Here is a 144,179-nt window from a genome sequence, read left to right on the forward strand (position 1 = left end):
AAAAATCCATTTCTGACTTGCCACCAAAATTTTTCCTTTCCTCAGCTGAAAAAGGCTTCAGAAAAATTTCAGGCAAAGATATTCCCTGAGATATAACAATGGGAACAAATAACAAGTGGATGGAAAGTGAACCATTGTGGACAATGGTTCAGTTCTGTTATAGGTCACCATCTGGGAATAATGCCACAGAACTATTAAGCCAAAAAACTCTCAAGTTTTCCTGGGTCCTGATGGTCCTCAAATGAAGTATAATTTTCAGGATTTTTTTTTGTTTTAATCTAGTTACCTAGATTAGTACAGATGCTGTACTATACTTTTCAGAGTCCTGTATAACTAAGCCAAGAAATATTTGTACAAGAAAGAGTTCTGAAAGTCTGATTTACCAGCCCACTTACATAGATTAAGCTGCCATCATGAAGCCAAAGCTGGACATTTGTCTCATCTATGAATTCAGCTGATCAGACAAAACTGCCAGAAGCCAAAACTATATCTGATCATTAGTTATTACTGATTTGCAGTCCAAGAAACTAGAAGGTCCCTACATCATTAAAGCCTCTGGTTGGGATCAAATTAAATGCTCCAGTGTTTTAAACACATCACTTTTGGAAAACTTGCAGACTTTCCTTGTACACCATAATACAGAGGTCTGCTAGCATTTTTCAGAGCACACAGATAACATTAAGAGAAAAGAACTGATTGAAATGTAGATACAAAGAAAAACCCCAAACAACAGAAAAAGTAGTGCTTTTTTGAATGCCCCACCTGCATTCTAAAGCCCATGGGTGGCTGCCTTGGTTCTAAAGATGTTTTTACTACTTGAAATCCTTCAAAGAATCAGTTCTAAACTTCTTAGCAACAGCCTTCATTTCCCAAAGATAGAAATTAAAATTCATTTGGACTGACATGGAAAGAAAGAGGGTGGGAGAAAAACAGGCTGCATTTTTCATACAGCCTTAACAAAAATGATGCGTTAATTTGACTGAGGAAAAGAGGTGCAAGAAGAAAAAAAAAAAAAAAAGAAAAAAGGAGGAAAAAGAGAAAATTAATATGGTTTGAATTAATAAAGTTTACGTTTAAAAAAGGAGAAAAGATTGGAGTGAATGGTCTTGTAACTAATTAATGATCCTTTAGAAGGATTTATCATGTGCTGCCGCTAAAATATATTTTAAAATATTACTCAAGGAATACGTGGGAAAACCTACAGAGATTTAGACACTGAATGGAAGGATTTAAAGCTTTACAGAAATTTCACCTGTAACCCTTTCTGCTGAGTTTTAATACCTTACAATGGCAAGAAGACTGGTGTTGAGACAGAGCTTTAGTTGATGTTGCAGTTGTAATTCATCACAGATGGGATTCATTTGATTATATTTATCATGCCTTCTTTGAGATTAAGCAACAGAGGCTGGATAGGATCTTCAGCTAATGAAATCACTGATGTTGTGGGTATGATCTCTCACTTTGTTGGTGGGCAAGTGGGCAGGCATTCTGAATGCTGGATGCTGCAGGATGAGAGGGGTCAGACTCATCCAGTGTCACTGCACTGATTCAGTGCAGTGTGATAAATGCACTTGTTAGAGCTCTCACAGCTCTTCTCCCTGAAATCTCTGAAGGGCTGCTCTGAATCACACCAGTGAATCATGGTCTTTAGCAGAGCAGGGTCTGTGTTGTCTAACTTCAGCAATGCTCATTTAAAGTCTGTCAGGAGTCAATGGAGAGAGGCAGGAACCCCTACAAAACTTTGCATGGAATCTACTGGACCAAGTAGACCAGAGGAGGAATGACTAGATTAGACTGTATGCCTAAAATTTAGGTGGCCAAGCTGGGTGAGATGATGTGCAGTCACTGTGACTGTACCAACTGGAGGATTAATGGATCACTACTCATTTTGGTACCCCACCACCAGAGTACCTTGAATACGGGAGCAGTGGTAGTGGTGGGAGGATCTGGATGTGGAATCACTATACTCCTTGGAAATTCTCCTTTAGTGGGGGATTTCCCAGGACAAAGCTTGCTGGTTCAAGTTTCTTTAATGCCACTTTAGGAGGACAAACTAAAAGTCCTGATTTTGTATGTATAGGATTCCCATGTCATCAGGAAGCTGACAGAGATTTAATCCATGCCATAGTATGCACTAAGCTTTCAGTGGAAAGCACAGAGTAAGCCCCAAAATATAATCAAAACCAGCAGTTGTGTCAGAAAGCTGCAGAGCCACATCTTTCTATTCACTGTTTTTCTTTTACCTCTGTGATGCAAACGGACCTGTCAGTTGCTGCAGTGTGAATCTGACCTCATTTGAGGTTCATTTTTGCAAAGAATAGGAGGTCTGTTCACCAGGCTCTGAAGATGTTCAGACTCTGCTCGTGCTTTGATCTACAAAGTAGGCTGGGCTCACAGCCTAAGTGAGTATTGCCAAAAATTCTGTGACCCCACAGCTCCTCCTATTAATAAGATACCATCTGCTTTATAAGGGTGAGAGTGAATTCAAAGTGAGACATACCTCACAATGTGGGTAAATAAATGCATAGTGACATAGTGCTGTCAGTACTGTTTACATGTGTGCAGTCCAGTCACATGGGCCACACGTAGGTGGCCATATGGGGCCAGTTGCTTTGCATTTTATCTGGGCAATCATTATATTAGTAAGAATCAACCAGAAATCAAGTGGAAAGCAGAGCTTTAAATGTAGAGGTTTTTTTGGTTTATTTTTTTTGTTTGCTTGTTTTTTGTTTTTTTTGTTTTTTTTAATCTTTTGTGATGTTTCAAATAATCCTCATTCCTCAGCAACTTCTGTCAGCCAGAGTTGTGTGCATTTTTCAGCTATCAATTTGTGAAGGAAAAAATGTTGGGAGCTAGTAGCGTGGTTTTAATTGGGGAAACCACCCAAGAGCTCACATGTGCAGCTGACCTAGGTTATCTCACACCCGTGAATCAAATATAGCCCGGCACAACCACACTGGAAATGAGAGACCAGTTCCTCTCTCACACCCTTCAGTGTGAATCAGAAATCATTATTTTGAAGGAAGAGCAATGAGGCTGTGTTAAATCAGCTCAAATTCCTGGAAAAAACCCAGCAGAGTTACTGGTAAGAATCAACCCTCTATAAAACTGAGTCCTGGGAGTTCCAAGCATTCTCACACACCCAGTCCGATCATGTTGGAAGTAAAACAAAATCATCTTCCTCAGCTTTGATCTGTGTTCCTGCTCCTGTACTAAAGAGAGGGATTAAAAAAAGAAGAAATGAAAGAAAACAAACTGAAGTATTTTGGAATATCAGAGAGTTTTGTGTCAGTAAAAAGTGAGGGGCTTTTTAATATATAGAATTTTAGAATCATAGAATGTTAAGGGGTTAAAATGAACCTTAAAGATCATGTAGTGCCAATCCCCCTGCCTTGGGCAGGGATATCTTCTACCAGACCAGGTTGCTCAAGGCTTTATCCAATTTAGCTTTAAACACTGCCAGGGTTGGGGCATCCAAAGCCTCCCTGGACAATCTTTCCAGTGTCTCACCTGGGATACATAGAACTCTTATATTTTCTGAACCTGTCTCTTTTCCTACCAAATCACTGAAGGATCTTCTTCATTCAGGCCTCAGATCTCAGTCCTACAGAACCTTACAAACAGGCTTCCTTGCTCCCTCTCTGTCTCAGGCAATGTCAGGAATGCAAATTCACACTTCACCCATTCCAACCAATGCAGAGCAAGGATTTTCAAATAACAACTTGTACACAAGATTCTTGCAAACCAAATGATATTTTTGCTGAGCTACAGCGTGTCTTGTGTTGCGCCAAAATGTCAACTCCCAGAATACAATGTGTTGAAATGAAATAATAAAATTTTGCTTCTTAGTTTGTCTAGTCATACACACCATTTTAACATTAGATATTAAGGAAATATACCCTAAGGATAGGAGAACTGCCAACAAACAGCATCTTTTTCATGGTTGGGCTAAATCTCAGCTTTCTGATAGTGATGGCAGGGGAGCATTAGTCAAGTGTGAGCTTTGATTAAGAAAAACATCACTCTGGATGAAAAGCAAAAAAAAAGGTGCCATTTATTTTACAGGCAGTGTAGGTAGAGAATGCAATTAGAGAGGGACAGGTACTCATTTACAAATAATACTTGCATTATTCGTATCTTTTATGGAACAAAGGATTGTGATTACATTCAAGGCTCTGAAATAATGTTCTCTGTGTGTGAAAACAGTTGATTTTTCGTTCAGAAGTTAATGCTCCTTTTCCCAGCTTCCTCTTTGCATCTATATTGTTATAGTCTCTCAAGACAATCACAGACACAAGAAAATTTCTAATCCTGTTAAGAGGAACCAAATGCAAGGAGGTGACTATGTTGCTTCCACATGCTGTTTTCCATCATTTTCATTACTGTGGATGAAGGAAGAAAGTGTATTGCAGATGCCCTCCCAGGCTGCAGAGTCTGTAGTTCGAGTTGCTCTGGTCCCTGCAGCAGAGCATGATCCAAAATCCAGCAAAGTGAGTGGGACACTCTCCAGTCACCTTCCCAAAAGTCCACAGCCTTTTTATCATGTAACTCAAGATCTCTCTGGTGGATAGAGAAATGGCCAGAGCAGGCTCTAGGGTTGGGAGCAGCCACTTTAGATTCCATGTCTGTACACAGTACTAGTGGAAAGTGCAGGAAAACAACAGCAACTCTAGTTTTGCTTCCTCCTAACAGCATTTCATTTTCCCGTATCCAACTTCAGATGCTTCTGTCATGGCTTTGTTGCCTATTTGTATCCAAAGAAATATGCAGAAGAGTAAGAGGCACACAGAGCTGGGACTAGGTTTTCCCATGGATCTCTCCAATGTACATGGTGGGAAGACCACAGGAAAATCTTTATTGCAAAAGTTTCTCTGAGGGATTCATTTGCTGTAGCAATTCCAGAAAAGCTCAGAAAATTAACTTTATTACATGTACCTCCTCAGGAGATTTTCTTGTCTGAGGACATTTTATTTACAAATTAGACATTCTGTTCTGCAATGGATTCTTAATGCAACTAATTATCTGTGCTGAAGGCTCCATCCAGGACATACCTGAAAGATTTCAGTTATGTTTAAAATCTGAGGAAAATATCACCTGAAGCCCATGGGGAACACAATGGGTTCCCTCATACCCACTGCAATTATTCTTCACATGCTGTGAGATGGATCTGTAGAGTCTGTAAACAAGAATCTGTCATCTGGTTTTATTTTTTTGTTCTTGAGAATGCCAAGTTGATTCAGCAAGTTCATGCATGGTCTAAATATATGCCAATAATTTTTTTGTTTGTTGTTGTGAAAATCATCTTTATATTTATGACTGTGAACAATAATCTAGCTTAAGCTCAGTCTTCTAGTTCTGCATGCTATTTTGAAAATAAAAACAGTGACAAACTTTGAGCTTTTAGACCAACCTTGAAGTTGGCCTGAAAATGTACATGCTGAACTATCAGTTTCCTAATGTTTGTGCAGTGGATATGTTCCCTTTTCTTAACCCTGCAATGTCCTCACATTCAAGTTGCAGTTCTTGTACATCCATCTGAAGGGTACTGTGGTGCTTGTGACATATTTTCACGCTCATAAAGGAAGTGGTCATGAGTGCACCCTTCCTTTCTGCTGCATTTCACTGAAGCTCCAAGGAGCAACACTACATGAATGTAGTTCCTAGGGTCTGTATTGCAACTGGACATTTTTCAAAGCTCCTTGAAAGCTGTGAGCAAACATGTAAAAGTTATGGTATGGAAGTTAATGGTTTTGATCTGAGTTTCAGTAATATCAATATTACTGGAATAACTTTGGTGACCACACAAATGTATGCATATTTGTCTTTAGAACTTTGTTATAGTCCCATGTACCAGAGTCCCATAAACCCAAGAGAAAGCTTTTACTGTGAGGTGTGGCAGCTGCTTAATTCTGCACAGGAAAGCACAATTTAGGAGACTTCTGCACCCAGCTCTGCTCTCAAACCATTTTTGCTACACTGCAAAGGCATTGATTTATGTGTAATTAAAGCATATAAAATTAAAGGGTGGTTGGAGAAACAGAAAAATTACAGCCAGCTGAATTCAAAGGATTTCAATAGAAACAAATGCATAATTATTGGAAACAGCATTTTTCATGCTCAGCAGGTTTAAGAACAACATTTCTGAGAATGTGTCAGGGACTGCTTCATGATCTCAGTCTTTGGTATGTAGATTTATGTTGTTTCTGAAGGGTGACACTTCTTCATAACAGAGGGTTCTCTAATTCATCATCAGCTCAAGGACCAGATAGGCAGATTAATAGGATCATTCCACATTTAGTTTGAATCATTTTTCTAAAGTGAGCACATAATGACAGCTGGTAAAATGCTAAGATTACAGTGCACTTGCAATGAAAAATAAATTAGTTTATTGTCTCATTTTAAAATGTGTCAAGTTGTAAAAAAAAAAAAAAATCTGTATGTTATTGCTCTAAAATTATAAAAACACAAGGGCTCCTATAATAGTAATCCCTGGAATTTTTTTTGCCCCATAATGATGCAGTGAGCAGGTGTTTTATGTTCTGACCAGAATCAAATAACACAGATTTAGAAAACCAAACTGAAGTTAGAAGGCACCTCTGGGGTTATTTCTCCCCAGGTGCAGGACTTTTCCTTTGCTTTTGTCAATGTTCACAGTATGTGGCACTTGAAACCATGACCTAGTTGAGGTGTTAGGGCTGGGTTGGACTCGATGATCTTGAAGGTCTCTTCCAGCCTACACATTCTGTGATTCTGTGATGTTGAACTTGGACCTGATATCAACCCCTGGGTGCACAACCTGTGACCAACCTGCAGTGGAATTCCTTGCTGGGCCCAACAGTTCCTAGGTTTCCAGCCCACCTTGCTGTCCATTTATCTTGCCTGTATCTTATCTGTTTGCCTGTGATGGACATGGATAAACAGCCTTGCCAAAGTGACTACAGAGCACAAACTGCTCTCCCCTCGCCCACCGACACTGTGGGTGACTCATAGTGATTCCCCACACACATCAGTGTTGGTGCATCAAAATCATCCTGCCCTTTGCATGTTTGGAAATGGTTTCCAGGATTCTCTCCATCACCTTCTTGGGGACAGTAGTGAGGTTGATTCTGATTGGTTCAAACCGGTTCCGACCAGTGACTACTGGTTGCAACTGGATTAAACAAGTAAAAACCAGTTCCAACCAGTTCGGAATTGGTTTGAACTGGTTGGAACTGCCCAGAATTGGTCAGAACAGGTTTGAACAGGTTTAAACTGGTCAGAACCAGCTGGAATTGGTTGGAGCCAGTTTGAACCGGTTTTGACTGGACAGAAGTAATTTGAACCAGTCAGAAATGGTTTCAACCATTTTGAACTTGTTGGAATTGGTTTGAACCATTGGTGATGTCAGCCTTGTAATTCATGGAAAGAGCTCCACATCCCTTGAATTGTCACTGCTTAACGATAAAATGGCCAAGAACTGAATGTGCCAGAAGCTCCAGATATTTCCTCAGCCCTCAAGAAGATCCTTTCATCCAGGGGCAGGAGCTCACTGGCAGCAAAGGGCACTGCTTACCCTTCTCTTGATCTACGGGGAAGTAAAGTGCTTGTTTCCAGACTCCCCTTTTAAAACATTTCCTGAGAACTAAAAATGTTTAAAAAAATGTAAAAGAAAACAGTTACAGAAAAACGATATTAAAAGAAAATTCCAAACTGCAGTGAATACCTCCAGCCAAATTTCTAAACTGGGCAGCAGAGTGAGAGGAAATGGCAACATATTTTTGCAGCATTTACACTTTTTATGCTACTGCTGGCACACACAGTTTTGTGCCTGTAGAGAGAGCAAAATATTGGAGTCAAAACCTTCCCTGTAGATCTGGGAGCAGAATAATAATGAAATTCAGGTCCTCCATGTAGGTCTGGAGATACAGCCCTGCCCTTGAGTTGAACTGCCTATGTGAGGTTGTGAGGGGTTTCTGGGAAAGCTGGCAGTGGAACTGGGATGAGTGAGCAAGGCTGGTGGCTCGCTGAGGGGACAGGCAGGTCCCTGTGGGGAACCCACAGCCAGCTGACCAGCCCAGCCTGTGGCCAGGAGCCCTGCCGAGCCTCTTGCGGACAGGGGACAGAGTGGGAATGTTCCGCTGGGAGGATGCTGAAGGTCCTACTGGGAAAATGCTGGTGTTGTTCAGGTCTTAGGGAAGAAGAGGCAGATCAGGTTGCATGGAGAGCCCCAGGAAACCCAGTATTGTTGCCAGTACACAGAGGAAACGCTTTTGTTTGCCTAAATTTTCACGTACGCACCCTGAGTCCCTTTGAAATGTGTTTAAAAGTGAATGAAACACAGCATTAAGTGTCTGATACATAAATCAAACCATTACTGTAACCGTGGAATGATCAGTAGAGACAAACAGTCTCTCTTTAGTTTGTTACTAGCCTGGAAAAAGCATTAATTAGCACTAATGAATCACCAAGAGTGATGACTGAGCCAGGTTTCCAGCATTGCCAAAACACAAGCACGATTCAATTAATGCTGAAGGCTTTAGTACATGTGTTTTTATGGAACAGTCTTTTGACACTAGTGTCTTTTTAATAATGCTTTGCAAATCTCTTCCAATATTATTGCGTGCAGACTGAGCTTCCCAATTTACTGCAAACAATAAAGAGTCAGAATGCATATGTGACCTTCTTTTGGAAGAAATATTCATCTGGGTAATGTAATTATTATGTAAATTACTCAAAGTTAATGGTATTTTCTATTTATGCTGGATTTACTGCTGTCAGAGTTGATGACTGACTAGCACTAAAGCTTAGATATTGGCGCAAAAGTTAATGTGTTATTTAATTTAATTTAAAGATTCCGAGAAACTGCTCCTAGTGTGTAAACAAAATCTTATCTACAGAACTCCACAACAACTTGTGTTTTCATTGCTAATCTCTGCAATTCAGAGACAGAGGCCAAACTGTGCAATCCAGCTCAACAGGGGATAATGTGGAATCATCCTGAAGAGTTATGGGAGACCAGCTATGATTCTTGCCCAATGTCCTCAGGGCAGGGGGAAAGACAGTCCAGCCTCTGCCTTTGCTGTGCAAAGAGGTCCATCCTCTTCAGGCAGAGTTTGAGCTCAAACCAAGAGGTGCCAGAAAGTACAGTACCTGGTCCATGGAGTGCCACAGACTGCAGCTGCTGCTTCATTGCCATCCTGGTCTGGCTTATTCCTATACATTATCTTTTTTAGGGACAAGATGACTTTCCAAACCCCAAAATGCTCAAGTTTTCATATTCAATACGAAGTGGATTGCTCTCTGTCATCCATGAAAGTGAAGATAGATGAAAGCCTTCCTGGCTAAAGCTGTCTGAGAAAGAAAGTAAAAAGTCAGTAACCAAGGTGGTGTTTCCTGCTGGGTTGTCAGGAGCAGACCCAATGCCTCCCTGTGCAGCAGGATACTCACTGAATTTTTTTCAACAGTCTCTGCCTTTCAAAAGAGACTCAGGATTCCTTGTTTTGACAGAACAGGCCAGTTCATGTTCCTGAACCACCCACAGTGCTTGGAGTGGAGACATCTCACAGAGTCTCTAAGTATGCAGAAATGTAAGCTGAATACCAGTACTCACCCAACATGAACTACCAATGCATGTAACCTCTTTTCTTGCCCTCCATCCATGTCACCTTCCAGGCCCTCCATCCTTTGACTGAAACTGAAGCTGCTTCCTTCAAGGGCAGTCTAGAAGGTCACCCAAAGTACTGGATGGACAATGGGAATTCACTGATGGGGGGGACGTAACAGCTCTGGCAACATGGGAGCTTTATATTTTCCCTTGATCAGTAATCTGAATGTACCGTTGAGGAAAGAGCATTTTGCATTTTCTCTGGAAACACTTGACATGGTTCTTAAGACCATGAACTGATATTGCCGCTGCTAAGAGGACATGGAAGCAGAATTCCCTCATACAGAGATAGTCTATACCAGAAACATTTATTTGAATCTCTTTTTCCTTCATCTGCTGAATTCTGAAGAGTTGAATAAAGCAGTATAAGTGTAAGCAAAATCAAATTTGTGACATTACACAAGCACAGCACAATTTCACATCCCAGATGGCCATCAACTTTGCCCATTTCCAGTTATGTCTTAGGCTTGCAGTCATAAACTCATCATCTCTTCTGCCAAGGCTGCCTGCTGAAAGTCTCTCTTCTTAAGAAAGGCCAAGCAATCACTCAGTGGGACTACATGAGGCTGTCAGCTCCTCCTATACCACTAACACTGGGCTTGTTGTAATCTTTTCCACTATAAGCCAAAATTTCTCAGCACTAACAACCCAGATGTACGCATTAATTTTGGTCTGAAACTGAAAACAGAAGGAATTAGGCCACCCAGCTCTGAACTAAGGACAAACTTCCCAAACTATGTGTTGTCCCTATGAGAAAAGTATGGGTCTCAGTTGCAGCTGGGAACATTTATGAAATTTGGTATGTCTGCACATTCTCACTGCAAGGGACAGATTGTCAAATTCTGCTTCTAGTTACATGCATGCAGCCCAAGTGAAATCAGTAAATGATCCCATCACTGGCTGCTCCAGTGAAATCTAGGCCTTTTACCAGCTTTGATAACAGATTTTTTTCTGCTTACTGTCACATAAATAAAATAGGAAATCACATTTTAAAGGATTGCAAAGTAACTTTATAAACACAATGCAAACCAAGAAAATATCAGAGTCTTAAAACAGGTAACCAAATGCCTTCTAGTAAAACCTATTGGCATTGGTGTGGTGTATTTCTGACATAGCTTTAATTGCATGTTAATGTTGAATTTGAGATACTTCATGTGAGGCTGAAACCTGAGAGGAAATCTAACTTGGTAAACAGAATAGGCTATGTTAAAGAAATGATTTACAGAACAACGTCAAGTCCAGCTGAAGTTCCCTGTACAGTAATTTCACAAAGCCTACTGTTTTCTCCAATCATCCTCTGTAAGGTATAAGCTCCTTCCTATGCCCTATGCAGATGGTTACAAATCTAGATGTTACCATTTTCCATTTGAATCATGTCACTGTCTCTTAAAACAGGTTTATTTAACTCAAAAATTCTTCTGTTTGGCTGAGGGGGCAACATGTAGAGCTATTAGAAATAATGTTTTCTCTAAAATCCAAATTCTTGTTATGCCCTCAGATGTAGCTAACAACCCTCCAGAACAAGTAATAATAGGAATAATAGGAAACTGCACATTCCAGCCATCAGGTGCATTTCCAGTACAAGTCCTCTTATCTGCAGTTTTGTGGGCTACATTAGTGTCTCCTATCCTTTCCTCCAAATGCTCAATCTATTAATTCATTCATCATTCCCCAAGACAATACTTGTGTGCTTGCAGTATGCTAGTAATCAACAGTTTGCCCAATTCTATTGATTCTGGGGCAGCTATCCCTAACCAGTTGGAGAGTGACAACTGCATGATGTTTTTTAGGAGATGAAAACCTTTTTTTAAGACCCTCATGCACAAGATAGAGAAACACTGACTTTAAAATGCACAGGACTGGATTAAAACAGTAAAAGGCCATAGTAAAAACAATGATTATTTGATGTTTTTTCATCGTTTAAGGGCTTTCTGATAGATTAGCACTACTTGTTATAAGACCAGATAAGGTTTGATATACCTGAAAATTTATGTAGTTTCATTTTGATTAAGACAGCAGCAAATAATTTCTTTATCAGTCTAGGCAGCCTTGGCTTTTTCTAGCTATGATAGCAGAACAAATCTGTCTAATCTGTTTTTCAAGACCAGCTCTCCTGATAGCACTCTTCAGGAGAGTTTGTCAAGCTTGAAACCACCTATGAAAGCTTCTGCTCTGTGATTGTCTCTCTTGGAAGAATATAACTTAGTGGGTGTAGGTCACTCCTAACCAGAAGATTGGGAAGCTGTGCTGTTAGATGAATGTATGGAAAAGCTGCGGGGGTTGGTCTCTTATCCCAGGTAACAAGTTACAGGATGAGAGGAAACAGCCTCCAGTTGTGCCAGGAGAGGTTTAGATTAGATACTAGGAAAATTTCTTCACTGAAAGGGTCGTCAGAGATGGAAACAGGCAACCCAGGATACTGGTGTAATTACCATCCCTGGAATTGTTCTAAAAAGGTATGGATGTGGCACCTGGGGTCATGGCTTAGTGGTGGCCGTGGTGGTGTTGGGCTAACAGTTGGACTCAATGGTCCTAGGGGCCTGTTCCAACCTTACTAATTCTATAATCCTAACTACAGGAAAATAAAAAACTAGTAGTAAGATGATTTCATTTTTCTTAAAAAAGGTCAAGGATATGAATATAGGAAGATCATTACTTGTTGGTGAGTGATTTTGGAAAAAGTGAGAAAATATGCCAGTAAAAACGTTGTTGGTAAAAGGCTGGGATATGTGTGTGGATCTGAGCTGTTATGTGATGCACTAACAGTCAGTATTTCACTTCCAGCAAGAGCAAGGAACACGGCAGGGGAAATGCTCCACTCTAATTAGGCCTATGTGTGTGCGTGTTTATGAAAAAGTGTGACAAAGATCACATGGAAAACATCATCAATGCTGAATCTTTTGGGTAATGTTACCTTGCCTTTTCAAAACCAAATGCAACAGCCCCTACTAGTTAAAGATTTCCCCCTTAGGTGCCGTGGTTTTATTTTTCATGTGTTTCCATGGGGATTTTCCCAGCTTCAGCAGGGCTTTCCAAGCACATGTGAGTGAAACATCCCCATGGTCATGAAAGGGAAAGGTAACAAGATGGTGACGATTTCTATGATGAGATACCTTTATCCTCATTTTGCATTCTTACTTCAATAAAGATAAGATGGGGGATGAAATTCCAGATTCAAGCTCAAAGCAGCAGAATCAAGAACGCCATCTCGTCTGCAACCTCAGAGTTTGCAGAGCCAACATACAGAAGTTCAAAAGGCAGTTTTAGATCTGGGAGCTGCTGAAATCAAGGAATGGGTTGTAATCTTTCTGCAACATGACTATAAAACCACATTGTGATCTTAGTTACAATGTCTACGGATGTAATAACTACACTGAGGTCCAGAGTTGCTCTAGCTTTACAAGCGATGTATCAACCATCGAAACATGGGACACAGAGCACATTGCCCTTTTAAATCTAAAAATCTCTGCTTAAAATGCATTAAAACTGCATAAAATCTGCAGTGCCATGTTGTTACAGAAAACACTGCCTTGTTTATCAGGGAACTGGTACTGTCTGTGTCTGCCTGCATGGAGGTCTCTAGACTTTCTTGCTTCCATATTTGAAGATTAATGATTTTGTAGTTCTTCATGATAACTTAAAAATTCTTCAAACATGTAGGCCTAGTAAATGTTGACATTCAAGTTCTTGAAATCTTTGCTGATCACAGCAGTTATCTGAGTGAAAATTAGGGGTTTAGAGCGACTGTTTAAAAAACTTTTCTTCTGGAAAGGAAAGGTCACTCCAGGAAAGCACTATGTTAAGAAACCTTTGTACCCCGGCTTTTTGTTTCATATTATGACCAAAAAATTCCAAAAAAGACATTCAGTGTTGTGCATCCTGGTACCATGAGACTCTTGAGAGTAGCACCTGCGAGACAGCGCTTTTCACATGTGTATGTATACTGTGCAAAAGCAGTGAATCTTTTCATTTTCATAACTCAGTTAAATTCTAGGAAAGTAAAAAGTTGTGTTTATGTTTTGATAAGCACAAGTTGTGAAAAAATGGCTAAAACCAGGGTTCATCATTTTTTCATCTGTCTTGTTGATGCTTGTCAATTCCCTGTAATGGTGTGTCACAGTCAGATCCACTGAATGGCCAATTTTGTGAGTTTCAAAACAAGGGAAAATACACCATAAATTTTTTACGTATTCTAACTGACTGTAAATGCGATTGAATATGTGGGACTTCCTCCAGCTTTGTTCTTTGGTGGATTGCTATTAGCTTACATTTGAAGTCTCTGTTGGCCACACATTTCACATTGTTCTTCCAAATGTAATAATTTCTTTCTTTTATCTGATCTCTGACAGTCTCTCTGTTTTCATCAATATTTGACAGCAATTCCCAAAGTTACAATATAGTCCATTCTAATATCCTTGTGCATACTCTATTCTCCCTTTGAAATCCAATACCTAAGCAGTGAAATAATTTATTGTGCCTTATTTAGAATTTTATTTTTTGCATGTGTTTTGATACTGTCCCTTTGAAATGAAAGTTATTTGGAAATTTAAACCAACTGTTCTCAAAACATAGTAATGAAATATTATTCAGTCTGCCCCCCATTTCAAGGATGAAGTGTTTATCACATTTTCTTTCCATGCATTGCTTAAGTATTTCTTTCACATTTTACACCCCAAACCATAATTTTATCTGAATGTACAGAACCCAATTTACACTAGCCCCCTGAAAACAAAGTTGAAAAACAGTCAGTCCTGCACAGATCTGTGCCACCCTGAAAACACTGGACCTTTTAGACTGAGGGATCAAAATTGGAACTGAGCTCATTTCATCTGGCATTTTTTGGCCACAAGAAAGCATACCATATTTAAAAAGAAGAGAAATTAGTTTTCTGAATGAGCATGGCTATCGCTGTTATCCCTGAATGCACAGATTTAACGGAGAAGATGATACTTTTTCAAGCAACCTATAGAAAAGTGCAGGATTTTTTGTGCCTGCCTGAAAGACAGGCAGTAATTAAATGCAGATTAAAGAGGTTCTGTTGAAGGATAAAACAGTAAGAATACTTGATGAAAAAGTAGACTAAGCAATTTAGAAATGTATTGATATTTCTTAACCTTAGAATTAAAATTCAGGATTCTGGATCATATTCTGTTGTAATGCATATGGAGATGCACTTACATTTACAATAAGACAAATTGTAAATATATTCCTTTAACTCCTAATAACAGACTTACATATTCTCACTGTAATGAGAAAATGAGAAAAATTATTACCTAGATGCTATAATTGATAGTGATTTTAAAAATGCACTTTTCAAATGTGAGGGAAGACCAAGAATAAAATATTGTTCTGTCTAAATTAAAATCATATTAATATACTAACCAATATGTGGAATAACCCAAAGTACTGTATTGAAGTCCAACAATATAGGAAATAATGGCAGCAGGGCTGAATACATTAACTTTTTGACCTAGCCAGAACAGGTACAGCTCTTGGAAATGAACATTGATAAGAGTTTTTACCAGAACAATTTTCAAATAGAAATTTAATTTTCATATAAAACTAAATATGTTACTACAATAATTTTAACAAATATCTGTTTTGAAAAAAGAAACAAAATAAAGTCCTTCAATAATGTCCAAGACATATCTTGTTTTTTTAAAAGCTGACCCTTTTTTGTGTTAAAAACCAAAAAGTTAAAAGTGATCAGCTCTTAACCAAAATATGTAGTCCTTTCATCCAGATAAGATGTTGCTACTGACTTCAAACATTTTTTAAATCTGTATTTCATGGGAGTTTGGAAGTCTTGTTCCTTCCAAAGTAGCAGAATTTCCTTTCCAACGACAAGCCAGTTCCTGCCTACTCAATAATGCTCTTATGTTTTTCCTGGGCTTAATCTTAGTCCTTCTGTTTAGAAGAAAGCTTTCCTCTTAGGCATCAAACATAAATTGCCTTTATTTTCATGAAAATATTGAGGTAAGGGTGAAAAATGTCTTGCTGCATTGCAGAAGTGGCAAATTGGGCTCTTTTTTTGGCCAGATTTTTGGCAGCTCTCTGATTCTGAATGATTCCTTCTGTCTTCAGCACCTGAATGCATGACTGGTCTGCAGTTGTGAGTGTTCTGGCTGCCTGAGGCAGGATGATTTTGATTTTCTACTGAGAAATTTATATTTCTCAGGTAGCATATTCAAGCTCCATCCTGACTGCAAGTATAGTTCTTCCCTGTGTGCCCCTCACCAGACCTGACTAACTGTAAGTGCGGTGTTTTGAAGCAGGTTAACCTGTTTCATCTTCCCACATGTGGTATCTTTTCTGCCCTGTCTTTTTGGGGCCCACAGAGCAACCGAGCTGGAATCAGATGAAAAGGGTTCTTTCTGGAAGGGGAAGAAACTACTGCCTGTGCAGTTTTGCTCTTTTAAAGAGGGAGGAGATTGTATTTGTAGAGTTACCTGTCTCCCATTCAATCTGCAAGAGATACCAGCAGCCTAAGCCATGGCATTCTCCATGCACTTTCTTTCCATGAATGCTGAGTATTCCCATAGCATTCCCTAAGTTCAGTGACCACTGACTCAGTGTTTGTCTGGGTTTGCTACCAAGAAGTAGCTTCTTGCAACCTGGTTCTCACCTGGCAAAAAGGATTAAATATTTCTGGACCAGTGTTTCCTCTTCAGGTTATGGAGCAGGTCCCTCAAAGAAGAGGAGAGGTTTTGATTTTAGGTATTTAAAGGGTTTCACAAAGTTCCAATTCTTCAACAGTTCCTGTTATGGAGTTCACTGGTTCAAACAAGAGCTGTGAGAATAATTACATAAGAATTGAATTTTCAATTCATGTGTAAATTATGTTGAATTTTACTAAAATTCCTAGTATTAGGGCAAAAGGAAGAAAGAGTTTATGTGCAAAATGTACGGTGAGATACAGTATGGGAAATATCTGCTATCCTTCCACTCACACCACAGTTTCTGGGGAGAAGGAAAGGGGGGAGAGGGCTTGGTTTATTTATAATTTACATTCTTTCCACTCTTCTTTGGTTTCCATTTCCTTATGTTGTTCTTTTACCTAGTGAGCACTGTATCAGTCCTCTTAAACCTCTCAGAGTTTGTGGCAGCCTGCTCATTTGAATCAACATTCATGAGCTCTTTGGGGTTTGGGTTTAGGGTTGTGCAGAAATGCTCAAAATTCTGCAAGGAAACAAGAGAATATGTGTGATTTCTAAACCCATGAGTCTTAAGATTATGTGAATTAGCAAAATCTGGGAACTGAATATATGGCATCAGGGATAGTGGAAATGAAAGTGCTAGATGGGAGAAGAAATGAATGCTGGACTGAGACTGGCACTGCTGGCAGAATCAATGGTATTTGCCATGAAAAGAGCCAAGTAGAAACAAGTAGAAACAGCCTGAGAAAACAATGTTTATTCTCTTGTACTTGCTTCGTTATCCAAAATGAAGAAATATAAAAACTGATTGAAAAGGAAAGAACAAACATTCTAAAACTGAAAGCACATTTTGAGCACCTTAGAGTAAATTCTTGTTCAAGTGTTGAGTTTGTTCATCCTGCCTGTGTCTGAATGGGTTTGCCCACCTTTAATTTGCATCATATGTTTCTGCTTGTGTACAGTGGAAATTCTGATCTGAATAACATATTGCACAACATGATTGCCATAAAGAAAGTTTGGAAAAAAAAAGAAGAATATCTTAAAAAAAAAAAAGTTTTATTTGAATCAGAATTTTAATGTTAACTGGTCAATATTATAGGAATGGTCATTAGCACAGCACAGTTTGCTTTGGTGTTTGTTATGCACATCCACTTAGTGATGCTTTTCTTCCTGGAATGGAAAACCTCTATAGCACTAAATAAATTTGGGACCTTGAGCTTATATTTTGGCATCTTTTCAATGAATCCACCACCCAGAAATTTACCAGGGTCACAATAAGACATAAAACTTCAAAAACATGTTTCTTTGTTATTTTTTAAGCTTGTACTCTGACAGTAAGTTATTTACGACATCTTTTTGGAAGTGAAATGTTGCATGTCTCTATAAAAATTTTGACTTTTTTTTTATTTGTTCCAAAAGATAGAAGAAAAACGTATGTGAGGAGGCACAAAAACACAAAGAAAAGTTATCCCAAAGACACTAAAACAATTTATTTGAGCATGGTAATGGTGTCAAGCAGTAAAGCACTGGGTGTGCACTTTCTGTTTTGTTTACATGAAAGTGAATTAAAAAAACACAAGTATTCCGTAAGCTCAGCAATCTCAGTGTTTAATGTGCTTGTCTGTGCATATGAATTTATAGCATTATATTCCTTCACATGCCTGGTTTATGGTACTTAACATGGAACTGGTTCAGTTTCATGATACACTGTGAAAAAAATTGTCACGTGGTGTTTTGCTGTGCTATAAGTGAAACTCTTTCCTTTTATTGTAGATCTTCAAAGAACACCTAAACAAACCTGTCTTGTAGAGTCCTTCTAGATCTTTCATTTTTGGTCTGCATTGGAATATAAAGTCATGCTAAATCTCTGTTCCTAAGAACTATAAAGAATCTTTAGTGTGTAAGAAAAATTTTCACCCACTAAATAAAAGTGACATTTTGGTTCTTTTTCCCCTCCCCTCTTATTCTAGGGTAAATAGAATTATAACTATTTCAAACTCTATTTAGACCTGACAAATGCTTAGATTACATAACATAAGAAGGGTGGAGGAGGTTTTTAATCAGTTCAGAATTAAAAAAAAAAAAAAGAAACTTCTAGGACTGCTCAATTTATATCATGGCAAGTAAAGAGATAAGAAAGGGAATATCAACATCATCAGAAAACTTCTGTAGGAAAAGAAGGTGTCTTATGGAGAATTTCACTCAGCATTAGTTACTTACAAAGAACTGATTCTTTGCCAAAGCAGTTTACATATGTTTCCCAGACCTTGTTAAAGGCACACTCTTACCCTGTGTCCATTTCCTCAGGAAATAAAGCATTGTAGGTCTGCTTCTAGAGATTATCAGTGCTCTCTTAGTGAGGTGTTGGAGATGAAGATGTTCAAGCCAATTGCAAACACCTCAAAAGACTTTACATGGCCCAGCACAAACCCAGAGCCCAGACAGCTGCTGTAAACTGGCACAGCTCCTAAGGGACATCGGTGGGGTACTGCAGGTGGATATTTGTCCTCTCTTGTTGGACATAATCTTTGATACAAGCTAACTGTGGGCATCATGGTCAAAATATTTAGGGAAGGGTAGTCAGGTGGTCTGTCAGTCTTTTCTCCAGCCTCAGCAAAATATATATGAGAGAGCAAATCAAACCAAAATTAAATCCACAGGCAGGTTTGCTCCAGCAGTTTTTCCTTATGGTATCTCATTAATAGAAGAACAAAAGCATACAGTCACTATTCCTTGGAGCTTAATGTGTTTCTCTCAAATGGCTTAAGAAATTAGACTTTCAATGTATCTGTCTAACACATAAGCTGGTGCTTCCTGACTTGTCCAATGCAAAGTACCTGTCTTACACACATCATCCATCTTCGTGTGAATGAACTGTCTCTGCTTTCTGAGAAGTTTGGAACACTGGCTTAAACATTTCATGGAGTGAAATCTTGGGTTTTTCTCCACAAAAGGAATAGGCCTTTCTATAAAGCACTGTAGGGACAAAATTCTAGTCATAGACCCATATGGGTCACCAGCCCTTGAACTGCTGTGTGAGAACACTGCTGGGCCCACCTGAGGCCCTGAGTCAGGATTTTTACCTGACAACACAAGTGCACAACACCTCAATCCAAGGTAGCTTGCCCATTCTGCATAGTTTTGCCCTCTGGGGTGTGGACAACCCTTTTGAGTGCATTGGAGTTATCTCCATGGCTGCTAGACTAAGGAGAGTGTCAGAGATACACCTCAGCTCCATTTCCCAATGAAGAGATTAAAAACCACAGGAAAGGGACTGACAGCTGGTTGCTCAGCTCTCCAAAATCCTGACAGCTCAGGAGCAGCTCAGCCTGATCCTATGGCAAGCTGTGGTTATGCAGAAGCACATGAGTATTGAGGAAGGTTGGGTCCTAGGAAGGAAAGCAGAAAGAAAAGTGGGAAAATATATCTCTTCACTGCAAGACTTCTTAATGTCTTTCTCAGTTTTTGCCCTGAGTGATCAGGGCTATGAGAATGCCTTGGGAAACCAAGAAGTGGTCTGACTTTTTTTAAAGGAAATAGCACAGGACATTTTAGATATAAATAACCTTTCCTAGCTGCTTCACAGAGGAAATGATTCCTAAGTATCCCTTATCTTAAAATTAAATAGGTGACGATGGGAGAGAAACAGAACAGCTGTTATAGGGGCTGTACTGAAAGAAAACAGAAAGGGTTGTGTTCTTCTATGCTCTCCTGCTGCTTAAAAAAACCTTTTATAGGCAATTAAAAAGTGAAGTAGTGATAATAGTCTGACAAAATTCTTCCTTATCTTTGCTCCCTGACTTTACCTATCACTGTAGGAAGACCAGTTCACAGCTTGACTGTATCTTACGTTGCAACATATGAATCACTATTCTCCGAAGAGGTATTATTTACTTAAGAGTGATTAACAGGGATAAGAAGGGTCAGGGTGTTCCACTTCATGCTGTTAGATGAACTAACTTGATGATAGGCATAATGCAATGGGTCTGGGAGAGCTGTACTATATGCCAAAATGATCCCATGCATTATCAGATCTTACCTACCCTTGTTTAAACTAAACAAATTTGGCAGCTACTCAGCTACATTTTCCATATGGTGTAGTATCTTCTGAGCAGCAACTTGAATCAGCCTTTTTGAAGCCGTATTTTGAGTTATTTTCCTGCTATCCATATTTCTGTCAACAGTGAATGTTGAGTGCAATAATAATAATTTAAAAAAAAAAACAAAAAACCCCCCCCAAAACCCCAAAAAACCTCTAAGGAGACTGTGCTGCAATTAGTCTGTTCTTGTAGCTATTGTTATTATTAATGGAAGACCCATGTGATACCCAGTGGGAAAAAGCCAAACAAACAAGCCTTTGAAAGACCATTTCATTTTAAGAAGGCAAACAAATTACATCATTTGACTTGAAAAGATGAAAATGGATGGATCTGATTCTCCACTCACCCATGTCATTTTTCGACCAGAGTTAACAGAGCTGGTGTTAGTAGAACTTTCCCTAATTCACACCAGGATGAAGACCAGAGCAGGGCAACAGACACAGGGTGTGTATTTACGCAAGCCTTTCAACATCAGTTCTGGGATGGGAGGGTGATCAGAGTTTGGAAGCCAACTCTGGAAGCTTTTCTGAGGACACTCAGTGTGAGTGCATTTGCTCAGCCCGTGTAGGGTGGCTATTTTCTGGAAGAAAGACAGGGTAGAAAGAAATAGAAGAAGGGTGAAAAATAGTTTAGGTCTGAAAAGGCTGGGATGTGAAACACATGTCACAGGATGACACAGTGGGATGACAGACTGGATGAACAGTGAAGGAAGGAACATAGGAAATAATGAGTTGGGGGCCCATGTTTTTGGTTGGCGTGAGCTCACACTTTATTCTCTTCCTTCCAGCCTCCTTCCCAAACTCTGCAGGACAATATCCTGATTTCGGTACAACTCCTCAAAAACCTGGAAGCATGACTGGAAAACCAGATCATTTTATCCACTCACATGGGAACTGGCTGAAATAAAATGTACAGCAAGCCATTCTCCAATGACTTGTGATGTGAGAACAGGGAGTATGGGAATGGGCAATAGTGATGGATTCATTCCTTGGCAGATCTTCTTGGCCATTTCCTTCCACACTCTACAACCCCAGAGAATTTGACAGCTCAGCTCCTCCAAGCCTCTGGAAGTTTTGTTGGAGCAGGAAAAGTTACTCCAATTTCTGCTCTTTGCTACACCAACCAATGCTTTCATCTAGAGCACATTTTGATCCAGAAAGTATTTTTTTAAATTATCTCCTCAAAATGCTTTGATTTTTCTCGGGGATTTGAAAGATGCTGCATGCTGACCTCATGATGACTTCCATTCATGAACTTTTAATTTATTTTTCCTCTCTATCCATATTTTAATCTCAAAACTCATTCAGCATTTCTTCAGGTTCCTTCCTGTCTCTGCCAGGTCACTGAGGAAATCCTGCTCATTAGATTTGATCACCCATAGTGTGAGAACTTCACCTCAGAATAATCTCTACAGCACAATTCCCTGTCCCGTGCAGGCACGGGGACTTCATTTCCTGACCACGCTCAGTTAATAATTTTATCAATTAGGCCAGAAATGTCAATGCTCTTTGAAAAGATCATTTCCTTTAGCTGGAAAGATTTTCTCTGGTTTAATTAGCAGTACAGGAAGCAGTTTTGCATTGATATGATTATTTATTATTTCCTATTAATAAGCAACATATCCTGTGATAACTTTCATAATTAGTGGGTCAAGTGTAAACTTCATCAGAATGAACGTCATAGCTCTCACTTTTGGCTTAAAATACTAAATACAAAAATAGTTTGAAGTCAGATGTCCTTCCTCCAAAGCACTTTTGGCATTGTGCTCTTATGTGACTTAGCAATCTTCATGAAGCATAAAAATAGCAAAAATGCATTTATTTTGTGCTTCTGTTAGAGTTCTCCTAAGCTGGAATATAAAGTATTGAAAATATTCTTGTGCCACTATGCTTTGCCAAAGGGATAGCCACAAGGAAAGAGGCCAGGGTGTAGAATGCATCCTTCAAAGACAACACTAATTAACACCCATCTTATGCTGAAACTGGAATATACCAGATCGCACCAATCTGACCTTTAGGTCAGGGGAGGACAGGATTCATGACAAAGAAGAATTGAAAATTTTGGACCCCTTGCAGTGGATCACTCTGTGCCCCCATTCCACTGGCTACAAAAGGAACAGGAAAAAAAGTGCAGGGACATGACACTGTGGTAGGGCAAACAGAAAGAAACTGAGGTATGGTTATGTTTAAAAGTGATAAAAGAGAAAAGAATAGGGTTTTTTCCAGGAATTTTCAGTCACTTCTTTTTATTTTGGAAAGCTGTAATTAAGGTTGCACTCATCAGATGTTTGTGGTCAATGAATTCAGCACTCTATCTTCAGAGCAAATCTCTGGATTCCTCTTCTCTGCATGGAGACTGGAACACTGTTTCTTGAAAACACTCTTACAGAAAAGCTCTATTTTCTCAATATTTTCTACTGAAAAGTCATCACTTTTTAACCTAGGTCTGATCCTCCTCAGCTTCACAGAGGGGGACACCCCATTTTGGGATGAATTTCTCTTTGGGACTGGTGGTCCTGGTTCATGCGATCTAAAGGCGGCCTGGGCTAAGTTGGACACTCAGGGGTGTGCTCTGGGACTGATATGTGGATTGACTGTGTCCTTCTCTGACACACATGCAGAGTCAGGAACAGTTTTTATAGACTAATTCTTCCAACCTTTCTTCATTTCTGTTAATTTTCTCTGAAGTTTTTGAAGCCAACAGAGTCAAGCGCTGTCTGAAGCATTCTAGGTATTATACCACTGTTGATACTCTGCCATTTAAAGTAAGAAAGTTTCCTTTTTTTTGGCTAGTGTCATGAATTGTCTGTAAATGCATCCCATACTTGCATGAGGCTTTTTGCCATTTTACCAGATGGAAATTTCTTTTCTAATTTAATGTCCATTAGGTCTCTTTCAGTGCCACTGCTTTCCAAGTATCTCCCTCCTATGAAGTTCATATTAACTGCCTGCTTGATCTCCCCTCCCACTATACAATTATCCACCCCCTTCCTCTGCCTAAAGACCTTAAAACAAAATCTGGAATTACATATATGCACATTTAGTGCTGTGCACTCCTGATGCTTGTGTTGGATCCACCGACACCTGGTGAGAGCAGGCTGTGCTGGGATCAGCAATGGATAAACAAGAGGCCTGCTGCAATCAGTGTTTTCCTACTGGCAAAAAGAGGAGGAAGGATCATGCCAGGAGTGAGAAACAGCGGGGTCACAGTTCTGTTTCCCTCAGGAGCTGACGGCGATGAAAAAACATGTATGGCTGATGCAGGCGTTCCTGCTCTGGCCAAGGTGGAAGCGGATTTTTTCCACTTCCTTGCACAGCACAACCACTCCATTAAATTATTAATCCGACCCTCAATGCCACAGATGACAGAAGAGGCCTTTGAAACCTGACTGAACAAATGCTTCCAGCACGCAGTGAACTCTCGGCACACATGGACTCCTCTCTCCATCAGGGAAATCATTCATTAGCCTGCACTTGGATATCCCGCTGATCCGGGGGCCAGTGTGCAGCCTGTCAGCAGGAGCCTGCTGGGGACTGGTTTGTTTTGTGCCCATGCATTTTAAATTCCCTTCTGCTTGCCCCTTCATTAAGCTGTTGTTTCTGGGAGAGGTGTTGAGACCTTCCCAGGAGTGCAAGGGCCAACTTATCTCGCAGCAGTAGGTGGGAAACATGCTCACCGCCAGCTTGGGTTCTAAACACAGAGTAGGAAAGGAAATTTGTCTTCTACAAATTATAATGAACAAGGAAGGGAGCAAAATTCACATTAGTCAGGCAGAGGAGGGGTGAGTATTCCTGTTGAATAATCATCTACATAGGCTCCACTTAAACAAGACAGATATTTACAGCGGTAGAAGGACTGCATGGGGGTTGAATAATAAAAAGAGGGTTTATTTTTGCAGATTTAGAAATCCATAATAAGCATTGTGAGATTGTTGAAATTACCGCTTACAAGAAAATCATATGTTCTGATACCAGGTATTACCAAAACCTGTCTTAACTTTAGAATCCAGTCCTGAAAGATCTGAACCAGCAACCCAAGCTAACATCCCACCTTAGAGGAGCCTAATCATAAACCTGGGTGAAAGATCCTACAGGCTCCAGAGGGTCTGTTTCTGGGGACAGAGCCACAGGACAGGTACTGCATGGGATGGCTGTGAGTCTGCACACTGGAAACATCAGGACATGATTCTGGTGCAGGAGCTCTGCAGCTTGCACAAGCACCAGGAATAACTAGGTAATTTCAGAGGATCTCTCCAATCTGGTTTTCACAATATGTGTGATAACCAGGATTCTTCTAAAGATGCCTCAATGCATTGCTGGGCTCAACCTGTGCAGGACAGAACTTCAGCCTTGTTGTTTAAACATGTTAGTGTTATATTAAACAATTGTCATTAAACGTATGCCCCTAATTTATTATTGGGGAAGGTCTTGCTTTGCCATTACTAGGGAATACATGCTGCAAGAACTCACAGTTTGACAGGACAGGGAATCTGAATCTGATGAATGATGAGGTTTACTTGCACATTTTTAATCCAGCCCGGATGTAAATTTCTCCAGCATCCAGGGACTGTTTGGATCCAGTTTTTCTCCAGGCCCATCTCTTCTTTTTTCAAGTGACTGTTATTTTTTGAAACATAACACTGTGCAAATAAAAGTGAAGCCATACTTGAATGTCAAGAAATGTATGGAGAACATCAGTAGTGTAGGGAATATATGCTCAGGGAATAAGCCTTCAGCAGGAATGCTAATTTAGTTATAGTTTTTAAAGCTGACTGCAAACAGCTGGGTAGCATTAACTGTATTAGGAAAACAAGAAAGGTGGAGCAAAATCTAGGGGACTAAGGTATGGCAGTGCCAAATATATGGAAAAGATTTGGGATATGTGAAATGTACTGCTGCTGGACCCACACTATGTAATAACGGGGATGTGGAGTGAAGATATCCCTGGGATTTCCCAGCACCCTAAAAGACTTGTAGAGCAGTGTCTGTGGCTTGTGACAGGCCACTCTCTTGATAACATGGCAGGGACACAGAGAGACAGTAAAAATAGCATATGCTATGTTCTTCTGTAGAGTCTTCAGTGCCATTGAGAGGAGATCCTGACAGTCCTTTATTCTCCTTTCACACACATGTTGCAGCCACTTAAAAAGTCTGCAGATTCAAAGCTGGGAGATTAGGTTTAAACTACATGTGTTCCAGCTGCATAGCACTTACTTTGCACTTTACATTTTCCAAGAGCTGTACAAATGTTTGTTAATTAGGCTGAATCCCAGCAACACCAATATCACAGTGGTAGGAGCTTTTCTCTGTTTTTTATGGATAGATGGAAGCAAAAAACCCCTCAGGAGCAGACTGCAATACTTAGCCTCATGTAAGTAGATCCATGTTCATGCTGTTTCCATAGCTCAAGTGCAAGTTTCGTGGACTGTGATGTTAAGCAAAAATGCTTTGTAAGGAACTAGTTACTAGTGTGAGTAAGATGTTCAAAGTATGGCCCTTTGTGGCTTGCCCAAGACCACACAGTGAGTTAGGAGTAGAGCTGGGATTTTACTTCCTTTAACTGATTTTCTCACAATTGTGGTTTCATTGCAAACTTCTTGGGTTACTTTCATATTTTTTGTATTGCTCAATGTCTCTATACCTTATTTTAGATGATTTTTAGGCTTATTAGAAATGGGCCTGAGATGGCACAGCAGATGTGTTGCCTCTTGACTCTGGGGACACTAAGGTGTGTGGACATTGCACCAATTTCCCATTTATCTTCTTCTTGTGGAAGCAGAGACCAGTTGATGTAACAACCCATGAGAGGTTATTGGAGCAGCCTTTCTTTAGAGCTAGACACCTAATCAATAGCAATTTATCCACTAGCATTCATGCTTTTATGTTATCATATTTACTCTTATCTTCATGTCCTTCATGTATTTCTTTGCAAGATGACCCTTTGAAATGCCTTTGAAAAACAACCCATTTAGGAAAAATTCTTTTTTGCACAGATTTGCACAGAATTTTTTTAGATGGTTTTAGCTCTAGTCCCCAAAGAAATGGCTTAAAAAACTCACTAAGAAGTTCATGTTTCAAAGCATGACATCAAAGTGTCACCAAGGAAGTATTGCTGACCCGTGCTATGTATTACTATTTTCAGGCTATTCCTGACTGCTTATCCCTTCACCTTTGCCAGAAGTTAGTGTTCTGTCAGATCTTCTAGGTCAAATAATTAATTAGGAATTTCTTTAGTCTCTGGCTTCCTCCTATGCATTGCAGTTAAAGAAAAATTAAAAATCCAAAGAGTAATAAGTTTTGTGTTATTTTTTACACCCTAACCACATCATAGAGCTGAACTAGGAGGCAAAGGCAGGCAGAGCTGAACAGGCAGGACTGGGAGTTCAGAAGTGTTTCCTTTAGCAGACACAGAGACAGGAGCAGGGATGGGGAGGAGGCTGGGGAAGGCACTTGCTGTAGCTGGGTCAACAGTAGCAGATTTAGGTGGGCCAAGTGTGCACAAATTGTATCACTAAGTGTAAAATTTGTATTAAAGTTTGGTTTGGAATTTGCTTTTGGAGACCAGTTGAAAACCCATTCTCTAAAATTAGCTTTTAGCAAGTATTCCTGTTTATAAAGTTCATTCACTAGCATGTTTATGGAAAGTGAGCCCAGAAGGGAAGGAATGCAGTGAAAGTACATTCATTTGAAAATTCGAATAAAAATATTTGCTTTGAATCAGAGGCTTTTTTCAATCCTACTGTGCTTTTTGTCCAGTTTCTTAGTACTTTTGTTGTCCAGCGAAGCAGTCACTGTCCTGAACTATTCTATGCACGGTACATGTGAGAGAAGACTTGTGCCTGTTGTGTTGGTCTTGTTTGTAAGAAAGGGAAATTATTATTAAAAAAACCAAACAAACAACAAAAAACAAAACCAAAAGAAACAACATCTCCCAGCCCCAAGCTCAGCCTCCATTTTGGGTAGCCGGGTGTCAGCAACAGCTGAGAGCTGTTACTGTTCCACTGACAGTATTGATAACAACAAATGCAAAAAAAATTAATGAAGCCTTCATCAGACTGACTTTAAATAATGAGGTTTCTAAACTGACACTTCTAATTTGTCTTATAGATTCTGAGAATGGCTCACTAAGTAGTAATCAGTGAATAGGATTATATTTTAATTTTCCTTTAAAGTTTATGTCCTCCACTGCTGGCTGCTTGCTCCATCCTGCCCCTTAGGCATTGTTCAGCCATGTAGCCATTCCCTGTTTGGTCAAGGAAGGAAGGAGAAAAAGGACATGAAAAGAAGGGGAAGGAAACTACTGGAAAGAACAAGAAAGTGGCCCAGGACACAGATCAGCAGGGTAATGGAAGTGAAAATTGATGTTGTTACTTCCTCAGTTCCTTACACATCTGGTAATGCTAATCAGATATCAAATCCTCTGAGCACTCACTTCAGATGTTTATACACATAGGATTGATGATAATGCACTTGGATAACTGGGATGGTTGAGTCACAACATCACTGTTATGTGGGATCCTCTCACTCTTATATCCTTGTCAAGCAGAGCCAGGTTAGGCAGAAGGTCATGGTGGGATAAAGGAGCCCCAAACTGCCCATAGGTCACCATCCTCAGGGAAAACACAATTCTGCTGCCCTAATAGTCACTTTCTGGATTGAAAAGTACTTTGATCACATCATAAGTTAAGAGCTGCATAGCTGCAACTGCAAAGTAATTCCTCTGACTTAATTGTATCCACTCAGCATGGAGCCAGATTCCATGCAGTAAGAATTAACCTTGTTATCTCTATTAATTGCTTCTATTTGGTTACTTATATTTAAATACACAAAGTCTTTCTAACTTCTTATCTCTATTAGTTATGAAGGGAGACTGATGAAATCCCTTCACAAATTATATTAGAAACAAGTGTTTTCCACCAGCTTTGACCATTTTTTATTGGCGAGCTCTTTGTTTTCATCCTTTTAAGTAAGGAAGACCACTGTGTAAAGAGGTGGACCAGAGCTGTTGATCTAAACACTCCAATTTTGGGGGAATTTTGGATCCAGAAACTGATATCTAAGAAAAATAAATACACTGTGAGGCAAGGACACCCTTTTATCTGAGCCTGTTTCAAGCTCTGCAGAGACTGAGATGTGAAGGGGAACATGGGTCACCTGGTTTCTCTTAAAATGTTTTTATGAAATGAATGTAATGGATTTTGTTTACTTCTGCTGGCTAGGCAGAAGTAAACAAACTACCCAGGAGATAATGTGTAAAAATTGGGCTGGCAGGGTTGTTGCCGTCTCCAGAGATGTCTAAATCCAGTACCTTTTGCAAACACTAGAGTAGTGTCATTAGGAGTTTTAAAAAGTCAATCAAACCTCTTCCCACATTCATGTGTCTTTAGCTGTGTGTGGTAGGAAAAGGATCCAAATAGTTTTCTCTCATGTGTTAGCTTTCATGGCAATGAACTGTACTGTTCCCCAGAGCTTTCACTTTAGGGGTTTCATGGTACAGAAAATTTAGTGGGCTTTATTCTGGCCTTGCCTTCTCTGTTGCTGTAAAAAGTGCAATAGTTACTGTTCAAAGATGTATTTAAAGTTCTACTTGTTTTATGTAGGAGCTGGTGAAAAAACATAATTTCTGCTGGAAATAGTTTTACAGTCCAAATCTTGTTCAGTCACCTGCTTGTTCATCTACTAATTTATCTTCAGAAATAAAGCTACTTCCGAAGATGATATTTGGTTTGTGGATTGTTCATTTACTTTAAAAAAAAAAAAAAAAAAAGAAAAAGAAAAAAAGAACCAGTGTTCTCACATGATTATTACGAAGGACAAAAAGCCCCATTTTCTTTTGAGTTCTTCTTCCTTCTCTTATTCATAAGAGAACATCAAAGTGAGAATTTACCTCAGCAGCTGTGAATTTCATATTTTAGGGTTTTACTGTCTTAGATGCTATCTTTTATTCTGTGCTTTTTGGTGAGGATCTTAAAATGCCTTACAATATCTTCTTTACAGCATGAAAGCTATTTTGTAGACGGAGAAAGTGAAACCAAACTTATCTCATTTCTAGCAGAGTCAAGACCTCTGGACTAAAGTTCAGAAGCCTCCGACTGCACAAAGCCATCTTCTTTTGTATGTACCTTCTGTAATTTGGTACAATTATATTGTTACAGATTTATGGACACTGATGCCTCCTACTTTTTGGACAGTCTGAGTGCTCAGCACTTCAGAACATTTTTAGTTCTTCTGTTTCTCTATCCCAAATGACAGCTTGTAAATTTCTCTGATGATAGCAGTACAGAATTTGGACTTTCAAACTCTTGACTGCCTTGGTTATATCCAGAAGATAACAGGATGACTTATGTCCTTCAGTGATAGAGAAGGAGTCTCTTCATGGTTATTTGTCAGCTACTTATGCTTCCCTACTGTGCCTTCCTTCAGATTACTCTCCAAAAACATGTGTGCAATTATGTCATGTGATTTAGAGTCTAATGGCTTACATGCCCTGATCGTTTCACTTGAAAACCAACACCCAAACAAAACAAACAAAACAAACCAACCAACCAACCAACCAACCAACCAACCAACCAACCAACCAAAACCAAACAAACAAACAAACAAACAAGCAATCTGTGATTTTTCATTGGTCATATCAAAAAGATTTTCTTCAGCTGGATGACTTTTGTGTTCCACTCTTTGTGTTCAGCTTCAAGTTTCGAGTCCAAATGAACCCCAAATAACAAAAATCTCTGAGTCCCACATGGTTTCAATACAAAAACATGTTTTGTGCTCACTTCAAAATAGGCCCAGGTTGGTTCAAAAGATTCATGGACCTTGGCAAACTTTTCAAGGAGCATGATTTAAGTTTCTCTGTTTGTACTGTGTGGTTTTATTGTTTCTCATGGTCTTAGTTAGGAGCATAGCATGGATTCCCTATACATCAGTTATGCTGATATCTGACCTGCATTTGATGGTTGATGCTCATGTTTTGATTCATATCTACCACTATTTCAATATGCACAGCTGAGCACTTGTTTAATCTAAAAGATTGACTTTCCTTAGTTCAATTAAGAATTTGGTTTCACTTGTAAAATAAACACATTCAGAATTACAGATGGAGAAAAAGACATCTGAGGTCAAAGGATGTAGGAACTTGGCAGATCATCAGAGGAGCTATCAAAGAAACATGTATGAACTCTTTAAATATGGAAGAAAGGCTAATAATTTCAGTTAGAGACAAATCTGGTTGAATTATGAGCTTTTCAGAGCCTTTGAATCAAGGAGGAAGGAAGCAGAACCAATCCGATCCTCTTTCCTGGTCTTAATTTCTTGAGATGCAATGGCATGATGTGGGATATACAGAGGGAAATAATATTTTCAATATTTAATATTGGCAAACTAGTATTTACCCGGGTTCCTAATTCATGATCTTGAGTATCAGTCAGGTGTTTGGGATATTTTTATTCATCCTGAAGAATACATTTCTGCTGAATATTACTGCATCACTGGAAGGATCCATGTTCTGAAATTTGGACTCTGATCTAAATTTTCTCCCTATTTGGGTGGGCTTTATATTTTGCTTCAAAATTAGGGTTATTAGGGGAGATGTACTGCTAACGATTTGCACTGCTATATTCCAAGTTGTTTCCTAAATTGAATCAGCACTCAGCATAAAGAAGCACCGGCCTTGCTTTTCAATTTCTACATTTCTGTTTTCTGATATTGAGTTTCCTTCCAGTCAGAGCTCTGCCATTTAGGTGCTACTTCAGCAAGAAAATATGAGAAATAAAATCAGAGTGAAATAAATCTATCTTCATCTCGTTTGTCTCTGCCATTCACAGATGTTGAGTGAATACAATAGCTCTTTGAGATGACAGACCCATGTGGGGCAGCAGCTCCAGTGACCCGAGCACCATGGTGTACAATTCTGCAGAGATTCCATAGTAACTGCGGAAAAAAATTGGTAAAAGCTTGGCACAAAGGTATACTTTCAAAAGCACCCCTTTATTTATATAAGCGTATGTACACATTCCTCGAGATAGCTCAGAAGCAGGAGATTTTGAGGTCTCCCTGAACAGTGTGTCAGTCATTACTTAGCATGGAGATGCATTTGCAGCACTGGCTGTCGCTCACATAAGCAGGAGGACTGTGTGTTATGGGTCTTGTCGCAATGGTGTAGCTAAAATCACCAAATGACCTCCTCCTGGCTCAGCTGGAAGCAGTGCTCCTCTCTGTCTGGCTCAGATTGCTGCTTGTGTTTTCAGTTAGAGCTGGCTGAAAATGTTCTGGGTTTAATTTTTTGTTGTTTTTGTTGTTGTGTTTTTTTGTTTGGGTTTTTTTTTTTTTTCATCAGTAAATAGGGTTTTGTCAGCAATTACATTTGTCAGAATGAAATGTAGAGGTGGAGCTCCTCCAAAGAGGAACCTTTATCTTAAGCAGTTTCCAAACAGAAATTTTGAGCTCTGTTTTGGAAACTTCATAAGAGTTTCTGGATCAGTTTCTGGGTCTTACACTTGTGTGTGTTTATGCAAAGAGACGTTTCAACCCCGAGTGTGTAGAGGGCATGACCATAGACCTCCAATCAAAAAAAAACAAAAGGGCAATGCCTCAGAATCGAAACCTGCGTGATCTAGAGCACTTCTGGCAGCTGATGAACCTTGAGAGAAATTGAACCATATCAACAGTTTATCTCCTTAAAGATGAGCTCAGGGCCACCTTGCAGTTTAGAAACGGGAAAGTTTGGATGCACATTTTTCTGAATAGTCTCTGAAAATCCCAAAGGCATAATCCTGAAAATCTTTTTCCAGTGGAAGCCGTGGTTGCTCCAGAGCTTGTCACACCCTCTGGCAGCAGAGCACAGAGGCCCAGAACTGAGCAGACCACCCTATTTCCTGAGAGCCATTTACTGCTGCAAGCCACAGGAGACCTCAAACTCCTTCTAGAGTGCCTGGAAAAGTGTAGACCTAACCCTATTTTTTGTCATCCTTAAGCAGGACTTGGTGAGAATTTGCTTGGCTTAACTGGCAAAACTGCAAGATATTTTTTCTTCCAAGAAAAAAAAATCATGGGAAAAAAGGGATTGTAAGTTTACATAAAAGTGGATTAGAAATGCAAATCTATATTTTCACCAGGATAAACTCAAGCAAAATGTAGCCTGATACTTTATTAATTTTTATTTCAAGTTGCTCAAGATTTTCTGTTCAAAAGTAGTTTCAAGCCAGTGAAGACTCATTAAAACATTTTAGTGGCAGTTTAAGAGCACTTTATGAACTATATTATTATTTATTATTAATCACATGTTGGTGAACTGAGAATTCAAGAGGTCAAATACAGTTGGCATTTAATAGCTGTTTCTCACTAAAAAGATCATCTTTTAAGCAGACTCAGTTTGTAATGAAAATTTATTTTTGTGTTGAGCTGTTGTCAGTTTGGGAACATTTGACTCCCACAAGATGAGGAGGGAATGTGGAGGGAATACTGACAACCAGCCACAACAAAATACTGACAAAAAAGCCACATTAGCTTTCTATGTGATGTACATTTTCTCTCCCCTGGATAACCAGTGTCATGCTTGTCAGCAGTACATAAAACAAAGCAACCCTTTTTTTACCCATCCTTTATGTGACTGGAGCCCCACCGGTTTCTAATATCTCAGAATCCAAGAGAATGCTTGTTGCCTTTACCATGAATGCGTTTTGCGCTTCTGTGGTCCATGTCCTCAGAGAATCTCAAAGCATTTTATGTATGCTCATGGTTCTGTGGACTCCACAGTATTCCCAGGAAGTAAAGTTAATTAAAAAACATAAATCCGCTGATTTGGAGAAGCTTGTGCCAGAGGACCCTGTTAGCTGTGCTCATTAAAACAGCCAGCACAAATTCCAAAATCCAGAGTGAGTGATGTGCAGCTCCTGCTCTCCAGCCTCCCTCCTGTGTGAGCTGTTAGTCTTCACAAATGCTGATGTGGCTTCCTTGCCTGTCCTCTGCACTAAATTACCTTTATTGGCTGTAGGATACCAGAGTGGATTTCCTCATGTAATTGTGGGTTTATGTCTTTCAGCACAGGTTACTTTTCTTCATGTCTTGGCTCTCTATGTTTATCTCCCTCAGAGCAGTTTCTGAGCTAATGCTTTAATAAATTCACATTTTGGTAGACCAGGGTCCTTCTAAAGGAAAAGATGCAAGTAGAGATAAAATGCTGAAGGTGAACATCTCAAAGACAACAGAAAAACACAAAGGAATAGATGACATGTCTTGTAGTGACATTTCTTAAAAGGCTTCAAAAGTTTCTGGAACCTTTACTTCTCAGCAAATTCATTCTATCTACGTGCTTGCAAATATCTATTTTTAGAGTAATGCCTAAAGTCACAGGTGCTTCAGGTTGTTAGAGAGGGTATTTCTACAAGTGCAGATGGAAGCCTGGATCTAGGTCTGTGTTTCAGGGCTCTCACATCTCCAGGCACAGAGCAGAAATAAGGACAGCTCTGTGCTGCACAGAGCAGTGCAGTGGGGACATCCATGACTTTGGCTTCAGGTCAGTGCAGGGAAGGAGTTTTACTGACACAAACACAGTGAGTTGTTGGGCTCTTTGGCCTTTCCAGAGAGCAGAGCTAGGCGTGCAGGTGGCAGTGTGAAGGTGAAGCCAGGGCCTGGCTGTGGCCATGGAGCTGTGCAGTGCTGCTCCTCCATGCCAGAGCACGCCAGGCTCACGCTCTGAGCCGCAGGTGTTCTGCACCGTACAAAGCCTCCACAGATCAATCACAAATGTTTCTGTTACTATAAAGAGGCTTAAAAGGATTTTTAAACCTAGTGGGTCGGCCCGACTGCTGGTGAGATTGCCAGCATTTAGCAAAGAGGGGAAGGCCAGGGTAGCTGGATGGAGCGGGGGCTCCAGGGAAGCCACACGGTACCTTTCAGGAGGGTTTTATGATCCTAATGTGGATCTGTAGCGCTTTCAACTGGAACTCATTAAGAATTCATGGAGCAGAAAATGTGACACGCTCTGGAAATGAGGGCTTTGAAAGGCCAAATGTGAGCTGTAAATAAAATAAAGTGGGTATTCAGTTTTGGCTATCAACTATCTCAGAATATATTCTCAGATCAGCAGATCAGGCTTTCAATTAAAAACCTACTTCTAAAAACAAAAGGAAAAATAAAGGAATTCTACGACTTCTAAGGCAGAGAGCAGATAAGGAGCATAATCAGATATTGTATGTCTCAAAAACATGAGAGCTTTTTGATTAGAAGGACTGAACAGTGCTATTCATTCTGGTTCTGACTGAGCAATGTACCAAAGCATGTGTTTATCTTTAGGCATGTTTTGAAATCCCATTGACTTCAATCACCATTGACCCCTGTTACTGAAATGGGACCCTTGGGAAGACACAGCTTTCCTAAATATTATGTGTATAAACAAGAGAATCAGGAACACCCACACTTGAGAAAGCCAGCAGCTTGAGCAGAGTGTACCAGGATCACTTAGAAGTTACCTTATAACTTTATCTGCTACAAATAGGTGGTGCTGGAGCTGTCAGTCATTCATCACTGTATTTTATGGAGGCCACGACCTTTGTAAGAGAACATTTTATCTATTGCTATATTCATTTGGGGCCCTCTTTAGAGAAAGGCCTCATTCCCTTCATTCCTCAATGCTGCCTTAGGACATGGACACCAAGTCATTTCCAGAGTTTGGGGATAAGTTTATCAGTGTAAGTGACATATTGGGCTAGCTTTATAGTGAGGCCCCTTCAGGAACAAAAGTGCAGCTGTGTTGTCAGCAGCTGAATGCCAGATGAAGTAATATCACCTGGTCTTCAGCCTCGTTCTCTCCATTTGCAGGTGCAATTTTTGTGCTGGTGTTTAAATGCAGACACAATATTTACCCTAGCAGTAGTAATTTTCCATTGGAAACTTGGAATTTTCTGCCAGAAGTGAGCATAGTGGTCTTTTCTCCTTTGTCTTCTGTGTTGAATTTGGTGAATATTGATGTTACTGGAATTTATACTCAGAACTCTTCAAGGATAGCAGTCCAATCCATTATTTCAACAGTACAATAATAAAAAATAAATGTTTGTTAGCAACCTATCAATCAAAAGTCGGTAAGGAAATAGTGAGGAATATTTGCAGCAGATCTAGAGAAAGCAAAGCCTTTCTGTGCACCAGGTTAGTCAGTGCACAACACAATTTAGCCTGAAGAAATCAAGAGTATTAAATCTGGGAATAATAAATCTAAAAAAGGGAATAAAGTTTCTTCTGCTTATGGGAGCACCTGTTAAAAGTAAACTGAAGTTAAACAAGCAACTCTCAGAGGAACTGATTACTGCCCATAATTTTCGATGGTGGTTTTTCCACTTAAAAGGAACACTTAGTAGCTTTCGAGAACATGTTAAAAATTTCACTTGCAATTTTAATGCAAATACTGGTCTCTTGGGTCAGTCTCCTCAGTTCCTGCAAGGGGTGGGGGTTATTAAACACATGAAAAAACTTGACAAACTCTGAGGACTGGACAGATAAAATGGGAACTACCCTGTGTTTTACTGAGATTTCACCAGCATTTGGGCAGGTCAACAACTCAACACTGTCTTAACAGAAAAATAGCTCCTGGAAAGAAGATCGTGGGCAGCTGATGCCTCAGTGAGCTGATGGCTCCTTGAAACACTATGAAATTTGATTCTTATGTGCAAAATATTCTGAAGTTCTTAAAAGTATATGCAAAAGTAAGAATTCAAATGTTAAAAGTGGTGGTTTGAATATAAACAAATTTACAGTGCACATCAAATATGAAAATTGCTTTCCACTTCAGGTGATTTAGCATATATCTATTGACACATTTGGGGAGTGCCTAATATTGGCTTGTCTGGAAGAAATTCGGTCTTAAATTTAAGAGGTTTCATGTTTGGGAATCTGCAATACTAAAATTTCATGACTACTGCAATGGTTAGAAAAAGTTGGTTTACATCAATTTTACAGTAGTTAACTTGTCATAGCTGGATGTTAATGTTTTAGTTTGTTGGGAGATTATGACTGCATTGGGTGAGAAAGATTTCCAGCTCAAGATTTTAAGCCCAAAAGTCATTGAAAAATATGTGTCAGGATAGATTTTTTTAAAATAGCTGGAAATCCCTTTCCAATTCACGGAAGTTCAGTAAGGTGCCTGGAGATGTTACAGTTATACCCTGAAAAAGACCATATTGAAATTATTATTATCTGGTTTCTGGCCGACTCTTTGCCTCATGTAACTACACTCATCCCTGATAAATACCCGTAATGGGCCTTCTGTAAATCTGTCCTAAATATGACCCCTTTTACTCTCTCATTTTAACATTTAGTTCTTTCTCTAACACAGAATCTGGTTATATCTTGGAAAATGTGAACTGATAAATTTCTGAATTACAAGTACTGCACTTTAAATATTTCAACTTTGTGTTTTATCTTGCTCTTTTAATAGAATTGCCCTTCTCACATGAGCTCCTTTCATTGGCTTAACATTACATCACAACATTCAGATGTTCTGACTTTGTCTGCAGGACGCTGTGTTCGTCATCTCACACCTGCCTATATCTTTTGTTTCCCACTTGCGTATTCTGCTCTGAATTCTCCCAGATAGATTAATCTCATGCTTTATACCCTTTTCTGCATCTTGGATTTGCTCCTTCTTTGTGCTGCCCCTTGTTCTTGGGTCGCTCATTAGTAATGCCATCAAGTTTGTGGTAGCTCAGCTAAAATCTTGTGTCTCTTTAGCAAACACTTTTGGCTGTGAGACAAGTCTTATCAAATGGCTCACAAAGCACAAACTAAATTTCTTTTATGTCTCAATTCTTGGCAGAATAAAAAAAAATGCGGTTACAAGAATTGTAATTAAAACATGAATGTTTCTATATTTTTGCTATGGATGGTTATTTAACATAGGGTCATATCTTGCGCCCACTTGCTGAACCTGGACATTTTAAGAAACACTTAGAGGCTTGAGAAAATAAAATTTTCTGCCTTCATGGGTCATAAATATTCACTTTTTGGTGCCCTGAATACTTCAGTTCTTAGTGAAAAAGTTTTAGCCTCACTAAAATTATAAGAGTTGCTCCTCACTTTGGATCAACCCGGATGGAAACAACTGTGCTAATTTCACATGGCCTTCCCACAGCTGGCAGAGCTCACAGAGTGCCCAAAAACCTCTCCTCTGAGACTGGGGATCTGGCTGAGCAAACAGGGCAGAGTTATGTCCTTTCTGACGAGTGACTCAGAGGCATAACCATGGTGACAGCAGCGAGGTGTCTGTATGTTCTTCCTTCTGCTGGGTTTTGAAAGAAAATTAGGATGATGTGAAAGCGCAAATACTGCCTTGTGTTTTCCAAATAGACCAGAAACAGCTGGTGCAATGTTGTTGGAAAGGCTGCTGAGGTTCTTAAAAGGTTTTGTACAACCAGGGTGCTGTGCATTGTGCACTTCTTTATCATTCAGTAGCATTTCTTACTTTCTTGGTGAATGAGGAGGTCTCTCACAAACTGCTCCACTGGAAGATTGCTGTGAAAGAAACGTAACAAAAGCAAAAGGGAGTTGCAGGTTCTTCAAACTAATGCCCATATGCAGGATTCTAGAGCATTGCCAGAGAAGAGAGAGTTCTGGCTCTGCACCTTAGCTCATCTCTGAAGACCAAATGCTGTAAGGGAGAATGGGATGTATTTTGGAGTCAGATCTGACATAATTGGTGCCCTGTAGGGATTCTTTACTTTCCTGAGCAGAGCTTGTTGCTACTCCATTTACACACTGAAACCAATCAAAGTGTTGAAATCAAACTCAATGTTTTGTTGGGTTTTTTTAGAGAAGATCTAGCAAGGTTGGAGTCCTTGCAGCACCTAAGTTTTAGGTAGAACTCTCAGATTTTCTTGCTGATCCTGACACCTTGCCTGAGAGTGCACATATTCGAGGATACACATGACAACATGGGAGCTTTGCTCTGATAGCCCCAAAAATCTGGGGTCCCATTTCTCAGCTACACATTGAACAGGGTGAGTGGAAGCCATCAGAGTTCATAATCCCCATGAAGCTGTGACAGTGCACAAGAGGGAGCATCCATGGCTTTTCTAGTCTCCCATCACAAATCCTGCCTTTAGCCTCTTGATTTGAGGTGCTGTCCCAAGGAATGGAACCACCCTTTCCCTATTTCTTCAGACTGATGCAGGAGCAGTTGTGGCACACTGAGCTGTGGGATGCCAGGCTGGGACACTCAGTGCTGCCAAGGCCCTTTCCCTGTCACCAGGAAAACATGTTTTCGAGTTCTTTCTTGAACGCGATCAGCGCCCTTAGCAACTGGGGGCCTTGAAATGTATTTATTACAGCTCCAGAGAAAACAGTAGTTTGCTTTTATATATGGACACCATAGTGACATAACAGTAAACTTACAGCAATTCTCTGTGTAGCTGCCATTTACAGTGGTTGCCTCAGGAACTGCAAATAAAGTTACATGTTTTATTTAAGTGTTTGAAAAGGGTCACTGTGAAGTAACTTAGACCAAAAATGCAAGCTTTGGTAGGAAAGGATTAAAAGTCTACAAAAGTCTTCATTAACAGGAGTGGTTTTGAGATTTTTAAAAGGCAAAGGTAAGTTAGAATATTTTTTTAAATAATTTTGCTATGTTCCCCTGCAGCATTTGCAGTCCATCACCAAGGGTGCTGTATTAGTCAGACCACCAGCAAGGGAAGGAGAAGCAAAGCTGATTATTTCTTTTCAGCTTTTTGATTGTTCTAAAACTTCAACAGTACTGCTATTTAAAACTAAGAATGATTTTTTCAATGCTATAATTTTCAACCTTTGAGTGTAATCAACTCAAAGAAAAAAAAAAAAAAAAAAAAAAAAGAGAAAAAAGACCAAGGACTTAACCAAAGCATCCCTCCCCCCCCCAAAATTTCACAAATATGGTGAATTTGCAGCACTTTTTTTTCATATTTGAATACTTCAGTGGTTTGATTAAATGAGAGAAACCTAAGAACCAAAGTGAAGAACATTTAATATTTCCATAATAGAGCCATTGTCCATCTGACTTCAGGATGCACTCCAGACCACATTCCATTTGGTTTGCTGGTTCCAAATCCACAGAGAATGTCCTAAATGTCAAGAGTATGGGTGTTATTATGATCTGAAAGCAGACCTGGTTCACCAGATTTTAGGGAAGTGTTTGGTTGCATCATATTCCTTGTTGGTGGACTAGCAGTTCCACCAGTTCCTGCCAAACAGTTGCATTAGGTCCAAAGATTTAAATGGAGATGTCTGAGGGAATAAGGTCCCAGCAACTTCCACAAAACAGGATTCTAAAGTAGGAGTTTTGACATTTTGAAGAAATTCATCTGTGTTTTAGACTGGATCCATTTTACAGAAGAAGATTTGCATTTGAATAATCCAGGCTGAAGAATGAATGAATTTGCAATCTTTATGTGCAGAGATGTATAAAGTACTAATGAACACTGCACTTTGCTACATGGCTGCATTAAAAATAGGAATTACCAAGCAACAGATTTCACATTCCAAGGAAAAAGCATCTTCTGCTGTTCTTTTGCAGGCAGAGTGTTTTAGTGTATAATTTAATGTAGTTCTAAATGAAGGAAAATCTATCCATTGCAGAGGTAGAAGCTGCCTTTGCATCCTTTAGTATGAGTTTAAAGATCCTAATGCTTTACAGTATCCATAGCATATCATTGCACTGACTGTGTAAAGATGCATAAGAGATTAATTGGCCACCCACTTCTTCAAATTTCGCATTGCTGATAATTAAGCATGTGAACCTAAGAACAGCAAGGTTTAATGACCTTATTGGTGTAAACTGTTCCGTGATTATCTGATCTAGCCACACATTAGTCTCTTCTGCAAGGACCAGATACTTGAGTTTCCTTTCTGCTCCAAGAAGGAAAGATGGGAGTTTCAGACCACCCATTGAGCTGTCTCCCTATGATGTTTAGGGCTGTTTCCGCATTTGATGATAAAACCATAAGGTATTTGTGTTCCACTATGAGGACATGTGGCACTATTTTAGCAAACGGTTGCATAACTTTGACCACTGAAATATACAGAGTTAAAAATAGGCCAGCATTCCAGAAATGCTTTATTCCTCCACATCCACAATGGTTTTATCATGCAAAATTCAGAGAAATTCTGGCAAGGAAATTAATCTCTCGATTTCTGATAACTACAGAAGGAACAGGGATTGCTTGGGAGGCAGGAGACATTTGGGGATGCAGAATTAGGTCAACAGATTGCACCTCCTTACACAGATACAATATTTTAAATATTCATCTCACATGGTAGACATAAAATCCAAGGGGAGTCACCTAAAAATGTGATCAAGAGAAAGACAAAAATATCCTTGGATGAAATATAAAACCAGAAGGTGATCAAATAATTACAGATACTCCAATTCGTGAGTTTTTTAGGAGTTACTGAAAGTTTTAGGAGGTCTTCTGGCGCTTTGTTTGCTTCAGGGTTTTTTATTATCTCCATGGGAAAAAGACAGAGTTGAAAAAGTCTGTTACAGAAAAGAGTCAAAAGGCTTCAGCTGTCCTTTCAACACTTGTATTATTTTTAATAATGGAATAAGAGAGGAAGGGGGGGGGGGTAGAAAAAAAAAAGAAGTAAGTAAATGATTGTTTGTTTGTTTCTTTTAAAATAGAACTGGTTTTGAAGTTGTTTCCTCTTCCTCTCTGTATTCATTATGTAAATTTTCCCTCTCTTCATTGTGCATTTGCATGTGCTGTGTTTTGTTGTGAAGGATGCAGAGCCTTTTTCTTGTCTTGATTCCGAAGGTTCCAGAGTTAATACTCAGCTTCCTAGCAGTGAATGCCTCTGGAAGTATCCTAACTGCCAGAAATGTCACGCTGTGCCAGTTATGCATCCCTTTTGTTTCTTCCTACTCTCGTGTACCTTTTGTGATGATGAGGAGAGAGCATAATCTCCCCTGCACAAAGCACAGGGCCAAGATTCAAGCTCAACTACACAAAAAAGTTTGACTCTGGGGAACTCTATTTCCTTTCCACACCTGTATTCATAGAATCATAACATCATAGAATGGCTTGAATTGGAAAGGACCTTAAAAATCACCTCATTCCAAGCCTTGTTCCTAAGCAGAGAGATCTTTCTGAATGCCATACAAGTCCCAGTGAAGCAGCTGTTGTAATAAGTGCTGCATAAAGAATTAAAAACCCAAGTGATGCTGCCTAAAACACTCATATGAAATATATCTTTTAGGATGTGACTCAGAAAAGCTTTAGGTTTTGAAATTAAGGTAGGAACTGAGCAGAGGAGAAAGATCAAAGGAAAAAAAGTGGACCAAAATCCCAGGTACATTGAAAAATGAGCAGAAATGATGTCTGGAAACATGGCACCCTTTCTTCAGGTGGTGTCATTCAGCTTGGAGTGGACTAAGGAGAGGAGGTCAAATCAAGCATTACAGGCATGAAGGAAGATGGAAACAAAATTTGTGTGTGTAGAAGATTGAATAGGATGGAGATAAACACTGTGGGATTTTACAAACAAAGATAAGAAGTTTATTTTTGATGCAGTAATGGGGAAATAAATACTACAAGAATGCAAAGAGAAGAGTGCAATCAGACTGCCAAGTCATGAATTGGATTCTACCAGAAGTGTTTTAAGTGGATGGAGAGAGGATGCAGAACTATGACAATGTTTATACGCCACAAAAGATGAAATTTGTATTCCAAATGAAAACACAAGAAATTACAACTTTCTGCTTTCTGGGCAAACAGAAAAAAAATGAATGTTTGGTACAGAAACAGAAGTGGCAAGACAGGGAGGTAGTGTGCTGTGGAGGCAGCTGGTTTTGTGGCTCTAGCACCTCATTGAAAATGCTGACTGCAGTCTCTTAACAACCAAGGAGCCCATTGCTCTCGATTGGGATATTTCATTGTATTCCCCTACAAAAAAAACCCTAAACATGGTTTTGTAGAATGAAGACAGTAATACAGACCTTTATACTAAGCCAGTCTGACACAGTATGCTTAATTCTTTTTTTTCCCTATTACTAATTTTCTTACAGGATACACACTTTTAATGAATACATCCAGAAAAATCAGGATCAGTAATAATTCTGGTTATTCTGCTTTATTCTGCTCCTCAGTTCATCAGAAAAAAAGTCGATCAAAAAATTTTTCATTATGTAAAAAATTCTACTTGAGCACTTTTTTCTTTTTATCTCAAATGTAGAGCAGTAGCAAATAGTAAAAGGAAGTTATGGGCTCCAGTAATATAGATGTATGAGGATATATCAAAAGAATTCTCCCACAATTTGCTTTAGAAAAGAGGTGAATGTGATCTTTCCAACTGTTCACTGGAACCACATTGGTGCTATAGTGTTAGCACATATAAATATCTGTATTGCATGATCACACATATATGGAACAAATACAGTGTGTAAGTGTACTAAAAACCTTGGGGATTTTTTTCCCAAGGTTTTAAATTTATTGAGAGTATTGGTTAATGGAAATAAAAAATGTTTCTTGAAAAGCCATCTCTTTTACTATTCTTTTAGTTTTCTCAAAAATGTGAACCTGAAAACTCTAGAAAATTTCAATGAACTGATTGTTAAAAAAAGAAAGAAAAGGTAAAAAGGTATTATACCAAGAGAAAGATTGCAGGAGATATTAGAGTTGTGCACTCAGATTGTCTGAGCGTGCCTTCACTGTCCTTCTCAATGACACAAAGCAAAATCTCCTAAATTCACAAAGAAAAGAGTACTCAATAAATGCTTTGGAATTTCCTTTAAACTGAGAAACTCTCAGCTGCCCAGGTGTGAAAAAGAAAGAGAAACCAAAGTATGGGACCCCATTCTAGGAGGGAGTCTGAGAGATTCTCTGAAAGAAAATTAACATAGGAGCAACTAAACATGAGGTTCACATTGGATATATTTTGTATCTGCATTTTATTAATTGTGTGTGTTTATGTTATAAAAACAATTGCTTCATGAGCATAAAATTCCTTTTGCTTTGAGTGTGTCTCATGCTTAATCAGGAAACAGCAAACATAGACATTTTTAGGAAATATAGGAAAAGATAAATTCATATGAGTAAATATAACAGGCAAATTGTAAGGAGCACCTGTAATGACTAAACCAGCCCAGGCATAGGTGTCTTTTATTCAAGCTCTGTAGGGATTGCTGCCATGGTAGGAATGAAGATTTTCCCAGGTGGACATAGTTCAATACTTCACTGAGAAAGAGTTGAGAAGGAACAATGAATGCTGGAAATATTATATAGGAAATTTACAATGCTTCCTGATTTCCGCATGAAGAAAGAAAGAAAAGTTAAAAAAACTCAAGTGAAAGTCATAACGTAGGACAAGACCATAATGCAAGAGGAGATCACAATCCTGCATCATTATTGAAGTCCCTAAAGGGGGCCCAGATGGAAGGGACTGTTCATAAGGACACGTCATGATAGGATCAGGCATAGTGACTTTGAATTGAAAGTGGCTTAGTTCAGGTTGGGAAGAAAATTTTTTGCTCAGCTCTTTTTCTGGAAGCAAAGGCAGTGAGGAACTGTAGTATCTCAAATGAAGCATCCAACATTAATTGATTTGGATTATGGAATTAACTAGTTCAGTTCTTCATTATTATAGCTGATGAACATTCTCAGGCCACAGGTTTGCAGCTCTTACAAGATACGCATGTGAGCAAGTAGAGGTGACTCAGGGATTTGAACACTAAACCTGGAGGTCCTACTTAGGCTTGTTGGGTGATCCCAAACACTGTTGTCATATCTGTATGTTTAGGGTGTTTCCAGCAAAGGGATTCTTCACTTCCTTGCCTCAGACCCCACTTTCAGTTTTTGCTTCTTCTCTACATGATCTAAGGAGAGTTAAAAGAATAAGTGGGAAGGCGAAATTAAAAGGAATGGACAAAACCACAAGACTGGAAAATCTGTGTAAAAACTGTTCTTGTGTTAATTTTAGATGCACTAATTATATATTCCCAATGAGAAATCCTGGTGAGGGGGTAGGGTAAAGGTCTTGAAGGCAATGATTTCCAGAAAATGGGCAAAGAAATCCAGGGCCTAAAAGTAAAGTGAGGGCATTGAATTATAAGCTGTTGAAGAAAGGAACCACCATGGTAAACCCAGATTTCAGCAGATGGTCTTGGAACACAGCACAGGCAATTAGCACTCTCTGCTGCTCTTGTACCACACCAGACAAGAAGAGACAAAATATTCAGCTGGAAAGCAGAACTACAGTGAGACATCTCAGTAGAGATAAATTGAAGACTACTAGTTTTGTTAACTAAGAGGAAACACTTCATTAAAGAAAAAGGAAATATTAAATAGTTGCTATATTTAACCTTCTATGGATGAAAAAAATTATTCGAGTCACTTTTAGTTAGATCTCCAGCAGTGGTCAAACACACAAATGAGAAAGTTAACCTAGGGAGTAATATTCATGAGATAGAGGAATCAGCAAAGGGTCTCTATGAGCACTCCTAAAATAACATGCTTTTTTACCCTCTATCACCTCCAGGAATCTGGAAATGTTTGGGTAACAAACATTCTACCTGAATGCCAGCCACCAAACAGAAATGAACCCTTAGAAAGTCGAAATGGGGAAGAAATTAAGGTAACTGATTGCAGAAAACCTAGAAGCCTTTAATTTTCTTTGTTTTGGGGGGGGTTTCCTTTACTTTCAAGACTTTGGTTTGCATTCAGAATAATTGTACCAGAGACAGCATTTTTCAATATGATTTTTTTTTGTTTCAGGGTAAACTCTTCCAGCTGTCTGTGGTGACTGTCCAGGGGGGTTTAAAATTATTTTCCACATGATAATGACTGGCCAACTTTCCACTGTTCTCAGAGCAAGGAAATGTCATTTAATTGTTGCACACAAAATGGCTTCTGCTATGGCCCTCCCAGACATGGCACTGCTGATACCTCACATTTTTCCTAAAGCCCTTCAGACTAACATCTGAACAGAGAAAAGTAGAAAATAAGATTCTATTATATCCTATATGGCCCAAAACATAATCGTTGTGAAGGAATAATTGCATTCTTTTACAAATCTGTGCCTGACCATGAGGGGGATAATTTGTAGGGAAGAACAGGAGGCACCAGCTAAGGGACCATGCTGCAAGAGGAAATCATTGCATTTGCTTTAGCCGTATGTGTGCAGTCCAATGCCAAGGCTATGAAAAAATCAGATGGGACTGTGGAAAATAAAAGATACTCTCCCTCAGAAAATAAGTACATCCTTTTGTGAGGAATTATCTGCCATCAGAAACCTGAAAGCCACTATCACAAGGCTGGTGATTTCAGAGTGTGACAGCTGTCATGAAAATTGTCACAGCCTTTGCCTGAGAGGGCAGGGAAAGGCACACCACAGCGAGCTGCAGCCCAGAAAAACTCCCACAGAGATGCTGAATAACTCACCTAGATGCTGAAATACTCACCTAACTCACTGAGTTTGGCCAACTCAGTGGCCAAAACAATTATCCCAGTGTTAGAGGGGTGGCACAGAGGGAATTTATTCTACCTCTCCCCTAAAATGAATTTCTTGCCTGGATGGGTTCATCTTGCAGACTATAGCATCTCTGGAATTGTATTATCTTTGAATGAAAGGTTTTTACAGAAGTTCCTTCATACTTGTCATAAACTTTCATATATTTTCATCTTTGTATTACCTGGGCTATGTCCAATATCTCTGTCACCTTCAGACAGCTCTTTCTTTTAATTCACATTTCCATAGGCATTTCTGGTGGGCCTACAGTGAAATATTCCGTAGCTTTTATGAATGTGAGGAATGTGGTGGTGAACCACAGGATTCCCCCACCTACAGCTCCCCCTTTCAGCTGCCAGCTGCTTGTCAGATTCAAATTAAGGGGAAAGTTGCTAGGAGTTATTCATGTTGATTCCCTCTGTTCCTCTCTGGAGAATTCCTAAGCAGCATTCAGAGCATTGAGCCTGCACTTTCTCCTTTTTAATGCTCTTCTTCCCAGCAGCCAGTGAAAAATGTAAAAACCGATGAGTTTCAGCACCCAGAGCTCAGTTAATAGAGAATGATGTCCACCAGTTATGGATACGGCATGTAGGGCCTCCCTTCCTTCTACTTCCCCCTCTTGTTTCCTACTCAAAATGAATGGAGAGGACTTCTAAAAAAATATTTCTGCTCAACTGTAGATATATTATTAAACATTTTAATTTTTGCAGTGTCAGGTATGTAATTGGGGTGAAAACACTAAAGGACAGCCTGCACTGGGAAAGCCAATATGGGCATGAACAAGTGAAGTTATCACTGGAGTGGAGGGAGGGCTTCTGAAAGCATTGTCTTTAGCAAAGACGCAGCAACTCATGATGAGAGTTTATTTCTCCTTCCTCTGGGCAATCCCTAAAATGCATACTGTTTTTTATTCACTGGGATTCAGAATTGTTTGGCCAACAAATGTCTAAATGCCCCCAAATATCCATGATCATATCAGAAAGTCTGAAGGACAACACAGCAGTACAAGAAAGTGAAAACTTGTTGCAAAATATCAGCACTCAGTGAATATCCTCAGCTGTAGCCTAGCCCTGGCATCTAACTGAGAACAGTTCTTATGGTACTGCTCAATGGGAAGGTTGTACTTCTCACTGTTGGCTACCAGCCTTTGAAAATTATTAAGAGTCAGAAATGTGCAGCAGTCATTCTAAGTGATCCATCAGGGACTCAGAGAGCATTTCTGAACTCAGTCTCAAAAGGCAAACAGTAAACAGTTGGTTACAAGAGATAGCAATTTAATAGACGTATCTTTTGATAAGCTGCAGATGAAATCTGATGTACTGTGGAACCCCAAGGAACTGTCCTATACTCTGAGTGTAAGTTTCCTTTATAAACCCTGTTTTGATGCCCTCAACCAACGCTTCATTCTACATTTCTGCAAAGAGCTCCTTCTTGTGTAATGTTTCTGCTATGTGGAATCCAGCCAGAAAAAATCTGGAGAGAAGGGAGGGAAAAGAAAGAAGCTGGAGCTTATTCTCACAGGTATCATTAAAAGAAAGGGCTTTGTAAAGTGTGATATCTGTTCTGACACATTATCAATCTTTTCTAAGGCAGTTTTTACTGTGTCTCTGATTTGCACTTCACTTTACTTTTAGTTTTTCCTGGTCATTTATTTTTTGAGAATTGGAGTGGGGAACACAACATTGGTTCAAATTTTGCAAATGTCTTTGTGGCCCCTGCTGCCTGGGTGCCTCCACATAGCTGATGGTCGAAACATTTCTAGTCCTGTGAGACAGTAATGGCCTGGTTTAGGCATCCTCTCCCTTCCACATAAAAAGTGTGTCCCTGTGGGTGGAACTGGTCCTATATTAAAAGAAAATGAAGCTTCTTAGTGATCCTTCAGTTCCCCTGTTTTATACTAAATGGAAGGAATTAATTCCCTTCCCTCATTACTAATATCCAGGGTATTTCCTCTACAAGCACTCTGAGTGGACATTGAATAAACATGGACAGGCATTGCAAAGCTTGGCAGACCAATCCTGAAAAGCCTTTAAGGGTTGATATCATGAATCCTAAATAGTCTGTGAGAACCAACCATGTTTTTATAAAGTCTACAGATGTTATGCTACCCTGTGACCATCACCTCCTCCAGCCTTAACCCATTTATGAACTGTTTTCCCTGCTTTTTGCGTGTGTTTGAACTGATACTACAGGAAGTCTTTAGGTGAGAGTATCTCCAATCCAGCCCTCTAATACCTATTCACTAGTCATCGATAGTTTAATGTGAAGGGTAGGTGATGGCCTTTTCTCATGGCCAGGAAGTGTGGAGTTCATCTTCACAAGCATTATTTGCAGTAATAGCCACATTCCTACATTCCTCTGATCCTCTATGAAGTTCTTGTGGAGAGACTATTGACAGCAAACTAGCAGAACAATTGTAGGCCTAAAGCAGTAGAAAAGTAAATGACAAAAATGTCATGGGAATAACAGGGCCAGTTCCTGGATAAGATATTCACATCTGTAGGGATGAGAAATGGCCTCCAGCTCTATAGACTCAGAGCTGCAGCCACACAAAGTTGCACAGTTCCCTACATGGGCACGTAGTGGCACAGGTTTCCAGAAGCACATGGGGAATTTAGGCACACAACTCCCAAAGCTGGCCGAAGGATTCCCTCAAATGGCCCTCACTGGAAATCTGACTGGAGTTCTGGATGGCAGAATCTCTCCTTGTTAGGTCTGAAACTTTCAGTCTGTGCAACTGCATGCCTACATTTGTTCAAAGGACAGAAGCTGAACAAACTCCAGTCTATGCCTGACAAAATTCATACACAGAGGAGGATTTCAAATATTCCAAAAAAAGTGCTATTGGCCTGGATTTACTTTGAGGCTACAAGCTTCCATTCATCAGCAGTCTCTTTTCACTCTTTGTTTCTTCTTTGGAATGTTCCTGTAAAGCAGCTTATAAACTTTTGGCTTTAAATAAAAAGATGCTAGGGTTTTTTGTTGTTATTTGGATGGGTATTTTTTTAAAATGTTGCAACAGCAACTGCAAGGTCTCTACTTCCACCAGAACTCCCTCTGAAAATTAAAACCACAGTCAAACAAAAGAGAACAGAGAACAGAGAGGACAGAGAAATCCCCTAAAAACCTCTGAGATAACGGACTCATCTCTTTATCAGCCTTTGGCTTCTATGTATCCCAAAGATGATTCAGAATGTTCTGAGGTTGTCCCATGCAGGAGGTGGTGGCTATAGTGTTACAAAGGCTCTTCTGTCAACTTCACAGCTGCCTGAAAATTGGCTTTTATTTCATCAGATACTCCAGCTCTGAAAGGGGGTAGGGGGTTTCTCTTTTATCACAACGTTGCATGTGTCCAGCCCTCTGATTCATACTATTCTGGAATTCCTTCTGCTCATTAATTAAGGTCTTTATCTAAAAAAGAACCTCAAAAACAACAACAACAAAAAAGAAATCCACAAAAAAAACCCCAAAAAACAAACAAACAAACAAATCCCACCAAAACCAAAACAAACCAAAAAACCCACCCAACAATAAACCACCCAAAAAGAAAAAAAGTTAGCACTATGCCTTCAAAATTCCTCATGTGCTCCTCAGTTTAGGGTACATTTTAATGCTTTAAGTCAAACGGCAGCCATGCAGTGTAAGTAGGAGCATACGACTTACCTTATCAGATCAGACCATTGGTCCATGAACTGTTGCGTAGTGGATCCAACGCCTGATTTGTGAAAGGAAGGTAAAAACGACTGAAGTATTATCCTTCTTAGCTAAGTCTACAACATTACCCCCCAGGAAAAAATTCCTCCCTTGCACCTGTGGTGATCAGATCGCTATACCCTAATTAAAAAGGGCTTCTCAGCTCAAACCATGCGAGGAAAGAATGTCTGAAAATTGATAGAAAAGGGATGAATACCAGGAAGATTCCAAGAAGCTGGGAGGGAATTTCCATTTACCAAACTTGTTCACAGATGGTTGCAGAGTTAAAGGCAACAGGAAGAAGTTTGAGCACTGCAGGTACAATACAAGAAAATGTTCTGAGTAACTGCTAGCACAGCATCAGCACAGTAACTCAAAATAAAATGTATGCATTGGGTCATGTGTCTCTGACCTTTACTTGTCACACAGTTTCACTGCAGACATTAGCACGGTCTCTAAAGGCCTGACTATCACAGATGTGGTCTTTCTGATCCCATCTTAAGGACAGTAAATTAATACTTGCTGGTAGATAGCAAATTAATCTGGAATGTAGTGGCCTCGTCGTGATGTCATCCTAAGTGCCCACTGCATAGCTGTAAGGTCATTGTAAGGCCATGTCTTTTGGGGGCCTGAAAGTGTCTACAAAATACAGTTTTCATGGGGAGCGTGGTCATTTGGGATGTTTAAAAACAAGTTCATCTTAGTTCCCCTTCAATCATCATGCAATCTGGAATTAGTATTCCAAAAATGTAAGCTTTTAGGACTGTATCATGAACTGAGTCCTCCAATATATGCACTAATTACTTGAATAAGAGAATGTCATTCTGTAAAATAATAAATGAAGTCATCTTTTACTTATGAGAACTACCAGCAGGATTTGCTCTGCAATGCCCTTATTTGTTAAACTTCTGGAACACAGGGCTCTGTACAGAATTGTGTGGTCTCCCTTATCATTGTTGTTTTGCATCCCTTAAGTTCAGAGACATTAGCAGGGTGTGGCTTTTTTTTTCCATTTAAGGCTGTTTTGGGTAACAGTAATCCAAGATCTATTTTGTTATGCTAACAGCTAAAGGCCTTGTAACAATAATTTCTGTTTGGCAGCATCACAGACAATTTCATTGATGTTACAGTTGTTTTAATTCTCTTTTTCAGGAGAGAGAAAAGATCCAGTAATTCTTCTGAGATGATTTCTCCATACTTTTCATCTTTTACCACAAAAGGGATTGCCAGGGAACTATCCAAGAAAGAAATGCAGATAAGCAATACCACCACCAGAAGGAAAGGGAAGGGAGAGGAAGGGCAGGAAAAGAAAGGCAGAAAATACTTGGAGATTTTTGTGAAGCTGAAACAAAAACAACTGTAAACTGGCAGAGACAAGCAGCCATATAAACCTACAAAATTTCTAGCACTTGTATGGATACAGAGGTATTGATTCAACACTTATATGATATGCAGATGACTGGTTATAGATTTTAATATTTGTGGTAATATTAACTAAAACCAAGGTGTGTGGCAGTAGTGGACTAAACCATAACCACGCACACATAATGCAGAAATTATTGATTATAACAATGATAATATGACCTTATCCTTATATTCTTCAACTCTTTGTTTCACCCTTAGCATTCAGCCTCTGAAACAGCAGAGCTGAAGGTGAGTTTTTCAAGGTATTTTTAAGTACAAGCCAGAATTTGTAATAGATTTGCTGGAGCAACTCAGGAAAAAAGACCCAGAAAACCTCTTGAAGCCTTTCTTGCTTTGAAGGAAAGGCTTGGGGAACTGTCCCCAGCGTTGCCTTGCACCTCTGAATATCCTCCTGTCCATCCAGGTACCTGATGGACAGCTTCTAGCCTGCCCAGCAGGGCTGCAGGCACATGAGAGAGTGTGTTCCTGCTGCATCTGAGACTCCTCTTGAGGTAAAGAATGTGGGAGAGGCTGGAATTAAGAAAGCTTCCAGGGATGCTTTTAGGAAAAATATAACTTAAGCATTCTGGGTTCACAAGTCCTTTACTGGTGGGATTTGTGCTCCTAAATTTTCAAGGTGCTTCTGGAGATATTTCTTTTGAAATATGAATGTATTCGTTTTGGAAAACTCACCAAAATGTTAATAAATCCTTAGTCAGTAGACATACACCAAAGTCGACCTTCTCTATTGCTGTTAGGAAGGAGAGTTGTTGGCATCAGTTGAATTGAAGGGGATTTCCTTTTGTTTTGCAATGTATGTGCAGACAAGCAGGCACCAAGCTACAAGTGAGTAACTTTCCCACTAATCCTCCAAGGCATGTGACAATATGACCCTGAGTTTTACAACTAAGAATATTATGGTATGTAAATATTATGAACATATATGGTAAGTGCTGTACTTGCTGAAAAACACAGAAAATAATTCCTGGGAATGCCTAGCTGACCCTAAAGCTACACAGATTATTCTTTTTTTGTCTGCAGCGTTCAACTGTGTTCAAAACCATGATGATATATTAGATGCAAGTTCACTGAAGCAGGAATTTTGTCTTGTTGCTTTTACTTCTCAATTAGTATCTGTTTTATTTTGGGTATAAATAACAAAAACGAAAAATAAAAAAAAATATTGTATTGTATTTGCCACTGCATTCTTTCCAAAAAGGGAAATAAATAATCACTTGTTGAACTGAGAACATTTTAACTGCTAGCTGGAAACCAGAATGTCACTAATTGCACAGCACACACTACATGATGACAAAAAGCGTGACTTGTTCTCTGCAGTCATGCACCAAAGCAACTGAAGAAAATTCGTTATTATTTCTTTGAAAATGTTATGGCATTCATTGAAGTCACTAGGATATGGGAAAAAAAAAAGAATATTGTTTTAAGTCTCTTGATAGAAATTTCATAGCACAATAGAATGTCACCTTTATTTGATTAATATATATCCGGCATAGAACGCATCAATGGCACTGAAACAATGTGCAAAACCTAGGTTTATTTACATAGAAGGGCTAGGAAAGAGTAGATGAGGAAAAAAGTACAGTGGAAATGTACTGATTTTGCAATGGAAGAGTCATGAATATACTTTCAATAACAGTCTCAACAGTTGGAAGGGCCATGTACCATCTTCCCATTTAATAAGAATATATTCTATTATGGAGGCACATGACAGCCTTTGAAAATATTCATCCTTTAATAGGGGTATCTATCTCATGAAATTCTTGCAGTTCTCACTGAGTATTTTCTGGATTTACAATTCAGCTTTCAATATGGATAGAGACTTGGAATCTGCATCCCACAGAGGAGATCCAAGGGTGCAGATTTATCCATGGAGTTATACCAAGAATAAATTAGACCATGGACCTCAGAGGCACCACTCACAAGGGTATGAACTACTGGCTAAACTCCATAGCATCTGTACTTTGGTTATTTCTATTTAGTTTAGTTTTGCTTGATTAGATTCCAGCACTTGGTAAACTTTATCCTTTCTTTTTTCTTAAAGAATATGTTTGCATATCAAGTACATTTTTCACATCCTTGCTCAACCTCTGCAAAAGGCTCTTAATAAAAAGGGGACTTGCAGCCTTGCATGTAATATAGCAAGAACCAAAATTCCACTACATCTTGGGAAAAAGCACCAGTTGAGGAAAGAATATGATGCAGTCATCCAGATGAGCTTTTAATTAAATGTCAGATGAACACTTGTTCTCCTGGTGACCCTAGCATTTGTTTGGGGCCTTAAAACTGTTCCACTTTCTTCATGATGCCATTACTGCTTAATTATCACTTTGTACTTATAAAAATATCTGTGCTGTTTTGGTTTTTTTTTTTTGTTTTTGTTTGTTTGTTTGTTTGTTTGTTTTTAATAGAGGAAAGAAAAAACAGCAGCTGTGGAATGAAATGGGACCAAAATGGCTTTGAAACAAGGAGTGGCTCCTGCCACCATTTACTGAAGAATGAAGAGTTCAGTTTTAAAACTGGAAATAAGCTTATGTTTCAGGCAGTATTTTCACACAGGAATTTTCAGCATGGCTGAGCTGTAGTGGAAAGCAATTAATAAACAGAAGTGCTGTATCTCTTGGTCCCAGATTGCTGGCAGTGTTTTGGAGCATTTGAAGGTTTGTTTGTTTGCCCTTCTGAGCAACTGTGTCCTTAGGGGGAAGTCCTATAGAAATCAGAATGGTTTTCCTTTTAAGGTCTTATTCAAACCCCATTGATGGCAAGGGGAAAAAAAAATCCTATTGACTCTGTAGGCTGAGTTCAGACCCATGAAGCAGTCAGTTCAGTGGCAACTAATTTTTCACCTCTGACAGAATATTAGAATTGCTCGATTGATTAAAATAATGTGCAAGTACTTCTGCAAAATTATTTCAGGGTGTATTTCACTGTTTGTTATCCTTAAGCTCATGTCATCTGTTGTTCACGGATATTCAGGCTAACTTGCAGTTTAGTCATGAAAATGTTTGAAAATTCCAAAGTTCAAAAGTTTTTGGACAAATGATCAATCATCCGGAAATTCATCACAGAAGTCCATTATACAGTAGCTGTCATCATTGCAGTCTTTTGTTTAAAGAGTATCAGGCACTCAACTGGAAGCATGAACTTCATCCAAGATTTGTGTTAAAGCTAAGGTTATAAATCACCTTCCACGGAAAAGAAATATTTCTGGACACCAAATAATCAATTACATAGATTTTAAAAGCCCCGGAGGCTAAAATATGAGTGTCAGTTCTATATTTTTTTTCACTAAAGCATTAACATATAGACATATATATACAGCTATACAAACCATACAGAAAGTTAAGTATTATGTTAACAAGACAGTAAGAGCTAAAATAAACGCCTACCCTCAGCACACCAAATTTCATCCAAAAGCAGCTGACACAGACAAGATTTGCACCTAGAAGTATATCAATTTTTTATACAGCTGCCTCAGAAGTCAGGCTGGTTGTGGGTCTGCAAAATTACGACCATACTCATCTACATTCAGTTGCAGGATACTGAGCCTCCAGCAGGAACAGCAGGATGGAACTGCTGCCAGTTGACAAATTGATATAAACAGCAGAAAAAGTACATTTTTTTAGTAGAATGACTGTGACTAATGACTGGCAGACACCACTTGTTCTGCTCTCCCAGAATTTGGTTTCCGTAATTCCCAGCTCATGGGTGCACAGGACAGCTGTGAGCATCTTCAGTGGTCACATCCAAATCCAGCACAGCTTACCATAAATCAGAAACCTAAGTCTGCATACCAGTTTTGTGAGATGTAATTAGTTTTAAAATGCAGAATTCATGCCAGATAAACCCATACTGAATGACCATGGAAGAAGCAGGAGCAGTAGGGTGTCAAAAGGATCTTGGGTAAAAATGGGATTTGGGCTGAGTGGTTTTATAACCATACTTGGTGATACAGAAATGAAGTTAAACTGCATTCTTCACTCTGAGATCAGGAGAGAGTTCCACCTTTAGCTTCCTCCCTTTTTCAGAAGGGAATGGGTTCATTGTTGTGGTTTTCCACACTATCTAGATGCTACACACGTTGAAGTTGGCTGGCAGGAGAATACTCAGCTTGGCACGGAGCTGTCCTGACCCAAGAGAACAAATCCTGTGTTCCAGCTTCCCACACACTATGGTCCTGCACATGCTTTCCTGTTGGCCAACAATCACATTAATACCTATTAACTTCTCCCCATCCTTTCTAATTAGGTCAAATTCTGTATTCAGTGCTCAGTAATCCAAAACCTCTGACTTCCACCCTAAATGAGGGCCAAAGGAATCTTCTGGTAGAGCACATTTTTCTGTCTTCTCCAGCCTTGTAGGTTATGGAGGGAATCGGAGAAGTAAGAAAAAACAACAGAATGGATGCTCTCAAGTAATGGAGAATTCCTCACTTTTCTTCAGCTCTAATAGGTCTACATAAAGAGCAAAGAAGTTTTCTGGTGAAAATTAATATCCCTTTGTGGGAGTCAGAATTGAATCTGGATTGACATTGATTTTAAATGCAGATGCTGACAGGGTAAAATTATTTTTCAAACAGTGAAGCTTTCCCTGGTAAAGTATTTAAGGTTGCATTTTCAAACTAGAAGGAAAAAGTGATGAAAAGTTCTTAAAACTGAAGAAACAAAATCCTTGATTTTGATCCAAAGCCCTTCAAAACAAGATCCCATATTGAAATGACTGATTTTAGGAGAATGGAGGGGGATAAAATGGGTACCTTTCCTTCCTCTCTTCCTTTTCCTCCTTTAATTTTTTAAGATGCATGTAATATGCCACAGGGGGTTTCTGCCAAAAACATCCTTCACAAGCATTTATCCCATCCTTTATTCTTTGTGGCCCTGTAAGGAAATAGGCACTGTAAGGAAAATGGTAGCAGAAGGCATGACACAGCACCAAGCAGGGCAGGGCAGAGGTTAATTCAGGCCCTGAAAGTGGCATAGCCCTGTTTCCAGCCCAGTTTTTACTGTTGTGATGGCTCTCTGTACTTCATATTGTTTGTCTCCCTGTTTAGCTTTCCAAACTCTTGAACAATGCATTGTCAGCAAAACATTAACTCTTCTGTACACTTTTAAACTTCCTTTTCACGTAATCCTGGGAGCAATGCCTGTCCTTGGTCAGACCATGTTTTGTACTGTGCATAAAGCACCAGTGATCCTAACTTGTTCTTCTGTGCCAGGTGAAAATCAAGCAGCTGAGGGGTAATGATGTAGATACTATTGGATACTATTATTATTTATTGATCTCACTGTTAAAGGATCGACAGGCTTTAAATGAGAAAAAGTCCATGGTGTGCTGAGTAGGCTCTGAAAACTAAAAAAAGGCTTTTCAAGAAGCCTCTTGTCTGAAAAAACCTCCAGAAAGATGTATTGTGTTCCCAATCCACTGCCATAGGTGGTTTTTCCCTTGTTTTGCATGAAGAAACAGTCTGGGAATGAGTTCAGTCCATTCTCCTTCATACGCAAAAGTAACCTTACACTTGTAGAGAGCCACTGACTACTCATCTGTAGAACGGTTTTCACAGTGAGGCTGGACAGACCTCTTAACTTTCATCCTGAAAATTCAGGCCTTATAAAAAGAAGGAACCATAAAACACCCGGTTGGCACACAACATGTAATGGCAACATTTCAAAGATCTCTTGCAAATTCGAGTGATGTGCAAAGATCGTAGACAGTGGTTGGGTGTCAGTTATGTTATGTTAGCTAGCAGCCTGCCTTTTCTGAAGTTGCAGCTGGCACAAGGTGACATAATTTAGCCATGAAGTATTAAGATCATAATTCAATTAGTAACATAAGTTGATATAATCAATTTTATTGCTGCAGATTTCACTAAGAACTCTACAGAACCAGACCAATGGATGAGAAATAATTAAGTGAAGTATCTTGTTATGAAATCTCAAACAATAAAGGAAGTGCTCAAGACCAGGTTGGGTGGAGCCCTAAATAACCTGGTCTGGTGGGTGGATAACCTGGCCCATGGTGGGAGATTGGAACAAGATGATCTTTAAGGTCCCTATAATGCAAGCGTTTCTATGATTTCTATGAAATCACATCCACCACCTGCTAGAGGGGGAAATTTTTTCACACAGAGAGTTTGGGGAGAAATTTATTCTCCATTTATATTTTATCAATTTGGAAGTTACTGGTGCTATTCAATTACCACTTCCACCCTACTATGATTTCCATCCCAGACCAGGAGGAGGAAAAGACACTGTGTAGTGACATGAAAAAACAGGTGCCAGGTTAGTCTGGATGCTAAAGAGCCAGAGATTCTTACACGGTTTTGCTTGTGTTCATTTTAGTGTTGCAAAGGCTCCCATAAAATTCATTGTAAGTAGAACTGGCAAAATCAAATTAGGAAGGAGAACCATTGAAATATGGTTGTGTGGCAGAGAACAAGCATTCAGGAGGAATAGAAAATATATAGGCTTTCATTCGGAGCTCAGAAATAATTTTTTTAAAACCTTAAACCTTGAAATACTTTGAATTCAGAAAGTTTTTTCTTGCTGTCCTGACTAAGTCCAGTGCTTATGTTCTGAAAGGACTTTAACAGACCAGAGGTGTCTGCCAGAGACGGAGTTCAGACAAACCTCCATGTCTGTCCCATGACCTGGCTCATATCATGAACCTAAACTCCATAGGCTTGCTGAGCCACGAGAAGTAGAGAAAGAGAACCTGAACCTGTCAAGATTCTTTCGAGAAATGAGAGTGGCAGGTTTTTCCAAAATATTTCAGCTTGATTGTTTTATGAAATAAACCCAGGGTTCTCTGGACAAATTTTGAGGGGAAAAAAAAAGTTTTATTTACCTAACAACTTAATTTTCTGCTCTAAAATGCCTCTCCTGGGTTGTGCTCTGCTGCCTGTTTTCTTCTGTGGAGAACAAAGCACTGTTGCTTCTTGAAAAGCTCTGCAGCTCCCTAGTGAATAATATGAATCCCTTCATCCCACTCCCATGCCATGTGTAAGTATGTTGGCTCAGACATGGAAGAAGATATTTTTCTGAAGTAATAATTTACATGAGTGAGACCTTAAGCCACAATCAGCTGACAAAGGGAAGGAGTAGAGTGTTTCTATGCTATGAGAGCATTTCCATGTTTTTGGAGTATATTTTTGTACTAGTACAGTGAACATTCTCCCATATAGCTCCTACAGTAGTAAGTTTTCTATAGTAGAATGGGTTTTTTTTGGTTTGTTCTGTGTATTATACAGTGAACCACAGAAATGAAGTGTTATTTTACCGAAAACTAATGAAATGTAAATTAACACTTAATAATTTTTATTTAATTTTGATTAGCGTGTTAAACATACTTTAATTACATCAGAATAAAAACTGGAACCTGAGCAATTATTTAAATGTACCCCTAGAGTTTAATACCATTTAGGGCCGGACTCCCCTCTGATGTTGTGTGGGGGCTTTTTATAGTGAAACATTTAAAATAACAACTAATTTGTAACATATACACACACATATGAAACACATTATTTTTAGAGCATTATTTTTACTGTGTATCTTGAAATAGACTCTGTGTGTATATTCATTTAACACAACTTGAGGTCTTGGAAAACTCAGCTCAAATTCCAATTATTATACATTACTTCTAAAGCAAAGTATAAAAAAAGGAGGGTGGTTGTTGCCGTAAGCATTTTAATGGGCATCACTGTTGCAAATGGCAAGAGCCATGGAAGTCTTAGAAACATTTCTCCATGCCAAGGATAAAAGTTTGCAATACTTTGGCCTGCCCTAGTCTCAGCCACCTGGAATTTCTGTTGACCTACCCTATAGTCCAGCTTTGGATGTGGTATTAAACACACTGGAGGAGGTGCCAGGCTGGGATTTTTTACTGCTTCTTGCCTCCTGCAGCCACAGCACCATGGACCTCCTGTCACGCTTTGTCCCTTGAAGCGTCACCCCGTGCTTGTTTTCCCTCTTGAAAAAAAACTCTTAGAGAGTACTTGTTTTTTTCAGAGTGCCAAACTACTCCTGCAGACTTCTGCAAAGCATTGTCCAGTATTTTTGCCCAGAAAGGGGAAAAATATGGGCTCTGAGTTGTGCTGATTCAGATGTAATGGTTCTGTCTGCTGAGATGATGACAAATTTCATCTCTGTCAATTAATTCAGCAGTGGGATTCCAATGGTTCTGGAAGCTCACTTTTTGGATTAAAAAAAAAAAATTAAAGGGAAAAAAAAATCAGCCAATCAAAATATCTAACTAACATCCTGAAAAATAACCGAGCCTAATTTTTTCACTATTTAGAAATGCTGAACAAATGAATGCTACAAGATAAATCAGGATGCTTTCTGAAGCCACAGCTTGAAAGGCAAGTCAGGTTTAGATTAGTCAAAATAAAGAGAGAAAGGTTTTTTCCTTTCCTTAAAAAAAAAAAATGCTGACTGAAAAATATTTCTTTTTCTCCATCAGACAACATAACAGCAGCATGGATTTCAGTGCCATGATATGATTACAACTGTAGGAAGGGAACACCAGGTCACAGACCATGACATTCAAAAAGAAGAGTACCTCCCTCTGCTCATGTCAGTAATTTTCACAAATAGACAAACATTAATAATGTTCAGCTTCTCAGATGATCTAGGTTTAGGAAGAGTTATTTTTCTTATTTTTTCCCTTTTTTTTTTTTTTTTTTTTTTTTTTTTTTTTTTTTTTTTTTTGTAATTGAAAAAAAATAGGAGTTTGGGAGAATTGCATTGGCTATTATAAGTACAGACTGTACTCTCTCTTGATGCTTGACCCCACATTCTTTCTTTTATACGAGATGAAGTTCATTTTCTTTGGGCTAGCATAAAATGAGAACACCATGGAAGTTTGCATCGTTGGCAGGGGTGAAGGGTGGGCTGTGGGGATGATCTAATTGGGCTTCTCCATCTCGATGTTCTCGCACATTGTGAAGTGCTGTGATGAGCTGTTGATTTAATTTTACAGGACCTCAGTGGCCACCTTGTGAAATCTGGCTAGCAAGAGCATAATGGAACTTATGGCTGGGTTGGATAAGTTATTTGTTTGTTTAGGAAAGAGTTTTTTCAGTACATAAATCATAAAAATAAAGTTAGCCTTCATTAACACTTTAAAGTTAATCCATATCTTAGTAGCTTCAGTGGATCTTTTCCAGTCATTTATCCCTTCTGACACACTGATGTCAGAGTCTGAAGGTGCGGGGTCTGAAAGTCTTTGAAAACCTAGAAAGAGACTGAATGTGGTGTTTGGTAGTATTTTTGAAATATACAACTATTATTATTTTCTGTCAGTACTACAAAATGGATTTCACAAATGATTTGCATTGGTGAAGCCTGGCTGTGTTGCTTGCATATCACCACGAAGCTATTTTGAAGAATAAACTGGGGAAAAAGCTCTTCATCTGTGGTTCCAATTTTATTTGGTCCTTATCAAATACTTAAAATGATTCATTGTTCCTCTGTGCCCTGTGGGAGCTTGTCTGAAAGAGCCAAAGCAGGTAGGGGAAAGTCACGTTCCGTTTGTCTTCATTTGTTATATATTAGTGAACTTTGAGTTATGACCTTTACTATAATGACATTACTGCATTCCTACCACCACTGAAAAGGAAACATTATAGAAAAGTGAGGAAATTTCTGGAGAAATGTATACAAACAATTTAAAATTCGCTCCTCTTGATGCCTCAAACTGCACCCGTCACCTGATGGCCTTATTTTTATGCTGGTACAGAGAGTGTGATAAATTGCTCAGAAGATCAAACTAATTAAGTAGCAGTTATTGTTAAGCATGCCTTTTACGAATGAAAAATTAAGCTGTATTTAGCACTCAACACCTACACACCAAAGCACATAGCCCAGATGAGCTAAGCTTTAAAACTGGCGTAGAAATGAGCTAATGTTTTTAGGGAATTGTATGCACAATATGGCAAGAGATCAATAATAATTGGGGAAAAAAACCCAACAACCAACACCTAAAACTACTCAGCTGCTAGCAATGAAAATGTACCAAGTTACAAAATGCATTAACTGTTTATTTGGCTTGTTTGTATCATCTGTTTTGTGCAGTTTCGTATGACAAGCTCACATCTTGACACCAGCACAGAAATAGTGTTTGGTGTGACAATGTCTACCTTTACAACTTGTGGCAGATATGCAAGAGAAAAGACAAAGGTGTTATCTCTGAAGAATGATGAAAAACCATTGACAATACTGAATAGACTGGAAGCAGAAGTATGTGCTTGCAGTATATGTGCATACACATATTTATACTCACATATCCAAGCACACACAGGCACATATATCAATCTCTGTAACAAAGTTTTGGTTTTAAAAGCATGAAGTTGGCCTCAGGAGCTAAGAAACTGAATTTGTGAGCTGTTAAATGTCAGACCTGACCTCTGGGAGTTTGAGGAGGGATGATGTGGTGAAGGGCAGGCTTCAGGTCATGTTTTATACAAGAAGTTTAATTGTTCTGGCTGGGAAGCAAAAGTGACTCATTTACTTGAAGTGGGTCCCTATCTCCCAATGCAGATTTCTAATGGAGGAGGATACTGCTAGCAATAATATCTTTTAAAAAATTGGACTGGTTTGCTTCAATATTTTAACTACTTCCATTCAGATTCATTTGTTTTGGACACATAATTTGACAGTGTTCCAATGACAGCAAAAAACAGTGTTTTGGTCACCCTTCTTGAACCCATGCAAGTCTTTTTTTTGTGTTTAAAGCAGATTTTTTTTTTTTTTGCCAAAGAAAATTGTAAGCTAGTGGGCTCTTTCTGAGCCTTTTATTGAAAAAATGTAATAAACTATTTAACTGTATATATTGTAAAGTCATTGTGACACTGGGTTTGTGGTGTTGCTCTTTTCGTTTTCACTTCTGTCTCAGAAAGTTCTCTCTACAGATGAAGTGTGTGAATTTTGAGTCATGAAAAAAGATTAATAACACACATACACAAATACAAACATAATTAATTTGTTTAGTAGCATCAAATTTATTAATAAAGGGCTGTCACTCATTTCAGTTCAATTTGTCTGTGTCCTTTAACTACTTTGATTTACCAAGCTCATATTTCTGAGTTACCAGCTTATTTCCAGTATTTAGTTACCTCCAGTTTCAATTTTGGAAACCCCCCTCTTTTGGTGACTTAGTTTCTGTAAAATATGACTCTGAATAAAGAACTTTGCCCTAGAAAAATGTAAATATATTTCCTGCTTTCTGATCTCCTTATAATTAAAATAATGTAAATAACTTATGGATAGAAATGCTTGTTTCAAGATGCTTTTAACAATCCCAAAGGGTAAACACAATTATGACTGAAATGTGACAACCCACTGCCTCTGAAACCATGGCAATCTACCACTGAAATAAAAGTGAGTTTCGTAATAAAGAAAGGGAAATGCCTGGAGAGGATGATAACCTCTTTGCATTGAGCAAACATTTCAAACCTGCAGCTCTCATTTCAAGCCACCAGGAAATTTTTTTCTACTTCACAGAAAATGTGACTTCTCAGAGATATTCTTGAAGCCACAGTAAAAAATACATCATTGGTATTTAATATAAAAATACTACAAACTGGGTATTTTTAGTCATAGTAAATCATAGAAATGGTGTGAGGAAGGGACTTCCAAAAAGTCTTACCATCTGCCCGAAGCAGGATTACCAGCTCTCCACAGAGAAGAAGCATTTCTCTTCTTTCCAGAAGGTGAAATAATGCTCGTGTGTCTTCACTCTTCTCTTAGTGATATGAACCTTAGAATTAGTTGCTGTTATGACTTTAATGAGAATGATTTGCAGGCTGCCTTCAAGCACAAGTCCTATGATTTCTGCTGGCACTAGGTGAAATTCCTACTTCAGTAATGATACTGTCCCTGGCAAACAGACTGTTGACTTAGTTAAAAATTGAGAGAATTCTCTGAAAATGAGATTTACTGATGAGTAGGATGAATAAGAAAGTAGAAATAGATGATACATGAATGTATACTAAAAATTGGGCCAAGCCGCAAAAGCTGGACCCACAGCGAAGTCACCCTGAAGTTTGGAACACAGACATTCAGTGCTTTTTTCAGCTCATTAAAGATGTAATTGGAGGCCAATCACAAAATTTTTATCTGCTGAAGTTCAGGTATTTAAAAACATCTGAAAACTGTTTTCTCTGTGAGTCCAGGTATTGTATCAGTCCTCTTTCATACACCAGGAAGATCAACAGAAGAAAAACAAATACAGTATCAGTTAGAAGAACATCTGCAAAAAAAGCTGTAGGGTGGGTGAAGATACACTTTAGACTAGTTCTTCTTCTCTTATGACCCCATCTGGTGAGTTCTGTTTGTGCCTGAGAAACCATAGCATTGGACTTTGCTGCAGTTCTTTCTCACAAATATTTTCTTTGGTTGCAGTGAAGACCACACTTGCCAAAAATCTGGGCTGAAAATTCGTCTCAGGGTTAACTAAACCCACGTACTGTATCTGAAGGCAGGAACGTGAAACCTTGTGAGAACTGTGGGTCAGTGAACTCAATCCTTTACTATAACTAGCAACTGTGGTAGACAATCTGCCTAGGAAGCTAATCTGGGGCTTTCTGTTCCTACTGGTCCTGCTGGAAGGCTGGGTCACCCCCTCACTCTGCAGAGAGCTGATAACCTTTTCTCCCTTTCAGCTTATGTTTATTCATTCCCACTTTAAGGCCATATGTCACTTCTTTGTCAGTAGTGCCATAGAGAATCAACTGCTCTACTCTCTCCAATGTTTACAGAGTGTGCTAGTATCTCCTTCCTGCTTTTATTCTCTTAACCCTAATTATCAATTTATTCTCATCTTTCCTCATCTCTATAATGAGTCCAAAAGCCTTTCTTTCTAAAGCTATTCCAGTTTAAATAAAGGAGTTCTACAACAGGGTTGCTAGGGTATAATGTAGAAAATTCAAACTAAACAGAATACAGCATCAGTTTTTAGGTCCCAGTTACAGGACAGGTTCAGTTTTGGCTATCACCAGGCTCAATTCACTGTAATTTGCTGCCAACAAATTATGCCATAAACCAGATCCAAGTCTTGAAGCAAAATTTTGCAAAGATCGCACACTTAGCTAGCTTACTTCATATCAAACAGCGAGAAATGATAAATCTACCCCTTTTCATTCAACAGATTCATGAACCTAAGATTTTATTTTATAATGAAAAATGAGAACTGGTGAATTTCCCATTTTTGTCTTTTTACTGTAGAAGTTTTGCATACACTGATCAGATGAGGCACCTTCTCTTCACCTCCAGATTGAATCCTTCTGGTATGCAGAGTGTTTCAAGACATAAGCCAAATTGAAACTTTGCAAATTGCACTTATCTTCATCATGCACTGGGAATAAACAGATGACTCACTACCAAGCCCAGTAGAGACTTTTTATTCCTTTCTTTTCTACAGTAAACCAACCTTTTTGGGGGTTTCTGCTAAAGCATTTTTCACCAATTGTTTTTTAACCTTTTCTGTATCATTATTTCTAATGAATAACTGAATTCCACATAGTTCTCTTATGAACATTTCCTTATTTATGAAAAGCACAAGCACTAATAAATACGATTAGAAAAACAAATATAAATATACCCTTAAAATGAGGGGAGAAAGTTGTATTATTTTTATTGCAGATGCACCAAAGGTGCAGCAGATCTTCCTGACCTCCTGACACCAATTGGAATTAACAATGTGAAAAGGAGCACCAGCAAAGTACTTAGAGTAGTATCATCATCAAGAGGAAACATTCTGTTCATAGACAATGAAGGCAATGTCTTTGTGTAGCATAAAATTAAATTTTGGACCTCATTACCACCTAACACCATGGAGACCAAAATTTAAATGGATTCTTTGAGTGATAGGGAACCCAGTGTTAGATATTCTGGTAAAGATATGCCTTGCAGAAATTGCTCCACACGAGAAACCAGTAGGTAATGAAGACAGAAGGACTTGCACTACATGGTAATAAAGTCACAGAAGTTTCACAGTGCTTCTTAGAAGGAGAGGGAATTCAAAGCCGGTAGAGGTTTTTGGCCAGATGAACATTTTGAAATTTCATTGTATATTTAGACCTCTTGCCTCTACAAAATGGAGGTAGAAACCTTCAGTGAACAACCTACCTAGTGAGACTTGCCAGGCCATCTCTTCCTGGTTATGCCAAAAGTAGATGATTAACGTGATTTTTATGTGTTGTTTGAGCACTGTCATTTGCTAGCCTGAACAAAAGTGCAAAATGTCTGAAAAAAAAAAATATGCCAACAGTTTTGATTAATTTCTGGTTTAGGAATTCTACTGTCAGTAACAAAGCTGTAGGTCCTTGACTGAAGAGCAATCTAAGAGGTAAATGTTGTGCTGCAAAGCGCAACAGCTTCAACATTTACTGGAAAATCTCTTGGCAGCCAGTGTGGCCAAAGCAGTGTGTGGAGTGGTGGCCAGAGAGTATCCAGGAGTGCCTGGATGAGACAGTGTTTCAGCAAGTCTTTCCTTTACTCTTCATTAAAGGAATTTCTATGTAGCTGCAAATAGAAGCTAGAGCTGCCTTGGAGTCAATCCTCAAGGACAGACAGCACTAGGAGCATAAAGGGGCATTACAGTGTATTGCTCTTGGACCACAATGGAAATGTGGTTTGAATTTTGGGAGGGCTCAGGTTAGTTTTTATTTGGCAGAAATAGTTTAATGAAGCTTTAGATTTCAAGTAGGTCAGACCGGCGTGCTGGTAGCCCTCGCATAAGGCTGCCCAGTTCAATTTGACTTTATGGTCTATCAGAAGATATGCAGCAACTGGGTGCCAAATTCTCTTGTGCAGATTCACAGCAGCTTTTACAAGTTTCCCAATAGCATTTAATATCCCAGCCCAGAAAACACGGGTCCACTGGAATCCAAGTTTCTGGGTATAGAACAACTTATTCTCGTCAGTTGATTATTCCTTTTGTGTTGCTGGGTAGTGGGTGCAGAGCATCTGTTTTATATGACTGCTCCCCGTGGTTGCTTCACAATGTTGCTTTTCATAAGAATGTGGTGAGTTATCTAAAGCCTGCTTTATATGAAGTGTTTGGAAATGCGTTTGCAATAATGAATGTGTAGTGGAAATTCATCAAGTCATACAGAGGCAGATACTGTGAGGCAATGAATTAACAGTAATAATAGCATCTGATGCCTCGGGTTATTTTCATTTTAAAATAAACTATCTCATGTACAATACATGACACTTGCATTTTTTAATTCTTTTCCCCTTTTGGGTGCAGACAAATGAAAAATGATCATGCTCTGGAAAGGTAGTATTTTTAGGAAGACATTTTACAAATGCAATTACAGCAAGACATTGTAGCTTAGATTGCACATGGGTAAACACGTGCTTTCACACCAAGGGAAAAGTTTAGCTTGGCAGCTGAGGCTGAGAAGCATGACTCCGATCTCATTTAAAGCCAAAACTGCAGAAACTCAAGCCATTTCCAAAAATAACATTAAAATTAGAGCCTTGAACCTCCTCAGACTGGTCATGCTGAGAATGATGATCCTGGGGACCAACAAAGCTACTGAGTCCCCCACGGAAACATTTTTGTATGCTGATTTTGTGCTTCAGCCATTGAGAAGAAAATATATTTCGGCAACTGAATACTAGTATAGATCAAATTAATTCAGTTTCTAGTATGATTTTGCTGATTAAAAATTCCTATTAATTTCCAGGGCTTTTTAGAATCATATTAATTAGAACACAACACCAATTCCTGACATTCATTAAAAGGGGAAGTAGATTAGAGGGGGTTCACCTATGACTTTCTTGAAAGTTCAGAATAGGCTCTTGAGATACTTATGAAGCCTCAATTAATGTAACCTCAATGTCTCGCTCAATTTCAGTGATTTTTCTTTGCGAAATCCCTCCAGTATTAGAAGGGTAGAGAATCATTGTCATCTCTGTTTGCAAGATGGAAAGCCTGCAGCCTGCTTAAAGATCTCTATTAACCAAAAGTAAGAAATCTAAATTTCTGAAGGATCCTAAGCTCCACTCCTGTCTTGTTGCTTCAAATACACATACAATGTTGGGATCTGTATCTGGACTTTGCATTCCTTTCAGTCAAGTTTAGCATAAAACATGACGGGAGTCATTCTCCTGGGTGATGAGTGAATCCTACCAGCTCAGTGACAAAAGACCTACCTGGTGAATGCCAAAAATGCTCGGGAGAGAGAGAGTGAGCTCCTGAGATATCCACTTTAGCCAAGAAAGCTCTGCAGAGACAAAACATCAGGTGCTTAAGGAGCATAACTCATGACTGTATCTTGGTGAATATGCTCTTGAGCTGCCTGCCCTAATTTTCAGCTCCTTAGAATAGGATGTGCCATCTTATGTAGGAAATTTGTGGGGAGGGAGAGAACTGCACACTTGCCTGAATCCAAAAGGAAGCATTAATCTCTGCTTACACTTTCTGAGATGGAGCCAGCAATGACGTGGAGATATCCAGGATTACTGTCAGGTTCCCAATGGTAGGAAACCAGGTCTGCATTAAGTGCATTAAGCACCTAACTAGAGAAGTCCAGCTAAGACACAAGGTAGTGGGGCCAAGGCAAAGAGTACAGGAGGAGTGGAGGTCCCAGATTCCTCTGCAGTATGGGTAGCCTGATATGAAAAAGAAGGTGTATCTCCATAGACCTTTTTCCTTCATAGGACTGCAGCCTAAGGACTTGCAAAAGAGGGTGTATTTTTACTCTTTTTGGAGCTATGAATGAGAGAAGAAAGAATCTCCTCCTAATGCAGACCTGTGCTAGGGACCCACTATCTCGGTGACGCTGCCATGCACAGGAGCAAAAAGCCCTTTCTCCCTGGGACAGAAGTGGCAGTGAGGGGCTCTGAGGGATGTGGAGGTGTTTCAGTCATAGCTTGCAGTGTGTTTCACAGTAGGAAACAAGGATGCAGCACCACTTTAAAGAGGGATTTCAAATGACCCCCCACCCAGGCTTAACTGGCGAGTTTCAGGGGTCGTGCTCCATTCAGCAGTTCTTAGTGTGGGCTGTGTGCGAATAGCAACTAGCTAGCACAACATTATTTAACCTTCTCTGTGTTTATTTGGCGGTAGAATAAGTTTTGATTTTCCCATTTATAGAGATTCTGCTGGGAGAAACAACATATTTCACACTAACCATTGCAGTTCCTGAGCAGAGTAATAAAGGAGAGTGATGGATCACGCACCCCTTCACTCCCTGTGCTTTATTATGCATTTCTACATAAAACTATTTTCAGTATTTTGAGAAGGAAGTTCTGACAATCAGCGCTGGTGTTTATGAAACTCCAGACCCTATCCAAGAGTCCCCTGACACAAATGTTCTTCCTCACAGAAGAAACTGTTTCCTCAGCTCTTTCACCACTTTAGAACCATTCCCTACAACTCTTTTGTAGGCATTTTCCATCTGAATACACTTTATTTAGGTTTTTTTTTTCTTTTAGGCAGCTATTTAGTTACTCCATTAGAAAATCAAAAAAGTCCCCGCAGAAACTCAGATGGATGCCTGAAGACCTTACACAGGGGGGTTTTGTTCAGGCAAGAGCAAGGAAAGTTCTAGGGATATTTTCAGAGTTTGCCCGGTGTTGCATACTTATCAATATTCATTTTTGTGCTGGGAACAGCTCCATTGCCCTGTGCATTCTGTTGTTGTTTATCAGAGCTCCAGCACACAGCGTGAGGAATAACAGTTGTTTATTCATCATTAAAAAAATCTGTTTACAGTGCTCCATGCCTGTGAGGCGCTGCTAAATGCACTACTAGATTTAACAAGGCCACTCATGTACTTAGAGTTACTCCCATGCTTACATACTTTCCTTAATCAAGGCTTAAGTGAACTGCCTAAAATCACTCTAGATGTATAAAAAGCCAGAACTCCTGACTCCTAGTTCTGTGCATTAACCGCAAGATTATCTTTTCCCTCCTGGGAGTTTCAAACTCAGTTCATTTCAAAATGACCACTACTGAAAGACAGATGAATGAAACGGTACACATAAAAATAACCATGATCAGAAGTTTTCCCTCAAACTAAACATTAGCACAGACCCATCTGAAGTTTCCATTTGAACATTTCCATTTCTTTAAAATTTATTTTCCATGTTCGTGTACATCTCGATTCTGGCCGAAACCAGAAGGTGAAGTGCCAAAATACTGTACGAAAGGATATTTTGTGGTCCAAGTGCAAGCATTCAATGCTGAAAGTCTTGCAACAAAGCTTGTTCTCAAGGTCTGCAGCCAAGTCTTGAAGATTTCAAGTGCTTAGATAGTATAAGGCCAGATTCTTGACTGCAGTGGAAATATATCTCTTCGTGCCAGCTGAAATTCTGGCCTGAGCACATATTAAGTGTCTTTCTAATCCGCTATTACTCTCCTACCTAAGTGTAGAAAACACCTGCTGAAATATTCCAAAGCCTGTGTGCCTCCTTGGACCTCTGTCTCGGGAAAGATATGAAGAAGGAAACCTTTAAGCATCCAGTAGTGTCCTGCAAAGTCAAATATAAAACTGAGCAATTTCTTCACCTTGGAAAACCTCTTTGGTTTTTTGTCCTGAGCGGCTTAATAGTCATAGCAGAGACTGTGGGCTACATTATGCAGTGCTGATGGCAAACATTTTCGAAGAGCAAACATCCAATCTCTAAATCAATGGACACTGCATTACACAAGCAATCTTCTCTACCTATTTTCCCTCCAATATACAAAAAAAAAAGCCCCCCAAATACCAGTCTGGCTTGTAAACTGGTGTGCAGTATCAATGAGCTATGCATGGTTAGCACAGCAATGAATTTGCCTGCTCTGGTGGTGTGGAGGTGAAGAGGTGGATGAACACAAGAAGGCAGAAGGCATAATGTCTGTGCTTGTGGTGTCTGCAGTAGCTTCTGCCTGGATTCATGTCCCAGTGTTAATACAGAATTAATGACCTCCTATGTCATTTGCATATCAAGCATCTCTCTTTAATGACCCCAGGACCATTTCTCTTTCCCCTGTTTCAGCTGAAGTGAAAGTATGTGAGAATACATAGAATCTTCTGCTGCAAATATGAATTATATTACCTAATGTTGCTAGACATAAGGTGAATGACAGACTGGGTTTCTAAAGCCACCCAAAGTGGATTCTGGCTACACCCTTAGGTTTACAGAAGCAGCTTGGCACCCATCAAGCAGAAATCACAGGCATGCAGAAGGGAGCTGGTCCTAATGCTGCAAATGTGTTTATACTGGAACTCAAAATAAATAAGGAATAATGTGTCTTGTGTGTGCTGAGCAAGCCTATGACACCAACAAATTGAGCTGTTTTGGAAAATGCTGCCTGGGGAAACTTTAGCACTAAGCTTTAAAAGGAGTGAAGCCAGAAGTGGAAAAAAAACCCGAAGCCCAACAACAACAAATAACCCAGAACATATTTCAAATCTGTGCATAAGCTATAGGAAAACCTTAAATTAAACAGCTTGGCTTTGGGCAACACGCAAATCTTCACCACTTCGTAGCTCATTAAAATGGTCAGAGTTCCCAAGAAATGTAAAAAATCATCAAGCACTTAACAAACACATCTTATTCAACAAGAGTTGAGAAGTTTTCTGCATTTTATAGTGGTTGAACATGAGCTATTTAAGGAGGGAAAATAATCTGCACCTATAATGGTGGACAGAAAGATTGTCTGAAACAAACAGCCACAACTGATTGCCTCATGAATTCCTACTCCTCTGTAAATCGATGAATTTTGATGCTAAGGAAAGCAAGGTATTGACTGGAAAGAGTAAATGAGCAAAATGAAGGCAGATTCTGCACAAGGGTCCTTTGTCCTTTTCTAGCAATGCCTCTATATTGCAATTCTATAGTCCCAGCAAGCCACAAACAGCAATAAACCCAAAACATGTTCTTTACTTTTTTTCCTTACAAATATACAATAGAAGTACTGAAGGAACTTCCAAAACCATTTTTACTAAGGATGTGAGAAAGACGTGTTTGTTTGATGCTCTGAAATAGGAGCATGTGTGTATAATAAACATCAAAGAGCTAGAAAAAGTTTGATAAACCCAAGGAATGTTTGGATGCTTTGCTGAAGCCTCCACACCTCCTAAACCTGTAAAATTGATAAGGTTTGTCATCCTTCTCATTGTATTTCTACTAATTCTCGAGTGCATAAATTAAAATACTGTACTGTACTGCCCTAAGCAGTGCTCTTGTCCTGGGACAGGCTTCTTGAGACCCCCATTTGAACTTCTGCTGCTCTCCTGGTGCATCTTTTACAGCCACTCATAATTATAGCCCTCGAATCTGAGAGGAAGGAGCAGCTGGTAAATCCCAGTGGTCAATAACGTTAGAAAGGTCATTGGGAACCACACTTTTCCCACATAGTGTTTTCATGGAGCCATAAAAACCTGCTATGCACCGTGAGCCCTCTGCATTGTATCACGGAGCAGGGTTAGAGGCAGAGCACTTCTGCACTCCCACCAATCCCGGCTGGGATTGTGCAGCTGGGTAGTGACCCCTCAGCAGGTTCAGCCTCAATTACCGAGTTGGCTGTAATTTTACAGTCCATGCCTGGGATCAGGTAGCTAGCAACTGAGACTGCTAACACACAGTGGCATTTTCCTAGCCTGCAGGAAACATGTTTCTACTAGAAGCCCAAATCAAGGCCTGTCACGCCTTGAAATGTGAGAGTTTGATTTGCAGTTGCTGTCACCGCTGGCACATAAATAAATTAGCATCTAGTAAGAAACAAAATCAAGGGGCTTGCAAATGGTTCTGTGTGCCAGCCTCCTATTATGTTAAAAATATCATTGTGTGTATTAAATGTTACGCTCCCTAAGTACTAATATATAGATTTACTATATGTCAACATAAATTATATTTGCTATATATATTGTGGGTTTATATCCTGATGTTTATTACAATACTGTTATATTGAAAAAAAAATTGGCAGTATATTCATTATTATTTTCCTCTCTAATGAATTTTTATGGATACAGAATTCACTGAAATTCTCATTCTTGTAACAGAGGAAAATTCACGCCAATGAAGTTTTAAGATATATATGCAGATCTTCACACTTGTGCTGAAAAAGACAAGATAGCACCTCATGAATAGGTTTTATATTGTTTGTGACAATTCACTGAAATCTGTGTCACAGCTCAGTTTTATTATACCTACAGCTGTATTCTCTGTTCTTTGTTTTTAACTGTTTTCTAGATGCATGACACATTATCAGTTACTTTTTAGCACAAACATTTTTGGAATCCAAGCTATTTTTTTATGCTACCCACTGCATACATATTCATGCCATGTTGCCTTCCTCTTCATATTTTTTGTTTCTTTCCAACGTTTAGATCAGGGGTTATGTTTCTAGCTCTGACATTCAAGGTTTTTCAGATGCCCATTTTTACTTCCTGTATGTGCTTTACCATTTTCTCTTACTGCTTTATATTTTTTCTCTACAGTTGAAATTCAGTTTAGTCATGATCTTAATCTTAATATGGCTTAGGAACCCAATCATTCTGACATTTGGTGTTGCTTCCTATCTGTTATTTTCCTCACTCTGTAATTGTTATATGCTTTACGAGTTTCATAGAAATAATTATATGTATTCTAATACATGTTGGCTTCTTTGTCAGATATTGACTGCAGAATTTCTGAAAATACCATAACTGTCTAAGAAATCTTATTCTTTTTCCCCAAACTAACAGATATTTCAATCCCCTGAACCAAGTGTAAGAAGGCAGAACTAAAAGAAAAATTGACCAGAGTCACTAAACAAAACTAAACCCAATTATATTGCCTTTAGTGTTCCCCCACTGGTCTATCATATTTTCTGGTTTTCAACAGGCTCTCCCCTGCCCTCCTGGAACTGTCTGCATTTGAGTTGATGTTGGTGGTGTCGGTAGAAGACATTGTTCACTGGTAGCCTGTGTAGGGCCCCTGGCACCATGCTTGTTTCTCATTAAGTCAGATATTTCACAATCCCCAACAAAATATAATTTTCTGGAAGAACTTAGTTTAACAAGGAACTACTGCATCAAAACCACAAGGCCTGTCATTTACTCTTAGGCTATATTTTGCTTTTTGCCAGTTTCCTCTCTTTCGCTAAACATCATTAGGATACAATCTCCTTCCTAGAAAATACAACTATTTCCCCTCTGAGCAGAGCACACTCTCACACGACAAAGCAGTTGGCCACTTCAAGTAGCTTTCATGTTCTAAGAGCAACAGAGCTCTTCACATTCTTCCTAAGCAACAAGAATAACTTTTGTAAATCACCTTCCATTTCCTGTTTTTCAGATTAAAGACACACTGCAAGTTAAAAAAGAAATAAGGTGGAGAACATGAAGTCCTCAGTTGTAGACAGAAGAGCAGTCTTCCCCTTCTTGCCTAGGTCAGGCCTCTTCCCAGATACCATGTATTTCCTTCTCCCATCTCACTGATTTAAATTCTTGTCTTCCACAAGTTTCTTACCTCTCTACTCCAGTGTGTTTCACCTGCTTTGAGCACTGAGCATAGACAAGTCAAAAACTCATCTATTCACTGCCTGTACTTGGTCAAGGAGGAGAAAATGCTATACTGCTGTAGAAAATAGTATTCATCCCTTCAGTTTTAGAAATACAGCAAATGCTGTGGGTTGAAAACTGAACTTTTGTTGAACTGTTGTATCATGTACCATGAAAAGCCTTTAGATAAATAACTGAAAAGAAAAATAACCATTTTGTTCTAATTTGTCCATTCATTTCCAGCGGGTTTGAATATTGTCAGGCTGATAGCTATCATTTGGGATATAATTCCTCTTTATTTTCCAAAGCACAATCATTACAGAGACAGGCTTCCCCTGCTTGTCTCACCAAGGCCCTGCCTCTTTTTAGGAAGATAATCTATGTTGATAAAACAGCAGTCCCTGCTGAGTCTACAGAATTGAATTAGGAGTGGATATATGAGTCTTAAAGAAAAACAAAAAAACCCACAAATCTCAAAGGATACCCGTGGAAAATATGACTCCATAATTTCCATTCAAATCTAAGGAACTTTTGGAAGACAAAGGGAACGATATAAAATGCATAAGCCAGAATTCATACACTTCATTGCACTATTTGGGCATTGCCTTGACACTGTACACCCAAAAGTCTTGTGGTAGTGCATCAAGCATGAGGATTCTGTGATCCAGGATGCAAAATCCATTCTCTACTCCTCAACTACAGAGAAAGGGCATGTGTCTTCAGTGCTTTACAAAGTTATCCCCCCCTTGGGAAAGCTGAAACACTGATGTGACATGAGGTTACCAGCAACTGGGCAAGTTGAGCAGGCCCTCACCCAGAGCAAACAAGGAGTGGAAGAGTTTTAAGGAAGGTCATAGAAACCACACGTTTCTCTGGAGGCAGCTGTCAGAGGCCAGAGGAGCAGCTGGCACATGGCACCTCATACCGCTGTTCTCTTCCTGAGCAGCAGCAGTTTGTGGAGGTGGTTCCATAATTCATGGCAGCCATGTTGGGTGTCACAGGCAAGACTGGTGTCTCTGCTGACATCCTGCAGTGGGCTCTGCAGGTGAACCTTCAGACCTTAGTCTTTGAGCTTCTGCAGCTTTGCATGGCAGGGAGAAACTCAGCTAGACCTTCACATCTCAAGCTGGGTGTGCAAAGCTGATTGGGGTTGATGCAAACAAGCTACAGGTTTTGTCTAATCAACTCCAGATGATATCAAAGACCTGGATGGACAATAAACAAGCCATTTCCCTCCTCTCCCTCTCATTGTTATTAAAGCTACTTTGCACAGCATAATAGTCTTCAAGTAAGGGCTATAGGGTCAGGCATTAAATCTGATCATAAAAACCACCTGGTGCCTGAAATGGTTAATACCTCAATGAACCATGAGAAACAGATGCTTCTTTGAAAAAGGATGTGGGGACTGTGGAGATTTGTAATGTTTAAGTCAATAGGTGAAGTAAAAATCTCCAGGATCTTGAGTGCAGTCTGCTAAAACTATAAACTTTCCATTTAGAGCATCTGCATTCTTTGTTTAATACCTAGTTCTCAAGCTGACCTTAATTCCAGGTTGAGCTTGGTAAGGGGGTGGTGTTCCAGTCTAGGTAGTCAGCACACACTGTCCTTCACACTGCCTGCCCAGGGATTAACTAAGTGCTTGGCTTTATGCAAGTGTTGTCTCACATTTTATTAACAGCAACAAGCAGTTTGTGATTTCCCTCAAATAAAGATGTAAGATTTGAAGCTTAATTCTTAATATTCAGCATCACAAATTTAAAAATATGTGACCTGAATTGCACAGGACCCACAGAGTCAGAGGAATTTCTCAGTGTTTGACAGCTGTGAAAATTTAAAAAAAAAAAAAAAAAAAGAAAAAGTTTAATTGTTATATTTGAGTAAGAGGGCCTCAGGGAGAACTCAATTGCAAGAAAGATTTGGAAGCAATTTTTGGTCCACTAAAAGACATTCTCCCATATGCAAATATGGTTACAATATGTGCTCTCACACCTGGCATACTAAAAGAGATGTTTAAGAGTAGGAATCCCAAAAATTAGTTGTACCAAAACAGCAGACAGCTTGAAGACACTCAAAATCAAGGGAGAGTGTTGAAAATTCTTCTTATGAAGAACATTCTACTTTTGTCACTGCTTTGTAGCAGAAGAAGGCAAATGTAGTTAGCTGTATTCAGTGAGTGTGAAAGCAGTACAGCACAGAAAAGGGGCAGATTCCCTGTGTGCTGAATGCTTTTCATTAATGTCAGATTATTTTATCTTCACTATGGAGCCATAAAATAATCAATAACCAGTAAATGAATCAGCCTAATGTAATGAATAAGTTGTCAAGAAAATATTAGATAAAATTAATGTTTGAATTCATGATTCAGAAAGAAAAAGAGTGTGAGAACAAGACAGAGAAATGAGGCAGGAAGGCAGGAAGACAGGAAGGCAGGCAGGAAGGAAAGACTAGCAGATTGAGTAGACAGGCCCTCTTGATTACTTTTTTTGTGACACAGAGTATATAATTCAATCCTTCATTCTTTGAAAGCTCACCTCTGGCTTGGTGCTTAAGTATTTAGTTTATACCCAAATGCTCTCAGGACTGAGACAGTCTCCCCTTCACTATGGGATACCAGACACTTTTCCTCATAGTTAGTGAAAAATTACAGGAATAGTTCACCAGCTCCAGAGGAAGGATTGTATAAAAGACAAGCCTTCCCACAAACTGGAGACACTCTGAAAGACCTGGGGGACATAAAAATTATAAAATATAAATTATACATGAAGAACAACCTATTGTTTGTCTGTGGATTAAATTTGCAGCAGCACTGAATGTCACGTAACCACATGAATGGGATACAGGCACTTAGGAAGGAATCAGGAATCTTTGGTGTCTTAATTTCTTGTTTAAGGTGCTAAAATTAACAGAAAAATGGTAAAACTTGTGCTTTTAAATCTACAAGCACTAAGAAAACTTATACTAGCCATTAAATTAAGATATTTGGGAACAGAAGGAAAACTTAGAAACATGTTGAGGCCCAAAGGAATAGTTCAGTCTCTGGAGTTCATAACTAGATGAAACACAGGAAATTACAGAGATGTAAACAAGTCTTTCAGCCAGGTTTACCACTACTTTTACTTTTCCCTTTCTATATTTCAGTCAACAGCTTAATCCCATAAAAAATAAGTTGTTTCTTGGGCTTTCTTTGGTAATTGTTTCACTTAAAATAGTGCATTCAATTACCACTGCTTTATCATTTAAATTAATGGGCAGAAATGGGAACTGAAAGGCTGTGATGTTCTGGATTTGGTGGAACAATCATTGATGTCACAAACTGTTGTACCTTGGCAGTTGCTTTATCATCATCTTAATGGATTTGTTTTCCTCTGTCTAGGGTACAAATTGAATTTCATCATGTGTTGGCCAATGATATAGTAATGGAAAAGGGAATTTTTTAGCCTCCAGGCTTTGTTATCTGCTTCTTTGTGCGTTCTAAAGAGCCAGAGTTGTTAAAAACAGCACTGCAAATGTTCAGCTAGAAAATGCCCTTTTGTAGCCTTTTCAGATTACAGCCCTTCATACAATGTATTCAGTCCACTTTCTTCCTGTTTCCCAATCAGTTAAATTTAGAACTATTGTCTTGATCTATTAATGAGATAGAATATCTAGGAAAGTCAATGAGCTCTTACAAAACTGGCATCTACCTTGTCTCTGAACTTCTCTGAAAACAGAAAAGTTTCATAATTTTGGAGACTACTGCCTCATACATGATCTTTCCTTTTCCTTCTTATTCTGCAGTGTGTGATGCAAGTAATGAAACGATTATGTAAAAAGCATGTAGAACGTGCCCAGAGTAAAGGGTGAAAAGAATACTTTTTCTCAGTTGCCTGCAATGGTACTTTGATAAATCTCTGCTCTTTCTGCTCTTTTCCACCATGAGCTGCTTCTTAGGTTGTCTATTATATTGCCAGTGAGATCTGAATGGTTTTGGACTAAAAGGAAAAAAAAAAAAAGAAGAAAAAGACATAAAAGTTATCTCCATACTCTTCAAGGCCTTTGAAGGTCTTGAACTTCATTAGACCTTCTATTACTTTGTTATATTATATATTAGTTCTTAGGGCCCTCAGCATGCTTGCTAGTGGATAAACACAGGCTTCACAAGAAGTGATCATGGACCTTGCAAAGTTTGCTATCTAAATACATAAGGCAAATGTTAGAGGAAAGGAATGTTCCACGGAATAAAATGAGACTGGCATATAGGGGGTCAGACAGACCACATAAACATCATCTGCTTTCATCTCCCAGCCCCACAAAAAACTTGCCATCGGATCAACAATCAGATATCAGGCTCTTTGCCATACCCCAGACTTGAGCTCCTTGAAATTAAAATTTATTTTCTTAAGTTTTTTTACATACTGATTTTCAGTCTTGGGCAGCTCTTTTGCTTTTTCTAGTCAGCACTACTAATGCAGTATTTTGCCTAAGGCTTCAGCAGGTTGTGACCTCTTCCATCTGCAGGTAACAAATACAGATTTAGACATTGTGCTTGGTTGAGAGGAATCAATAAAAATAATAAATTTTTAGCAAGTACTGAACAAGTTATTTCTAATACTTTCCCTTTTTATAGCATCTAAAAGGCTTATTTCAGTTCTGTCTGAATCAGTGGAAACATCTGAACCATCTGAAATATATGTATTCTCATTTCCATTTTTTTCAGAGTGATGTCACAGTGAGAATTTAGGACAGGAGGTTTAGAGGGTCCCAATCTTGTTCTTCTTACAGGTATTCAATCTATTGCATGTCTTCAATCAGATTTATCTCTCCAATTGCCCTCCCCATGAGTAACCCATCCACCAACCTCAGGTTTTTTTCACCAAGGAGCAATGATCTCGAAAGGGTATACTCCTCGTTGTTATTTCTTAGACCAATGGGTCACTTTTTACATGACAAATCAGAGAACACAGAGCCAAGAGAAAAACACTCACTTGGCTTCTTATCACTGGGGTTTTAATCCCAAATGGCGAAAAAAGAAAAAAAAAAAAAGTGAAACACCACAAGTATCCATTTGATGGTATTAGTGACAGCATTATTGCAACTTCTCTTTTTATCTCTGGAAAGACAAACTACAAGCAGCTGAGAAACCCCATGTTATTTTGTTTACCTGTCTTAAGCACTTCTGACTAAGCCTTCCTCACTATTTAAAGCCTGGTCTCTCCATTATAGGAGCAAGGAGCTGTGCTCACTAACACAACATGTAGTTTTATTGGGCTTATCCTCAGTAAAGTTTAGTGGAAGCACCAAACTCATCTCACAAGGCTCGTGAACAGTGAGCCACCACACCTAAACAAATATCTCTTGTTGAAAACCTGGGATTCATTGAAACAAACTGCACATAAAGGAAGACCTACTTTAAGCGTAAAGAACTTGCAGTGAAAAAAAATTGAAAAAATATCTAAAAAACTACTGTAGGTCATGGTATGTGCTTGGGTGTGTAATATGCCCTCTTTTGAAGATGTTCAAAACAAAAATAAAGAAAGTCTTCTTGTTGGGAAAAGTTTTATTTTTCTAGTAGGGTAGACATAGTTTGCAATAAAAATGCTAATTTTGTTTGCTTCCCCAATGTTTTTGCACTTTCTATTTTGCTTTCTGGAGCAACAGAATTTTACTGAAAAAAATCTCTGAAGGAAAATGCCCAAGTCACAAACATGAATATTTGTCAAAACCCAAAATTTTACTGTGCACATACAGACTCCAGCAAATAATGGTTGATTTCTTGTCCATGAATGGAGCAAAAGAATTCTCAGGAGATTTAATCTGTCTGGCAAAAGCTACTCAATTCAGCTCATAGTTCTAATATTTGTCATTTTGCCAGAAGTTAAAAATATTGAAAATATTTAAAATAGTTTGGAGTATTGAAAAAGTAAAAGAACTCCAACCCTTTCTGTGAGAAAATAAGATTGCATGACTAAAATATTACTACTATGAAATAATAATTTAAAAAAAAAAAGCTGGAACATTAACTGCCATTTTCTAGTCCAAGCAAAAAATGATTAGTGATCACTGCATAGAGATTAAAAAAGCAGTAAAGGGGACAGCATGGCTCAGGGAATTGGTAATGTGGTACTGTGCCTTTTTGGTTTCAATTTCAGCTTTCCAGTTGCTGTTACCAGCGAATCCCTCATGCTTTAAAAAACGGCTTTCATGTTTTGAATCTAAGTTCTCCTGCCAAGTGGCAGACTGCCTGAAAAGTCAATAAAAGTTGGGGTCTGGTTCACCACTGCGCTGATCCGGTATCACGCAAGTGGAGCTCAGCTGACTTCAGGCAGTGTCCTGGAGCAGCAGGGCCCAGGAGTGCAGTGCTCAGCAGCAAATAACACTTGCTGGGGATATGAGTTCTCTCAGCCATAAACTGGGCAGACTTGCCAAATCCCGAGATGTTATGATGAATCTCACAACATTTGATGCTTGCCTTATTGTTTCATGTTTCCCAGACCTAGGATTAAAAGGCAATCTCAGTTTTCATTCGAAAAGTTGGGTTTCTAGAAAAGCCTCCCATCATACTGAGTAATTTGGGACTCCTGTACACCTTTGAGGCTCAAAAAGAGGGAAGAAGATGATAGATTCTTTTTTTCTTTTTTTTTTTTTTTCCAGGATGACTTTTTAAACCTAGTCTCCTCCTTCTAGGGGTCTTGTCACCTTCTCTTTGTGATTGCCAGTGTTCAGGACTGTCCTGGCGTCCTTCTCAGCCCAGTACATGGCTCTGTTGACCAAGAGTCTCATCTCATATTTTTGTAGGAAAGATGAGATGAAATTTCTTCCATAAAACAGTGTATGAAGAAAATGGCCCTGATCAAAACCACCAGTCCAAGCAGGATGCCTCTAGGGTTTTCCCCTTGAACTCTGCCTAGCAAAATAGGGTGTGGAAGGAGAAGTCTACATTTCCCTTGAAAATCATACACATTTCCTGTTAACATCAATGAGTGTTTACACGCATTCATAAGACTGAGAGTAGGCATTGTACTACATATTCATAACGTTTAAAAAGCGAAATAAAAATAAACCAAAGCGTTATTCATGAGGTAGTATTGTTACGAGCTGGAATACATTACACCAGCTTCTGTTTCCTGACCAATAATGCCTTTCATAAGATTTGTGTTGAATTCCCTGGCCAAGTACCATCCTTGCCTTAATCGGAAAAGACGTTCGAAAAAACTGATATGGAAAATCTGCATTTGACCTTGTGCCCTTGCTTCGTGTCAACAATTTCAACCACATCTGCTCTTGCACTGTGAAAATGTTGGCATATTTCTCTGAGCTCTGCTCCGACAGCTGCAGGCACTCTCTCTTTGTACAGGATAATTCCACTCCCAAATACTCAGAGACCAGTGAGTGTAGATCTTTCATTGCTCCCTCATTAAATGCAGAGGCTCTGCAAGAAGAATTCAGAGAAGTTTCCACTGAAAAATCCTTTTGGTTCTGGGTCCATGGAAAAGAATCTTTTTGTTGCCACAAGTGATGGTGAAACAATGCCTACGTGATCAGTGGAAGGTGGGAAAGTGTTCGCAAAAGGAATACAGCAGTATCCATCATTGCATTTATTATGCCATGCCAAAAAGAAAGGCAACCAAATTATCAAGTACAGAGTTTCCATTACTTTTAACACCTGTTAGATCAGAATCTGATCACATAAGCTTGACTGAGTCTCCTCGCCCGAACTATTGATTAAAGCACATAAAAATCTGCTGGATGACAAACTGTCAGACCAAAGATTGCAATTTATTTCTGCAGAAACAAATCTCTGAAGTAGATCTCTAAAGTCCTTCTGAGATAGCAATGCAATGCAACGCAATGTACAGGAGATAGTGGATGAAGGAGGAATCTTATTTTAAATTTGGTTAAGGTAATTTACAGTGTGTTTCCTCACTACTGTTTCCTGATGTGGGGCTAACTGAAAGCAACTCACTTGTGGAATGCAGTTTCATGGCTGTACATATAAGAATATCTGTCCCTTGTGTGTTAAGGGTAGAAGAAACATCCCTTTTGTTCTTCTCCTTGACTTTACACAGGCAGCATTGCATTTATTAATTCATTTATTTGGGGTAAGGAAAGCTGAATATCATCTACTCTAAGTTTCCAGCTTTTGCTGGATTGATACCTTGGAAGCAAAGGAAACATTATTTTCCACTTTTCTCTCATTTCAAGCATAGAATTCCACACTAAGGTGAGGTAGTGGGAATTGGACAGGGAAGAGAAAGACAAGAACCCATTTATTTCATTACATGGAAGTAAGGATTGTCAGAATGTATTTTACATTTCCAGTCAGGCATGAAGTTGGACCCATGACAGTCAATACTGTACAGAATATGTGAGTGTTGGAATCATGTACTTCAGATTATTGTCTCTGCAAGGTTATTAAAATTTAACATAAACTAAATTAAGTAAGGACTTCCATATTTATGACCCATTCTCTTATTGGCTTGGTTTTCTGTGCTGTTTTAAAGCCTTTGTATTTCTTTCTTGCAAAATTTCTTATTGATTAGACATCCTCTGTATTTGTGTACACAAAGTAATATCAATGTGGCTAGCAAGTTTGATACTCATGATTTAATCTGGTCTGCTATTACTTGTACAATTCTTTGATTGAATATTTTTTTTAAATGTTGGAGCACAGTTTTGATCCAGGATGAGATGAGGGGTTGCATTCAGTTTTGATCTGTGATTCTTATACTCCATAAAGACAATCATGCAGAAAAACATTTCACTGAAATTTTAAAGCAGAAAAGTAGAACAGACAAAGCTCCAAAAGAGATGTTAAATAGGGGTTGTAACATACCAAACACAGGCTTGAAAAGTGTGACAGCATTGATTTTCTGTGTCTTGTACCAGCCCAGTGGGTCTCCAGCCTACTCCTGAATTTGGAACAGGTTGTGTCTATGTATTTTAGAATGTTTGCATTCCAAATCTCTGGGTTTTTTTGGTCTTTTAATAAGTAGATTGATGTACCTGTATAATGGAAGTAGGAAACATCAATGTCTGTGAAATACTGGGAACTTTTAATATTCATATGCATGTTTAGTAGATGTTGATGCTTTCTGGTTCATGATGTTCAGGCACATTAGCTGATCTAAGAAGTCCTGAGTGTTTTGCATGTGTGAGTAATACAGTAATACTAGTTGATGCCCACTGGTCACATCGGAAAATAACATCTCACAAAATATTTGTGGCAAGATATACCTAAATTCCCATCATGTTAAATGGTTCTCTCATTTAGATATTAATATTATTATATAATATAATAAATATACTAAATTAAAATTGTTATCAGCAGAAACAATCCATAAAATTCTGGAGCAGTCATAATAATGAGGTAGTGAGAACTGAAAAAGATTTATTTTTATGAAGGTAAAATACACACTGGGTTTTTTAGTATGTACCAGATCATGAGTGTACTTCATTTTAGAAGGATGGTTTTGTGAAAACAATAATGAAATAGTGGAAAAAATAGTGGAAAAAATTTAGATTTTGAGTTAAGTACTTCAACTGTTATAAGAACTTGGGAAATCCATAACAAATTGAATTAGTTAGTAAAGTCTAGTATTTATTTTTCAAGTTAGCAAGCTGCACATCAGTAAATGATGAATTTGATTATTTGAAAATAATCATTTGTTCCTACACCACATAATCAGAAAATCACAAAATGGGTAAGGTTGGAAAGAACCAGAGTGGGTCATCTGGTCTAACCAGCAGCTTGCTCACAGGCAGTGACCTGTGAACCCCAAAAGTCTGGATTTCAAATCCAAATTCTACCTTTCCAGAGCGAACTGTTCATTCATTAGCTACTTCCTTCAAGAAGGATGCAATAGTTTCCTTGGCCTTAGTTTCTTTCTCACTTGAGTATTTAGGAGAACAGCTAATTCATCTGCGGACTCCAAGGGAAATTTACAGGCTTTGGCGATATTCACATTGTAAAATAAATAATAGTTGTAATGTATTTTGCTTATTTAGTGGTTACTCTTATGGACATCGACAGGCTTTAGAAATATTAATTGCCTTCATAACTCCTCTGCTAAGTGGGTGATTATTATCATCCTTCTTCAACAAAAGAAGAAACTAAGGGAGTGTGAGATTAAGTGAATTCATCTCATGTCCACAGGAAATCTGTGATAAAGCCCAGACCAGAACCCAGGTCTCCAGACTCCCAGCCACATGGTCTCACTCTGCCAAATTGTCCCCTACTGCTGTTTTGATGGTTTTGCTGGAGTGTTTGGGAGCAAGGCCAGAAACTTCTGCATCAAAAAGGAAGCAGAGACAGTGGCCAAATGTTCACACATTTAGCTGGACTGACATGATTACTGTGTAAACGGATATAATATTAATTAAGGGGTTCATTTGGCCTTATGCTCTAACATAATAAAATTTACTTTGGGTGTGATAGTGACCACATGAATTTGTCGACAGTCATTAAGGTAGACAAGTCCAAAATCCTGTTATGGTGTGCCTTACTGTTTGAAACAACTGATGGGTGCTAAGGCTTAGCCTTGTCCTCAGGCATCAGCTCCTGAAGGATGTCCAGTTTACAGGCAGCTTCTCTCTGACCACTCAGATGTCATATCCATATGTTCTCTGTCCTTCTTTCGGTGTTTTTAGACATGCCTCCTATGAAATAGGAGAAAAATCCTATTTCACACTCCACATTTTGGCAGCTTCTCTAAGACTCATGGATACAGCATAACAGAGTATTAAATAGTGACTTTATACAGCACTGTTAATTTTCACAAAGAGTTTGGCTCTGTGTTCTTTCTTCTCCTTTCAAGGAGCTGGTGACTTTGCCTCCTCTGCAAAAAGCCTAAAATGAAGCCACAAGAAACATCAGTGTTGCTCACATGCCAGGAAATCTTGTATGAGAACACAGCTGCAGCAAGGCTGGTTCCCATTCTGCACTGGTTCACAAGGGAATTTGGTTCCAAATCATCTCCTTTGCCACATTTGGGTGCTTTGAGGCACTAAAACGAGATGTATGGCATTTCTGATCACAAACAAACGACGTGGGAGTTCTTCTGAGAGATACAGCAACAGGATAAGTTCGTGTCACACCAGGACTCTCTTCCTCACCTCAGATGTTGGTGCGGGGTACAAGTCAAACAGAAGACCAATGTATCTCAGAGAGAAAGAAGTAGCCAAAATATATCTTTATATGGGTTACAGATCATTCCTGGTACTGCTAATCTGATTATGCTGTCACAAGCCTGTCCATACTCAGGGTTGTTCACAACAACATTCCAATTTAGCAGACTAAGAGCAGGAATTTAAATTATCAAGGAAGAGGTCAGTAATCCTCCAGGAAAAACAAAACCAAAACCAAAACAAACCCAAAACCCAACTCATTTTCAGACCTCTATTGATGTGAATTTACCTCGATGGTGATGATGATCATGATGATGTTTCCTGATGGCACCTGCTGTCTCCTTCTCCCTCACACAAGGCTGGGATTTACTGTATGCCAATTCTGGTCATGCATTTCTTTATTGCCTGGCATATACTGTGGATTCTTGTCACTGCATCAGCCTCAATTCCAGTCCTGTTTATGAGTTTGTGTAAGTGAAAGTGCATCTGGACTTCTTTTTCCGTCCATTACCTTTCTTGTCCTTGGTAGTTGATGGCTTATATATTTTTCCTCTTCCTAAAAAGCTTGTAATGCACTGGTTTTGTTATTGTCATCTGCTCAACACTACTGATATAATAATTAGACCTGTTGACATCATCTTAAAAGAGAGATCACAGAATCAAAAGGAAGAGGGAACAGCAGAAGCTGTGAATCAAAACCCGAGACTATTGAGCACCAAACTGAAGGTAAAAGTTGTGGCTAAATCACTGTTTATTTCCATGTTTGTAATCCATTGCTTACAGAGTGGTCGTATCATCACTCACAGGCAGAAATTTTATTTGATGGGAGCAGAACAGTAAGAGAATTTAGAATTACTTTAAATTTATAAATATTTGTATCCAAAACGTGGACTACATCAGACACAGGATCTCTTTGAATAGTCCAGCTGGTTAGTTCATGAGTTTAAGGCATTAACAAGCTCTAATGCAGTTAGATGCAGGGATTTGAAATATTTTTGCTTTTCATATCTGGTTGCAGGCAGAGGACTGCAAAAACAACACAGAAAACTCCGAAGTCAGAATGAAAACTGAAAAAATTCATACATACGTTTTTTAAATTTAATTTTGTTTTGTTTTGTTTCAAGACACTCTTCTGGTATTTTGTGTTCAAGAAATTTTGTGTCTGCCAGGTCTTCAGGCATAAATAATCTGTGTAAGGTTTTGGCTTCTTCAACCTGGATTAGCTAAATATCAGAAAAAAAGATGACTGATTTAAAAGTCTTGGACTGATGTAAAAGTCTTGGAAAACACAATAAAGAGTGGCTACTTAATCTGGGGTTGTGAAAAAGTTATTGAGTTTATATTTCTGAATATAAATCATGCCCCAATCATGGGGCAATCACAAGTTGCAGAAAAATCATTCCTATATCCTATTCAAAAGAAATCAAAAAACCTGTCATTTTTCTCAGTATTCTCCCAGAAAGATGCAAGCAGTCTCAGTGCCCTCTTCAAGGCTTGGGTCAGAGATGTACAATTTCTTGTACAAGTCTTCCTCTTACATAAGTTCTTTTGAAGAGTCTGTTAGCAAGGCAGCATTGTTCCTTGTCTTTCCCTGCTTGCCATTGCAATGGCAAGGCCTTTCTGTAAAGCCTGTGTTCAGAGCTGAAAGGTGAATTAATTTCCAGAACTGGCATCCATTGATGTACACACATTTTTGGACTCCTGACAACTGTGCTTGTATGAAATATTATCCAGAAAACCCCATTTTCATACAGAAACAAGGTGCACACTAGGCCTCTACTTTTACACACTCAGGGGCTTATAAATGATGGGTAGGTTGTGAAAATTAGCTCTGGGAGTGATTTGCAAAAGAAAACAAGATTTAAAACATAATGGCTACATATCTTTTGACTTTACTGTAATACAATCTGCTTTGATCCATTTATTCCTAGGACCATATAAAAGCAGGGAGTCTGAGCTATGCCTGCTTACCAACAAATAACGGCTTCAGAAAAGTCGTGCTGGACACCATCAAAACTTTCTTTATGCTTCTCACCTCCTTCTTTTACTGACTGAACTGTAAGAATACCAAGAGAGAAAAATAAAACCCAGAAGTTATTCCTGACCTCACAGCTGCTGGCACAGCTTGTTTGAGTTGTTTCCAGCCAAAATCATTCCCTACTCCAAGGACAATTGTGAAAATTGCATTAATTCAGCATCTACAGCCATTGTTATCTAATACAGCCCTATTAAAATGTAATGAGGTCTTTACTTTTAATTAATACTGTTTTCATTAATGACTGCATGTTGGCCACTGTTGAGATCAAAGCCACATGTGTTTTCAGCAGTATAAACATATAATGCAGTTACACTTTGGAACTAAAGAGCTTACGACTTTACCAGACAGAAAACATTTTACTTTTGTAGACAAGGAACAGGAGCTGGGAAAGACTAAGAGACTGTCTTGAAGCCATGCAGAATGACTAAGAAGGAACCATGAACCAAATCTGGTTCTCTTGAGACTCTGCCCTGTATAATAACATTAAGACAAATCTTCCACCACTGTCCTCAGTTACCACTCATTACAACAGCAAGTAGGCTATGTAAAATACTGTGGCAAATTAGAACAACTTTCTAAGTGATTGCAGTCCACAGCTGGTAGCCAGTGCATAATTCTCTGCTGTCACCTTTATCCTTATAAAGTCTTTGTTGCCTGCACCTCAGGACTATTGGACGATTCTATGAAAAGTAAAACCCAGCAGTGTTTGGGATTGACTGTGATGCAGTGCAGGGCTCACTGATTTTGGTGAGGCTGCCATCTCTCCCCATCTATTCCCAGCAGGAATTCTTCCTCTGATCATACCATCAATGCTTCAGAGGAGACTCAGATTGAGTGAGCAAACAGCAGTAGCAGTTCAGACCACCATTATGGGTTCTCCTCTCCTGTCAGGATTAAATTATCACTGTGCTCCCTTGAGCAAACTGATTGCCTTGGGATGCTCAAGATGTACTTCTGTAGCAGTTGCATCTCATAAAAATACTCACAAGAGAGACTACCCCTGAGTTCTGTCATGAGGACTTCATTCTCTTCTTTCAGCCCCAACCCTGTTCAGACACTGAACACAGAGATATTTATTAATACCAGACACTGTAGGTTTCCTATCATTTTATAAAGATGACATTCATGCTGACTGTTAGTTTAAGGTTTAAAAGAGAAGAACAATAGGATTCTATTTCCAAAGCAAATGCAATTCCTCAGTATTGTTATTATAGTTTCCATGCCTGAATCAATGAAAGGTCACAGCCCCCTCAATGCTCGAAGAGGACAGTAAGACACAAGAAAAAATCTGGACTGATATATGTTTGCTTCGAACAATACAGGATTGTTGGTACACTCCCTGAGCGCAGCTAGCAGACACTGTGCAGATGTTCTGTGGGCTTGTTCGGAATGGGCATGAACAGTGTTTAAAAGCCACTAAATAATCTTAAACAGTTGTAGCTAAAAGATCTGCACAAAGCCTGCCAGAGTTCCCAACTGCAAAGCCCCTTCCAAGAGCACTCTGTCCTGGACTTACTGCCTTGGCTGTGATGGGCAGAGAGCTGGCAGGGACTGCTGCTGAGACAGACTTTTAAAGAAGTTGTACATCACTTAGGCCCAGGCCTAGGAGAGTGCACTGTGACTGCTTGCCTCCTTCTTGGAGAAAATTAGGGAGAATTACACTTTTTTTTTTTTTTTTTTTTTTTTTTTTTTTTTTTTTTTTTTAAATAGTATATAGAAACAGTATTCTGCATCTTGAGGAGGGGAAAGAACAAAACAGATCCTCTAAGAATAAACATGGGTAAATAAATGGGAGTTTCAGGGTAGAGAAATAACAAAAAATTAAGGCCAGCAGAGGAAAAAATGTTATTTCAGAGATAAAGAAGTATATATATTTGTGTTTGGATATTAAACAGAAGAAGATATAAGAGTAATTAGAAACATTTACCCTTAGTGTGCTGGTTTGCACTCCTTGGTTTTTTGGGCTTGGAAGTTTTTTTACTTTGAGTAAGTGTTTGGTGATTCTGGTGCTATTTTTCTTTTTCTGTGTGAGTGGAAAGGTGCACGGTTTTGAAATCTGTGGCAGAATTTTTTTTTTTTTTTCATAATCAGCCCATGGCCCACCTTTGCTTTTGTGCCTTTTGGATCTCAAGCACATTCTGTTTCCTACAGCTTTTGTTAAAGCACTGATTTTGAATATATTTCCTATATAACTTCCAAATCAGACTACTGCTAGGCATGACAAGGACCTGAGTACTCCAGCAGTAAGGGAGCCATGAGGGAAAGAACAAAAGTTGTGCTTGTGGGAATAATTTTGGCCACACTGAAACTGTCCAGATGATAAAAAATGAAGGTAATGAAAAGCAGCACCCCCCTCTTATACATTTACTATAATGTTATAAGTATTGTCCATTTTACAACATGAGGAGAAAAAGTCTTTCATTGCATGGAAATGCATTGCATAACTACTGTACTCTACTGTTTGGAAAATACTGGGACAAGCCAACACCAACCCTTCCTATCGTTCTCATATTTGGTTAATCAAATTATTTTTTACCAGACATTAGCCAGAACACAAGATAATTGTTTTCTATTTTAAATAATGGCTTGCTGAATTCAAAGGACCTTGTTAGAGTCTGCAAAGGCCGGCATTAAGCTGGAATAAAACAGTGTCCAATGATGTCCATTGCCCCTAGGCAAGTACTTTTCTTAGAAAAATCACCTGTCAGCAGCACAGCATTCTGCCAAAGCAATTTTTATTCTCTTTCTGTACCAGAGGCATTTTCTTTGCTAATCTATCAGTTGAAAAGTTCCTGTCAAAGAGGAGGAAACTATGTTTTAGTAAAGCAACACACTTGCATAGAGGTAAAAGGTTTGTACCAGTCCCACACATTCTTCACCTTATTCCAACTCAGACATGCAGACTGTGAAGCAGACAGCAGTGGCCCAGGAGGACTAAGATTATGGGAGGTAGAAAAGCAGGTTCAGGTCTATGTGCAGAAGACTGCCTTTACCTTTCTTAGTTAGCTTTTAACTCTGTTATAGATAAGAGCCAGAAAACTTCTGAACAACAAACCAACCCAAAACACAGAAACTAAAAAAACCCTCAAGAAATAGAACTGATGAAAAGATTCTCTTTGATAATAAGGACACTATGTACAGGATCTGTGCCTTTCTCTCTCAGTGTTTCAATTGCTCCAAAGGATCTACCTTAGGTACAGTTTCATTTAAGTGGGCTTCACAAAGAAGCAATTCTCTGATTTAAAAAAAAAATATAATAAATGCCACAGTAAACAGAAGATGGGTTGCTTTGAAGTTTCCTCTTGTAAAGTCTGATGATGTTTTAGCATTTCTAATAAAATTTTTTAATAGCAGGCTGTGACCAGAGGATCACAACATTTTCAGAGGAAGACACATGTCAAGAGAAAATAGAGGAATGTGAGAATGCATTTAAGAGAAACAACAAAATTTGCTGAATGTACTGCCTGTGTTGCATTCTGCACAATGAAAACAAGAAAAATTCTAAGGGTCAGAGCATTAAACTTTTAAAATCCAATTCACAAGTGGGTATTTAAGGACATGTTTTCAGCAAAAGGTTATTGAAACCAAATCCTGGGGACAAGCAGCCAGCTGTTTCAGAAGACATATGATCAAGATTTAACATGATTAATTTTTCACAGCAGTGGCCCTTAAAAACTTTCCCATCACATGTGATAATGGATGTGCATTTGCTGCAGATGACTGCTTTGGTCTGTGTTTATTGAAGAGAGGTCCCTTCAGTCTGAACAGGTAATGTTGAGCCACCAGATCTATTTTTCTTAGCCAAAATGGCAGCTACTTAACAGTCACAAAGATTTCTTTTTACACTTTCTTTGCCAATTCAGTCATACATAGAGGAATAAGGAAACTGGAGACCAAGGGAAATCTTTACTTATACCAGAGGTTTTGCAACTCAGTTTCTTGTATGACAGTGATGAAAATTTTAGCTTTACCACTTGTTACTTAGAAGTAGCAGGAGACATAGTAGTATTAAAGTACCTGCCCAGCAAGCACAAGCAGACAAGCCCTTCAAGGGACTATTCATACAAGTAGATTTCTGAGTTTAAAAATATGCTTGGTGCACTGAGCATATAAAAACATGTACCACCACTGAATAATATTCTAAGCAAAAATTCTGTGAGCTATGGACACTCCCCAAGCTCTACTTTACCACTACCTTGGCACATCTATCCATCCATACTGGTAGGCATCAGCACTCAGCCCCCCCCAGGAGAATCACCAGCCCTGACATAGGGACTTAAGCATGGGGTGAGTTCTACATGCCCAAGAGCCTCAAAAAGGACCATCAGGTTTATTGGCAAACCACAGTACTGCCCACTAGTGAACATCAACGATGAAGGGCAGCTTAAATTTCCCTTCAATTCAAGGGGGTTTTTGCACCTTTTTTTTTTCCTTGAGTGTTTCTCCTGAGAATTCAGTCCTGAAATATCTTGTAAAAGATATGCATCTGAATGCTTTCAAAGCTGATGGAAGAAAGAAAGATTGTTCTTTCTTTCAAAGCATTCCCAGAGGAGTATATGGTGATTGTCTGTCTCCATTGTTGCTCAGAGTTCAGTACAACCATCAAGGATGTTGTAAGCCTGATGAAATTCAAGTACACATTTCACTCTCTGCAGGAATATGCATTACTGCCCAGTCTCTGGGGTTCTGCAGCCAAAGGACTTTCTCACCTTTCTTTGAAGCTTTTCCCACATTCCTCAGAACTGGGGAGTGTTCACTATGGCAGAGAAAAGTAGCAGGAATGACATTCATTAGGATGATTAAGAGACAGAGTCTTTTCTCCTTGCTCCCATTAGCACATCAGCATTGATGGAGCAATAAGCATTTCCTCATCTCTTTTCTTTCCCACCTCTGACCCACTCACCCTCTCCAAAGTCCCTCTTCCAGTCCCACTGAACATCACCTTCTAAACGTGAAGATGCTCTCTGCAACATGGTAGGTGAAACTTCAAATCTCCTTGGCTAGTGAAGGAAATGGACCCATCCCTTTCATGGCACAGGTGGATGATGCTCTGACCTCAGGAGAAGCATCAGGAAGGAGCACCTTTTGAATTCTTTTTTCCAGTGGTGCTCAATTTGTTGGTGAGCACCTTCACAGCATCTCAAAATCTTCAGGGACATTGATGAAGTTTAGCCCAACTCAGCACCCGAGAGCTGCTAAATTATCAGTGCTAATAAGGCAAAGCAACTTGCTACAATAAGCAGCAGAATTTCAAAACTGTGACATTGAAAGTTTAGTCCCCTGCAACAAGGGATAAACACCTCACACTTAGGTGGCAACTGAGCAAGAGACCTGAGGGTCAGAAGTTTAGACTGGGGACCTAAAGTAGGAGGTGAGCATTGAAGTCGTATCCAAGCTCTTTCATGGATTTAGCCCCCAAGGCCTATTAAGCAAGCAGGCACCTTAAACACACCTCAGGAATCGCAGTCTGTTGTTTATCACTGCCCACAAGCACCACTTTAAACACACACATGTGGGTATATGTGTGTATAAAAGGAATACCTAGAGAAATTACGAACATCTTAATTAAACTTAAGATGTGTGGTTCAGATAAGTTTGGCATGTGGCCACTGCATTCCAAGATTCTCGAATAGCATAATCTAATTAATTTTGTTTAAGAACACAGAGGTCATAAACATACAGTAATTTGAAACACTTAGTACCCTGCCAGCTGGCACTGTCTCCTTTCCACTTCTTTGCACTGTAATTTCAATTCCATTTGTGTTGGGGCTGAAATCTCCTCACTCTAGTAGTAGGCTGTATTATGTTACACAGTATTCAGCTGAGGTATTTTTTAATGAACTAATTACATGTTAGTTAATAATAGAACATTTCTTTAGTAGTCAACTGCTGAATATAATTCTGAGAGGACTACTGTAGGCTGGGATCCTGCAGGAATGTTTAGGAATAGCACAAAGCATTATGTCTATTCTTTAATGTGCTATAAGAAAGTAATAAGCCTCTGAAAAACCAGGTATTTTATCTTTTCACTGCTGGGTTGTGCACTGGGAGCTGATGTTTTGCCACTTTTACTTATGGATGAATTTTGGAAGTCATTCAAAAAATAACAGAGAGTATTTATGGAGACCTGCCATCAGAAAATCACATTTATATTTCTCTCTGTTTGCCATCCCCTCTTGTCCAGCCTGTTTCTGCAGCAGTGCTGTAGACATAGCCCATGTGCTCATTTCCTAAGCAATCTCCAAGCTCCGGGAGCAGATATCTTCTGCGAGGTTCAGACCCTCTTTATGGCTCTCCTGGACAAGGCAGCATGATGTCATGTAACATGATGTTGTGCAAATCTTCCAGAATGCTTCTCACCACTCTGCCCACCAGGGAGCCATCTGCCCGGCCTGTTTAGTCAAATATCCAAAGTGCTCAGCACATTTCTAGTTGCTGAGATGAGGCACAGATAAGTGTCACAACTTTAGACCTCAGCTTTGTTATTCAGAAATAATTCTCCAAGGGCACAGGTCCTTAAAGGCTTTCTTGTGACTGCTGTGTTCAGTTTTGAGGAAGTAGTGAGTTACAGAGAAAATTTGATGACCTATGGATATTATTACTTCAGAAGTATAAATTTCTGAGGACGTCATAGGTCAGATTGTCCTTGCCTGACATGGATGACCACAGCATGATAAAGCAATATTTAAGCAACACAGATTTATAGAAGGAAGGGTCTGGCTTGACATACAGAGACACACACACATCCTGCTCAGGGTTCACCGTTCTCCTCACAGCTTGTGCGTAGCTATCACTACAATGTTAATGAAAGACGGGCATTGAAGGGTTGTGTTCTTACATGTGCGTTAGTGAGTAGAGATCTCCATCAAAGATTTTCTCTGCTGGAAGACAGGGATACAGTTACAAAGCTCTTCTCTGTCTGGTACTGCCTGCAGCACTGTAAATCCCCCACACTCCGTATCTAATGTACTCAGATGCAGAGGAGGCAAAGAGTCAAGCCAAGGAAAAGCAAGAGGAGCACAGGCTGGCTGAAAGGCAGCTCTCAGAGACAAAAACCAGACAAAAACCCCTTACAAACCCAGTACTGAGCTCTTGAGAAGCACTCAGCCTTAACCCTTAGCCAGCTACAAACTGGAGGAGAATTACAGAATTGCCAAAGTTTGTTGACAGTGAAAATATGAAGGATGTCTTTGTGAGCATGAAATGCTGCCTGATGTGGAAGCATTGGGGTTTTTTGAAGTGTTGTACATGAGAGACATGTACATATCCCATTTCCTGCTTTCCAGTACTGTTAGGGAGAAGGGCTTAGAGCTGTAGAATCCCTGGGGCTGGGCAGGGATGTTCAGGGTTTGCAGCCCATCCCCCTGCTTGGACCACCATGTGCAGTGGCAGCAGGCTGCCCAGCATCTTTCCCAGCCAGTTTCCATATCTCCAAGGATGGAGATGCTACCACCATTTTGGGCAGCCTGTTCCAGTGCTTGACTGTGACTTCAGTTTTTCCTGATATTGAGCCAGAACTTCTTGTATGGTGACTTGAGTCCATTGTCTCACATCCTTAGTGAGATCAAGATTGGACCATAGCTTCACTAATCCCATTGAATTTATTTCAACAATTCTAAGCAATTTTATAGTAAATTGTAGTGGAGGTAGAACTGCAGGGTACAGATGACCAATAATGCTATGTAAAACCTTCCACTTTGGATTTAGCTGGATCTGATACTTATTAATTGGCACTGTCATATAAGTGGTTTGAGTACAACAATTGGTGGCATGAGATCAATTCCTTTTCTATCCTACTTGTTTCTGAGATGGTTTAGAGATTTTAGTCCTGTTCTCAATGTACTGGTCTTCATGTCAAAGCCCACCATGATAGTTGGTGGTCACACACTTCTTGACAGTTTCCAGATTCTTAAAAATATTTAGGCATTATTCTCCTGTCTTGCAAGGCCGAAGTGATTTAGACAAGTAAAAGCCTTTTTCAGAGTTGCCTGATTTAAGACTCCTTTGAAAGCCAAGATTTAATTGAAAAAGATACTGGAATTTACCCCTTTTCCTTAGAAGTGATCTCTCCACAAGAAGAAGGCCAAAAGGAAAGAAAGTGGGGTGAGTTGTGGAAATTTATGCTGCCTTTACAGATGTTGTGCCTGTTAAAAGACCTTCACTTGCAGATACTGTCACTCAAATCTAATAACTATGTTAAAATAAATTCATACAATGAAATGCTGTTGGCTAGAGGCCAATTCACATCAAAATTTTTAATGGATATTAAAAAAAACCCAGACAAAACAACCCACAGATTCTCTTTCCTGAATACAAATGCAAAGAAGAAGAAAAGAGCTCACTGGATTTTTTTTTTTTTTTTTTTTTAGTGCTCTTTAGAAAAATGACCCTTGAATAGAGTTTTGATGAAAGGTGCACTACAGGAACTGAACTGGGGATAACTGAAGAGGAAAAGTGGCTCACATACTTAGGAATAGGAGCTCAAACCCCTGTCTTGCATCTGGTGAGTTTATACTGACAGTTTATTTCCAAGACAGTCATCAATATAACGTCTGAGAGCTTAATCCTTCTCCCACTAAGTCAGTACCAAGACTGCCACTGGCTTCTGCTGCATAGCTTTGAAGCATGTGTGTTCAGTGCCTTTAAAATGAACTGCTACTTATCCAGGAGAAAAGCCAGGCAGAAAGTATTCAAATATAAACATTTACATTTAAAGAATTGCCTGTATTGAAGTCCATCACAAAAGTGATTGATTGTCTGTCATTTTTGAGAGTATTCTTTGTTTTTTTCAAGTATTTATTTCTAAGTGGACATAGCTATTGAAATAGGAATGGCTTATTTTAGGTTCTAAATAAACCAGAAAATTCAATCTTATTTTCTGAGTAAAATAAAAACTTATTTTATAAAAATTAATGGCTGATTTACAAAACCCTTGCTTTGGATAACAGATGAATAAACATAAAAATCTCATTGTTTTGGAGAAAAGTTAGTAAAATATCACTTCAATTGCACTTGATCAATCAGATAAGACTGCTTTAAATCTTGAAAAATGAAAGCATCATTGAGATTTTCCTATGCTTTAAGTGTTGTTTTTTTGACCTGTTCTATCTGCTTGGAGGCTAACCACAAATTCCAGTTGCAGCATATTGAGAAGTTCAGAGCAAAAGTAATGTACACACTAAGATCAGTTTTGTTCAGGGGCAAAGAGCAGAAGGGACAATGTGTTTTTCTGTGCCCTTTAAAATCTGTGCCTCTGTAGTTCTGCACAGCTGAGCTTTTGGGGGTAATTTGGAACAATAATTTAAACAATTTGTCATTTGTTTTCCTCCACGCAGATCTTCCAGATTATGGAATTTCATTTTATGCAGGATGTGCTGCTGACTGAGATTGAAGGACTGAGAAAGTTGCAGGCGCTAGTTCATGAAGTCTCTCTTTAAAATATATTTCTAATTCAGAAATAAAAAAACTGCAATTAACAAGTTGCTGTTAATCTCAAAAAGCAGTAGCACTTCCCTTCATTGTCTTCCTAATTTTCATGGAAAGGGACTACAGACAATAATCTTCCTCTGTGACTGACGTCTGTGGTGCAGGGACTGTGATTCTTGTCCTGCTGAGCAACATTATACCATCAAGTGCTGAGCCATATAAAGTTTTTGGCTGTGTTCTTTCATTTTTTTTTCTAGTTCTCCAGATTCCTATGCCCTGTTCTCTAGTTCCCAGAGGTAGGCATTTCTGCAATTTCGGTTCACTTCCAAATATCTTTAGAAAATGCAAAGCGCTCTTGGCTTGGGTTTCATCCACAGCCCAGTGCCAAAAACCTATCTGCATTTTTTCCCTTGTATATCCTAATTCTAAACTTAGTTTTCCTTTAACATTCTGCAGTACTATGCAATCCTGGGGGAAATTAGCTATTCAGGGTAGCATTAACCCTGTGTGAAACACAAAGTGTGAACATTTTAGCTGCCCATCACCACTCAGCTGAACAAAATGGCTCTGTGGCTGGCACTTCTTCTGCCTTACTTCTTCTCCCCAAAACTGCTCAAACAAAACCCATCTTACTCTTTCTCAAACTATAGACTCCCATTGTCTAGCCTGTCTAACGGCCCCCTAATCCAGTCAGAGAGCCCAAACTGTTTGAAAGAACCAAATATGCATGTGGAATTTGCATTAGGAACATAATAGACCTCCTAAGCACGGTTATTACAGCATGCTCAATTGTTCAAACATGCCTCCCACCTGTTGCTGCTTATAACGTGCTCAAGTGCCATCAAGTGCAAAAGTTATGGTGCTATTTATATGGAACCTTCTTAGATATGCACGAGGTGCAAGCTAAATTTACAAGACCCTTCTTTTATCTCTTCCGCTGGGCACAACAGGGGTCTCATCTCCTCCCTGGGTGCACATGTGACTACAGATGTCATTACTGGAAATAAAAGATTCCCACCATGCAACATTCCCAAACCTCTCTTGTGTCTTTTATCTGGTGAAGGAGGAAGTGGGGGAAAAACACAACCCAACGAAATTGCCCCATAGCTTTGCTGGTTTAATTGTTGTGTTGTGGACACGTGTGAGGTGAAAACAAGGAAAGAACTGCAAGTATTTGTGTGGGAGCTGTTCCAAAATCCTGTAGGAAATTTGTGTCAGCACTGGGGGCCTGAGGCCTTCTGGAGTTTGTGGAAAGATCCACTCAAGTATGCTCTGGATCAAGCCCTTAATGCAGAAATGTGTCCTAGCAGCTGAGTCACTTCTTGTGCATGGTTGCAAGGTATAAACCAGTGAACTTCTAGTTCTAATCATGCCAGCTAATATTGTCATCATTAACTCACCAGAGCAAAGATTTTACTGAAAATTTTGGTGCTTTTTGGTTCCAGGAGTCTCAGTTCAGGCTCTGAAGTTTAGGCCATGTCAGGGTAGCTAGCCACAAAGTGAAGTACAGACCTGTTCAGCTTTAATGCTTCAACAGCTAGGAATAATATCAAAAATCAAACTCCAAATTAGTTTCAAATGGCCCTGTAGGGTACATGAGAGCTCTGTCTTTACAGATTTCTCATTCCTGATTCTGGAAAGCAAGAGGTCCTGTGAAGATATGGATGAAATATCACAGGAGCAACTGTTTCTGCAGAATACAAGAGAATTATCCATGGAAGGACTGAGATCTTTAGGTGTATGAAATGATAGTGATGTTGCACAGAAAAACCTGTGTAATGGTCTTGCTTGGCCACCAACAGATGAGAAACATGGGAACACTGAACTCTGCACATGGAGCTGAATCTTTTTCTTATCAAAGGTTTCTCCAGCTGGGAGGTTCTAGTGACATGCCAAGACTTCTCCCTCATCTACTATGACCCACCCCTTTTTCTTCTTCATGCTTGTAAAAGTGGTGGTGTTATCCTCTTTGAAAATGATGTTGTCCCCTGAACTAAGAGCTTGCAGGACCTCCAAGTCCATCTGCCAGTTTCGTGCCCTGTGCTTATCCCTGTGGCCTTCTCCGTTAGCAGTATTCCAGGCACAGCTGGCTGAAACACTGCTGTATAATCTGTTATGGAAGGAAAATTAGCTTTTCAGCTAAACTTTTTTTTTTTCTTTTTCATGGATTGTCTGCTTTCCGTGGTAAATTCGAGCTTCTGGCTGAAAAGCCAAAGCATTTGCAATAAAATGCCTCGTGTGTTTCTATGAGATGGTGCATGGCACGGGAAGGTAGGGAAATATTTCCTGACAAGTGCTGCTGATATAAACTCATATTAATGTTGATGCCTTTTCATGCAGCAAGTTGTTAGTGGAGCCACTGGAAATTACAGACAGATGGAAGATACAGGTTGTTGCACGAAGCTTGTTCAGCATGCTGAACAACACCACAAATGTGTTTTTATATGCACACTTCTTTGAAGTGTGATGGATGTAGCATGTGTGAGTTGCTGTCTCATTTTTCTATTGAATTATAAAAAAGCCTACCCACAGATCTAGCTGGGTGGTAGCTCAATTTTTCCCAGTAGCTTCTGACAGTAGTTACATTTCATTTGAAACATACGCTCACTTTTCCTGCATTCCCCAATGTAAACATGTAAGAGATGCTGGAATTTACTGAAGAAAAAAAGAACTTTGCAGACCTGTACTGCAGAGGGTGGCATGGGAGGGCCAGAGAAAACACATCTGTGGGTGAAAGGCTCACACTCTGCCTTTCACAGCCAAAGAGCTATAGCTTTTCCTAAGCTGCTCATGAAAGCACTGAGCTCAGCATTTGCTTTCTCTGAAGGAGATGGGGCTGTGCCCAGTCCCTGTTGATGACTTATAGGGTGCATGGGGAATGCAGCTGTGCCCTGCTAGCAGAGCACAGAGGAAAAGGCAGTTCCACTGGCCCTGCCTTGCTCCCCTCCCTCGGTTACCCTGTTATCCAGGCCCAGCCTTGACTATGCTTCCACCTCCCCATCAGAGCACCCACAGCACTTGGGCATCCTCAATGATTTTCTTTCTAAAACCTACATTCAACTGCCAGCACCTGAGTGTTTTCAGTATCTTTTACTACTGGAGAAAACTAAGATTTTTTTTTAATTTTTTTTTTTTTAATGTATTTATTTTAATTGTGAGCTCTGTGTCTCTGGGTTAATGCTTTCTGGCTGCAGTTTGAAAGAATGTCATTCGCAGAAACCACAAGAGGCTTAAAGAGTGGAGCAATTACTGCATCCACATTCTTGGAGAAGTCTGATAACAGTGGAGACCATTCCTCCAGTTCAGTGGCAGTATGCTGTGAGAGAGTACAGCACGAAAATGACTCATGGGCCAGCAGAGTCCTCAGTGCCTGCACGCTGACATCAAAGCCTAGGAACTCAAAGCCTCCCTTGAATGACCTCAACCGCATTTAAGGACATTCGGGTGATCAGTCTAAAAAAGCACATTAGACATGTTTAAGGAAGCAAAGCACAATTCCTTTGTTATCTCTGGCATCAGTGGAAATATAAAGGAAGAGGTGTATTTTCCCAGGGCGTTTATCAGACAAGAGCCCTGCAGGATTTTTCAGATGCCCATCAGCATTGGTCAGGTTAAAGTACCCACTGACACCCTACTTGAAAGAAGAATGATTTATATGATTGTTAAATTGTGAATTAGGTTCTGACAAAGTCTTGATTTTGTCAGGTCCTGAAAGTTTGTCCAACAGATCACTTGCTTTGTGACACTGACATCTTCATACATGTAGAAATGCTCCTTAACATTTTGTTTGTTGCCTAAATATTTACTGACTGTCATGACCCTTTTCATCTACAAAAAAACTAAAGTTAATTAGTTACAACTAAACTAAAATTAATTTTCTGCAGCAACAATAGATAAAGCTTTACTCTGAACAGCTCTGTCTGCAGTGTGTTGACCATCTTCATTTTTGAAGTCCTGTACACCATTATCCTCTCACTTCTAGCCCAGTAACTTTAAACCTAAAAAACCATTTTATTATCCAATGGTAGAGAACAGTCTAATTTTCGTATTACATCTGCATTTAATGTCTCAGTAATTAACCTTAGATGCTAACAATTCTAATTCAGTTTCTCACTGAGTAGTAACCATGCATAGAAGATCCTTTGGTAGTTTCCTCCAAAGTTCTCAGGTAAACTGGATTCAGTTCTGTCTTTGCCTCAGGTTGCCTTTATGATTAGTTCCTTCTCAATGCCTAGAATAAGTCAGCTTTCTCTAAAGTGGGACAGCTGTCCCAGTGTTACATTTTTTCCATATTTAAAGAGGAAACAGTAGTATTTCCACATTTCAATATAGAAGTTGGTCTTAATTTTTGACAATAGGCATTAGCCAATCTGCAGCACAGTGGTGCTCTGACGCTGACTTAGATCTTTTTATAATGATCATGAATGATTCTGCAAATAAACAGCAACAAAGAACAAAAATACTGTAGGTTCGGTCTCTACAAAACATTCCATTTTTGACACAAAAGAACTTGTAACACCATCTGCTAGGAAACTTCTGCTGAGAATATTGTCCAGGTTATTCTCTTTAAACTGGCCAAATTCTTCAGGTTTAAGTGGACTCTGCTTTTTAAAAAAGTGTGGAGTGAGCAAAAGGGGAGACACAATAACATAATGACAACACAACAGAGTTGCTATAAAACATATGGGAGAAGTTGTTGGAAGAAAAGTGACTCAATAATAGGCAGGAAGAAATGTGGATTTAAAAAGAAAGCAATTTCTTGCAAACATTTCACAAAACAGCAGAATGATAATTTTTTGAGTGATGAAATCCATTGCTTCAGTGCTAAATTAATGGTGAACATCTGTTGTGGCATCTGGCAAGTACTGTCATGATATCGTGGCAAGCAGCAGCATAATTCTACATCTATAAGCCTATGGTCCTACTTCATTCTGCCCTTGCAGTACTGGGCATATTCCCACACTTAGTTTCAGCTAAGCCCACATAAGCACTCATTTCATAAAAGAACAGTAGAACTGATTCAGGATAAGCAGAGGAAATCTCATTTCTCTAGAATGGGACAATTATCGAAACAACAGATGTGATTAGCCCTGGTGCATCTTTCACTGGCAGATCTTTGGCACAAAAATGCACTTGTTTGAAGAATACCAAATGTCCATTTGTAACTGCACTGAAAAAAGTCCCATCTGCATTTTACTCTTTCCTAGCTGGTGACCTGTAAATTTCCACCTCCAAGGCAATGCCTCTCTGCCCAGGTCATGTATATAGAGAGAGAAAGGATCAAAGTTCTCATTAAATCATATCTTATATCCCTCTTCCTGTTCCAGCACTTATTCTTTCAGTTTGTTTTCTTGGGGGTTGAGGGTGTGCCTTTTCCTGGGGGGAAGCAGGAAAGGGTGGTGCTAAAAATTTAGGGCTTTTCCTCAGATGAATTTCAAGCTATGAGCCTGTTGGTTTAAAATATTTCTGAAATCTTTAACATCACAAAAACAGAAATTTAGGTAAAGGTGTGGAAATGTCTCCTCTCATCTCACCAGTCACTCATCCATCCTCTGCATGAAAACATAAACCCTTTCTGCTTCCCCACAAGTGAGGGAAGGAATGAGGAAGAAATAATTTCCCCCTTTTCAGATACCATTTTCTTGGCTGAGAGCAACCAGATCTGACAGAAAAGACAGAAACTGAAAAATCAGTTACTCCTTTTGTAATTCATTTAGGAGCAGGCACCAATTCAACCCTAGCAAGACCTTTTTGCCCTCCCAGGAAGAGAAGGAGACAGAGGAAAAACAAACATGCGGAGATAAACAGCAGGCTATGGAGCACAACAAAAGACAAGGACTGTGGGGGAATTGCAGGATCAGAAATGGAGGAATAGGGGAAAGAGCTCTCATGTCAGGGTCCCATGTTCCCAGGAGGAGTTCAAGGAGCTGGTGGCAGCTGCCCAAGGGTGCTGTGCCCTGGGGACTGGGGCAGCAAGGGACTGGGGACGGGGCTATTTCCAACAGGGCTCCCCCATCCCATGTTGATTCTGCTTCTTCCTCCCAGTGATGTGAACAATCAGTTCAGCTGGAGCCAGGAGAAAACTGATGGAAAGGCTCTGGTGATTTGCAGGGCTTTATTCTGAAATGTTAGATGTGCCTACATCAAAAGTGTTGCTCTAAGCTGGAGAGTATCTCAGTATCTCAGAAATCGTTTAAACTGTAGTTTTAGACTAGCCTGTAATGTCCCCAGCAGAATAGAGAAAGACTTTCACCATGAGAAAACAAACAAACAAACAAGCAGTCGGAGAAAAGAAGCTGTTTTCCATATTTTGCTTGGAGGCAACAGACGTTTATCATACCTCTTTTGGCAGGACTAACTCTTGGCTCAGAGCAAAGCAAAACTTTCCATGGAGAGTGAATGGTGCTACTGACCCAGACACAGAGGTGTGGGAATATATGGGCTAATCCAAGCTGTCTCCAACAAGGATGCTTTACTGAGGAGGCAGCTGCTGCTTTGTAAGGGCTTTGTGGCAAGAGGATTTTTTTATTATTATTTTATTTCTGTACAGAAGGGTTTCCCCCCATGGCTGAGTCTCAAAGGCACAGCCAGCACACGATTTATAAATGACAACAGTGATCACCCTTGAAAGCTCAGCCCCAGCCTGGCTGTGGAGCCTCTGCCAGCACTCTGAGCCATGGAAGGCCAGAGGATAATGTTGGCTGAATCAAATGGCTCTTGAGGGATTTGCAGAGTGGATTATACTTGAAAAGGGAATCCTCTTTTATGTCTACTCTGGGGAAATAAATGCTAGGCACTGTTCAAGGTTGCTCTGAGTTGGACAAGTTTTCTGCAAGTGAAAGCAGAACCAAATTCTTGTCCTTCCCTCAAGGTACTCCAGCAAAGTCTCAAACCCATGATAATAGAAGTGAAAGAAGCCCGAGCTGGTTTTTTATTGTAATGGCACTGGACGAAACCAAGCCTGAGTTAAACAGAGAATGTTCTGTTCTTGTCCGTATTCATTTTACTTTGTTAGTTGTCGCTGAAGTATCTGCATGGCTTTCAGCAGCACATCTATAATGTGATGAACATTTGTCCCGTCATTGTTTTCTACTTTACAGTCTCTTTGAGGGAAAAGATATTTAGAGTAATGTAGTTTGGGCAGAATTTTACTTTGGGGGCTGTAAGGAGGAGGCAGATAAAAAACAAATATTTCTCTTTTTAATATAACTGCTCCTCTTATATTTGTTTCAGGGAAGAAAATGGCAACCCCCCAGATACTGTATCTAATACAGGGTGCACACACGATTTTATCTGGAGAGTACAGCAAAAGAAATAATTGAAAATGGCCCATGTGTTCAAGAGAATATTTAGAATCTAGACATATGAACATCAGCAATAAAATTATGTATTTGGAAGTTACATAATTGAAAAACACCTAAAATGAAACAAGTAAAGTTAGTTTCTGATTCTGAAATAGTAAAATTACAGTTTTCCTTAGTACTTTATAAAAATAATTTTCAGACTTAGAACCATCTCTTCTTCTTTTTCTTCTGAGTTCACAAAAAACAATCTTCAAAAATTACTTACAGATTTTAAAAACCCTTTTTAGAAAAGTTATGCTCAAATGTGTGATTTTTAAATTGCTTTGTTTTGGTGAGGTTTTTTGTTTGGGTTTTTTTGTTTGTTTGTTTTACTTGTGTTGTTGCTTTACACATTTTTGACAACTCTTAAGTTTTCATAATCTCTGTGTGCAAGAAGTTCTGTAAGTTTCTTTCAACTCAGTGAAACCCAGTAATAGAAAACTTAACCAGTCCTGACACAGCTGGCTTACCTGTCTACCAATCGTCATCGGAATATGTCAGCTCAAGAGTCCTGTACTTCACCCAGTTTAAGTGAAATTATTTGGTGCTTTCCTCCTACCAAGACACCTAACTATGTGGCTTTAACTATGTGAAGTTAAGATCACACCTGTGTGAGAGTGTCCTCCTGATCCAGAGTGCAAATGACTCCTCTCTTCCGTGAAGAAAGTTTGTTGATCTGGGAATGAAGTTTTTAACTGCAGCCATGTTTTGTTCCCTCATTGCTATCCCACCTCCCCTCTACAGAGGCTGTTATTTTATGTTAAATATTTATGGTGTAGCGTCATAAACTTAGGATGTAACTCTGGTACCCAATATGCCAGCACTCCCTGAAAAACTCTATATCCTGTACAATATTAAACGTCTGTATTTTGTTTGGTTCAGGTTCTCACACAAGTGTGAAAAGGAATTTGAAGCTATAAATCATTGTCGGTCAGTTTTTAACTTAAGTGCTAACCACATCCCTGAATCAACAATATGTTTTCCTTCCTTTCTACAGATGGGTTGACCCAGTGGGTTCACCATGCGTTGTTACACCTAGAAATTCCAGCCAGGCTCACTGATTGCATCACCAACCACTATTCATTGCTGAGCTGAGGAACGTCTTTTCACATGATTTGCAACCACACAGCTCAGATCTTTTAGTCTACTAGCAGGTCTTGCTTTCAATCAGAAACCCCCAAGCCTGTTATATAATCCTAATAGTTAAGGTAAAATATTAAAACACTTTCTAATTACTTCCTTCCCATTTCCTATGGCTGTGCTTTTAATAACATGGATTTTTATTATTATTATTATTGCTTGGTTTCAGACTCATTCATTTTCTGTAGTAGGTCTGCTCCATTTCCTTGAACTGTGAGCATGAAGGACCTGCATATTCAGCTCAGGTGATGACTTGAAACAGCATGAAAATGAGATGATATAGAAAAGGTTGAAAATGTCACTTGTACAGGCAGTGTTGCTCCATGGATTTCCAGGGTAGCCCATTCTACCTCACAGAGCAACTAGCCTCCACATATTTTGCAGGTAAGAGTGCTGCAGTGATTTTGTGCTTTAGAGGGAACACTGTCAAATATTGACTCAGCTGATGGTTTTGTGCATCCCAAATTAGTACTGGCTCTCTGCAGCGTAGTCATCTCAAGGAAAGCACATTTTTTAGAGGGAGAAATTGAACAGGATGATGGTAAGACACATGGAAACAAGAATGTCTCAGGGAAATCAGTTTCCAAGGGAATAGCGCTGGTTTGCAAGCAACTCAAAAAATCTCATGCGGATTCCCCTTGCTAAGCCAAGCAGGAACAGTCGCCAGAGGCATTCTCAGAGGGCAAACAGGCAGGCAGACAGCCAGCAGCTTTCCACCCACCCTGCTCATGGAGGTGAGTCGGTTGTTTTCTTCATCAGAGCTTTTGTGAGTGATTAATATGAAATACAAAGCCTTTCATCATTGGTTTATGCTCTTTCTCTGCAGCTGATTAGATAAGCCTTACCTTCAGCTGGTGTAGCTCTGTCTCATCCCATTGATTTCAGACCTCATCTTTGAAACACGAAGTTTCTTTACTCTTATGGCTATGGCTGGTTTAATTATTTAACTCTTGCACTGTAATTTTAAGTTTAGAGGTTTTGGAACTCTTTACAGGAGGGTATTTTATGTTTCTGAGTATTCAGTCATTCCTTTTCTTGCACACTTAACTTTCATTAAGCCACTCAGTAACTCCTTTCACTAAGACTGTCTAGTCCTAACTCTTCCTTGCTTTCTCCTGAGCTGTTCTCATCATTCCCCCTTTTCCTTGGCTATAATATCTCTCCCACAATACAGTCACTGGCACTCTGTTCAGGCTCTTGCAAATAGCTAACACAGAAAACACATTGCCTGTCTTTGCCCTTCTATCCTTTGGACACTACAAACTGGCATTTTGCTTGCATTTTTCACCTTTTTATTTTCTCTTTTTTCATCTTCTTTTTAGCACAGCTGTGCAGCTGGCTGCTGGCTTCAATTATTTTTCTATTTTTCCACAATAACTCCCAGGTCTTTTTCCAGAGAATGGTGCTGGATGGCTATTTAATTCAACACATACAATAGTTCTTGCATCAGTTTCTTGCTTGCAGAAAAATTACTTGATGTGTGCTAATATTGAACTACATTTACCACCTGCTGGCTCAGATCATCTCAAATGATCCAAAGACTCTTGACTTCAGTTCCACTGTTCCCTGCATTCTGACCACTCCTAATTCTAGTATTATATTCCACTCCAAAGGTTTATTTTTAGGACACCTCTGCCAAAATTTTTGCACATGTTAATTCCCGTAACATTTCCTCCTTTCCAACAGCTTTTGACCCCAGGGACAAACTGAAGGCCTTTGTACATTAGTTCTGAGTGGTTTATAGCCATGACAAAGTACAAGTGTGAATACGGGGCAGGCTGGACACAGGTCCCTCCTTTTGAAAAATTAAAAATGGAGAGGGCACAATTTTCAAAAGGGCTTAAAACCAGGTAAGATGAGTGAAAGCAACTGTGAATAACTCCTGAGAAAATGCTGCTCAGGGGTCTCACTGGGAATCCACTTTGTCTGAGTCATTAGGAATTAATGATTCTGGAAATGTTGATACATAAAGGCAATAGATGCACACTTCATTTTTAATGTGCAAATGTATTTGAAATTATATCAGTCCCTTTAAGTACTCTGAAAAAAATAGCATCAGTCAAATATTTTTATGTGCCAGTGGAATATTTTTGACAGTTCCTACCTCTTCTTGTAACAGTTTAAATCAGATCTTGTCAGGATGTGTCTGTAAAGGGAATGTCAGTGGGTCAAAGCAGAAGTCCTTCTATACAAAAGGGTGATGATCTCTAATCCCTTGGGCACCTGATAGCAGGGAAGCTGTTTTCAGTACTAAATGTACACCCATTTTGAGTGAGATTTGGCCCTTTTTCAAAGGCTAAAACCCCCTACTTTGCTTTATTTCAAAACAAAACAACACAGGATAAAATTAGAAAAGTGTTTAAAATCTGAAGGGAGAAACACTAAGACTGGAGATATAAAACATTCAGTTAGAATGGGGAAAAATTTTCCGAAATTATCTGGCTATCTGAAAATAGAGTTACCATTTCAGCCAAGGGACAGTGTTTTAAAGGGTTATGAAGAAATAGCAATTTGTGACTTTAATATCCCAGTCCTTTAGACCTTTTCTGGAAGTGCTGGGAAAACATTTCCTACATACTTTCAGTCTTATCATGGAAAGTCAGACAGCTCAGGATCACATGGGTTGATAAGTTTTCAACCAAATAAGAGTCAGAAATGTAAAAGCAAAACACCCTGGGAAAGTTTCCCTCGTCTCACATTTATGAGAGAATATAGTACATTCCCCTGTCCAGTCTATAATTAAGATGAAAGGCATATTTCCATATAATTTGCGAATCACTGCCATGGTGTGCATTCCATGTGGACTGCATCATCTTGATTCTTCTAATGCAATGAAACAAAACAAAAAATTGAAATTAGGCTTCCTAGTCAAATAGGATGCATTGTTACAGTTCAGACTGTTTTTAAGTCTGAAGAAACAAAGCCACTTGAAATGCTACCTTTTCATAAGAATTGAAATGTACAGCCTCTGCAAAAGTGTGACTTCTTCATCTAAAAACAATTAAGTACCCTGGTTTGAAATATTTGTGTATGTTACTTGCTCTCCCTTCTACCAGATAGGCAGAGAAAGACAAAAAATCAATAAAGATATCCTTACCCTTCATGTCTCCAACTGCATTTTAGCTCTCCATGACTGTCTCTGGGTCATAACATGGATGTGTGGGACTGTCTTAATGTGTCCAACACACAGTAATTCAGTCTTTAACTCGGTGCAGGTCTGACTTACCACACCTAGTGTCATCCAAGTGATGACCAAAAATCCTCTTTTTCTGAGATCAGAAATACATTATGAATGAGAAACACACAGCAGCCCTGACCAACTGAAAAAGGTTTAAAAAATTATTCTGCTTCTGCTGCAGTTCTGCTGACTTTAGTGGAGTTCAGGAAAAACAGGACACTTAAGTGAATCATAAGTAATCTAGGAATTCTTGAGAAAACCTTTGCCTGTGAGATCCCTATACTTCCTAACTCTATCTGTGCCAGAAATGGCAAAAGAACAGTCTTTCTCATGGTAAGTCAGTATATCCATTTTTTTTTCCAAGCTGGGATGAAGAATAGCAGAAGACACCCACATGTAAACAACCCAAAGGAGAAATTAAGTTAGGAAATTTTTTAACCCTAAACACAAGTTTTATGCTGAGGCCTGTGCTGATTCTTCTTTTTATATAGACTTGCTTGTCCATCATTTTAAGAATCTGAATCCCAAGGAGATGTATGCTCAAAGTCAGATGTCTGGTCATAGTACTATGGGAAATACAAATGTCAGGACACGTGGATAAACCACAGAATCCTTCAAACATAGATTTTTCCTTGCAGATACACTATTTCTACTGGGGCCCCAATAGAGCCAGTGGAAAAACTGGATATTCGCCAGTGCATTGAGGGGCCGTGATAATGAAGCTTTACCCCAGCAGCCTTAACTTGGATAAAAGCAGCTCTGAGAGTGGAGAGAAAGGAGAAATGCTCCTTGGGCTTCCTTTTGCACAGAGTGAGAACTTGGTGTGCCTTCCCTTGCCTTCACAGCAGCTGTTCTGGAGTTTTAACACTGCATTTTGGCTTGACAACATTCCCAGCTGAAGAGATCCTCATAGTTTAATTCTTTTTTGATAGCAATGAAAGAATTTCATTCCTGCACTCCCCCATTACTCCTTTAACTGAAGCTTCCACACCAGGGGTGGTCCATCAGCACCAGGACAAAATGTCCACTCAGTATACAGGAAAGCAGAAGTGTTTGTCAAGAGCTACTGCATCACTTTCTGTTGGGTGTGTTCTGAGAGGACATTTTGTTCTGGTGCTGATAGCCCACTGCTGGCACTGAAGCACTGGGGAAAGGAGAAGTGGGGGTGTGCGTAGTGCTCTGGAAATTATGTGTAACTAACACATCACCACCTGCTGGGTCCCAGATAAGGGTCAGAGTGTGACTTTACAGACGCAAGACCTGGCCAAAGAATGAAAAATGTTAGCGTCTTCCTGCTGAGAAAGACCAAGTGATTGCACTTCTCTTGCTGGCTACTGTGGTCAGCAAGGGCACTCATCCCTCACTTCTTTCCTCTTCTGCCCTTCTTGTGTTTTTCAGGACAAGAGGTGTTTAACCAAAGGGTTCCTGCATATGCCCCTGTGAACAGCAATTTGGTGGGCTCAGGAAGGGGAGAGCAGGCAGAGATACGGAAATGGAGGAGTTGCCTGTGGAAATCTGGTTGCCCACAGGAGATCACTCAGGGTACTTATTGTGCAAGAGAGCCTGCCTCTGAGTATAACACCTGTTGGACCTGTTGGTCATAAACACCTTTGGACTTATTTCTGACAAAGACTGTATAAAGGAAGAACAGACACAGGATTAGAGGGCAGGAGGAGCAATGCTTCCATGCCAACTGGTGCATTGCTTTGTTTTGTTGAAATTTTACGCTGTGTCAGTGTCAGTGACAGACAAACCTGAGAAGTTTCAGAGTTCAGATTCAGCTTGTGTAAGTATTCAGAAGTTTAGATGTTTATCTGAACCACATCTAAACTACACAAAGTTACTTCTTGAGACTGCCCTGTTGGGATGGAAATCTTGTAAGAACAGACTTTCTCGTGACATTTCCAACAGTCCTGCGTCCTGTCATGGCAGTGAAAACAGCCGTCCTCATGGTATTTCAACAATTCTCATTCTAAATGGAAAACAGAAGTGGAGGGGGGTAGAAATACATGAGACCTCTCCAAAGTTTGGAAATCATCTGCTTGACTTTCATTCTAGGAAAATTTAGGGTTCAGAAGCTTTCAATTTTTTTTCGTAACCTTCTTTCTCCATGGAATAGCAAACACAGAAGAGGAACTGAAAGCTCTATTGAATTAAAGGGGTGAATCAAAACATCTCCCATTTTTTTATTTTAAAAACCCCAGAGATATTTGATGGAGTTGAAAGATAGCATAATTGGAACAAATAAAAGAAAGCATTTTTTCACAGAGCTTATATTTAAGTTCTGTAGCACATGACTGCAGGATATTATTGAGGCCAAAATCTTAACAGGATTTAGGAAGTGATGGGTCATTTGTATGGATAATAAAAATATTCACTGTCACTTTGGATACTGTTATATTAAAATATTTGCAAGGAATATAAGCTCATCTGCCTCATTGCGTAAGCCAGATTCTATGTGAAGGGCACTAGGGAAAAAACTGTGCTATTACATGCCTTTTAATAATCACTCCTCTCTTACGTATTAACGTAACATAGCTGATATTAGATGAGAGGATCTTGGACTAAACAATTGCATGGTTTTCTATTTCTTTCTATAGCTTTTTCCATTCCAATTGCTTTCCATTCTCTAAATGTGTTGCATTAGAGGACCAGGATATGGAAACTGCAAGTGCTACTACAGGGGTGGTTTCCTCTAGACATAAGCTTCTATTTAAAATAAATATAATACTTATCAGAACAACTTAGTAAGGGCTGTGAATTCCTATGACTTTAACACAGATTTTTAAAACCCTATGTATTTTAGTTCAACTTAGTTCAGTGCTTTGCAGGAGATCTAATTAAATTATTATAGCAATCTTTTCCAGGCTTTAGCATTTCATTCCGTGATAGGGCACTGCAGAAAGAAGCTTTTTAAATTTCTCAACAGACAATGAGTTAAAATATGATGTATTGTCCCAGATGTATTTGGGAGAAATGAAACAGAACAATTAAGAAGTTTGTAGAGAGCTGTGTGGTAAATCAACAGGAAAGCAGAATTGCTGCTGTGGTATTCAGAATTTCTGTACCTGTTAGTAATCCATTGAATCACAGTATCTCTTTCCTGTATCCATAGATGTATTTAGGTGTGAACATCTGTAACAACGATTCTCAAAGGACAAATTTATTTGATGACAAGAGCTGGTCAGAGAAACAGAACTCCTGTCTCCAGTGGAAAATGCAGTATTTCAAAACTTGTTTTCATTTGAATCAGAAGTAAAAACTAAAATATTTGTGTTTTCTCATGAACAAAAGTTTGCTTCAAATTCACTGAAGTGTTTCATTCTGATCGCATCAGCTTCATGTGAAATTAATTCTCTTGTTTATACATTTTAAATTAACCATGTTGAAACACTATATTATATTTTAACTCAGGTGTTGTAAGTAACAGCATATATAATTCACTGAAGACACTGTATAGCCTTAATATTGAAATTAATACTCTAATACAATTTTAAACAATATCAAAGTATTGCTCCTTATCTAAACGAAAGCTTTTCACATGATGTTCCTTGGAAGTTTCAAGGCCAGGTTGGATGGGGCTCTGAGCAATCTCGTCTAGTGGAAGGTGTCCTTGCCCATGGCAGAGGGGTTGGAACTAGATAATCTTTAAGGTGCCTTCCAACCCAGACCATTCTATGATGTTCAAAATTATAAATTCTCAGATTTCTCATTAACAGACATTGCTGATATTGCATATTTGCTTTAAAAAAAATTAAGACCCTTAAACAACAACTTTTTTTTTCCATCAGAAATCATTTCTACTAAAATACTTTGACCCAGCTTTTCTGAAAGTTCTAAGCCACTTTCCTAATGCAATCACAACTGATATAATTCAGTGGTGAGGAAAGCTAGTGGTCTTGTTGTAGTAGAAGCAGTAATGGAGAAGCATTCATTAAAGTAAGAGAAAAATGGAAATGATGATTGCAGATAGCCTCAGGTTACTGCCTGGTACAATAACACAGTTCCCCTTAGCACAGTAATGAGCAAACCAGATGTGTCCTGTAACAAGGAGAGTAGCAGTACAATTAGCTCAGCAAGGTATAAAGTTGGATCTCAGTTATCTAGAATGTTTCTGAACAAAATTACCCTTTCTCTATGTCCAGCTGATTGAAGAAATCTCCTTAGCTTATGTATTAAAATTTGCAGCCACAATAACACTCTAATAAACATCTTGGGGCTGATTCAGGTTCTTATCCCTCCAAAGTGCTGTCTCATTGTTTCTGTTTAGGGGCTGAAAAAGCTGTAGCTCCTGCAAATCTTTGTCTTAACTTTTCTCCTTCCCTTTCTGTATTTTTATATATATCTACATCTATTCTACATTGATTCATCTACTTATCTGTATATCCATCTAGGTATCCATCTGTTGATCTGTCTCTATGTATGTCTATGTCTACATCTCCCTCTGTGGCAAATCTATGTGAAAGATAATTACTTGAACCTGTCTCCTCGGTGAAAGGATGCTTGGCAGAGGCAGACTGGGAAAACAGGGAGTTATTTTGAAGACTCCTTCTTCAAACCCAGTTCTTGTGGGGTCTTCCTGAGGCAAGGATCAGGGATATTTTTTTTTCTTTTTTTTTCTTTTTTTTTTTTTTTTTTTTGTCCTGAGCTCTGGTGCTGCTCTCATGGCTATCAGTGAAGTAGCTGCTTATGTCTGTGACTCTTCAGTCCTTTTGGAGTAACCAGAAGGGTGTCTCTGCAAGACAAGCTACAGAGCCCACTCGCATCTGCAGACCTGAAGCCTGAGAACTGCCAGTCTGGGCTTGAACTAGCAGAGGAAGGGAGTGAGAGCTGTCAGCAGAGTGGAAGGGTGGGGAGAGGCAAATTCTCGGGGGGTTTTATCATTACTGGCCAGAGTCACCTGCTGAAGTTGCATTTCCTTGTGGCCACAGCTCTTTTTGAAATAAACTGCTGAGGTAAGGGTTCATACAAGTGAACAAATCACAGTAATGTAGACTATTTTATGTTTATCACTGCATGCATCTGTAGCAATTCATACCACAGTGACCCAGGGCATACCTTTAATTAATTGTTTACTGTGACTCTGAAGGTGTTAATTTCATACTTGTTTTGCCATACACCACTGCTATCTGTCAGCTCCTGCTGCCCTTCTCATTCACTCTTCCACTTGATTTCCACTGGAGGTTTATCTCAAAGATGTTTTTCTACATCTACACTTAAACAATTTTCCTTCTGTTAAAAAACTGTGTTCTCATGATGACATTTAAAGGGAAAGAGGGTGGGCAAAAGTAAATGCCATGTTTGTTTCTGTATTTTGTACTGTGCAGTAAGGCTAATGTATATCTGAAAACAATGAAATCCAAATTAGACGAGAAAAGCAATATATAAAAGTTATATACATAAAGATATGTTTCTTTGGAGTAAACTAAGTTTTGAAGGTAGTTTGATGGAATTAAGTGGGATGAAGGCAATTCACAGGAGGAAAAATCTACAGTTTTAAATCTTATGTTGTTCAGCAATAGTAAGAAAAGTCTGTGAAAATCAGGATAGTAACAGCAGGAATGGAGTTTGTTTTTGTGGCACTGTTATTCTTTGTTTAAACATTTCAGTATGATCCCTCTCTAAATTAAAAGACAAAGTAACTGCACCAATTCTCAAGTCTTCAAGGACTGAGAGCAGTTCAAGGTTGATCTTTATTAATGGCAGTGAATAGAGACTTCACAGTTAAAGTTGAACTGAGATTTGCAGTCATGGCAGGAACTAAATCTTCTCAAGGAGCCTAAAAGTGCAGTATATAGCCTATTGCTCTCAAACTTACCTCATTGGTCTGAGTACTGAATGTATTCCCTGAGAATTTTCTGTTGTACCTTTTAGTTTTTCATGAGTTATAAATATTATTAAAATTTTCCATGAAAAATGTGTTAGCCTTTCTAATGGTCTCTCAAACAATTCCCAGTTATGGCTCTTTAAAAATAAAACAGCTCCTAAACTGGAACAAAATCCAGAGCACAGCTTATCTTTCCATTTACTCAGGTAGACAAGGCAAGTTCTCCAGGAGAACTAGATTTTATTCTTGACTAACTGGAGACCAGCATCCCAGTTTGTAAAGCAGAAGGAATGGTCCATACATTCTCTTTTGAAGCACTAAGAATACACAGAGTTCTCAAATGTGGTTACCAAAGCAGAGTTTCCCCAGTCACCCAATCTGTTTGTTCCCACTTGTAGTTCTGCTACCTGGCTAAATCTAGAGCCATGTCTAATGAGATATGTTAGGCACTAAGGGTGCCTCTTGCCAATCTACAGATTAATCTTCCAGTTTATTTCATCCCTAGGGAGCTGGGGCTACTTAGCTTGTAGGAGGGTCAGTTTTGAAAGAATTGGCAGCAGTGGCCATTAGCTGTGGGGAGGGTGGAAGAAGAGAGTGTGGGACTTCTGGCACCTTCTCATGATGGGAAGGTGACTCAACACATGTATGTTGAAACAGAGCGTTGAGCCTGGTTATTAAGAATATTTTTTCACTATGAGGACAGTCAGGCAGTGAAGCAAGCTGCCCAAAAAGATTGTGCAGCCTCCACCTCTGTGAGGTTTGAAGATCCTATTGAATAAAGTCATAAATAACTCAACTGTACTTAATAACCTTGCTGCCAACAGGTGGCAGAACTAAATTATGTCCCTCTAGCCTAAGTTATCCTATGATCCTATGTCTTCTACATCTCAGAACTTTTTATTTTACTCTTTAAGAAAATAATTTTTGTAAACCCAATGTCATATGAATCCCTTTGAATAATGAGTGACACGGGAAGAAATTAATTTTTCCAAAACCATATTGCCTGAGAATGGACTACACTTAGGCACAATGGGAGGAAGTAGTTTGAACTTTTTGCAAGGGCTGTTTCCTCACTAGCCCAAAGTCTGCAGTGCTCTTCCAGCTCATCTAGTCCAATGACACAGAAGGACATGACTTATACTGTATCTGTAACAAATACAGCAGCTAAACGGCATGGTACAACTATAAACCATGCCTCAGTACCTTTTGTCAAATGGTGACATAAGCTTGTAAGAAAAAAAAAGGTCAATCTCCTTTAAGTGTCTGTCTTTTTCTTCCTCTTCTAGCTGCCCTGTATTATTTTCATCTAACAGATTTCCCTGCCCCTTCTGCTCTGTAAGGTTATATTGACTTTGAGGAGCAACAAGTTTACTTTCATTTGAGCTATTTGGCAACTGGTCTCAAAGATGTCACATCAGGCAAAACCAAAACACTCTACTTTTGTCTACTCAGAGCACAAGTCCTGGACAGCATCTGAAAACTTTTCTCAGAACTGAAATTATTGCATTATGTTTTACTTTGTTTATAATTTTTGTATAAGCATTCATTTATCTAGAAGCCAAAAAATGTTGAAATTCATGGAAGGAAAGAACATGTTTTGCTTTTTGTGTGTTGTACTTACATTTCATTTTAAAAGGATACTTTTCTCCTAAACCAGGAAGCTCCTCCAGGTTCATATTCCTCTCATAGATTCACGTGGAATTTGTGACCACATTTTATACAGGCTTATGTGTAAAAAAGGATTGCATAAAAAAGAGGAAGCCGTGTGCTGGTTTTGTAGGCATTTTCTTTACATTCAGGCAGGATCACCTAATCTTTATCATAAACATCAACCTGAGAAATCTTAAAGCAGAGCTTTACAGGAAAATATAATATTCTGATGGAGAAAAAGCAGTCCCAGAAGAAGGAATATGCAAACAAAAGTGTAGGGTATTTGAGCTTGCAGAGAACAGAGGAGCATTCAGAAATAATGATCTGTTTTCAGTCATGAATATCTTGTAAAACTGGCGTGAGGCATGTTATCTTCAAGCACATGAAGCTAATGATTTTCTAGTGGTTCTTGCTTCTCAGCTATGGAGACCTGTCTTGAAAAAGCTAAAATAAGAAATAATGAAACAATTTGCAAGGATAAAAGGAGAGTTCTTGAAATTTAGTCATTCTAGCTGATAGATTTTCCCTCCGATTATGGTCAGGAAAAAATGTCTTTCTTAGGGTTTTTCCTAGAGTGATGCTGTAGGTATCCTTTGAGCTAAAATAGCCCAAACCCCAAAGGGTCAGTTAGATTATAATTTGTACAGAGTGCTTTGAAATGTCACAGTTTATTTACTTAACTCCCACTTAATGTGAGCTTATTGAAAAAAAGATGCTTTATTTTCACTTTCAATTGAAAAAAAAAAAAAAAGGACCAATTTTTCCTTAATTTTTTGGTGTAGTCTCATTAAACTACACAAATGCCTTAAAGGTGACCTACTGAATACTGAAGTAAGTGAGAATTTTTCCACTAAAAATGACAGACATTTGATTTGATGCCTTCTCCATATGCACAACACCAGGGAGAAGAGAAGACTTCCCGATTCTTAAAAAAATGGTGAAACACTCCTTTTCTATGTTTTATAGCTCAGAGAGAGGGTATATCCCACAGAAACACCATCCATCATTCCTAAGTTCCTGGGGATCTGAGCTACTCTACCATCTACTCAGAGTTGTGGTTACAAGAAACAGTGGAGTCTAAGAAATTTAAAACCTGACCTTCACCTGGTATAAATTGACAGATTCTATTGAAATCAGTGCCAATTTCTCGCCTGTGATTTATTTTTTGACGAAGAATGTTTGTGTTTAAACGGGGCATTTGAAATTCAATGTTAAGTTTCAGGAGCACCTACCCATATGAAAATGTTTGTGTAAATTAGAAATAAACAACTATGCAAACTTGCATATGTTCTCATCTATTTGCCTTTCCATCTGTACATTTTCAAATAAACTCTTTAAGATTTGAGGATTCATTACCAGCCGAAAAAAACCTGACACCCTGAAGACTGGTCTATTTAATCCAAAATCCATTATCCCAGGGAATCTTTTTCTTTGCTTGCATGTCTGCTAAAAAATTGAGTCTACGTGTCAGAATGGGTGCAAGGATTTTGTTGGTGCTGGCTGCCTGGTTTCAGTTTACAGAGGGTGTTTCTAGGGAGATGGTGCCCTGTATGTCACCAGCAGGCTCATTTGGCTTGTCTAGCAGCAATTCATTTAGTTTACAAGTACAAGATTACAGCAGGGGGTAGTAGCAGAATTTAGAGAAGCACAGGAAAGGAAGAAGCACAGGAAAGGAAGAAGCTGCAGCCGAAACGACTTGGTACCCTAAGCAACACAAACAGCAACCAAAGAAGCAGAGCCAGGCAGGAGTTGGATTGTCCAGGATACTCTCCTGATGCAGTGCATAGCAGTGGTGAGCACTCAGGCAGCAGAATGGCCCTCGTGCAACCAGGGGAGAAAAAACAACAACCACTGCTGGAAACTGAGGGGACTCAGAGAACTCTCTTTCGCAGGGTGAGGGCTTCTGGATACCACACCCAGCATCAAGTGTTTTGAAACCAACAACAAAGCTCTCCACAACAAAAGAACTACAGCTATAACACTAATAATGCTAAAATAAGAAGGGTTTGGCACCTTCCTCTGAGAATCTATACAACACACAATGATGCCAAGTAACCGGTTATCTTGGCCAAAATAGCGAATGGCAAGACCTGAGTGAATCATTTCACAGCAGAACACCTGCTTATATTTGGTTCTGCTGTGTGTGTTTCAGTGGGATACCCAACACAGGTTTTTCCAACACCTTTTCTGTCTAAATGTTTGGGGTTTTTTTGTTAACTATATGTATAAATCAATTTTACTTAGAATTTGAACTCTGCCACTATTCAGCTACCGGGAGACATTGCATCTTTTAATTCACACAGTATGCTGCATAAGAATATCCAGAGTTAACACATTAAAAAGCTAGCTGATGCCAATATCCACCTGTATATCTTTGGAAGACCTTTTTGGTCAGCTCAAAAGGCTAGACATTCACTTGTCTGCATGTGCATTGCAAGTAAACATAGAGAGATGTGACTGAGTCTAAAATGGATTAATTAAAAATGCAGATGAATATGTCCAGAACAGCAAAACAGGTACATTCTTAGATAAGTTTAACAAAGTGCTTAATTTTTCTGTAAAACCAGTGTGGAATTGGACTTAAAGCTAAGCATATGATTCAGTATTTTATTGAATCATGGCCCATTTGCAGGAGCATTTGTGGGGAGACTTTTTTGCTTTTTGGCCAACTCTGCTTATTAAATTACAGTTTCTGCACAGCCGTATTTTTATTTTCTTTATTTTGGGTTCATTTTAAAATGACAGGCCATAAAAGATTTCATTTGTCTTTAGAAAAGTCCAAACCCAGCAGCTCTCAGGAGCCGTTGATTTATGGTGTCCTGCCTTCCCAATCTTGCAATGAGCATTTGTTCTGATGATGTGATGTTTGTGATTTCATATCCTGCTGTGGAGCTTCAGTGTGAGAAGGCGTATTTTGGAACTAAGATGAACTGGAATGTTGCCTCACCTACTCATGCAGTTTCAGGTCCAATGAATTGATTTAATCTCTTGTTCTTAATAAAAAACAGTTGTTATTTTTCTTACTCTCCACTGGATTCATAGACCTCATCTACAGTGGTGTCAAGAAAAAAAAAATGAAAATAAGTGTGTGAGTGTAACTTACACAAGTTCATTGTGGTCAAACAAGCTTTTAACAATATTTAACTATCAGAACATTAACATTAAATAATTTTAATATCTAGTCATATCTATTTATCCATTAATTGCACAGAGAATCACTGTAACTAGAGATGACATCTACAGCCATCTGATCAGAATTTCCCTTGTTGCAGTTTGTGACCAAGATGTCAGTGTGTTCCTCTAAAAAAAGTTATGTCTACCTTGTCTGTACCCTCCCATTCCACAGCTAAACAGGAAAAAAAAAAAAAAAAAAAAAAAAAAAAGATATTCAATCACCCTTTTCCTGATAAGACTGAATGAATGCCGTTCCCAGACTCTTCTCATACATCACGTGTTCCAGACCCTGTGTCATCTTGGTGACCTCCCCTTGCCTCTCTGTTGTACATCCCTGTCTTTCTTGAAGGGAAAGCAGCAGAGAAATATTTCACACTCCTACTGAAAAGTGGAGAATATAAATGAAACAAACTGGGCAAACATTTGGTAGGATTGTTTGAACAGTGCTATCTCTGGAAATCTCTTACACCAATTGTCCACCTCTTCTCCCATACAATTTTATTTTCTTCAAATAAATCAGCCTCCTCTTTACTTCCACCATTAAAACAAACCAGGCAAGAAAGAATAAAACTGATAGATAGCAGCACCACATGGAGACATTTGTGAATGGGTGATTCAAGACCAGCCAGCCTCTAATCTCCAATGAACTTACAAAAGTGGGAATTAACATTTCTACTGTGCCTCTGTTTGAGTTGTATCAATATTGGTGGATATATTACCATAATTGAGCACTTGATCCCTGACATTGTCTGGTTTCAGGATGTGTTGCCAAAGGAATAATAGTGCCAGAGGTACAAGTCAGCAAACAAAGAGGGGTGAATCCAGGGATGAGGCAGACTAAAACAATTTCACAGACTATGGCTGAGTCTGACTGAGCAAACAAGAGAGAAATGAGCATCCTACTGCACAAAATGCCTCTGAGGAGCAGCCAAGGATGGGAACAAATCTTCTGGAGGCAGGTTTTTGTCTGAGTAATGCCTCTTGCTCCCCATGTACTGCACTACAATTCCTAGACCTCACAGTAGAATACAATTCACTTACTGCAGGTCCTTCTGCACCAGATATTATCTTTGCCTAGTCTGTCGCACCCTATTTGGTGTACTTAGAAGGGAAATAATAAAAAATTCTACAGGTGCAGAATCTGGCATCAGCAAAAAATGAAGGTGCTGTTCTGAACACCATCTACAAACATGCTGATGAAAGCAGAGATGAAATTAGATGCTCTGCAGGAAGAATAAGAAAAATCTACTGATAAAATACACTTTGATATTCTGAGGTTATTTAAGATGAAACTGAATTCAGAAGAAGGAAGTGTTGATCATCCAGTGAGGGCTTCTTCCCCATTTTGGGATCTTCTAGTCTTTCACCTCTCACTCTCTGTTTCATATACCATCTGTTACATTTTGTCCTTCTCTTCAGTCACACTTTTTCCAAGAATGCACTTGGCTGTATTTCACCTCTAAAACTCTGGCATTCTTGGCATACTAAAATGACATTCAGAGTAGAGGAGAAAGCAACAATTAATCAAAAATGGTGCATGGTGGAAAAACTTCTCATCAAATCCAGGCATTCCTTGCAGTGTGGCTCCTTTCCCTACAGTCAGGAGTAGGACCAATGCTACCTCACAGATTGCATGCTGCCTGGAGCAGGGGCTGGCAAAGGCCAGGAGGTGTATCCATTAGTAAGGTGTGCCCACAGCACAGATTTTTAGTGGGTTTTTTGTTCTCTCAATCCTCTGTCCTGGGCGTAGGAGCCTCTGACAGAAAGTAGGGTACGTCTCTGGACAGCAGAGAGTAGCTGGACTTCAAACACTGCACTGTTCTCACACAATCCTTTGTTCTCTGCAAAGGGTAGGCAACCCTGCAGAAAAAAACTTGTGTCATCTTGACTGACACAGAATCATGACAGACCATGTCAAGGACACACGCAGTGCACTCAGTTATGGCTCAGTCATGATTTACTTGCAAAGCACTTTCATAATTCTGAGCATTGCAGAGGTAATAGAGTTATTGTTGCTGTTCCTTCTGCTATGATTCCTGTAAAGCAGTATTCTGAACAGATCTAGTGGGGACATGAGAGAGTTTTGTTTTAACAACATCTACAGTTTTCTTACCATTCTGAAATACTTTTGCCATTTGCAGTGGAGTTACCTGCATAGAAAGTCACCAAAGTCTTGCTTTTCAAGCATCACAAATGTTATCCTTCAGATTTTCTAACCATATTCTGTTGCAATCACTATTTTTTGTGGGATTGTATCTGTATAGAATCATCATCAGAAACTGCATTTACATAGCAAAAAGTCATAATCCATTGACTTGCCCTTCAATAGGAGCATGCAATATTCTTCATTAATTACAGGATTGTGCATTCATATTAACTTGATATTAATCTTAAATGTAATTGTTGGTGTACCTTGTTATTTAAATTCTGTGTAAGCAAAGTGAACTTAACCCAGTGATGGAGACTTGGTGCCAAACAAACTTTACCAGCAAATAAAACTTTAATCATAGGCTGTAAATATCAAATCATTTCCATAGTATTTTGCAAAGATTTTCGGAAGAATCACAGGACACAGCCTAGCAGCCTGTAGGAGGGAAACTGCAAACAAGAAGTCATATTCCCTGTGCCGATCTAACACTCAGTGAGAATATATCTGGCTTCTCTTTTACCATGTCCAGAATATTTGCTACAATTTTTTTTTTTTCGGGCCAATTATAAAATATATAGATTTTACCTACATTAATATTGGGGTAAACTAGGATTTTTTTAAGTTTTAAAATTTATAAACACCTGTGGGTCTAAGGCACATATTTACCCATGTCTATTGCACTAGATTATCCTTTTGAATTGGGGTTTTTTTCTTGCATACTGTGTAATTAAATTAAATAAAATTTTACAGTTGTATTTTCCTATCCTCCTCTTTCAACTCTGCCCTCCTTGCTTCTTTCTTCTTATATCCTTCTGTCACTTTGAAAGTCTTCTTAAGACCTTGTTTTCTCCAGCACAGAGCTGATAAGAAAAGCAAATGTTTACACTGTAATTGGATGCTGGGAAAGCAGAACTGCAGAAAGCACCAGGAAAATAATGGCATCCTTTCTCTGAGCAAGTCCTACCTTATCATCAGAGAAATGCTTCTGGTTTCAAGGGAAGAAGAAACTGCCCATTTAGTTAATATTAGCTGGGATTTAGTATTTCTAAATTCAGCTATCAATAGAGGACATTTTTATTGTAATTTACATTTTCATTGTAATTTAACATTTTCATTATAATTTTCATTATAATTATAATTTCATTATAATATGAAACTCTGCCCAGTTTTTAATTTGTCATGAAATACAATGAAATTGCAATTAATGCTCCATTTCTATGAGCTACAAAGTCAGTTTGACACTGTGAATAGTTAAATCATCCTTCACAGGAGCATTAGTCTGGCATAAATTCTATAATGAGAAATTCAGATTACTAGCATCTTCTGAAATGTGAGTGCCCAGCACTTAATCTAGGACCATTTGGTTTTGCACTGAATAGTAATGTCTATATCACTGTCATAAGCGATGCACATGAGCTTAATTGGTTTGACTTCAGATATTTGCCTTTTAATTGTGCCTGTTAATATCTGTTCCTTTCAATAAACAGGCATTTGCAAAATCTTCCCAGCTCTGCCTCTTCAGCTTTTTCAGCTCTGCTGCATGGGCGGGAGGGACTCAGTTCAGCTGGCTTCACACACCAATCAGTAAAAAATGCATGAACTGTCCCTTAAGGCCTTAAACCACATTTCAGGGAAGAAAACAGAAACACAAGATCTGGCCCTTTCCCCCTTAATGGTCCTTGGATTTTCAGTGGTTGCCTAATTTAAGTCTTCAACACTAAGATCATCCTCTGTTACTCTGGCTTAATAAAACCTTCCTCGGAGTAAGAAATTAGAAGTGCCACTAGGGACAGTTTATGAGGCAGAATGCTACTGACTATGAGTAAGGGTATTAGTGTCTGGCTCTGTGCTGTTTGGGCCACTTTCTCATCTATGACTTGTGCTGCTCTCCTCCTGTACCTGCCACGCTTGGCTCAGTCATGCCTCTTGCACTGCTGTGGAAAGTGAGTTTTTCCACTGCCTCCGGAGCATCCCTAAAGACAGAAGCATCACAGAGGCAGTTGTGGTCCGCCTGCTGTTCTAGGAAAGAAGTTTGCTGAGGCAAGAATAGACACATTTCTCTTGCCCCAAGTGACCATTGCTGCCTCAGCACAACCTGCTGTTCCATCTTCCCAGCCCCTCTCTTTCACCTGCCTCATGGAGAGGGTGATGTAGCTCCGCAGGAGCTGTGTCAACCTGCACAGAGGAGATGGCACCCATAAGGGAAGGGCAAGATGGTTCCCTGTGTGACTCCACAGCTTTGTGTGGTTTGGTTGTATTGCCATACGTGCATTAATCATTAAGAATACATGCTGGTGTAGTTAAAGCATCTATTCTCAATTTAAAAAAATGGGGTCCCCCAAAGTCTTCATAGCTGTATAGTCTCTTTATAAAATGTCAGCATATTTTAAAGGTTTGTCAAAGAGGCATGGAAAGAACCAGAGGGGTTTAAGTCCACAAAACAACTTAAACTTAGCTGTTATCCACACCACACCCACGTACTATCTTGAAATAATTTTGCTATTTCCTTTGTTCTGTATTTCAAAACAATGCTGTACATATTGTTTGTCTTAAGGAATAAAACAATTAAATGCATTTATATACTAATAAAAGTCCTGAAAAGAATGCTTTTCATTTTTAATTTGACTTTCACAAAGCAGATGCATTCCCATGAAACATTGGTGTCTGGCCAATTAATTCATTCCTTAGTATATTCTTTTAAGTATATGTCTAAAAGTGTGTGGAGAATGAAGGCAGCTGCTGACTAGGTCAGTGCTTCAGTGTTAAATTAGTAATGTTTTCCAGAGATATTCTCTGTTAGATGATACCATTATATCGGATTTGTATGGCAAGGTTATGGTAGTGGGGGGACTACAGGAGCTACTTCTCTGAGGAGGTTCCAGAAGCATCCTCCATGCCAACAGAGCCAATGCCTGCCACCTCCAGGACACACCTGCTGTTGGCCAAGGCTGAGCCAATGAGCAATAGTGGCAGCACCTCTGGGATAATATATTTAAGGTGTGGAAGGAGGGAACGGTGCAATGCCAACTACAGCAGGAGGAATAAAGGCCATGGTGAGGCAGCTGTGGCCATGCAGCCCATGGATGCCCATGATGGAGCAGAGATTCACCTGCAGCCCATGGAGGAACCCACACTGGAGAAGGTGGATGCCAGTGACTCCATGAGAAGCCTGTGCAGTAACAGGATCCTGGCAGGGCCCTGCAGACCTATCGAGAGAAGAGCCCATGCTGGAGCAGGTTTCCTGGTAGGACTTGTGACCGTCCTAAGGAACCCAAGCTGGAGCAGTTCATGAAGAACTACAGCCCGTGGGAAGGACTCACATTGAAGAGACTTGTGAAGGGTTATCTCCTGTGGGAGGGACCCCACACTGGAGAAGGAGAAAGACTCTGTACCCTGAGGAAGAAGTTGCAGCACAAAAACCATAACATGAAGTGACCATAATTCCCACTTCCACCTCTCCATGTGCTGCTGGGGAGCAGGAGGTAGGGAATCGGGAATAAAGTTAAGTCTGGGAAGAAGGGAAGGATGAGGGGTGTGACATGGCTCTTCTCCTTACCTGCCCTTCAATTCCGTGCAGCAATTGGCCTCTGCTAGGAGTTGGGGGCAGGAGAAAGGGAACCAGCTTCAGCAGGACCCAAAAAGCAGCAGAAGATTATTTTACTCAAGACCACTGTGGTTTTAAAGGGAATTGTTTTTTGCTGCTTGCCTGGTCCTTAACAAGCTGCAATATAAACCTTTGGGAAAGGCAATATGGTTTGCAAAGTCACAATGCCATACATCAAATGTTCTCGATGAGACAAAGGGTCTTGGGATAGATGGTCCAAAAGTGCTAGAAGCATGTTAAGGGTCTGTACATGTGTTTTATGGACCCTGATCACACATACCACTAAATGCAAAGAGATGGTGCTAGTGAATTATTGACCTCTGTGGAGCAACTAGGAACAATCACAGAGCAAAAGCAGATGTTCCATGTGTGCAAGTTCATGAGCTGAACTATGACACCTCTCAAATGTTCTGATTTGTTTTAAGGGGCCATTTTATTACTGTTCCTGCAGCAATATCTTATGGACATTTTTCTGCTTGAAGTCTAAAAAAATGTGGTTTTTTTGGTTTTCCACTTCCTTTTGTTAGTAAAAATTTTATTTTAAGAAGTTTTTAATATTTCAAACTCTTTGGGTTTTTGAGTGTGTGCAACAAAGCTGAAAGACTGTGAATATTTTGAAGTTTCCTTGTAAAATATGTTGGTGTCCTAATCCTGTTGATATTCACATGTATCAAAATGCTATGATGAATTTGTGACTAAAGAAGTTTTTCTGCTCAAAATATTTGACTCTGAATCAAGCAATAAATTTAAACTGGGGGGACATGTAAAGTATAAATGGATGGTGTCTGGAGTCTCAGCACCTTGGTCCTGTGACTACTAGTGATCCCCATAGCAACAACGATGAAAAGGCAAGATTTTCCCCAAAACAGAACTATGAAAATTTTGGTCAGGATAAGAAATCTCCGTATCTTCTTCAGTGAAGATTTTCTCACAATTTCCTGTATGGTCACATCAAAGTAGAAAAAAAAAATCAGTGAAGGAGGCCACCTGTAGGTGAACACAGCCACTCTTTGGCTTCACACAGAGATGTGCAGAGAGACACCCTAGGACTAAAGGACACACTGCAGGAGCAAGAGAACTCTGATTTTCAGAGATCATTCCTCTGTGTGGGTGACTGTAAAGCCAGGGAGATCTTTAAAATATACTCACCTGTATAATAAAAAAGCAAGGTCTTGATGCATTTCCAAGTAGTTACAGGTAAAAGGCATCATTTCAGCCCTGTCCTGCCCTGGTCCCCAACTGGAAGTAGTGGGACAGCCTGGCTTCAAGATCCTGACCCATAGGAAGCCTCCCAGTCCTCATGCCTTAGCTCCAGGATGCTGCTGTCCCACGCTGTGCCCTAAAAGTTTTAATTGTGCCTCTTGCTCTTTTAATCCAAACTCATCCAAACCAGAGTGTCTCCACGCTTTCAGCAGCCACTAATGCAGAGTGATTTGCCCTTGGCCTCTCTTTTCCCACCCCCAGAGATCTCTCCCCATCTGCCTGTCAGTTTCTCACTCTGAACTATCCATGTGGAAAATGTATGGAAAAGGCACTACTGGAGGTGCTTGTGCTAATTTAACCCATCATACACTGTGATCCCACAGGTGGAAGTCAGCACGGCGGGATCAAGTAGCTTTAGGCACTTTTCAAGCTGTAGGTGCTTTTCAATCACTTCGGGTACGATTGCTGCCAAACAGCAGGAGGCAAGTTTGGTTTTACTAAGCGGTGCAATATGTGTTCCACTCTGGAGGATCTCACAGCAGGACGGCGAAAATATGAATATGTTTTAAGTATCATCATCTAATTGATGCTACAAGTATATTATATATGACAGCAGTGGTGTATAATGCTAGCTAAGATCCATCCTAAGGTGGATTTTGAAGCCATCTCAAAGTATTTGAAGGTCATAAACACCAACACAGGGAGACAAATTACCTAGGGTAGTGTAATACACATATAACAAGGAGAACTAGCATGCAATGGAACAAAGTAAAATGCAGGCTGCATATCAGGAAAACTTTCCCTAACAGCAAAGTCTATTAGTCTGTGGAATAGCCTCCCAGGGGAAGTGGTGGAAGCCCCACAGCCTGAGTCATTTAAAGCTAGACTAGAAAACATTCGAGAATAATCCTGAATTGGCAGAGAATATTCCTACATTGGCAGAGAGATGGAAAAGATGACCTAATAGGTCTTTTCCATCTCTAGCTTCTATGATTCAACCAAGGTATGTTGCTGTACTCTGTGTATCAGAGCATGCCCAGCCCATTAACTCCAAGTTCCACTTCAAAGTGGAAATCTTGAAATTTTACCTTGGCTGCTGCTAACTTTGCCATTTCAGCACACAGTGAGAGCTTTGTGTTCTTAAACAATTTGTTCATTTTTAAAGCCCGCCTAGAGAATGAGAATATGAACAATAAATTTAGAACAAGTTGTGGTTTCTTTTAAGCAAGAAAGACATTTTCTGTTTCTTTAGACTTTTTTTCCTCCTTTCCGGAATGGCACTATGAGACACAGCCCTCTGACCAGGTTCCAGATCCATCTATACATTTCCACATCCATTCCCATCATTATCACATTTGAGTATCTGATATATACAGTGTTGCAGGGAGCAGAACTTAGGTCACAAGCAGGCCTGAATCTTGCAGATGGATGAGCATGTGAGTCCACATCTAAGACTGGTTATATGTGCCAGTAAAATGCATTAACTCCATGGACCAGCCTCTCAGTGTGGTGTGTGTCACTGTAGCTGTACCCTCTAACGAGTGGGACAGTTTTAACTGTAGTAGTGTGACTTCTGATGTGGTGCTCCTGAAAGGCCCTGGAAAAGATCCCCTGGCCAGGTCTACCTTGCATCACTCACACTGCACAATGTGCATGTGATCTGCCCTAAAAGGGCCTGCAGGGCAGGTTCCTGCCAGGAAGGTTCCATGTTTCCAGAGAACTGGCAGATGCCTCACCACTACTTCCTGAGCCCTGTGTGGAGTCAGGGAAGGGCCAGCAAGTCCAGCAAGCAGAGCTCCTCTCTGGTGACACCCAATCAGCAGCACAGCTCTCTGCTGCACAGCAGTGGGGCAAGGAAGGGGCAGAGCACTTTGTCCATTTGTTGTTGAGTGCGCTCTGGTGTTGTAGGAAATAACCCCTTTAACATATGTCTCTAAGGAGATGAGTCCAATGCCCAGCCCTGATTTCAGCTACCCATCACAACTGGAAAGTGACAGGAGAGATCCTATGCCCCACAGCCCTGACTATAGTAAGGTTTTTAAGTTTGGCAAAGAAAGAAGAACAAGTTCTGATGCCAGTGCTCTATGCTGGCCTTATTTGACTCAATACAAGGCACTTGTTTTTCTTGGTGAGGCCAACTCACCATGAGAAACACTTACCCAAGTGCTGTAGGTATTACTAAAAATTCCTGACATCAAAACTGGATAGCTTCCTAGTTCAAATTAGAGTTACCTCAAAAGTGTGTCTGCAAGGCTGTCTTATGCTCTCACCCCTGTGGAATCCATGAGCTGTGTGAGTGTGAGGACACTTGGCAATTATTTACAAGACAGAGTGTGTCATGCTGGAGGAGTGAATACCCTGATGCTTCTCTAAGCTTTCAGATCTGCCTTTCACTCTTCTCAACCCATATGTTTAACAAGTGACATCTGGCTCTTTCTTGTCTTTATAGCACACATTCCTGTTCGTCCCTTTACAAGGAGGCCCCTATTTTTTTTAATGACTTTACTGAAATCACAGCATTTAGAGATCCAAAAAGTATTGCTTCTGACATCACATGAGAGAAAAATGTGTGAAAGGGAGGCTAGACTAGATTAAAATAACCTTCCCTTTCAGGAGAAAGGTATCAGTAGAGAGGTGTGCTTAGGAAATTCCTGCAAGATCCTCCACTTTTTTCCTGTTTCTTTTTTCTGTTACAATCCCTTCTACTTGCCTGTCAACTTTCATCAGACTCTATTTCTTTTTGTAGTAGCAGCTGTCCTTATTTATAGCATGCCTGACACCATTCCAGATGCTCATTATCTAGAGGAGGAAGAGGGTAAAAACAACCATCACAGGAGCTTTTAGTTGAAAATACGTATTTTGCACCTCCTGTTGTGCGCTGATTTCGACAGGGAGCCAGGTGAGGAGTTCAAGCTCATAAAGAAAATTCTAAAAGTCGGTACATTTTCCAGGGAGCCAGCATAAGAATTATGTCTGGCTTCCTGTTTCTTCACCAGATCTTTCAATGGCTAATAAGGACAGGAGTTTTTTCAACCTCCTCTGTTTTGGCAGTGACTTCAGTGGGAGAGGGGTTATTCCAGCACTGAGACCATTTGGAAAATCTCACCTTAAATAATCAAATATAAATTAGATATCCAGGATATTATCTGTCACATCCAACATCAGCTGCAAGTGGATCAAATTTAAGTCCAAAATAGGAAACAGTAATCTGGAGCACTGCTTGCTCTCAAAGCAAGCTTCAGTGCCAGCCATTGCCTCTACTCTAATTGCCAGCTCAGGAGTGGTAACACAACACCATCCAGGTCTCTGGGCTACAGAATAAAAGCTTCTCCATGTGTTCAACCTACTGATGCTGGAAAGCAGCACTTGTTAATGTTGGAGTGATAACTTGCAGCTTTTTGCATACAAGGAAGTTGAACAACACCAGCATTTAGATGTTAAACCATTTCTATGGACCAACCACACTTTTGGGTGTGAAGGAACTGCCTAAGTTAGTGCAGCAACAGATACTGTTAAAGTCTGGAAGTGAAAATTCTACATAGAGACAGCATCTTTCCTAAACTGAGATGAGTTGCAAATGCAGTGTTAACAGCGCCAGACTGGGCTCTGACCACGCACCAGGGTAACACAGATTACTCAGAAATAATTTTAGCAAAAAAACCCAAATCAGAATGTGTGTCAGGCGTTCCTGGAGCAATATATCTCTGCAAAATTATTTTGCAGAGCACTGTCATCTGAAAGGAGAACTTAAAGCAGGAAGAACATAGGGTGCCCTCATTTTTAATTTCAGTGCCTACTGCTAATTAAAAACTGTGAATGGCGGTTTCCATAATAATAATTTATTATAGCATGCCTTTATTAACATAAATATTTCATTGTTCAATGAGGACATAAAAAATAAATTGACATTTTGGCAGTCATTCAATGTTTTTGGATCTATTTTCTAAGATATTTTACTGATGAAAATGCGTCTTAAAGCCTTAGCAATATGTTTGGCTTTGGTCTTTGGCAGCAAAAAAAGCAGGAATCTGAAAGCCAGAAATGTCCCCAGAGCATGCATCTATATTCCTGCTGTAGGTCTTTAGAGTTCTCCTTTTACAGACAATTGGAAAAATGTTTCAGTGGCTGTTTTCTGATACATTTTGATTTGTATTTGAACAAATCTCACATTTCTACTGTCAGACATTCCCATGTTTTATCACATTTTTCTTAAATGATTTTCAAGAAATTGTATTAACTCTTCAAGTTGACAGAATATATATTGTCAACATAAAAGCTGAACACTGATTTCACAGATATCACCACCTTAATTTTCAGGGAATTTTGCATTGACTAATGGAAAAATAGAACAGTAAAATCACTTATATTCAAAGAAAAATTTATTTTGAAGTGAAGTTTATGGAAGTCATCTTGTTCAGTTGCAGGGAATATTTGGAGATAAGTATGCACATTTAAATTTCTTGAAACTCTCTGTATCTGGATATTTCTAAAAACAAGAACATATTAGACAACATCCTAAAAGCACATTGTAAGGTTTAGCACTTTTTTAGAAATTTAATAACTTCTAAAATTTCTTCAGTACTAACAATGAATGACAAAATATTAATTCTGCACCCTAGAAGTACATTAGAAATTTTATTACCTGAGACCGTTTTCCAGTACTTATTTAGGGCAACAGCTTTCTGAACAGGTGGTAAAAACTTGTCTGAAAGTTGAGGTATATTTGCTGCACCACAGAAATCAAGGAAGAGAACTAGAACCTGAGAGTCATCAGAGTAAATGCAGGAAGGGCAGTGGGTCAAAAGGCTGGAGAGTTCATCCTGATTTGAATTGTGCATTGATGGAATGATTTGGATTCTCCATCACTCATTGGTAGGCAGGTCCTAAACAGCAGGTGTGTCACTTCCCAGTCTGGTCAGACAGGCTGTATCTGCCATGACATTAAAGTTTCTAGTATCTAAAGGGATATATTGCCTAATATAATTGGGCACTATTCCTCAAAATTCTGCTTTAAACATATTTTCTGTGTTGTTTTTTCCCTGATTTTTTTTGTTTGTTTGTTTGTTTTTGTTTTTAAAGCAAATGGCTTAAATGAAGTTGTCTAGTTCTTTTGTTTTGTTCTCTGATTTCTGGTCCCTGTCCTCTGCCCTTTTGGGGGCATTACAGCCAAGCAAATTATTGCAAGACCACCTTTCCAATCTCTCTTCCACAATAAAGCTAAGCAGAACCTTTAAGATTTTGAAGGAGCTTAATTACATCTCTTTAATTAACCCTAATTAATATCCTAACTAATAAGGCATGTGCTTACTCTTTTACACCCTTTCCTCTCACAGTTCTGTTTATTTCTTGGATAGTGTATTCTCTGCTGCACTTTTTACTGTGTTTGGAAAGCACATATGGCATTTCTTTTTTCACTCCTGTAAGGCAAAGAATTAATACCTCATTTTTTTACAGAAGTAAGTGAAAAGGAGAGTTGGGAAGACAGGGAGGTGGAAGGCTATATCTGTGTGACGGAGTGGCTCACACACTGTAACAGATGTTCTTGCAGCAGCTAAGAAACTAATAGAAAATAATAGCCAAACAAAGAGGTATTTAATTCCACACTACATATGATTGGACTATAGGGCCCTAGGCTTCAAGTCTCCAGATAGTTGCATGCATTTAAGCGAAACATTCCAAGGGATGTATTACATGCAGCTTGGATGCCAGGCAGAATGATATACAACCCCAGGCTCCCCTTTTCTAAAAGTATTAATGCTCAGGTGTTCATGCCAGTGGCACAGAGGTGAGAAATGGCAGGTGACTGGATAGGCTTCCCAGTACAATAAACCCATTCTGAGCAGGAAAACACATGCCCCCTGGAAAACACTAACTGTGCTCAGATCTGCTCAGCTTCCTTGCTGTTGTTCATTGTAGAGGCTCATGCAGAATTCTAAGATTTTCTTTCTGTTCAGGTCATAGCTTGGGACAAGAGATTTTGAAGTGGGCACAGTTATCCTTTACCAAATAGGTTGCAAACTACTGAATTGAGACATCCTTGTAAAAGAGATGATACACCTCCTCAAACACAAAGCAGAGAGTGCCTGGGCTGCTGTACTAGGCCCACTTTATGATGGCTGTTTTACTGGGTGTGTGCACCAAACCTCACCCAAAAATACTTTGTTCCTTGATTACACAGTTAGGCTGGCCTTACAGTGTCAATATTTATCAGAAAACTGATCTCCTCAGCTCAGGAAAAGGTTGTTTTATCTAAGAACTAGCTGAGTTTGAATCAGGTCACTTATTTTTATGTCAAGCTGAAAAGATGAGGAGGTTGTCTACCAACTGCAAGAAATGTTGCTCATGCCATTCTGTGGTGTTAAGCATGTTGGTGAGACAGTTTGCATTTTACACAGTCACAGAACAGGAGTGAGGGGGAAAATAAAGAAGCAGAGCTGTACGCCAAAAAAATCTTTAATACTCTTCAACGTCAATGATCTGAAATACGTCATCATCATCTGTGTCATTAAGTTCTTGTGGGAGATTGCAAATCTTCAGGCAAGTGCTAAATGCTGTTTTCTATTTTCCTCTAAGTCAGTTATAAGTATTCTCCAAAGTGTAGGAAATATAAATCTCATTTACATGTGGTAGGAAAATTTGTATTGGCTTCTGTTTCACAGAGCCACGGAATGGCTGGGGCTGGAAGAAACCTCGGAGGTCATCTAACTCATCTGCAGCTCCAGCAGGGTCAGCTAGAACAGGTGGCCCACGCACATGTCTGCCCAGGTTTTGAGTATCTCCATGGAGATAGTCATTTAAATAGGCTTAGCCATAACATAAAACAAGCCTAGACCAGTGGAAAGCAAGACACCTGGCAGGAAATAGGGCGAACTAACAAAGGAGGGAAAACTACTGTGCACAGAAAAAACACGTATCCTGTTGTTGTCTGTAAGGACAAGAGCAGGCAAGTGCCTGAGAACTGCATCTGTTTCTGTATGGAAAATCTGCCATAGAAATATCCTTCACCTCTGAGGTGCTCTTGAGATCCTCACGGAATGAAGTACAGCACTTGAGTGTAAGCCCCTGACCAAAAGCCTGGAAATGCCCAAGATCCTAGAGGAGGCAGGAATGCTCTCATCAGTGTTTCTCATTAAGATGGCACGTTGCTCTCAAGAGCTCTTGTGCTGTGTCTGCCCTCTCCCAGAAGATGTTTCCTTTCGCTTATCTTGGGCCAACAGCATGGACCTCTGGCAAACACAGAGCAGGGCAGTGGGCAGAGGAGGGGACTGCAGCTGAGCAGAAGATAGGGTTGTGTTGACAAGGTCTGCAAGGTCTGTGCTGCAGCTCGAGGCTGGGACATTGCCCATTGTTCCCTGCATGAGGATTTGGCTGTGTAGCAGCCTGCCTCTGGAAATGAGCATCCACTCAACGCCCTTGGCAAGCAGCAATCACATAAATCCCACTGTACCCTGAACAGGTCCTTCAAACAGGAGCAATCACATGTTTGAGTGGTTTGGGTTTGGGTTTTTGTTTTTTTTTTTATAATCTGGATGTAAAAGTCTTTTAGCATTAATTCTTTGTGAAAGATATTTTCTTAGGAGAAAATTCTTCTTGTATTTTACTAGAATAGAAATCATCTAAAAGTACATGATTTCACATTTCTGCAGAAATACAATCTAATGTTACAAATAACTTTATGGAAGCAATTATTTCAAGAATGAAGTCTGTGTGAGGACACACAAATTGTTACAAGCACAGATCCCGAGTCATGTGAGTGGATAGCTTGTGACATTTGACTGTAAAAATGTGAACCGACTAAATACCTAAATACTTTTATTGATTAAAGTCAATAAAATTATTGACTTTTAAATTGTACAGGCTGGCAGCTGACATTTAAGTGGAATGCCAGGGTCCCATTATGGCTGAAGAATATCTTCCAGCTGAAGAGGTGGCATCCTACCTGAAAGAAAAGAAAGAATTACTAAAGGGGAAATAGAAAGGTCCTCTCTGTCAAAGTCATGAAAGAAAGGCAGCATTTCAATGGAAAATAATATCAAAATTGTTAAAAAAGCACTAAATTTTTTCCATCACAGAGATTTCAGTAATCATGAATCATACTATTGTGCAAACACACATCTGGCATTATTTCTTCCAGTACTGAGTGCCCACATATGTTTGAGTATGACATTGTGCTTGTCAAAGGTCCTCAAATTTTTTTTAACACATCAGTTCAGTGACAGCACAATTGTCTAAAGAATAAGCATAATTAACACTGGCATGTTTAATATTGTTTTCTGATTGCCTTCTATTAAAATAAGATCTTAAGAAATTGTGACAACACTAACAATCGTAATTACCAGCTTAGCTGGACATACTACAATTGTTGGACCAGAGAGAGATCACTTCCAGGTGAGACAGGGGATTGCATTTCTCGCTGACTCTGGGTGCAGAAAATTGAGGTTGCATGTGTTCCAGAAACATTACATACAAAACTATAGCGAATTTTCTGAAATAATGATGGAACCAAATGTCTTTGCAAGTCTCTGTTTTTGACAAGTCCAGGAAGGCATCAGTGGTAGTTTCTATAAGCATATTGTGTTACTTACTCTCTACACAATGACACCATAAAAAGATGGAACAGGTCTACCCTCAACAGACGCAATATACAATACTTCACTAAACTGGTTCCCTGGAACTCTTCTGGAAACTTCTTAATTATCGACAAGCACAAGGGTAACTAGAGGACTTACAAGCCATTTCAAGGATAATACCCAGTTCCTATTTTAGATTTAGTTTTAGAGTTAGAACAAGACTTCTGAGTAAGTGGGACTATGGGTAAAATACATACCTTATGTCCACAAGTCACAGCCAATGAAATTAGCTTAGAGGGTGAAGGAGCAGGATCGAAGAGATAAAGTCCTTTTCATAGTATTTTTTATAACTGTGTGTCCAGCAATCACAAATTATGAGATCAGTAGGGATGACTGGAGGCTTCTCAGTGCATGAAGGCATTCAGATTTCTGTTGGTGGCCCAAGGGGGAAGATGGAAGGAAGTGAGAACACTGAGGAGAGTCCTGTTCTTACCAGAGGCCCGTAGTGGGGGTTGTGAGAGAGCTCTCTTTTTCTCAGGTTTCCTCTTTTTCCTCCATGAATCTGAAGCTCAGGCCTTTCAGATATTTCAGTCTCAGCCTTCTGCTGTGCATGTGCCCTTCTTTATCTTGTGGCCTACTACCATCCCTGCCACATGCCACACTGTCCTTTCCTGTGTTTCCTTCTGCCTGGGCTGCTATCCAGCCCACAGGGCAAAGGAGAAAATGTGTTATACGGTCCTGATGAGTTAACACTCTTTGAATGAAGGAGAAGTGGAAGGAGTGTGGGTACAAAGAAAAAAGGGAAAGAGGAGCCAGTAGCACCAACCACTGGGGTTAGAAGTGCCAGGTCACCCTCTCTGTCCTATTGCAGCAGCCCTTGCTGTCTCCCATCCCGGTCCCTGCCCCTCCTCATGTGCAGAAGCAGCAGAGTTTGAGGGAAACATACACACAGACACAGTGGTTCAGCATAACCCTGTCTTCTTGGGCAGGCTACATCATGGTGTCACTCTTGGCAACCGTCTCCTTCTGTGGTACAGAACAACATTGCCTGCTGAGTTTCTTGCTGTCTGGGAGCCCTTCAGGAGTGTTGCACCATCACAAGATGTATACAAAGAACAGCAATCCAAAAATCGTGTTCCTTACTTGTCAAGGAGCATGGATATGAGCTGTAGCTTGCCTGCTGGGCGAGTACCTCCAATCTTCTGTTTCCTGTCTTGGTTTTCTTCTGCCAAGTCTATTCAGACTGCTGTGCTTCTGAGACAGGGACTGTGTGTCAGCTGGTTCAGGCTTGGATAGCATGTGAAAAAAAAGGCATAGACCCTGAATAAAATACAGACATAACATGTAGAAGTGGTGGACTCCTCCTTGTCACCAGTCAGGACTGGGGTCTGTCAGCTGGAGTCCTTCCAAGTTTAGGAGATGCAGGTAAGAATTAGTCAGTCACTGAGATAACAGGGATTTAGCTACCTTAAGAAGAGGGAAAAGCCTTTCAAAGTGGATCCTGATTGCCACAGCAGGGCAGTAACAGAGTGGGTAAAACATTTGTGCGTGATGACCTCCTGTCACAGGCTCTGCATTGACCCTCATGGCTGCACTTTCAAGGCAGGATTGATTGGGGGGTGTATTTGACACATTAATTCAATACAAGAACAGCCTGTGCCATGTTCCAATACCTCAGGAAATAAATGATTACTGCTACCAAATAATCAGATAAAGCAGGATGCCTTAAGTAACAGAAGATAAATGTGTTAGGCAGTAAATCATGCATACACAAATCAGTTTAAATTACATACCTGTTAACAACTGGTTTTGGCATCAATTAGCCAACTTCATTGCTAAGATACAATGTCAACTTTTATTTATATCCATAAAACCTTCTTTCTTTACCACTGTTTACCTGCCATCTGAGGTTTACTGACTTGACCAAGGAGATGAACACGAAAACTTACTTATAGTAAGCTACTGTGCATTGTCTCAAGAAAGTTTTAACCCCACTTCTGTTTCCCATTTTTTTAAAGAAAAAGAAAGGTCACAAATTGTGAAAACTCTGTGTACTGATGGAATTTCCTCACTTGGAAAACTTTCAAATTCCTCACTTGGAAATCCTTCTGGGCTGAGGAGGATGGTTTTCCCTGGAGGCTACCAGTGCTGGGCCAAAGTCTAATTCTACCAAAGAGAGGTTGCATTAACACAACTCTTTCAGCCATTGTTACATGAAGAAATGTACCTGATGTGTTTATGATGAGAAATTTGTGCTAAAAATAATTAAATCTAAAAACTTTTATAACTCTATAAAATGAAATGTCCAAAGAGCAAATTATGGCGTTGCAGGAAGGGATATATTGCGCACCAGCTCCACTCTGCAGGACACAGCCTGGAAAGCTCCAGAGGCTGCTATGAGGCCCATATTGTCAGAGGTTCCTGAAAGTTCCCAGTTAGTCCCTTCATTTTTGGAGCAGAAAAAATCAAATTTTGTTGCTTATATTAGTATGAAATGTCTCTTGTGTACAGTGCAGTAATAACAGCCCCTGCAGAGCCACAGCTTTATTAATTGGCTGCAGACTTTTAGATTTTATTTGTACAGTTTTGTAAATGTTTTTCATAAACCTGAAAGTCTAATTCTCAATTGCTGTAATAGCTCTGGTATTAAGCAGACACAAAACATGTCTGTGTACCTGCTACAGAGCCAGGGGCAGTAACCCTGGCTACCCAGCTCTGAATTATGTCCATACTACTGGACCAGTGCATCCATCTACTTCTGCCTCTATCAATTTTATGTCTCTGTATCTGTCTATCTATCTATCTATCTATCTATCTATCTATCTATCTATCTATCTATCTTTTTCATCTGTATCTATATCTAATCTACATATATGAATGAATACATTACCACTACCATTGTAATGGCAAAAATCAGTTTACAAAAGCAAGTGTAGCTGTGCCCCTGCAGTGCTGAGCTCAGGTCTGTTAGGTCTCAGGAAAGGTCTAGACAAAGAGGTCAAGCAAAAATGTATCATTCCAATGGCTTTTTAAACACCTCTATGCCTGAATGGTGTTTCACAGCCCAAAGAAGTGGTTTTGGACAGGCTAATTTTAGATAGACAAATGTAAACACATGAAATGTAGCACAGCCAGGCCACTTATTTTCCTGAAAAAAGGCAAGGGATATGTGTGAATGGTTACTGCTCAGGATCCAGTTTTCCACGCCGTGAGCACAAGTCCCCAACCCTGCACCGGGTGCCCTAATGCCACTCTGGTTCTCTGGGAGACGAATGCCAAGGGCTGAGTCACCAACAGACAGGGCTTCCTCCAGTACATTCCCTGCAACTCCCCAGCTGCCCTGTCTGGTCACCACTCCCTTCCCTAAAAAATGTAGATTTGTTTTACAGGAGGTAGAAGGCTGTCAGTCACTCCACGACTTTAAATAGCCTCTTTAATACCTTCAACATGGTATAACATGCAAAATAATTTGGGGACATCAAACTTTATGACAAAAGATGCTTACATTACCTTGTAGAGGAACCTATATGAACCATTAGCACACATAGTTTAAACAAGCAATGTATAAAGGGTTAATAGAACAAGGCATTTGCAAATTTTTTCTCTTCAACTTCATCAAGAATTTCAAGTCTTCAGTTGCCTGGCAGAGACCAGACAGAGTTCCCTGTATATATTGTTTTGTATTACAAATTAACTGTTAGGTGTTTAGAACTTGCAAAACAATCTATTTGAATGAGAGCCTGGCAACATGAAATAAAAGATTGGAGAGGGAGAGTGGGAAGTTATGAATACTATGTTTTTAAACTGGAATCTTGTTGGCTTTTCTTTAAAGTCAGATAGTCATAAATGACTTGACTGAAAGGATAAATAATATTTGTACTGCACATTTGGATACAGAATGCCACCCACAGATTAAAGATACACTCACACACTTTGGCAAGCCTAAATATTAACCTATATTATGGTCTGAGAAGACATTTTACTCACATATGTGCTGTCCATATTTTGTAGGCATCTAACATCAGTTAGACAGGAAATTTTTTTGAAGAAACCTTAAAAAAATAAAAAGCTAAAAATCTTTGGCTGCAGTGAGTATTGATGCTGAGTTCTGGTCATTGTTCAGGGACAGGACATTGCAAGAATTTGAACATATTGGACAAAAGAGTCCCCGTGCTGGGAGAGATTTCACCTCCGGCAAGCTTTGAGTATATGAGCAGATCCCAACAGGTGGGACTCAACTGAGCTGGAAATAAAGATGGGATGACAGCTTGTTATCCAGCCCTGTAATAATGACAGGGGGATAAAACTTTGCCTTCCAAAATATTCACAAATTAGTTGAAATGCATTTGTACCGAATGATGAATTCTCACCATGCATTCTTCCAGTGTGGAAACATGTAAGTGCCACTGATGGATGAAACACAGAGATACACAAACACCAAAAGTAAAAGGGGTTGATGTCCCAAAGACTGGAGCAGGATGGCTGAGAAAAGAGAGAAAAAACAACCCGAGGATATGGGATTCCCTTTCACATACAGTATGGATTCTTGAAGTGCTCCCAAGCTGTCCAACTGGCGGAAGATTAAAGAAGGCTGGGTGGAAGCTCAGTCTCTGCAGACTTTGCCTTGGGTATTGTTTACTTCTATCTGTGGGAGCTGAAGCCACAGCAGACACAGACACAACAGTGTCCAGCTCACTGGCGCCCATCAGATGGAATGTAATATGAAGGTGCGTACTACTGCTTGTCAGTTTGAGATTTGGGTAAACCACATGATGTGTGATGGCAGTAGGGAGTCTATGTGTATTTAACATATATATATATATATATATTTAGAGCATTACAACCAGAACCAAGACTCCTTCTGAAACTCCTTCTGGAACTGGCACAAGAACAGTATAAGATGATTCACCTAAAACTCAGAATTTACTAATTTAATTTTTTTTCTTTTTTTTTGGCAACAGTTGCCAAAACTAGAGAAAATTTTTTCCAGTAACTTGAATCTTTTATTTTAAAAGTAAAAACCCTAAAAAACCTTCAATAATTCCTAACATAGATGACCCCCCAGTATTTCTTGGACTTGCAAAATTAAGGTAGAATTTTCTTAAGAACAGTAAGGAAATATTTCCAGGCTACTTTTTCTTATGAAATTTCAGTAACTCTGCTCAATATTACTGTTAACACTAGCTAGAAACAGAGTTCGACACTTCAGAATAGAATGACAAATTTTTTCAGGGAAAAGTGTTTGACCATGATTTAAATTTCTTGGAGAATAAAGGTGGCACACATTTACACAGGATAAGAATGATCTATATGGTCTTCCATAATATCTATGCATTAAAAATCAGAGCAAGAGGTTCCTCAGGGGCTGCTTTGTGGCACTGCATAGCCAACATCATTTCTGTGCTTATCTATTTACCTACACTAAACTCAAACTTGCTCTCATGCAAGAAGTAAAGTATGAGGATATTTAGCACACAAAGGAGAAATTGCCATCCTTTTATAAGCATTGTATTTACTACTTATTTGATTTTTTGACAAGTTTTTATTTATCAAGCAGGAGAAAAATGGTCTTCAATCTCTTTCTTGTGAACTACTATCTCTTTATCTATTACTCTTGAAAAGGTTTGCACCACAATCAAGTCACTGCACCTGCCAGGTATTCTGCTTTTTTTCCTCCTTATCTTTTGGCTCTTGGGCAAAAAGCCTGATCCAGCAATAAACCATTCAAATAATGATTTTAATTTATTTTCAACACAGTTAGATGTTGTCATGTATAGCTCCTAAGTTTCTTCAAAGAGAACAATGAAGCCTCATTTTTTCATGGAGATGAGAGGTAGAACATATAGAATTGGAGTGCCTGAAAGTTGCTCAGCTTAAAAGGACCTGGGGGTACTGGTTGACAGCTAGCTGAACATGAGCCAGTGTGTGCCCAGGTGGCCAAGAAGGCCACTGGCATCCTGGCCTGTATCAGCAACAGTGCGACCAGCAGGACCAGGGTGGTGATTGTCCCCTTGTGCTCGGCACTGGTGAGGCCACACCTCAAGTGCTGTGTTCAAATCTGGGTGCAAGAAAGGCATTGAGGGGCTGGAGCAAGTCCAGAGAAGGGCAACAGAGTTGGGAAAGATGCTGGGGCAAAAATCCTGTGAGGAGCAGCTAAGGGAGCTGGGGGTGTTTAGCTTGGAGAAAAGGTGTTTCAGAGAGAGATCCCTCTCTACAAATGCCTAAAAGGAGGCTGTAGCCAGGTGGGGATCAGTCTCTTCTCACAGGTTACTAGTGACAGATTGTGAGGAAATGGTCTCAAGTTGTGCCAGGGGAGTTTAGTTAGATATTAGGAAAAATTTCTTCAATAGAAGAGAAGTCAGGCATTGAAACAGGCTGCCCATGGAAGTGGAGTCACCATCCCTGGAAGCACTCAGAAAGCATGTGTGGAAGCAGCACTTGCTGGTATGGTTTAGTGTGAACATGGCAGTGTTGGGTTGATTGTTGGACTCAGACCTTATTCTATGATTCTGTATAAGGCATGATGATGAAACAAAAACAGCATTCCAGATTTTGTTTTGGAGACTCATAAGGTCTAGACAAGAGGAGGAGGCTGAGCAGAGAGAGATCTCATTGCTGTCTTCACCATCCTCATGAGAGGAAGCAGAGTGGCAAGTACAGATCTCCTCACTCTTGTGGCCAATGACAGGACCTGAGGGAATGGCCTGAAGCTCAGAGGAGAGGTTTATGTTGGATATCAGGGAAAGGTTTTTCACCCAGAGGATGGTTGGGCAGTGGCTTCCCAGAGAAGTGGTCACAGCACCAGGCAGCCTGACAGAGTTCAAGAAGCATTTGGACAACACTCTCAGGCACTTGTTGTGACTCTTGAGTGCTGTGCAGGGCTGGGAGCTGAACTTGATGATCCTCATGGGCCCTTCCAACTCAGCTTATTCTATGATAAGTTATGTTCCATGAACCTAAAAAACCCCTGATTTCTTTTGGTGTGTGGGCTTTCGAAAAGCTACCCCAGAGTTAGTGCAAGCCAGCATGGAGCTATTTCCAAATTACTTAACTAAGTAATTGCACAGTGCTTTCCTTTTTGAGTACTTATTTCTTAATTACTGGATCCAGAGCAGCCTAGGAAAAAAGCCACCAATACACAGAGCAGCATGGAATTGTACTTACTTCTCTTGGACCTGAGTTAACTCACACACAGCAATGACAGGGAGTTCAGAATTTGCTTATACATTACCAGAAGATAACACATCAGTGAGTAGTAAAATACACTATCCCATCCATATGGGCATGTGAAAATAAGTAGAGAATGAAAAAGGTGATGGTTTATGAGTACAGTAACTTCCAGAGTTTTACTTACGTATCGTATGAGCACTAGAAAAGCTGAGACCTAAACATTTTCCTTGTTGTTACTAAGAGATGGGAATCAGCTCTGCACAGCCAAATAAATAAATAAATAAGTAGATTTTCACTCTGGCTCCTGGCAAAATGAATTGCTCCTCCTATGTGCTTGGACAATCTGGTGCAGTGCCTCTAATGAGTCACTGGTATTAGTCTCACATTTGGAGAGTATCCCCACTGTCTGCACCAGGGGACCTGCTCTGCACATCTGGGAAGTGTAGTGTGCCTCCCATTAGCATGGTTTTAATTGCCAGTTGAAAGCACATGGCTCCTTGCAGAACCAGACCCGAACAAGTGTCCATAATATAAAACATGGGAAAGCAATTTGCCTCCAAAACATTAGTATGAACTGCTAAGTAATCTATTACAGCAAAAAACACAGAACATTAGCACATGTTGGGAGGAGCAAGCCAAGCACACTGTACCTTTTAAATCACAGCGATAGGTTCCCGAGGAATGGTGTGCACATGCAACAAGGCTCATCACTCAGACCTGTCATCTCCCCAGACATATGGCTATCCATGGATTGGAAGGTTCAGGCTGTAACTAATGAAATAGCAATGTTTATTTATTTATTTGTTTGTTTGTTTTTAGATTACTGGACATACAAAGCCACTGGGGTGAAGTTGTAATACAATAAGGGGTAAAAAGTTTGAGGCAAAGTAACGTGTTCATAAACTGCTGACAGACACTACAGATAGACTGGCCCATTTTGGGGCCAGTGGTGGTGTCTCTGCTGCTTCTAACCAACTAGGAATTGAAGTAGTGTTGGTGTAACCCTGGAAATATGTCCAAGACTTGCTTGATGGGCCCATGTCATTTCTCCATCCCCAGTCCAGTCACGACCTTGAGAAAGAAATGCTCATTTGTAAGGCCAGTCATGGTCAAACAATTAATGAGGAGTTCATACTTTCACTAGATCCCCTTTCTCCCTTTCCTGGTCCATATTGAAAGCTTAGTACTCCATTCAGTGTATTGGATTTGTTCTTGTACAAGCACCCAGGGGAGAAAATTTCAGGGTACATAATGAAAGAATATATACTGTCAGCTTTAAAAAACCTGAAAATTATGAGTTAAGCCCAAAAAGTCATTAGATCAGTGTGGAAATGATGAAGGTTTTTGTCAGTATGTTAATAATATGTTTGTGTTCATTGCATGTGATACCTTTTTTTTGACATTTTAAAATTACTCTTTTAGACAGCTCCTCTCCCCCTGCCTTCCACAAATGCTCAACTCTACATGTTTTTCTGTGTTGTTTCATGCATGAAGCAGAGCTCCAAACTACAAGTAGGTTGGTGAGGGAAAAAGGCTGTTTTTACAACAAACCCTTACCTAAGCAGGCTGCTACAGCGTGCAGTCCACCACGGCAGCTTCAGCTTCCCATCCGCACTTCCTGCAGCACCCTTGCTGGAGATCAGACACCCATTACACACAATTCCCCCTGTCAGGAACTGAGTTTGCTAGAATCCTGGGAAGAGGGATTTCAAAGCTTGGATGACAAAACTGATTCCTCTCTTCTTCAGCAGCTGGACAGGTGTTTGAAAGAGCTTCCAAAGAATCTGAGAAACTTACTCCATGAATGTTTATGTCGCAAGAGATGTTTCTAAAAGTCAGCCCTTGAGATACTTCATGTTTGTGATCTACACCCTCATCCAATGACACAGCCTGTGGGTTATGCAATATAGTAGAGTGCTTGAAATGAAAGCAAAGGTCCTCAGGGCATACCATGATTCCAGCACCTGGAATAAGAGTCAGTATCATGAGATTCCAAATAAAACTGAGAGTAGGAAACAAAGCAATACATGTGAGGATTGATCTTCATCAGTATTCAGCCAGGGACAGAAAAAATCCTTTAGGACTACACTGTGACAGCTAAAACTGCAGCAATAGCGTTCTGCACTACCTAGGGATTCCTGCAAAGGGGATATTTCTTTGAGGTGTCATTGGCATGTGCTGTTCTTTTCCTTCTCTGTAAGGGTGGCCCTTTAAAATCAACATATACTGGTAGTTCTTGACCTTTCTAGCATTGGCCATGATGGCCAGAGGTTGGGAGGGGTCCGAGCCTACACCCATCCCCTGACCTTGCACATCTGCTGTAAGAAGAAATCCTCTCCCAGCAATCAGGGTCCAAGGACTTCTACATACACTGTAAAAAGGAGATTTCCTAATTTTTCTTACTCCTGCAGTCTTTCAATCCAAGCCACAACCGAGTCCCAAGAGTTATGTTATTAGAAAGCTGAACTTATTTTCATTCCTTTCACTTTAAAAGTTTAATTCATATAGTCCTCTACAATAAGTAAGTTTTCTCCCTTCAGTGTAAAAATGATACAACGTGCTGCAGAACAAATTTCACAAAATTAAACATAAGCAAAGACTCAACCATGTGACTTCTGCATAATCCTGTACATCAGCATGTCCTGATAAGCTAAGCTGTGATCTCAGGTTTTAAACCTATTCATTTTAAAGGCTAAGCATTTGATTCCTTCTCGCTGAGCTCTGTGAAGAGATAACTGACATCAGTTTTCTTTGCATCTTTGCAGTTTTTGCAACCTCATTATTCTTTGAATTATCTTGGCAGTCAGTCATTTTTTAGGTTTAGTTGGTGCCATCTCGTCTGTAGAGTACTCCTGTGGCAAGTACAACACAAAGAAAGGTCACAGCATAAAAAAAAAGTTAGTCTCCATCTTCTAGCATTTGTAGGACTCCTTTTATTTCATAATTGTTCATTTTCTACTACTTGCTTTTGTTCCTTGGCAGTTGCATGATTTCATGCTGCCCATGAAGCCCATGTGAATGTCCCGTGAATACTAGGAAAGTCTTCTTTCATGCTGCCTGTTTTTACCATTTCTGCTGGAGTTCTGTAATTGGGGTGAGGTAACACACCCTCATGACTCAAAACAGCTAATCTCCAAAAGCACAATAACCGAGAAG

This window comes from Chamaea fasciata, unplaced genomic scaffold, assembly GCF_029207755.1.
Source record: "Chamaea fasciata isolate MVZ Bird 193981 ecotype frontalis unplaced genomic scaffold, bChaFas1.0.hap1 SCAF_3, whole genome shotgun sequence".
NCBI lineage: Eukaryota > Metazoa > Chordata > Aves > Passeriformes > Sylviidae > Chamaea > Chamaea fasciata.